This window comes from Sceloporus occidentalis, unplaced genomic scaffold (assembly GCF_023333645.1).
Source record: "Sceloporus occidentalis isolate IW3139 unplaced genomic scaffold, rSceOcc1.0.p SCAF_86, whole genome shotgun sequence".
In the NCBI taxonomy this organism is placed as follows: Eukaryota; Metazoa; Chordata; class Lepidosauria; order Squamata; family Phrynosomatidae; genus Sceloporus; species Sceloporus occidentalis.
Window position 1 is genome coordinate 1,780,746 of NW_028317066.1, and position 120,183 is coordinate 1,900,928.

At 43.2% G+C, this 120,183-nt stretch overlaps 1 protein-coding gene and 1 long non-coding RNA gene across 2 annotated transcripts; both read left to right on the forward strand.

Moving 5' to 3' along the window:
* Positions 1-3,640: 3,640 nt before the first annotated feature.
* LOC149284989 (uncharacterized) lies at positions 3,641-7,123 on the forward strand. The gene is made up of 3 exons (XR_016277806.1): positions 3,641-3,713; positions 6,049-6,218; positions 7,068-7,123. It is a non-coding gene; the product is annotated as an uncharacterized LOC149284989 (long non-coding RNA).
* Positions 7,124-9,921: 2,798 nt separating this feature from the next.
* Positions 9,922-81,669, forward strand: LOC149284990 (uncharacterized). The gene is made up of 4 exons (XM_089495915.1): positions 9,922-10,621; positions 60,394-61,428; positions 76,697-76,778; positions 80,531-81,669. Exons 1-4 carry the CDS (start codon positions 9,935-9,937, stop codon positions 81,667-81,669), a joined length of 2,943 nt encoding a protein of 980 aa, XP_089352041.1. The 5' UTR covers positions 9,922-9,934.
* Positions 81,670-120,183: the final 38,514 nt, after the last annotated feature.

Here is a 120,183-nt window from a genome sequence, read left to right on the forward strand (position 1 = left end):
AAGACAAAATGGTCGCCAGAACACAAACTGGCTGCTGGAAAACAAAATGGCCCAGAACACAAAATGGCTGCTTGAAGACAAAATGGCCACCAGAACACAAAATGGCTGCTTAAAGACAAAATGGTCGCCAGAACACAAACTGGCTGCTGGAAAACAAAATGGCCCAGAACACAAAATGGCTGCTTGAAGACAAAATGGCCACCAGAACACAAAATGGCTGCTTAAAGACAAAATGGTCACCAGAACACAAACTGGATGCCTCTGCCTCAGAATGACTGGGGGTGGGGTTGGCATTAATGATTATTAAGGTCTGGTGGCAGCTCCATCCTCTCCCCCGCAGGCCTGATAATATCATCATCATCATCACCACCTCCAGCACCATTGCTACTGCGTGAGAGCCACCATTAAAAGCATTAAAAGTCCCTTGTGGGGAGCCCCAGTCTCCCACCTTCAGAGAGAGTGGGCCATGCCTAGAAAGACTGCTGGACCTCCTTCCTCCCCACCTTAATGGCAGTGGACAAAGAAAAGCAGCAGCAGTAGGCCCAAGCCAGGCCCAGCCAGACCTCAGTGCAGCAGTGAAGCCTAGTGGTTTCAGGCCTTGTCTCTCTGCTGCCCCTCCACTCACCTTGCTCCTTCCTCCCTCTCTATCTGGCTCTTTCTCTCTCTTACACTCTGCTCCTGTCTGTCTCTTTCTCCCTCTGACACTCTACTCCTCACTCACTCTTCTGCGCGCTGAGCTAAATAGAGAAGCAGAAGCTCCTCCTCTTCTTGAGGCTGGCCAATGGAGGCAGAGCAGCTGGAAGACCCAGTCCACTGCCCCAGACTCACATTTTGTTTTCGGCAGCCATTTTGTGTTCTGGTGGCCATTTTGTTTTCCGGCATCCATTTTGTGTTCTGGCAGGCATTTTGTGTGCTGCTTGTGACTGTGGGGAATGTTCCAGGGCCTTCTCTGAGGCCTCAGTGCTCAGAGGAAGCCTTTTGGTGCTGGAATAGGACTCTGGAGACCAGAGTTCGGATCTCGTTTGCTCAGCTTCAGAGGGTGGCAAAGGCAAAAAAAAACAAGGAGTTTTTAACAATGTGATTTCCAGTACTATATGTCTCAATCCTCCCTCCTTCTAAGGATCTCGTTTCACTGCCCTACCTGCCAGGATCTCCCCCCAACTCTAGGATTCTGTGCATTCTTGCATGGCAGAAGGGGGATGGACTGGATGGCCCTTTGTGGTCTAGGATTTTGGGTATTCCTGCATGGAAGAAGGAGACTGGACTGGATAGCCCTTCGTAGTCTAGGATTTTGGGTATTCCTGCATAGCACAAGGGGGCTGGACTGGATGGCCCTTGGAGGTCTGGGATTCTGTGTATTCCTGCATGCCAGAAGGAGGCTGGACTGGATGGCCCTTGGGGGGTCTAGGAGTCTGTATTCCTCCATGGCAGAAGGAGGCTGGACTGGATGGCACTTGGGGGTCTAGGAGTCTGTGTATTCCTGCATGGCAGAAGGAGGCTGGACTGGATGGCCCTTGGGGGATCATTTCCAATTTTAGGGCTCTCAGATTTTCTTCTCTTCCCATTTTATGGAAGGCAAATGACTTTGCTTCAAACTCAGTTGGCACTAATTAAAGCAGTGTGTCCTAACCCCATTTGGAACTTTCGGCCCCCGCCTTCCCCACTTCAGCCTCTCTAGACCAAAAGAACTCTGCAGAACTTAAAAGCCTCCATCTTATTCTAGGCTCAGAAGTGGTTAATAAAGGAGGTCCTTTGCAGTCCAAGCCTCTGGCCACCCTCTTTGGGGTCCCTTCTGACTTTGCAGTCCTTTGATCTTGCATTAGGGATTCCCTAAAGGCCTCCATCTGACAAGTGCTGAGGCAGAGGCAGCCATTTTGTGTTCCGGCTGCCATTTTGTGCTGCTTCTGACTGTGGGGGGAATAATATTCCAGAACCTTCTCTGAAGCCTCAGTTGAACAGAGGCTCCTCTTTCTCTCCTGAGGCTCCAGAGTCAGAAGGAGGCCAGGCTCCTTGGGCCAAAAGGGAGTCAATGTGTTTCTTGGTGTGTCTTTTGTGTCTCTTTCCAGAGAGGGGTTTCTTATACAGAAATGGGGAGGATGGTTTTAATAGAAGCCTTGTTATTCTTCACAAACATTGGGCTTTGGCTTCTAAGAGGAGGCCAAAAGTAGTTCCTTTGGGAGGTTTAAAAAATCTCCTCCCTTTTTTTATTAAGAGATTTGCAGGCAAGAAGGAAGGAGGCAGACCAGACCATCTCATATTTCCAAGAATGAAACAAACAAACAAATAAACAAGAAGAACAAAAATAAGGATCAGACAGAAAAACAAACTGCTTATCTTTTAAAAAGTAAAACAATTTTTAAGGGTAAAAATCAGCCTTTGGTGTTTCTACACTTTTACAACTGACTCAGGCTGTATCTCCACTTAAGAAATAATTCAGTTTGAAACCGCTTTAACTTTCCTGGCTCCATCCAGTGTAATCCTGGGATTTGTAGTTTGTTGCAACACTAGAGCTCTCTGGCAGAGAAGGCTAAGTGTCACAAAGGAAAAATCCCAGATTCCATAGCAATGAGAGGTTGAAGCCATGTCAAAGTCCCTTATTTCTGCAGGACCTCCTTTCCATTCTTCCCCTCAGTCTCTCTCTCTCCCTGAAGGTCTCAAACTGCCAACTGCCAAGCGCTGAGGCAGAGGCAGCCATTTTGTGTTCTGGCGGCCATTTTGTGCTGCTTTTGTCTGTGGGGAATAATGTTCCAGAACTTTCTCTGAAGCCTCAGTTGAACAGAGGCCTCTCTTTTTCTCCTGAGGCTCCAGAGACAGAAGGAGGCCAGGCTCCTTGGGCCAAAACGGAGGAAGTGTGTCCCTTTGTGTATCTTTTGTGTCTCTTTTCAGAGAGGGTTTTCTTATTACACAGCTCTGCTCCTTCTGGGGAACATGGGTTTTAAAAAGGATCAGAAATAGGGAGGATAGTTTTAATACAAGCCTTATTCTTCTTCTTCACAAACATTGGGCTTTGAGTACTATCCCAGTTTTTAATAACTGTTTCAATAACTGTCCAGTAATTTAATGGTATTTTATTTTGGATGGGAGTGTTAGGGTTAGTGTTTGGGAGATCATGAAACATGTTTTTATTGTATTGAATGGATATTTTTATTGTAAGCTGCTAAAAGGTGGCCATTCTTGTGTAGTAATTGTCTTGTGATAAACTCCCACAACAGCCTTGTAAGGTAGACTTCATAGGCTCCTAGAGCTGGAAGGGAGCCCCAAGGGCCAAACAGTCAGACCCATTCTGCCCTCCAAGTCCTCCGAAGAGATGGCCATCCAGCCAGAGACTCCTCCAATGCTCTTTGAGGTAGCGTCTCCCATAGCTTTGCTCAGAGGTCATGGGGCCCACAGTCCCATGGGAACCAGTCCTTGCCCCCCACTTTGGGAAAGGAGAACCCCTCAGCCCACTGGACTATTTACTACCAGGAGTTACTATGACTGTGACACAGAGGAGTTTCCTAGGCATTGTCACCTTCTGCCCTCCATGGCCATTGGCACTGACCTTTCCCCATTGCCTTCCCTCCCTCAGCCCTTGGACCTCCTCCTCCTTCGCACTCAGAGCAACCCTTCTCTACGGCTGAGGAGACGGCCTCTGACCCGGGGAAGCTCCGGCCATAAAGGACCGAAGGAGAGCCCTTTCTGGGGCTGCAGGAATCAGGGTCTTTGTACTGAAGGTAGGCCTTTATTCCTGGAGCTGAAAGAGGACCTTTGTTTAAATGTTTCAGTCCAGGATTGTGTGGAAGGATTGCAGCTGAGAGACTGAGCCCATGCTTTGCAGGCATAAAGCCCCAAATTCAGTCTTTGGCAGCATTGTCTTCCCAGAAGGTGGAAGTGAGATTTCCAGACCCCAGACACACAGTGCGCCAGTGAGTCCGTTTTATGGGGACTGTGTGTATGTGTTGTTTACTAGAGCTTTGTGAGATATTTGTTTCAATGTGTTTATATAATGAATTTACATAGGTCTTCACTTCCTAAAAATGAGCATAGTCCAAGATGCAATCTTTACTCATAAACCTATACATTTATAGATTTTTGTTGTATAAGTGCAACATATTCAGCAGTGTGCATCTTTTTAAAAAATATACAAGGAAAAGTGAAGAAATTGTGATTTTGACAATAGATCCATTCAGAAACAATGCAAAGAAATGTACATGCCTCAATGTCTGTATGTCTTTAGCAAGCAGAGGGAGGAGGTACATACTTCATGCTCCTGCTATGAGTGACACACACGAACACACAAATTTTGTAATTGTACATTTGTAAACTGCTTTGATCTTTTTGAAAAGGTGGTATATAAATAAATTTATTATTATTATATTATAAACACAGCAGTTAAGCTCAGAGATTTGTCTCATTTGTAAAAATGAAATGATTATTTTCACCAGTGTCTAAATGGGGAAGGGGGCGTAATGAGGGGAGGCCATTGATCAGATCATTGAAGAAATACAGGTCTTATCCAGCCCAGGGACCGGAGTTTCTCCATCTGGGATATAAATCGTAGAATCATAGAATCCTAGAGTTGGAGGAGACCTCAAGGGCCATCCAGTACAACCCCATTCTGCCATGCAGGAAATCTCAATCAAAGCATCTCTGACAGATGGCCATCCAGCCTCTGCTTAAGGCCTGAAAGGAAGGAGACTCAAATGCACTCCAAGGAGGGAGTGTGTTCCACTCTCGAACAGCCCTTACTGTCAGGAAGTTCCTCTTAATGTTGAGGTGGAATCTCTTTTCCTGGAGCTTGCATCCATTGTTCTGGGTCCTGTTCTCTGGAGCAGCAGAAAACAAGCTTGCTCCCTCCTCAATATGTCATCCCTTCAAAATTTTAAACATAGCTATCATATCACCTCTTAACCTTCTCTTCTCCAGGCTAAACAACCCTAGCTTCCTAAGTCATTCCTCATAAGGCATGGTTTCCAAATTCTTCACCATTTTAGTTGCCCTCCTTTGGACGAGCTCCAGTTTCTCAATGTTCTTTTTTAACTGTGCCTAGAACTGGACAAAATATTCCAGGTGGGGCCTGAGAGAGCAGAATAGAGAGGCACTGTTACTTCCCTTGATTTAAGATTTATTTAAGTACTTATATCCCGCCCTTCAGCCCTAATGGCTCTCGGAGAGGCTTACAATTATTATTTTTAATCAGACAGTTCCCTGCCCTCAGGCTTACAATCTAAAAGACACGAAACAAAAGGAGAAGGGAATGGTGGATGGAAAGGGGATGAAGTCCAGTGGTTCTTCTCTCCCTCTGAGGCCTGGACCAAGGCAGATGGATTGGAGGGGGGGGGGCTCTCCCTTCTTCCAGGCTAGCCCTGATGGAGTTCGACCTGCCTGGTGAACTCCCTCTCAGGCCGGCGGATGACAGTTATGGAGGGCGGAGTCGCCTTCCTTCTGGCTAGCCCTGATGGAGTTGGACCTGCCTGGTGAACTCCCTCTCAGGCCGGCGGATGACAGTTATGGAGGGCGGAGTCTCCTTCCTTCTGGCTAGCCCTGATGGAGTTGGACCTGCCTGGTGAACTCCCTCTCAGGCCGGCGGATGACAGTTATGGAGGGCGGAGTCTCCTTCCTTCCAGCTAGCCCTGATGGAGTTGGACCTGCCTGGTGAACTCCCTCTCAGGCCGGCGGATGACAGTTATGGAGGGCGGAGGCTCCTTCCTTCAGGCTAGCCCTGATGGAGCTGGACCTGCCTGATGAACTCCCTCTCAGGCCGGCGGATGGCAGATTTAGACACTATATTTCTATTAATGCAGCCCAAAATTGCTTGTTTGCAAGAATGACAAGGGGATACTTGTCAAAGGCCTTACTGAAATCAAGATATACTATATCCACAGCATTACCTTCATCTACCAGGATCATCTATGGAGATTAGATTTGTCTGGCATGATACCCACCTCTGCATCAGCCCAAAAGAGGCATATGTCACCTGCGTATGTCACCAGCAGGATGCTGTTCTCTGTGTCTGAGTGCTGCAGGGTTTCTTGCCAAACCAAGCCTAACCTTGGTCCCTTTTCTCAGGACCTTCATCTCGGCCTCATTCTACACGGCTTTGGGCCCTCTCTTTCTGGAAGTGACCAAAGGACAGGACCACCAGGAACCCCCCCGCAGACCTGATGGCCAACAGAGAGGCCAACTGGAGGGAGTTGGGCTCCAAGAGAAAGAGGCTGCCTAAGTACAACAGCTCTTTGGTGAGTCACTATCCTATTAGCTTCATCTGGGTCACTGCTGGGCCAATTTATGAAATGAATGAAATACAATACTATCCGAGTTTGGCAGACACAGTCCTGGTTAATCCTCTGTCACCCCATTATTTGGGGGGCTTTTAAAATGTCCTGGTTTCTCTCTCCTCCTCCCACTTTCCCCCTTCTTCAGCTGACTCCAATTTCTGCATAATGAATGCCAAGGAGTTTGCACCCCATCAACTCAAAAGTGGGGAGAGGAGAAGAAAGAAGGGGGCAGGGACATGTCCTTGCTAGGAGTCTGAGGCAAAAGCGAAGTGCTGTGCCCTTCCCCACTTGTGTGATCTTCCTCATAAACAACTTGGACCATCTTCACCACTTTCTGGCGTTGCTTCTCCACATGTGTCTTGATTTTCCATCTGTGAAATGTTGGGAATATGGGAGAATGTTTCTGGATCTAAATTGGGGGTGGCCCCCTGGCCCTCAAGCCCACAATGCTCCCCAGAATTGCTTTTTAGAAATGACATTTGCCTCTGAAATTTGGCAACAAATGGCTAAATGCACAATAATCTTTGGAAGCCAAATGTACTATACGTGTTGGGATAGTCAGTATCCTAATCGACCATCAATATCCCAGCCATGGTCTAAATTATATTGTTGATTATATTGTATATTACATTGAAAGAATTCGAGACAAACTGGATCTCAAAGGCAGTAGCTTTTCTCTTGCTAACAGAATTTAAAGTTTATTTCCTGGACAAAATTCTGAGGTGATCAAATAATTTTTGGGAAGCATCATGTGCTTCTCCCTCCCCTTTTACTAGTCATTCTCTGGATGAGGGCTATTTTCTATTGCAGGTGACCTTTGCGGATGTGGCAGTATATTTCACTGAGGACGAATGGAAACTGTTGACGAAGAAGCAAAGACTTATGTACAAAGATGTGATGATGGAGAATTACAAGAATGTGGCCTCTGTGGGTAAGGAAGCTGAATTCATTGCCCTTACTATGAAGACTGAGGGCCCTTTCATTCTACATTATCATGGCACTATGATTCCATTTTAGAATTATAGAATCATAGAGCTGGAATAGACCAGAAGGACCATCTGGTTCAACCCCTTGCCATGCAGGAAACACATAGAAAGCATCCCCAACAGATGGCCACCCAGCCTTTGTTTAAAGGCCTTTACAGACCTTCAAAGAAGGAGAACTTTAACAATTAATAATAATAATAACAACGAGATGCCACCATGCTCTGAGGGGGTCTATTCCACTGTGGCATAGCTCTTACTTTCAGGAAGTTCATTCTAAAGTTTAGGTAGAACCTCTTTTCCTGTGGCTTCTGACCATTGTTCTATGTCCTTTGCTCTAGAGTAGGGTTGCCATATTCTTCTTGGGCTAAACCGGGGTGGGGTGGACGCCCCCCCTTCCCAGCCTTGCAATCAATCAGAGAGGCTTCCGGTGGCAGAACATCCGGTCACAATGACCGCTGGGGCTTGTAATCAAGGTGGGTTCCTATTGGCGACTACAAGCCCCAGCGGCCATTGCGACCGGAGGTCCCTCCCCCAGACGCCTCTCTGATTGGTTGTGAGGCTGGGAAGGGGCAGGGCATCCTGGAACTACAGGTCCCATTGGCCTTTGCGGCTGGAGGTCTTGCCTCTTTACCCATCCAGAAGCCTCTCTAATTGGCTGTGAGGCCGGGAAGGGGAGGGACATCCGGCCGTGCTTCCAAGGGCCAGGAAGAAGGCCAAAAATGGAGGAGGTTAGTGGGCTGGAGGACAAGGGCGGCAGGCTGGAGGACAGGAGGCCAAAACCCAGGATTGTCCCACCTAAATTCGTGACATAGCGACCCTACTCTAGAGCAGCAGAAACCAAGCTTGCTCTATCCTCAGTAACTCTTCAAATAGTTGAACAGGTCTAACATATCCACTCTTAACCTTCTCTTCTCCAGGCTAAACATTCCCAGCTCCCTAAACCACTCCTCATAGGGCTTGATGGTTTCCAGACCCTTCACCATTTTCATTGCTCTCCTTTGGATAGACTCCAGTTTCTCAACATCCTTTTTGAATTATGGTGACCAGAAGTGGACACAGTATTCCAAGAGAGGGCCTGACCAAAGCAGAATAGAGTTGCACTATTACTTCCCTTCATCTATAACATAGAATCATAGAGCTGAAAGAAATTAGCTTATCTGAAAGGAGATATATAGTTTGGTTGGGGCAAGAGCGACCTCAGGATTCATCCCAACTATACCACGCCTGGAAGCCCACAGAACTGCAAAGGCATTTGAAATAGGTTTTTATGTTTTATTTAGGTGAAAAGCAAAATACACACACACACATAAGCATTCACACACAAGAACTAGATAACAGGTGGAAGTGGTGAAGAGATGTAAGACTTTCATAATGGTAATACTTTACCTAGGTGGATCTTGGATTCCAATTGCTGAGGGTTTGAAATGGGAAGAGAAGTCAGGAGCTCCTGCGACAAATGGGTTTGGCGAGTGCACTGAGGTGCTTAGCCATGTAAACCGATTCTTTGTCTGTCTGTAATTGGACTGACGTCAAAGAACAGCCAGTCAGGGCAGATATATATATATATAGAGAGAGAGAGAGAGAGAGAGAGAGAGAAAGAGAGAGAGAGAGAGAGAGAGTGACTGGAATTGTTGCTTGAGGGCAACAAGGTTTAAATTGCTTTAGAATGTTTCCTGGGGGGAAGAATTGTCTGAAACCAAATTGAATGCAATGGGAGCTTGGTGTAAATATCTCAAACAAAAAGGATTAGCACAGGGCTCTCAGGTCCTTCTTGGCTCTGAATTCTGATCACATTCATGAGCCAATATACAGCACAATCTGAGGGTGACGCTCTCAGATGCAGCTCAACAATAACATAGCAGAGTACGGAAGCAAATATCCAGATATAGATATTGGCAATGCACTGACCACTTTTCACACTTAAAACTAAGTCACAAACACAGTTGATTTCATTGAAATCCTTGGGTGTTCTCTATCTTGAGTTACAAATATTTGCAAGCTCTCCTCTCCAACTTCCATGAACTTCATCATCTCTTATACACACAACTACAATCCAATCGACATCAGTCTGCATGTGAGCTATATACTGTATTGGCTGTGAGTCATATCCTGGTGCCAAACAGCATGAAGTGACCTCTGCAGTTAGCTTGCATCATGCCATGCCCTCTAACTCAGCACTCTATGGCAGTCTCACAGGATATGATGCCACCTATCAATCAAAGTATTTTTGCACATGTTTCATGGAATATTGTTTCAACAGTCCTTTGATTATCTGCTTCCACTGATTCCCTCAAGGCAGTCCCCATCCAGTCTCTTCTTTGCTAGCTATGAGTAAGGATACAATCATTCCATGGATTTAGGAGCATAAGCAGCAGAGTCATGCTTGGGTTCCTCACAGCAACTTTATTAATTTAAACTCAAATAAAGACGGGTTAATGTGGGCTAAATCATGGGGTAACACCCTCTTCTCTTAACTCTGATTTTCAGTCTTATCTATTATTGTCCTTCTTTACAGAAGAACATTTGAGTCATCAGAGAGTCTACACAGCAAAGAAGTCACATAAATGCCAGCATTGTGGGAAATGTTTTTCTTGGAAGTCACACCTAGTGACACATCAGAGAGTCCACACAGGAGAGAAGCCATACAAATGCCAGCATTGTGGGAAAGGTTTTTCTCAGAAGTCAATCCTAATGATACATCAGAGAATCCACACAGGAGAGAAGCCATACAAATGCCAGCGTTGTGGGAAATGTTTTTCTTGTAAGTCACACGTAGTGTCACATCAGAGAGTCCACACAGGAGAGAAGCCATACAAATGCCAGCATTGTGGGAAAGGTTTTTATTTGAAGTCACACCTAGTGACACATCAGAGAGTCCACACAAGAGAGAAGCCATACAAATGCCAGCATTGTGGGAACTGTTTTTCTCAGAAGGCACACCTAGTGAAACATCAAAGAGTCCACACAGGAGAGAAGCCATACAAATGCCAGCACTGTGGCAACTGTTTTTCTCGACAGTCAAACCTACTGACACACCAGAGAATCCACACAGGAGAGAAGCCATACAAATGCCAGCATTGTGGGAACTGTTTTTCTTTGAAGGGACACTTAGTGAGACATAAAAGAGTCCACACAGGAGAGAAGCCATACAAATGCCAGGATTGTGGCAACTGTTTTTCTCGGCAGTCAAACCTACTGACACACCAGGGAATCCACACAGGACAGAAGCCATGCAAATGCCAGCATTGTGGGAAATGTTTTCATTCAAAGTCATACCTAATGACACATCAGAAAAGTCGCACTGGAGAGAAGCCATACAAGTGCCAGAATTGTGGGAAATGTTTTTCTCAGAAGTCAAACCTAGTAAGGCATATGAGAGTCCACACAGGGAAGAAGCCATACAAATCTCAGGAGTAAACTAACATTATTTTTGTGAATAAGTAATATAAAATAATTTAATTCAGTGTTGCTAAGAAAGCCCTTGTGATTTTGTTTGTAAGGTTTGTCTGTCCATATGTCTGTTTGTGTTTTAAAGTTGTATTTTGTTAAGTTTAGATTTTAATTGCTAATAGTATAAATAGTTGCTTTGGGTTGTAAATTTGGCTGAGGATTCTGGGTCATGGTTTAGGTTACCTAGATGGGGGGCTGGGATTTGTTGCAGTGGTCTAGAATAGTTATGAGAATGATAGCTTTTGCAGTGTGTGAGATGTTGGCTGAAGAAAGTTGGAGGCTCGTATTAATTGAAAGGGGGCTAGTTTCTGGGGATGACAAAGGGACCTTGTTACTTGTGGGGCAGAGACCGTGGGAATTGGAGGTGGGGGCTAGGTTTGGAAGAGGATGGAGTTTTAGGTTTTGGGTTTTAATGTATTGTTTGCTTGGAGTGGGCACTTCTGGCTGAAACGCTGAATTTCTGACTATGTGTTCTCAATAAAGTTCTTTGTTGCTTCAACACACTGGACTCTTAGATACACAGAAGTCCCGAATTTGCACAAAACTGTCCCTTTCTTCTCTCCTCAGTCCTCAGCTCCATTCCCAGCCATAAGAACAACAGAGGCAAACACACATACACACAAACATACAGGATACAGGCTTCCGGTTGGTGATGGCGCCGCTTTAGAGCAAACTTTCAGTGCTTGGCTGAGAGTTGCTTGCACCGCGTGGCTTTGAGCTGTCAAGAGGCATCGGAGACAGCTAATTATTGCATCCCTGTAAAGGGGAAACGCGGACGGGTCCTACAGGGGTCCGATGCCCACCCTTAAGGCAAGATAAACAACCAATTTGCCAAAAAGAGTGGAGGGGACCGAGGGACAAACCGCGACCACGCTGATGCTGCCAGAAGAGCTCACAGGCGCAGCCAACTATAAATAAACAGCAATCCACGGTAATCTTGAAAACCTTTGAGCTAAAACATTTACTTTTGACGTGATTCATTATCAGGGAAGAGATTCTCAACAGAGACATTATTATTTCTTGGTGATTCATCTTGGTTTAAAAGTAGCAGGTTACCATAAGTGCACCTTGTGATTTGGATTTACATACTGGAACTCTAATAAAGGAAAACTGAACTAATTGGAGATATCAGACAGAGAGGTGGGAAAGAAAAAAGAGGACTAACAATTGACTATATTAAAGTGTCCGGATTTTGGAAATTGGTAAAGAAAATAAGGAAGAGAAACGCTTTGGGACTTAAAGTGAATAAATGGAATAAGGGAGGACATTGAAGAAAAGACTGAGACCAATTGGACAAAGAGACTAATTCAGATTTAGAGTGGAGGACAACTTGACTGGTGGAGGAAAAATTGGACGGGGAACCCATAAAGGAGTGGACAAAGGAGCAGAACATAGAGAGACTGAGGCCCATTGCAAAGAATACACCGGGAAGGGGAGAGGACATCTGGAGACGTGGAGAAGAGGAAAAGGAGAGTGAAGCCAAGGGTCTGGGGAGAGGAGACACCGAAGCCAACGCCGAGACTGGATTGGAGGAGTGTGGAGGACAGCCGGAGAAGTAAAATAAATAAATACAACGGAGATTGGAGGGGGGAAAGTGGAGAAAAAGAAAAACAAAATCAAACTATAAAATCAGAGTGGTGAAGTGGGGAGAACAATTGGGGAAGGGAAGAGAAAACTGGCTAGACCCAGTGTGGAGGACGCAAAGTAGGTACTGTAGTTAAGATCTGTATGAGAAAGTTTGGAGGACAAGCGGAGATGCAGAAAGGGGCTTGATAGAAAATAGAGTACAAAGAAGGGGTTAAAACTGGGAGGAGAGAGTAGACTGGGCAGGCAAAAGAGAGGTTTGGAGGGCGTCTGGAATAGAGAAATAGAGAGGAAAGAGTGCAAAGTGAGCGGTGGTTGACTCTTTGGGAAGGAAAGGAGAGTGGAGATAGAGGGGGGAAAGATATTGTAAGAAAGGGCTAAAGAAAGACTTATCTAAAGTATTTGTAGAAAGAGTGGGAGGGGACGGAAGGAAGAGGGTGCTGTTGTTATTTTCACTCACCGGCTGAAGTTGTGTTTTAGATCCCATTTCCTTTCTTGCAAAGACCAGAAAAAGGAGAGGTATAAAAGATATAAAAGAACTGAATCTCCCTGTAGGAGTATATTAGAGATACCCTAAAGTAAAGAGCACTTTAAGGCTCTCTAAACATAAAGTCAAAGAAAGGTTTGGCCACTGATTAAAGAAGGTAGAGGGAAGGCAGGAAGAAAGACAAACACTTAACACAGTGACCCCTGGTGGTTTCGGAAAGCTATTAAAGAAATTTGTTTTAATACCATCTTATGCCCAGTCTGTATAGAGACATTGTAAACAGTTAAAAAACAATAATAAATTAAAAATAAATAAAATAAAATAAAATAAAATAAAAAATAAATAGAGAGTACCTTAGAAGTGCCTAGCCAGTCAAACCCCTTAGGGAATACAGGGAGAATTTAAAAAAAAATAAATAATAATTATAATAAAGAAGATGTCATCAGGAACAAGACAACAGCAGAAGATACAACAACAACAACAACTTCAGATACAAAGAAGACCATCTTTAGAACAACCCAAACTCCAAGACATGAACTCACTACTGCTTGAGGAAATAAGACAGATGAGGCAAGATATGAAAAGGGACAAGGAGGATTTGAGAATGGACATGAAAAGAGATAAGGAAGATTTAAAACAGGATATGGAGAGAATGAAAACAGAAATCAATCAAGGGATAAAAACAGAAATTGGTGAGATTAATCAAGCAATCAAAACAATTGTTTCAGATGTAAGACAGGTTAAAACAAAAATGAAAGTTATGGAAAAAAGAAATCAAGAACTGGAAGATAAATTGAAAGAGGAAATAGAAAAAAGGAAAGAATTACAAGAAGAAAGAATTATGTGGGATCAGAAAATGCGTGAAAGATGTCTGAAGATAAGAGGTCTACCTGAATTAGAAGGTGAAAAAATCTTCGAAAATATGACAGAAATATTGGCAGAATTTATCGGCAAGGATAGAGGAACTATGGAACAGGAACTGGACAAGGTTTTTCGTGTGAACTCGTGGGTGGCGAAGCAGAAGAAGCTGCCCAGAGACATTGTCATTTATTTCGTACGGACACAGATGAAAGAAACAATACTACAAAGGCACTTTGAAGCAAAACTGGTGGTAGACGACGTGGAATTACAATTATTAAAAGATGTCCCAGGTACGATCTTAAGGAAACGGAAAGATTATGTATTTTTAACAAAAATCCTAAGAGAAAACGAGATTCGTTATAGATGGGAGGCACCAGAGGGAATCTCATTTAGATACAGACAAAAAAGAGTGAGAGTTACCACAGTAAAAGAAGCAAAAGAATTTCTGGAAGAATTTCTGAAAGATTTGGAACAAGAAGAAGCAGAAGAGAGGAAAAAAGAGAAAAACAATCCAATCCTGTCAAACTTGCCAGTAGAAGAAGATATAAAAGAACCAGAATCAGACATTTTAAGTTCAGGAGAAAACGGAATAGAAGATGAATAGCAATATTAAACTAATTTCCTGGAACGTAAAAGGACTTAATAGTCCTCAGAAGAGAAAGAAAGTATATCATTATTTGAGGAAACTAAGATGTGATATAATATGTTTACAAGAAACAAAAATTAAAAAGAAAGATGAAAAATACTTAATTTGTAGTAAATTAGGAAAAGAATTTGTAGCGAGTGGGGATAAAAGAAAAAAAGGAGTAGTAATCTATGTCAATGAAAAAATAAAAGTTAAAGAGCTCTTTAAAGACCCGAAAGGACAATTTATAGGATTAGAATTAGACTATCAACAAGGAAAAATATTAATTGTAGGTGTATATGCGCCAACAGAAAATAAGGAAAAGTTTTTTCAAAATTTAAAAAAGAAGGTAATGCAATTTGATTATGAAAATGTAATAATGTTAGGGGATTGGAACGGGGTAATAGACCCTCAACAAGATAGAAAATCAGATAAACAAATAAAAAAGAACCAGGGCAAACTACCTAAAGCATTTTTTGAAATGAAAAGTATTCTAGCATTAATGGATATATGGAGGGAAAAATTTGGAACACAAAAGGATTATACATTCTATTCAGACCGTCATAAATCGTGGTCCAGGATTGATATGTTCCTGATTACATCTGCATTAGCACCAAAAATTAGTAAAATAGACACTCTTCCAAGGCTAATCTCGGATCACAGCCCTATAAGTATGGAAATAAAAGGAGGACATAGAGATTTTAATTGGAGGTTAGATGAAAATTTACTAAAGGATGAGAATATAATAAAGCAAGCAAAAGAAAACTTAGAATGGTTTTTTAAAGAGAATTTGAATAACGAAGTAGAGACAAGTGTAGTATGGGATACATCAAAGGCGGTTATGAGAGGCTTCTTCATACAAAAGAATAGTGAAAGAAGGAAAAAGAAAGGACTCAAAATGGAAAACATTATACGGGAAATAAGAAAGAAAGAAAAAGAACTCAAAAAAGAACCAAGTAACAAAAACTTAGTAGAAGATATAAATACCCTTCAAAAACAAATTTCATTAATAATGGCAGAGGAAATGGAAACGAAAATAAGATTTGCGAAACAAAAATATTTTGAATTAGGAAATAAACCCGGAAAATGGTTAGCTTGGAAATTAAAAAAGAAAAAAGAACAAAATACAATCTGGAAAATAAAAGAGGGCGGGAAAACATATGTAGAACAAAGTCAAATAAAAAAAGCATTTCAGCAATATTATGAAGAACTATTCTCAAAGAAATCAACAAAGAAAGAAAATATAGATCATTATTTAAAGAAGGAAAAGATCAAGCAGATTAGTGAAGAAGAAAAACTGGAATTAAATAAAAAGATAACAACAAAGGAAATTAAAAATATGATTGGAAAAATGAAAAAAGGGAAAACTCCAGGCCCTGATGGGTTAACTGCAATATATTATCAGAAATTAGAAGAAAAATTGATAGGACCTTTACAAATGGTAATGAATGAGATACTGCAAAATAAAATACCTAAATCTTGGAAAGAATCATATATAACTTTAATTCCAAAACAGGAAAAAGATTTAGAAAATCTTAAAAATTATAGACCAATATCACTTTTGAATCTGGATTATAAAATTTTCACAGGGATATTAGCAGAAAGATTGAAAAAAATTTTAAGTAACTGGATACATCAAGATCAATCGGGTTTCCTACCTAAAAGACAAATAAAAGATAATATAAGGATTATTATAGATATAATTGAATACTACGAAAAAAGACACGATAGACAAGCGGCACTAATATTTATTGACGCCGAAAAGGCATTTGACAATCTAAACTGGGAGTACATGATGGGTGTGTTAAAAGAGATGAAATTAGGTGAAAATTTTGTAAATTGGGTCCAATCAATTTATAGTCAACAAAATGCTAAATTATTAATTAACGGACAAAAAACCAAATCTATACAAATTGAAAAAGGAACTAGGCAAGGATGTCCACTATCACCATTATTATTCATAACTGCGTTAGAGGTACTAAATAATAAGATTAGAAATGAAAAGAAAATTACAGGCATAAAGATTAAAAATTCGGAATTTAAATTGAAAGCATATGCGGATGACTTGGTATTGGCACTGGCTAATCCTGTGGAGACTATACCTTTAGTATTTGAAATGATTAAAGAATTTGGCGAATTAGCAGGATTGAAAATTAATAAAAGTAAAACGAATATTTTGGCATTAAACATGAATAAAAGCGAAAAAGAAAAAATCCAGAGTATATCCGGTTGTGAAATAAAAGAAAAAATTAGATATTTAGGGATCCAAATAACTAAAAAAAACTCAGATTTGTTTAAGAACAATTATGAACAAGTTTGGAAAGAGATAAAGAAAGACCTACAACAATGGAATAACTTAAATATCTCCTGGCTAGGCAGGATTTCGACGGTGCAAATGAATGTAACTCCTAAACTACTTTTTCTATTTCAAACGATACCAATAATCATTAATGATAAACCATTTAAGATCTGGGAAAGGGATATAGCTAATTTCATCTGGAATAACAAGAAACCAAGGGTCAAAATGAAAGTACTACAAGATAAGAAAGAAAAAGGAGGATTAGGCCTACCAAATTTTAGGATGTATTATAAGGCATGTTGTTTAGACTGGGTAAGGGAGTGGATACAAATAAAAAATCACAAATTACTAGAACTTGAAGGGTTTGACAATATTTATGGGTGGCATGCGTACCTTATCTATGACAAAATTAAAGTGAACAAAAATTTCAACAACCACATGGTAAGAAAATCCCTTTTCAGAATATGGACGAAATACAAGCCACATATTATGCAAAAAATTCCCAGATGGACATCCATTAATGAGGCATTTTTTAGAAGAGAAAAAATGAAGGAAATGGATTGGATAACATATGATGATTTACTTAAGCAGGAAGTAGGAAAACATAGAGTAAAAACAATGGAAGAACTGATTGGAGAAGGGCTAAACTGCAACTGGTTCCTATATATGCAGATGGTGGAAAGATATAAATTAGACTCTAAAACACATCAGATTGAAAAAGAAGGGACACAGTTGGCAAAAATTTTAATTAATGAGGAGGAACACAGAATATCTAAATTATATAAATTTTTATTAAATCTAGAGATGGAAAATGAAACAATTAAACATTTTATGATAACCTGGGCACAAGATATAGGGAGACCAATAATGTTGGATGATTGGGAAAAAAATTGGAATAAAAGAATAAGATACACCCTCTGTGCTGATATAAAAGAAAATTATTATAAAACTCAATATAGATGGTACCTGACACCAGAAAAGCTATGCAAGATTAATAAAAATGGTAAACCAGATTGTTGGAACTGTAAAGGAAAAACTGGAACTTTTAAACACATGTGGTGGGAATGTAAAAAAGCGAAAGAATTTTGGAAAGAGATCCACATTGAAATAGAAAAAATCCTAAATATCAAAATAAAGAAAGATATGATTTTATTCCTATTAGGGATAATAACAGATACAAAGATAGAAAAGGAATATGGTAAAGTGATATTTTACCTGGTGACTGCAGCAAGAATGGTCTTTGCAAGAAAATGGAAGTGTAAAGAAACACCGGTAAAGGAGGAATGGTACAACAAGATATATGACATGATAATATCAGATAAATTAACATATTTACTCAGAAATGAAAATGTTAATGAGGTAGATAAACAATGGAGACCAGTACTGGATTATTTGATGGCACGAAAAGGAAGAGACTAACTCGATATCAGAATGCATAGTATGACCTTTGTATTAGTTATAGTTTTAAGAGATAAGATGTTTGATGAAATACTGATAATTGTCAAAAAAAAAAAAAAAGAAAGAAATCTATTGGAATATATGTACAAATAGATATTAATTAAAAGTAATAGGCTATTATGTGAAGTATAATAGAAAGTGAATAGATAGATAAATATATATTTATATATGCATAAAGGGAGAAGGGAAAGATATTCCATAAACATGATTAAAGAGTCGTAAGAGGAGTTAAAGGAAAGTCAAATAAATAATGTACAGTAGTATAAATATTTAGCTCAAAGGAAGGGAAGGAAAATTTTATGTTATTGTTTAGCTGTTAGGAGATGTTTGTAGTTTAGTCTGTTTTGTTGTTTGTTTTGTTTTTTTGGTTTTGTTAAGTTTGTTTTAATTAATTGTTATTTTTGATTTGTGGACATGTAAAGTTATTAGTGTTGTTTTTTTGTATAGAGTGTATTTTAATAATAAAAATTTAAATTTAAAAAAAAAAAAAAAAAAGTAGAGCCTTCCTTTCCTGCCTTTCGCTCCTGAATCCAGCTCTGCACCTTGGGCTCCATTGTGGTCTCCTTAAAAGAAGAAAGGAGGGAAGAAAGGGGAGGTCATTGAACCTCCAGCGCATACCTTCCTTTCCCGCAAAGGCCATAGCAGAATAAATAGCAGCAGTTAGGCCCTGGCAATCCCTGCGCATGCTGAGGAGGATCCTCGAGGGGGATGTTGCGGTCGGCCAGGACCAAAAGCCTAGGCGAGTCCAGCAGCAGCTCATAGACCAGTTGTGTCAGCTTGGCTAGGGAGTCTGTTAAGGAACGGGGCGGAAGTAAACCAACAGAATCGTCAGACTTTCCCTAGTCTTTAAGCTGAGGTAAATATATTTGATGTGGTCGATTATACGGATAGGTATCCTGCTCAAGGCAAGATTGTCTTTATGGACCAAAGACACTCCCCTTACCTGCTCACTGACTGAGAACCCGGCTGCTAAGGCCTGAGCCCCGGAAGCTGAGCTATCATCACCCAGCCAGGTCTCCATGATGAAACAAGCCAGGTCAGCCTCTTTGTCCATTATGAGATCATGGACAATGTGCGTTTTATTTTTGATTGACCTGGCATTATAAGTTTCTGTGGTTGGTTTGGTATGCTCTCCAGCCCTTTTGGGATAGCAGGGTGAATGGAAGGGGAGAGAGATATCTGTCAGGGTCCTAATTGCAGCCCCTCTTGCAACACAAAAAGCAATACTTTGAAAAAGGAACAGCTTTTATTGAAGAAGAAGTAATAAAAGTGACTTTTTTGTCAAGAATGAAAGAAAGTATAAGCATATCCCTTTTCTGACCATATGAATCCACCCCACTCCATTTACCAATCAAGCTAATTAATTGGATAACCCTTTCCCGCACAGTGTTCTCCTGCCCTTTTCTGTGCAGTGTCCTCCCATCTGGGATTCTGGCAGCTTTTCTTAAAGCAATTATGCTCTCATGTGCCTTTTCTCAACCACTGCACCTGTGGCCTTGGACCACAGAACTCAGCCACACAACACTTTTCATTAACATTATGTGGCTTAACAATATATATAGCTATCTAGAATATAAAACCCTAGCAATCTCCACATAATATGATACCATATGAAAATATAATAAGCACAAACCCAACATAATATATATATAGCAACATAATATAATATAAAAATACCATTAACTCTCTACGTTATTAACCCCCTCCTTTTACAAAGACCAGTCTTTTAAACTCAAGCCTATGTTAGAAGGATGGTTCCCACACTTTCCAATCCTAGCAAAGAACCACATTCTTTAGCCATGATCTCTCTACCTCTTTCTTGTATCTTCTATTAAAGGACGTATTTAAACATATTATTTTAACCCACCATAATTCCCATCTATTTTAACTCTAAACCTAAACCTTATGGCATGAATCCCTAAATGAAAAAATGCATGACATATTGTGACTTCAGTCTGATGCTCCTTTCCTGAATAATTGAGACAGTACTATTGTGACTTCAGGGTGGTGCTCTTTACCTGAAGGATTCAGACTGGCCCATTGTGACTTTATGCTGATGTTCCTTGCCTGAAGGATTGAGATGGGAGAATTGTCACTTCAGATTGGTGCTGTACATCTGAAGGATTGAGACTGGCCCATTGCGTGTCAGAACTAGTGTATAAGAGTTCTGTCATAAAGGGTAAAAATATTGGGGTTTGGTTATTAAAGTAGGAGTTATAGTTGTAGTTCATAGTAGGTAGTGTAGAGTGATGGGTTATAGAAAGCACGTCATGGAAAATGATAGAAGGACAGATGGAGTGGCTTTTAGATGAAGGAGGGTGTTTGGAGAGAGGGATGGGGTTGCAGCTGGAGACTGGTTATCAAGGAGGAGTGAAGCTGGCTTGGGAACACCGCTTTTCAAGGTGAGGCTGTCTGGGAGAAGGGAAGGGGAAGTATACACAACCTTGGCATCTATGCAACCTCCGCTTGTGTTGCTTAACTTGGGAATTGGGGGTTGGCTTAGGGAGGGGTTGAGTGGGTTAAGAAGGGAGCAAGTGCCTTTAGATTTCAGGCTTCGCAAAAAGGTGTTAATGGATGTTTCTGCCTGGATTCATCAATAAAGCTTCTTTTGTTTCAAATGAGTTTTATTTTTTGAGCAGAGGACTGACTCCAGATCTCACCGTTTGCAAAGTCTCACAGTTTTAACTCCAATGGAGACCCAGGAACAAGAAGAGTTCTTGGGGAACCTGGTGGTTCTGGAGAGCCCAGAGGTGGAGGAGCAGGTGCCTTCTTCAGAGGAACTAGGGCCAAGCCCAAGACTGGGAAACCTCGTGACGCTCACACCTCCCAGGCCACCACTGGAGGATTTGGGTTTCCGGCCCCAGACTGGGGAAAGGAAGGCCTTCGGGGGGGCAGAGTGACAGCCTGGGACCTGGCAGTGGGGGAGTCGCTTGATAGCCGCCCCAGCACAGAAGAACCCCAGGTAGACGTTTATCGAATGGAGGAAGACATAAAGGAATTGAAGGACCTTATGAAGTGTATGGTGTCCAATTTAAAGATGAGGAGGAGGAAGATGTCAGAGGCGAACCGAGGGCAGCTGATGCTCCTTGCCTGAAGCATTGGGACTCTCCCTTTGTGATCTCAGGCTGACTTTCATAGATGAGAAAGCTGGGCCAAGTCCATGACATACAATGGCCCAGTGAAACAATGTCCATGTTGTAGGAGCCAATGTTGCCTAGTGGTTTGAGCATAGTGGAACTATGACTTTGGAGATCAGGGTTTGAATCTCAGCTCCAACATGGAAACTCGCAGGATGACTGGGTCACACTCTCTCAGCCTTAGAGGAAGGCAATGGGAAACATTAAATATAGACATTTAAATTTTGTGATTGCTATGGTTGTTCTTATTGGGTTGTTGTTGTTATTGTTGTATATCTATACATTATGATTTTATGTAGATTATTCTTAGAAAAATAAATAAAAAATAGCCCCATTAAAATCAATCAGACACATGAGTCTTACCCAGCCCTCCTCCTATTGACATCTTTAGGAGTAATGAACTTGGGGCCAACCCTAGGACTCCAATCCTAGCCCCATTTTCTGTAAATTAAGGGGATGTACAGGCCGCCCCTTTTAGCGCCAGATTAGGGCCACAGCAAACACACTGCTTTTTGCAGCTCCTTTTTGCACTATGATAAGGCTACACCGTTGCCCTGATCTGGCCTTTCTATGGTGCAAAAAGGAGCTCCTTTCTGTGCCGGGGAAAAAGTGCCATATCCGCCAACAGTGTGGCTTTTCTGCACTCCTTTGGCACTGCGTCATCTGGATGTAGTGCTAGAGGAAAGCCGTGATGTCACCTGCTATGTGGTGCAGTGTGCAGCGTCACACCTGCTTGAAGGAAGAGTCAGGGAGTGCGCTGTGAAGACGCCATCTTCGCCCTCATGCCGGCTAAGGATGCTGGTCTGTACGCCCCGAAAGGCCCAGTGAACTGTCTTAGTCTTTCAGCATTCACAAGATTCTCTCTCTGAGGATTTGGAGGTGAGACTAATAATAGTAATAATAATAATATCAATAATTAATATCCTGCTTTCCAACGGATTTATTTTGAATTTTAGGGAAGGTTTAGGTTTGATTTGCCCTTAGCGCTGTTGAATTGTATTTTCGGTTGTCTGTGAAATGTGCATAAATGTGTACACATAAAATCACTTTGTATTTTCTGCAGGTGTAGAAAGAACCAAGATGCTTCCAAAGGAAGGGAGAGAAGAGAATCGACCCTCAATTCCTCCTTTGTGGAAGAAACTGGAGGAAAGGAGACCTCCAGAAAGGTTAGTGTCCAGACCTCCTTTTTTGTAGTGGAGCCATTGGGAATTTGACTGACTAGGATGCAATGGGGCTGTTATTTACAATCCTCTGTCATTCAGCGAAGGCTATTTTCTATTGCAGATTACCTTTTGAGATGTGGCAGTGTTCTTCACAGAGGAGGAATGGCCACTCTTGAGTCCAAAGAAGAAATTTCTGTACTAAGAGGTGATGATGGAAACCTATGAGAATGTGTCCTCTGTGGGTAAAGACCCATTGCCCTTCCTATAGAATGGGGGCAAGTGCTCTAGAAAGCTACATTGCATGAAACACTGGCTCCAATTTAATTTTTATAGCAACATCCTGTGAAATCATGGAATTTGTAGTTTGTAGTTTCTAGAACTGCCCACATTACACCGGTTCTTAAATCCCTCCACTGGCTGCCCATTAGTGTCTGGGAAAGATACAAGGTGTTGGTTGTAACCTTTAAAGCCCAAATGGCTTGGGTCCAGACTACTTTCAGGAGTGCCTTCTTCCACACAATCCTCCCTTCACTGGAAAAAGTCTCCTAAAGCCTAAGAAGACTAGATTGGCTACAACAACCCAGAGGACCTTTTCTTCTACAGTTTACACATTTTGTATTTTATTACTCTTTCTTGTAACCTGCCTTTATTACTTCAAGAAAAGGTGGGATTTAAAGAAATTATTATTATTATTATTATTACATTCACCCAGAGTTAGAGGGCATAAGAGTGGAGTGGAGCCATCACTGTTGTATATAATGGTGCAGAAATGCATCAGTCAAGAAGGAGATGACATTGTAGATTCTTTTCTGTGTATTAACTGTGCTTTGGATAGAGTAGAAGAATGTAAATTGAGTAACAGGATAGAAGTGTAGTAGTAAAGTAAATATGAAATAGAGAAAGAAAGGAAAGTTATGATACATGGTAAAGTATAGAATAAATTAGAAGTGAGGAAGCTGAAATAAGATCTTCTTCCTATTCTTCTAGAAGTGAGAAAGAAAGGGAGAAAGAAGATAGAGGTGGTAAAGTGAGAGTTAGGTATGTAGCTGAAGGTATGTGTAAGTGTAGAAGGGAGAGGATAGAGTTGGGTAGAGTGGAATGATGAGAAAGAGAGTGGTACAGTTGTGAAGGAGAGAGAGAAAGGAGGAGAGAGGCGGAAAGAATGAGAAAGAAGGTAGTAGGAAGGTAGGATGGCATGCGGTTTAAAGAATAGAGGAGGTAGGAAGGAGAAAAATGTGGATGGAAGAAGTAGATGGTAATAAGAACAAAAATAAGAACAAGTGTATGTTTGAATTGTAATTTTATTGATTGTATGGTTGTTCATTCTGAAAATAAAAAGAATTTGAACATTATTTACAGTTTGACCTCAGTATCTGCTGAGGTTTGGTTTCAGGACCCCACTTAGTAACCAAATCCGTGGATGTTCAAGTCCTATTACAAACAATGGGGTTGTAGTATGATGCGCCTTACATAAAATGGCAAAATCAAGGTTGGCTTTTTGGGGATATATTGAGATGCAGAGTCTGTGGATACTGAGAGCTGACTGTGAAATGTTGAAAAGCAGTTGAAATCATCCTATTAAGAGAAATGTAACCCATGTCATTGGACTCATGGAGAAGTGGTCAGATGGAACCAAGGAGAATGTGTTTCTTTGGTTGGTTTCCCTGGAAACAATTGGGGGTCTTGGCCAAGGAGGGAGTTGAGTCAGTTGAGGCTGAGAGAAGGAGGAGAGACCTCAGGACAAGAGCATTTCTCTGGGTTAGTTTGCCTGTTTCCTATTTTATGTTAGTGTTTTGAGTACTGTCTTTCTTACAGGGGAACCTACTCCTGCTTTGTGAAGGCATCACAAGTTGGACTGGTTGGTCTCACCTGAAAGCATCCTTCTTATTCATTCATTCCTATTGTACGTTCTTTGAACTGTATGGTTGTGTTATTTATTACATTTCATCCCACCTTTCTCCCTTGGATGGGTCTCAAGGTGGCTTAGGATACAAAATAAAGGTTAAACAAAAGCATTTCTTTAAAAAGAACACATGCTAGTAAAATAAGGATACTGCTATTCCTTTGGTTGGAAGTTCGTTCTCCAAGATCTGCAAGAGATAATCTACAAATGTTAACCGGGAGGGAAAGAAGACATTGGAGGACAATGGCTTGGAGTTATGTCACATAGACAGTAGTGAATTGAGACTTCCATGTTAGTGGGTTGGTGAATCTGCTCTGTCTTTCAGTCTGAGCTCTCTTTGGTGCTGACTCTATTTTGGAAATGGGCTCCAGCCCCATGGATGAAAACCTGGAGGAAATTCAATGCCCCAATAATATGGAAGTCAAAGTCTGACAAAGTTTACATGAACTGTGTGAAATGCGGTTTTTGTTTTGCAGTTGTCTGTCCTGAATTTCCCATCTCCACTAAATGACCCCAAGATCAAGCAAGAAGAGAGAAGGAGAAAACTGTATCTCCTTCCACTTTCTCAACTCCATTTAGAAATGTATGAACCTCTTCCATGGCCATGTTTAGTCACAGATTTGCTCCTTAAAAAACACAAGGCTTGTAATCTTTCACAGAAGACATATTATTTGGGAGGCAGTTCAAGAAAAATCCTACCAGGAAGGTGCCCTCAATTTCTTTTCTAGGCATATAGGCTGGTGGGCTTTTTCATCCACAGTTTTATGGTGGAGGTGGCCTATGACAAACCTCCTTTGAACACAGACAAATGAAGAACTGCCTTCAACTTGACCACTAGCGAACCTGTTAAACGTTCACATGATGAAGAGAGTTCTGCCTGATATATCCTATGATGATTCTCCTGAGTTTCACTTAATTTGCTCAGGTAAAATTGTATTTATTTGTTAGACTGTTCTTATACAGTTCCCCAGACAAAAGGAGAAAGGTCCCTCCACAAAATTTTCTGGCCTTAAGATGAATGAGAAAGGCATCATGAGAAATGGAGAAGAGGTGGCGATTGTGAACCAGACAATTCTTTCTGACCCAGAGGAAGGGAGCCAAGTGAGTCTGGGACACTTTTATGCAATAGGTTCTTGGCCTTAGGAGAAAAGCCCCAATATGGAAAAGGGGCACCAGCTCATCTTTCTACTCTTTGCTCAAATGGACAGGTTTTCTCTGACTGACGGAGTCAAAGCAGCCCATTTGGATGTTGAATGCGGATTGGAGGATGACTCACATTTGCCGCTGGGATCTTACTGGCATGGCTACAGGAACATGGATCTCATAGAATCAGAGGATGACCTGGAACTAACTGAAAAGGTACAGAAGAAGCGTCATGCACTTTCCATGTGTTTTAGAGTTGGGCAGCATGTTCGCATCTGGCTGTTTTGCAAGGAGAGTCACAGAGGTCAGGGCAGGGGAACAGTAAATCCACCGCCAACTTTTTACTGAACGCTCTTCCCCCCAATAAATTCAATGCCTTGGACAGTCATGATTAAAACCAAAATGGATTCACTGTCCCACTAGAATGGAAGCCACTAAGGAGGCTGGATACAATGGGACACAGACCTTTGTCTTTAGTGAGAGCCATGCAATGAATTTTACGAGGCAAGTCAGGTCAGATCTAGGATTCCAAGTAGACAACAAATTGAACATGAGTCGACAGTGTGATACGGCAGCTAAAAAGGCCTTGCTTATTTATCAAATAATTCCTGATGCTGCTGTTTATTCCACTGTCGGTTTTTGAGGGAAGGGAATGAGCCAGGGGTTCAGCAGCCCCCTTTCCTTCCTTCCTTCCTTCCTTCCTTCCTTCCTTCCTTCCTTTGAGGAGATTTTGAAGAGGCCGCAATGGAGCCCAGGAAAGGCAGGAAAGAAAGGTTCTGCTTTGGAAATAGTCTCTCTGTGTATACTGTAGGTATATAGATATATATAGATGTATGTGTGTTTGCCTCCTCTGTTCTTATGGTTGGGAATGGAGCTGACGACCGAGGACAGAAGAAAGGGTCAGTTTTGTGCAAATTCACAAGTCCAGTGTGTTGAAATAGCAAAGAACTTTATTGAAAACACATAGTCAGAAATTCACTTTTTAAGCCAGAAGTGCCCTCCCCAAGCCAAAGAATATATTGAAAACCCTAAACCTAAAACTCCACCTTCTACCAAACCTAGCCCCCACCTACAATTCCCACCATCTATCCTCCACTATTTACCAGCCCCACTTTGCCATCCTTCTCACACGCACACTCTCTCCCTGCCCCAGCATTCGAAGAAGCTTTCTCCCTTTGTGTTACTACCAGTCCCCAACTTTTGTCGGCCAACATCCCACAAATTTTGAATGCTATCATTGGTATTCTAGCTAGCTGCAACAAATCCCAGCCCCCCATCTAACTAACCTAAACCACGACCCACAATCCCCTGCCAAACTTATAACCCAAAGCAATTATCTTTACTAGTAGCAATTAAAAACTAAACTTAACAAAACATAACTTTAAAACATAAACAGACATATGGACATAAAATTCGTACATATAAAATCATAAGGGCCTTTTAGCACCGCTGGATTGAAAAAAGATTTTTGTATTTCTTATTTACAAAAATAATGTTCGTTCACTGCTTGGATTTGTGTGGCTTCTCTCCTGTGTGGCCTCTCTGGTGACTGAATAGGCCTGACCTCCAAGAAAAACCTTTCCCACAATGCTGGCATTTGTATGGCTTCTCTCCTGTGTGAACTCTCTGATGTGTCACTAGGTTTGACTTCAAAGAAAAACCTTTCCCACAATGCTGGCATTTGTATGGCTTCTGTCCGGTGTGGATTCTCTGGTGTCTCACTAGGTGTGATTTCAGAGAAAAACATTTCCCACAATGCTGGCATTTGTATGGCTTCTCTCCTGTGTGGACTCTCTGATGTGTCACTAGGTTTGACTTCCCAGAAAAACCTTTCCCACAATGCTGGCATTTGTGTGGCTTCTCTCCTGTGTGGATTCTTTGGTGTGTCAGTAGGATTGACTTAAAAGAAAAACATTTCCCACAATGCTGGCATTTGTATGGCTTCTCTCCTGTATGGACTCTCTGATGTATCACTAGGTGTGCCTGCTGAGAAAAACCTTTCCCACAATGCTGGCATTTGTATGGCTTCTCTCCTGTGTGGATTCTCTGATGTGTCACTATGTTTGACTTTGAAGAAAAACCTTTCCCACAATGCTGGCATTTGTATGGCTTCTCTCCTGTGTGGATTCTCTGGTGTCTCACTAGGTTCAACTTAAAAGAAAAACATTTCCCACAATGCTGGCATTTGTGTGGCTTCTCTCCTGTGTGGATTCTTTGGTGTGTCAGTAGGTTTGACTTAAAAGAAAAACATTTCCCACAATGCTGGCATTTGTATGGCTTCTCTCCTGTATGGACTCTCTGATGTATCACTAGGTGTGCCTGCTGAGAAAAACCTTTCCCACAATGCTGGCATTTGTATGGCTTCTCTCCTGTGTGGATTCTTTGGTGTGTCAGTAGGTTTGACTTAAAAGAAAAACAGTTCCCACAATGCTGGCATTTGTATGGCTTTTCTGGTGTGTGGACTCTCCCATGACTGACAAGTTCTTCTGTAAAGAAGGATAATGACAGATAATACTGAATATCAGAGTTAACAGAGGAAAGTGTTAGCCCAAGATTTAGCCCTATGTTTACTCCTCCCTATTTGATATTAAAGTAAGTTGGAGTCACATTCCAATAACTCATTGGCAAAGGCAGAGTAAGGGGGCTGGGACCTGGACTCCAATTTTGGTGAGGGTCAAGTGCCAGGGAGCAGCCTTAAAACAGCCTTAAAACATCTATAAGACAGGCATGGACTACTCATGGGGTTTGGAGGAGATCTCAGGGGCAACCCCACATTGTATTGCCTAGGGGCAATGAAATAATATTTTGCCCTTCAACATCCCAGAATCCCTTTGGGGAAGTGGAGGCCATTTTGCCACTACTGGGCCCTCTCTGAGCCATTGCAGGCCCAAGGAGGTCTTTCCCCTAGGAAGACTCTACAGAGCATTAAAAGGATGGAAGAGGGGTCAAAAAAGGTAGGAAACTTGCTCAGGGATGTGCTGAATACCATTTGGGTGAGAAAAGCATTAATCTCCATGCTTCTTTCCCACAAAATCCTAGAATTGGCAGTTTAGGATGGAGTTTTTAGAATCCTTAGAAACTGGAGAGCAATTGTGCCTCACTGAAATACAGATTCAGATATTCTACAGAATGTTGCTATCACAATTAAACTAGGCTTGAAAGGGATCTAGGACTCTGAGTAGACTGCAAGTTGAACATGGGCCAACAGTGTGATGCGGCAGCTAAAAAGGCCCATGTGATTCTAGGCTGCATCAATACAGTGGAACCTCGCCATAGGCGGGCGCGCCATACGCGGCCTTGAGCATATGCGCTGAAGCCGCAGCGCGCGCGCGGGGCGGAAGGGGCGGCGCGTCCCATTCAGTTGAATGGGCGCTCGCACCCGTTGCGCCACACGCACCTCTGCGCCACCGTGCACGAGCCCCACTGTTTACAATGGGGCTCGAGCATAGGCAGAAATCGCCATACGCGGCGGGATCCGGAACGGATCCCCTGCGTATGGCAAGGTTCCACTGTACAAGAATAGTTTCTAGATCAAGGGAAGTAATAGTGCCACTCTGTTCTGCTTTGGTCAGGCCTCACTTGGAATAATCCTGTGTCCAGTTCTAGGCCCCAAAGTTCAAAAAGGATGTTGACAAATTGGAGCATGTCCAAAGGAGGGCAACCAAAGTGGTGAAGGGTCTAGAAAACATCAGGCTCTATGAGGAGCAGCTTAGAGAGCTGGTTATGTTTAGCCTGGAGAAAAGAAGATAATGAGTGGATATGATATCTATGTTTAAATAGTTGAAAGGGTGTCATGTTGTGCAAGGAGCAGCCTTGCTTTTTTTCAGCTACAGAGAAAAAAGACACGACAATGGATGCAAGCCACAGGGAAAGAGCTTCCACCTAAACATTAGCAGGAACTTTGTGATAGTAAGAGCTCTTTGACAGTGGAATATACAGTACTCCCTTAGAGTTTGATGGAGTCCTCTTCTTTGGAGGTCTTTAAAGAGAGGATGGATGGCCATCTCTTGGGGGTGATTTGAATGTGTATTCCTGCATGGCAGAAGGGGGCTGAACTGGATGGAGCTTGTGGTCTATTCCAACTCTATGATTCTACAATTCTAGTGGAACCATAGCGACATGATAATATAGTATGAAAGGGCCCTCAGTCGTTATAGAAAGAGCAATGGATTCAGGTTCCTTACCTACAGAAGCCACATTCTCATAATTGTCCATCATTACATAATTGTACAAAAGTTTCTGTTTCTTTGTCAACAAATTCCATTCATCCTCGGAGAAATATACTGCCACATCTGCAAAGGTCACCTGAAATAGAAAATAGCCCTCATCCAGAGAGTGACTAAACAAAAGGGGAGGAAAGAACATGGTGCATCCAAATATTATTTGATCGCTTCAGAATTCAGTCCAGGAAATAAACTTTAAATTCTGTTAGCAAGAAAACAGCTACTGCCTTTTTTTTCCATTTTATGATTATATATATATATATATATATATATTACAAAGCTTGCATTTTTACAACAAGATAAATAAAAACATATATCAACAAGCTATAAATCTGTTATATATTAGGCTTTTACCTGATAACTCTCCACAAGAAACTGTATAATTTTATCTTTTAATACAAAATCTTATTCCCTTATCGCTAGGTATGAATAAAAAGGTTTTGTTTCTTGTAGCTCTCCTTAGTGAGCAGCCACTAAATTATGAAGATTATCGCACTGCGTTCTGAGAACGTTCCTATCATCACGTGATGAGAACGTTCCTGGAACAGATATTACTGCATTAGTAAACTAGAACGTGATCAGAACGTGATCAGAACTGCATTTTACCGCACAGCGAAACCATTCTCAGAACGGTTTGCTGTATTACGTTTTGTGGGCTGTGTTCTGATGACGTCGCCACTCAGAGGTTGGACGGCTCGGGAGAGGCGCTGCTCCCAGGAAAGAGGAAAAAGGGAGGCTTGGCTTACTGAAATCCCTCACCTCCCTTCCCCATAGGAATCAATCCAAAAACGGAGGTTAAAAAAGAGCAGAGAGCCCTTATGGGTCTTCATCTGAGGAGGCAGAGGTTGCTTGGCTATGGGGATGTCCTGCCATCTCTCCCTCTCCCCTCTTTCCCCATAGAAATCAATCCAAAAACGGAGCTTAAAGAGCAGAGAGCCCTATGGGTCTTCATCTGGGGAGGCAGAGCTTGCTTGGCTATGGGGATGTCCTGCCATCTCTCCCTCTCCCCTCTTTCCCCATAGAAATCAATCCAAAAACGGAGCTTAAAGAGCAGTGAGCCCTATGGGTCTTCATCTGGGGAGGCAGAGCTTGCTTGGCTATGGGGATGTCCTGCCATCTCTCCCTCTCCCCTCTTTCCCCATAGAAATCAATCCAAAAACGGAGCTTAAAGAGCAGAGAGCCCTATGGGTCTTCATCTGGGGAGGCAGAGCTTGCTTGGCTATGGGGATGTCCTGCCATCTCTCCCTCTCCCCTCTTTCCCCATAGAAATCAATCCAAAAATGGAGCTTAAAAAGCAGAGAGCCCTATGGGTCTTTATCTGAGGAGGCAGAGGTTGCTTGGCTATGGGGATGTCCTGCCATCTCTCCCTCTCCCCTCTTTCCCCATAGAAATCAATCCAAAAACGGAGCTTAAAAAGCAGAGAGCCCTATGGGTCTTCATCTGAGGAGGCAGAGGTTGCTTGGCTATGGGGATGTCCTGCCATCTCTCCCTCTCCCCTCTTTCCCCATAGAAATCAATCCAAAAACGGAGCTTAAAAAGCAGAGAGCCCTATGGGTCTTCATCTGAGGAGGCAGAGGTTGCTTGGCTATGGGGATGTCCTGCCATCTCTCCCTCTCCCCTCTTTCCCCATAGAAATCAATCCAAAAACGGAGCTTAAAGAGCAGTGAGCCCTATGGGTCTTCATCTGGGGAGGCAGAGCTTGCTTGGCTATGGGGATGTCCTGCCATCTCTCCCTCTCCCCTCTTTCCCCATAGAAATCAATCCAAAAACGGAGCTTAAAGAGCAGTGAGCCCTATGGGTCTTCATCTGAGGAGGCAGAGCTTGCTTGGCTATGGGGATGTCCTGCCATCTCTCTCTCTCCCCTCTTTCCCCATAGGAATCAATCCAAAAATGGAGTTTAAAATCTCTCCCAGATGCAGACCCAAAGGGCTCGCCTCTGCTCCTTTTAAACTCAGTTTTTGGATTGATTTCTATGGGGAAGGGAGGTGGGGGATTTCAGTAAGCCTAGGGACTCTGGCCGGGAGAGTGCTTCTCAGCCTCACTGAGAAGTCTTCCCTCCGAAGATTCTCTTGGGAGGAAAGGAAGGCAAGCATCCCCCCCTCCCATCTTGTCTTCCCTCCGAAGGGAGTCCGAGGATTCTCTTGGCAGGGAAGGAAGGCAAGCCCCTATAAAACGTTGGGGCTTCATATGCTGGCATATGTTTGAAGAAAATAGGATAAAACTTATGTAACTTGATGGGCCAAGGGCAGAGTCCCCTCCTTGGCAGCCTGGGCTTTAAGGGAGCTCCACGGAGGTCCCTTCAAGCGGAGGGAAAGGGAGGGGACTGGACCAAGGGGAGAGCCCCTGCAGCCATTGCAGCTCTTTAAACCGGTTAGAAAAGAAGAGTCCTCTGCTGTCATCCCATTTCCTCCTGTGTGTGTGCATGTAATGTGTGCCTTCAGGTTGTGAGCTTCCCTCCCCGCTTTAACTCTTGTCTGGCTCTTTGCTATGGAATTCTGGGAGTTGTTTGCTTGCTTTTCTGTGGTGCTCCAAACAGAGGAGCTTTTGTGGGTTCCCTCCTGGAGGGAAGGAGGAGCAGGTCCTGGGCATCCCTGCCTCCTGCATTGTGACAGCACAGGAGCCCCACTGGACATGACACTAGAGGCCCCCGCAGAAGCAGCCAGACCCTCTCCCTCTTGCTCGCCAGACCCTCTCCCTCTTGCTCTCTGCTCTGGTTTCTTCTTTCCCTCTCTCTTTCTCTCTCTTTCTCTCTCTTTCCCTGCTTTCCTCTTCTCTTCCTTGTCCCACCTTTCCTCCCTTTTTCCTTCCTTCCCTCCCTCCTTCTTCCCCCTCCCTCTTTCTCTCTCTCTCTCTCTCTCTCACACACACACACACACACCTTCCCTCACTGCAGTCGCTCGCCTGCCTGCCTCCCTGCCTCCCTGCCTGTCATTCTTTCAGCCAATAAGGAGACGGGGGAATGAGAGAACGGATTTGAGAACGGATATGAATACCGCACACACTTCTGTTGGAACGTTCTCATCACGTTTCAGCTCTCTGGGAACACATTCATATCTGTACCCTCCTGGAACACATTTGGAACACATTTAAGCGTTCTGAGAACCCGATTGGAACACATATGTGCGGTATACTCAAATGCATTCCGTTCTCATCACGTGATGAGAACGTTCTCAGAACCCAGTGTGATAATCTCCAAAGTCTTATAGCTTCCCAATCCTTTCCCTTTTAACCATATTTTTCTTGTTTATTAATGCTGTTAATCTGTCTAGATCAGGGGTAGGCAACCTGCGGCCCGCGGGCTGGATGCGGCCCAGCAAGGCCTTGGGACCAGCCCCAGCCCGGTCCTGCCTCCGATTGCCGCTGGAGCCTTTGGCCTCTCGCGTGAGGGTGTGGGGCCTTTGGCCTATCAGGAGGAGGGGTGCAAGGGGGGCAATTGTCTATAGAAGCCTCAGAAACATGCATTTATATTAACATTTTTTTAAAAAATCAGCAATTTTTTTGCATGACCTCAATATTTTTTTTAAAAAAGTGTCCTCCATTTGAAAAATTTGTCCTACATTTGTCCCGGTTTATTTATTTAATTTTTTTAAAATTATTTAATTATTTAATTTTTGGCTTCGGCCCCCCCAGTTGTCTGAGGGACAGCAACCTGTCCCCCAGCTCAAAAAGGTTGCCTACCCCTGGTCTAGATCTTTCAATTCCTGTTTTTCGTTTTGCCAAGTCTCTATTTGTGGGGTTATTATAGGTAATTTCCAGTTCTATGCTATTATCCTTCTTGCAGCTGATATTAAGTATAATAATATTTTTCCATATTTCCTTTCTTCCTCTGGGTCTAGTAATGAAGTCTTGCTTAACAGATATAGTTCTGGTCCAAACTCAAAATCTATTTTTAATATTAACTTTATTTCCAAATGAATCTTCACCCAAAATGACTTTATATATGTGCATTGCCACCACATAATCAAATATGTACCCATTTCTTTTTGGCATCTCCAACATCAGTTATCCTTTAATTTATAATTGAGTTTGATACCATCTATTTACAACTTTCAAATAATTTTCTTTTATTTTTTGTGCTACTGTAATTTTTTTGTTTTTAATCTAGCTTTCCCCCATTTTTCCAAGTCTAAATTGTATCCCAACTCTTGTGCCCATTTTATCATAGAATCTTTAATTTCCACTTCTTCAAGGGATCTTTTCAGTAAGATGTTATATATTTTACATAATATACTTTTCATCTTCTTTCATTAATATTCATTATATTCTTTCTCAAAACCAAATAAACTCTTATCCTTTGTAAATCTGGCTTGGTAGACCTATTGTGACAAGGTCTATCATGCACATGATGATTTGGGCACAAGGCCATGAAGGTTCATGTTGCCAATCTCTTCCTTTTAGTTGGTTTCAAGGTGCTACAAGATTCCTTTGCATACTGTTGGGCATGCTTTGATTGTGAATTCCTGCATGGCAGGGGGTTGGACTTGATGGCCCTTGTGGTCTCTTCCAACCCTACGATTCTATGATTCCTTCTTTAAGTTGAATATAATTCAACCAATTAATATGGCCTATTTTAGTTATGATTTCTTCCTTTAATCTTAATATAACATTTCCTTCATTATCATGAGTTAATATGTCTCTATACCTTATCCATTTCTGATCTTTTCTCCATTGGCCTAAAAAAGCCTCCTGTGGGGAAACCCAAAGTGAAAGTCCAATGTAAAGCATTTTTTCACAGTTAGCCAGTTATTAATGAAAGGTTTCCTCAATAGATGTTCATTAAAGACTTTGTCCCATTTGTGCCCATCATACCCATCATACATATGCAAAAAAGGTACTGCCTTTGAGATCCAGTTTATCTCAGATATTTTCAACATAATATACAATATAATAAACAGTATAATTTAGGCCATGGCTGGGATATTGAGGATGGATTAGGATACTGATTATCCCAATACATATAGTACATTTATCCACAAAAGAATTATGGTGCACTTAGCCATTTCTTACCAAATTTCAGAGGCAAATGTCATTTTAAAAAACAGTTCTGGGGAGCACTCTGGACTTGAGGGCCACTGGCCCACCCCCAATTTAGATCCAGAGATGGTCTCCCATATCCCCAACATTTCACAGACAGGAAAAGCAAGGCACATGTGGACAAGCAACACCAGAAGGTAGTGAGGATGGCCAAAGTTGTTTATGAGGAAGATCACACAAGCTAGGAATGGCACAGCAGTTTGCTTTTGCCTCAGCCTCCTGAACCAAAAAGGAAGACCCTGGCAACTTATCTCCTCTCCTTTCTCCCCTTTTGAGTTGATGGGGTGGAAACTGCTTGGAAGTCACTTTGCAGCAACCCAAGACAGCTGAGGAGAAGGGGGAAAGTGGGAGGAGAGAGAAACCTACACTTTTGAAAGCCTCTGAAAAGTGGGGTGACCGAGGATTAACCAGGACTTTCTCTGCCAAACTAGGACAATATGTTCTCCACTTGCTTTCATGAGCTGCCCCAGCAGTGACACAAATGAAGCTAATAGTCAGGATGGCGACTCACCAAAGAGTTGTACTTCGACAGCCTCTTTCTCTTGGAGCCCAACTCCCTCTGCTTGGCCTCTGTGTTTGCCATTAGGTGGGTGGGCGGGTGGGGGGGGGGTGTTCCTGGTGGCCCTGCACTTGGGTCTCTTCCAGCAAAATATGCCCCTTAGCTGTGTACAAGGAGGCCGAGATGAAGTTCCTGAGAAAAGAGACTAGGGTTAGGCTTGGTTTGTCAAGAAATCCTGCACCACTCAAAGACAAAGAGAATGCTGCTAGTGAGATACGTAGGTGACATATGCCTCCTTTGGGTCAATGCAGAGGTGGGCATCCCCTTCCTCCCTCTTCACCAAAAAAAGTCCCCTGGACCTAGCATAGATTCACTGCAGCTCCCCTACACAACACTTTTGTTAAAACGCTTTTGACATTGCTATGTTGCGCAGCACGTGAGGCAACACGTTAACGTATGGCACCAGATTCTTCACCTTGACTGTAGTCAGTAGCTTATGAGCTGAAGAAACACCTGTCGCTTTCTCAGTGAGCAAAGAGACACTGTAATCTTCTCTCAGATGAGGCTTTTATTCCTATAAGAAGTTCCACTGTGTACAACACTATATACATCGACACCCTCCACCATCCACACCAGTAACAACCCACTCTGAGCCACACACTGTCTGACTCTTCCTCAGTGACAGTTGAGAATGACAGTTGGCAGTTGCATCAACATTCCAATGATGCACTGTTTAAATGCTGAGACATCTAACTGCCACTAGAGCTGTCAATGACTTCCACAACAGCTCCGTCTAGTGGCCACATGCCTGTCATTTCCTCAGACCTGTTCACCATGGTCCTGACACTCCATGCCTTGTGAGAGTGGAGGGGGGTCAGGGGATGGGGAATTGGAGAGGACCCTGGCTATGTCCCTGTAGCTAGATGTGAAATGAGCGCATCATCTGCTGAAACCTCCTGACCTCCCCAGTGGCCCTCAGAGGAGAATGCCTTCCTTTGGCTTCTGGCTAGAGAAACACAGCTGGATGCTTCTCCAATGCCTCGCACCCAACACTCTCATCAGGCATGGAATGACCATGGAGCATGGCTTCCACAATTCCCAATAACTCATTCTCTAATCCAAACTAAACAACAAGCAGCATAATAAAGTTTTAAGTTTGGTAAACCCAGCCCTCCTCTACTTTTCTCATCACAAAGTATTTTTGTTTTTATCCTGGCTCTTTTTTTTTATTCCAAATAAATTTTGAGATTTCCTTTTGCCATAGACTCAATGGTTTTTCATTCTGGATGATGGTTATTGCTTGAAACAGAAACAGTATTTCAGGAAGTAAACTCATTTGGATCAGTGATATTTTTCCTAATAGCGATAGGTGTAATTTCCCCCATTTTTCTAGGTCTTTTCTTTGTTATTAATGTTGTGTTGTCTCTGTTTAATTTTAGTTCTGAAACATATTCTAATCCCACTATTACATCCATCAATTGTCTTGTGCTCTTTTCTTGGTTCTCCAGGGAATACAAATGTCGTCTGAGAAGACTCTCATTTTAAACTCAGTTGTTTTTAATTTTTATTCCATTAATCTTATTTTCTAATGTTATCCTATTATTCAGTGCTTCAAGGATCAGAATGAACAAAAGGGGTGAAAGTGGGAAAGCTTGCCTTGTACCTTTAGAAACCTTAAATTCCTCTGTTTTTTATAGTTAACTATTAGTTTGGCTCTTTGATCTTTATACATTGCCTTTATCCATCTTAAATAAGAAGGTCCTATTTCCATTTTTCAAGTGTCGCAAATAACATATCCTGTCCTATGTTATCGAAGGCCTTTTCTAAATCGACAAAGATAAGGGCAAGGTTTTATTTGTTGTGCCTTTCAAAATATTCAATTATATTTAAGATGTTTCGTATGTTATCCCTGAGTTTTCTGTGAGGGAGAAATCCCGATTGGTCCTTTTGAATCCAGTCCTTAAGAACTTTTTTGAGTCTATTGGCCAAAATCATAGAAAATATTTTATAATCCATATTTAATAAGGAAATTAGCCTGTAGCTCTTTACATCAGTTGCATCTCTATCTTCATTTAACAGCAAAGTTATATTAGCTTGTTTCCATGTTTCAAGGTAATGGTTTTCTTTGATGGCATTTATCATTAATTTGAGTGGTTTTAACTGATCCTCAAATACTTTATAATAACTGGCGGTGAAGCCATCAGTCCTGGTGTTTTCCCTTTTTAAAAACTTTTTCTTATTACTTCCATGATTTCTGCTGTTGTGATCGGTCCATTTAATATATTTCTATGTTGGTCTGAAAGTGGCTTTAAGTCAGCTTTTCCCCAAAACTCCTCTATTTTGGCTCTAGATGTTTGAGATCCTTTATACAATTTAGCATAGAATTCTTGAAAGGTCTTCTTAATTTTATTTTGGCCAGATGTTAATGTTCAATCTTTATTTATTTCTGTAATGTTGTTTTGTTCTTTTACCTTCCTTATTTTATTGGCAAGACATCTTCCTGGCTTGTTAGCTTGTTAAAAATTTCTTTGTTTCAGATATCTAAGTTTATTCTGTATTTCCATTGCTTCTTCTGTATAGGTTTATGAGTGAAGATTGCATCCTGTACCATGCTAATTTTTGGGATATGAAGACCTATGGAAATTCATTATATAAACCCAGTCAAACAAATATGTTACAAAGTTCTAGTAAACAACACGTACACACACAGTCCCCACACAAAGGACTCACTGGCGTGTGTCTGGGGTCTGGAAATCTCACTTCCACCTTCTGGGAAGTCAATGCTGCCAGAGACTGAATTTGGGGCTTTATCCCTGCAAAGCATGGGCTCACTCTCTCAGCTCCAGCCCTTCCACACAATCCTGGACTGAAGCATTTACACAAAGGTCCTCTTTCAGTTCCAGGAATAAAGGCCTACCTTCAGTACAAAGACCCTGATTCCTGCAGCCCCAGAAAGGCTTCTTCTGCAGTCCTTTATGGCCGGAGCTTCCCTGGGTCAGAGTCCGTCTCCTCAGCCGTAGAGAAGGGTTGCTCTGAGTGTGAAGGAGGAGGAGGTCCACAGGGCTGAGGGAGGGAAAGGCAATGGGAAAAGGTCAGTGCCAATGGCTATGGAGGGCAGAAGGTGGCAATACCTAGGAAACTCCTCTGAGTCCCAGCCATTCTAGGAATGAGTGGCAGGAGTGAGTCCAGGGGGCTGAGGGGGTCTCCTTTCCCAAAGGGGGAGGCAAGGACCGGTGGCTCCTCCACAGCTAGGGCCCAAAGGAGGGTCTCGTTCCCACTTCTCCCTCCCAGTCCCCAAAGCCCAGCCTCCCCACTAGCCCTGAGTCCCTGCCTCCCTTCTTCAGACCCCCACAGGCCCCTTCCTTCCTTCCTTCCTTCCTTCCTTCCTTCCTTCCTTCTTTCGTTCATTCCTTTGCCCCAAAATGGAGGGCCAGAAGCACAAAGGGACACACTTCCTTCCTTTTGGCCCAAGGAGCCTGGCCTCCTTCTCACCCTGGAGCCTCAGGAGAGAAAGAGGAGCCTCTGTTCAACAGAGGAGGCCTCAGAGAAAGTTCCAGAACATTATTCCCCACCATCATAAGAAGGAAAAAAAATGGCTGCCAGAACACAAAATGGCCGTCTCTGCCTCAGCGCTTGGCTGTTGGCAGTTTGAGGCCTTCAGGGAACCCAAAATGGAGGATGAAAGGTCCCCAAAGTCGGAAGGGCCCCAAACAGGATTTCTGATCCAAATGAAAAGATTTCCTGATGGGACCCGATGGCTGTGAGAACACAAAAAGTCCCCAAACAGTTTTTCCAAACCGTAACAACACCTAAACATTTTCCTGATGCTATTGAAAGGAGGAACCTGATCCCCTCCTTAATTACAACCAATAGTGAATGATATTACTATTAATATTAAGAGTGCCCATCGTCCACAACCCAGCTCAGGTCTTGACCGCTCAGGGAGGCCAGTCCAGCTGCAGGTGGCCCTCCGTCCGTCCATCTGTCCTCGTTTCCTTCTGCATTCCTCCTCTTTTACCCATCATCAGCCCCTTTCCCAAGAAGGCTGCATCCGCACTATAGAAAGAAGGCACTTTGACACCACTTTAACCGCTCATTCCTATGGAATCCTGGGATTTTACCTTTGGGAAACTTAGCCTTCTCTGCCAGAAAGCTCTCATGCCACAAAAAACTACAAATCCCAGTATTCCATAGGATGGAACCAGGAGACTTAAAGTGGTTTTGAACTGGATTATTTCTGTAGTGCAGATACCACCTAAAGTGGTTGTAAAAGGATAGAAGCACCCAAGTCAAATTTTTATCCTGTTAAAAATGGGTTTGCTTTTTTAAAATATAAGCAGTTTGTTTTTCTGTCTAATCCTTGTTCTTCTTGTTGTTTGTTTGTATGTTTGTTTGTTTCATTCTTGGTAATATGAGTTATTTTGGTCTGTCTCCTTCCTTCTTGCCTCAAAATCTCTTAATAAGGAAACTGGGGAGACTTTTAAAACCTCCCAAAGGAGCCACTTTTGGCCTTTTTGGGGTTCAAGCCTCCTCTTAGAAGCCAAAGCCCAATGTTTGTGAAGAAGAAGAACAGAGCTTATATTAAAACTATCCTCCCATTTCTGATCCCTTTTAAAAACCCATGTTCCCCAGAAAGAGCAGAGCTGTGTAATAAGGAAACCCTCTCAGAAAAGAGACACACTTCCTTCCTTTTGGCCCAAGGAGCCTGGCCTCCTTCTGACTCTGGAGCCTCAGGAGAGAAAGAGGTATCTCTGTTCAACTGAGGCCTCAGAGAAGGTTCTGGAACATTAATCCCCACAGTCACAAGCAGCACAAAATGGCCACTGGAATACAAAATGGCTGCCACTGGCTCAGCACTTGGCAGTTTGAGGCCTTCAGGGAACCCAAAATGGAGGATGAAAGGGCTCAAAAGTTGGAAAGGACCCCAAACAGGATTTCCCAACCTTAATAACACCTACAAGTTTACCTGATGCTATAATATAGAGACTCCCTGAAACACTCCGTATAAATCTGCCTTTATATGTCTTTATAAATAAATAAAATTTAATAATACTTATAACATATAATTGTAATAATAAGGTACAACCAGGAGCTTTTTCTCCCAGTGGCTTCTCCCCCTGACTGGCCTCTGCACATGCTCAGGAGCCCCTTCTTCTTCTTCTTCCTATACAGAATCCTCCAGAGGCCTCTCTGCTCCTCCTCATCCCAGTGAATTAGTAGTTTTGAACTTGGGTCTTGGAGTTGTGCTGATAGGCATGTCAAAATGTCCTCCATTTTGAGCATGACTGAGAAACATGCATTTATATTGTTTTTTATTAACGTTGTTGGCTTTTAGTTGGTCGTGTCCTCCATTTTTCTTGAACGTCCTACATTTTGTTCTACATCGTGCCCTTGGGGTGCCAAAATATTGCTTGCCTAGGAAGGTCAAATATCTAGAGCCGGCCCTGTCTTCAAGTCATTTTCCACTTATGGCGACCCTAAGGCAACCTTATGATGGGGTTTCCTTGGCAGGTTTCTTCAGAGAGGGGTTGCCATTGCCATCCTCTGAGGCTGAGAGAGTGTGACTTGCCAAGGGTCACCTAAGTCCAAAACACACTGCAGCAATAATTCAACCTGAGATTGCTTTAACTGCCCTGGCTCAATGCTAGTGAATTCTGGGAAATGTAGTTTTCTGAGACATTGAGCCTTCTCTGTCAGAGAGCTCTGGGGCCACAATAAACTCCAATTCCCAGGATTCCCTAGCACTGGGCCTGGGCAGTTAACGCGCTCTCAAACTGGACTATTGCTGCCGTGTCTTTTGGATCTTACTTGGCTGCAAATTGTCCATAGCCTGCAATGCATCTCCTAATTCTGTTGGCAGTCCCTCCCTCCCAACACTTTCTCATTTCCCCCAAAACCAGCACAAAGCTGGCAGATGGAAAGAGGTTTTCAAGCAGCATTTAAATCTGCACTATTTGTTTTTAAAAGACTAAATGTCCCAAATGCTATTATCAGTTTTGTAGCTATTATTACAGAAAGACGTAGAGTGCAAACTCCTCAAGTACCTTTATTTTCTGGAGTGAGATGGGCTTTTCCAACTGACTCACTGTGATGATCTCCGGTGGTCCAAGCAGCCAAACTGCGGCCCTGGAATAATAATGATGATGATGATGATGATGATAATAATAGTTTTATACCCCTCTCTTCAGCCAAAAGGCTATCAGAGTGGATTACAAATTGTTAATTTGCCATTTAGACATTATGGGTCTTAGCCCAGCAGACCCTCAAATTCCTTAAATCCCGCTGCCTCCACCCAGTGAATTATAAAAGGGTTTCCTTTAACGTACACTGGGACCAGTTAAGGAACCTTATTTTGCCTTCTTTACTGATCTTCCAAGCATCAACTGAGCCAAGACATGTGTAAAAGGAGCGTTGAGTAGTAGATACTCCAAGGAGGTATTTATTATAAATAACAAAATATAACTGAAATATAAGTCATACAAGATATTAAGAATCTTGCAGGTACAATATTAGTAAGTATATATATCCAAATCATACAAGCTATTAAAACAAATAAATGAACCTAAGCATCCAATTCTGAGCCTAACTTCCAAGATCCGCTCTTTCACTCTCTCTCTCTCAATCTCCAACCGACACAATTCCCCCAACTGTCTCTTGGTCTCTCAGGCCTTATATCTCCTTCTCACGGAAGCTTCCAGAAGAACCTTCATCTTGCTCTCTGATTGGTCAAGAGAGCCTTCCGTAGCAGTGATGTCATTCTGCATTTGCATAAACCTTCCTTTTCTGCCTGAAGAAGACCTCCATTGACTGGAGCCCAGTCATTACACTTTCCCAAGGCAAGGCTTGCCCCTATTTCCCAATGTTGTTCTTGGGGTCTGCCTTCCAGTTGTTTCCAGGTCTTATGGTGACCTTATGGGAGTCTCTGAAGGGCTTTTCTTGGCAGGTTTCTTCAGAGTGGGTTTCCCATGGCCATCCTCTGAGGCTGAGAGAGTGTGACTTGCCCAAAACTTCAGTTCTTTTGGAAGCCTTTTTGCTTTATCTTCTAGAAGGAAGCTGAGGAGTTGCTTCTTGCATTGAAGAATGAGAGGAACCTTCTGGCATCCAAAAGGCTAACATTCTCTGGAGTTATGTCTGATAATATGTATATATAGGATTTCAACACCTGTTCATTTATTAGTTTTATAGTGCACCCCATATCATAGAATCTCATAGCTATGTCCCTTAATAGCAGTTAACCAAATTAAACATTATATAAAACAAAAACATGAAACAAACTAGACAAGGTACCTGTTACATGGATTTGTAATTGGTTGACTGGCCAAACCCAAAGGATATTCAACAATGGCTCTTTTTTATCCTGGAGAGAAGTGACCATTGGGGTGTCCAGTGGGGTTCTATCCAGGGCCCAGTGCTATTCAACATCTTTATCTATTACTTCGATGACAGGATTGGGGGCATATTTATCATATCAGAAGATGACACCAAATTAGGAGGAGTAGCTAATACCCCACAGGACAGGATCAAAATTCAAAACAATCTGAATAGATTAGAAAGCTTGGCCAAATGTAACAAAATGAATTTCAACACAGAGAAATGTAAGGTACTGCACTTAGTGCGGAAGAATGAAATGCACAGATTTAGGATGGAGGACACCTGGATGAATGAAACTACAAGAGAACGGGATCTGGGAGTCCAAGTAGACCACAAGTTGAACATGAGTCAACAGTGTGATGTGGCAGCTAAAAAGGCCAATGCGGTTTCATGCTATATCAATAAAAGTATAGTGTCTAGATCAAGGGAAGTAATAGTGCCACTCTATTCTGCTCTGGTCAGGCCCCATCTGGAATATTGTGTTCAGTTCTGGGACCACAATTTAAAAAGGACGTTGAGAAACTGGAGCATGTCCAAAGGAGTCCGAATGAAATGGTGAAGGATTTGGAAATCATGCCCTATGAGGAATGACTTAGGGAGCTGAGTATCTTTAGCCTGGAGAAGATAAGGTTAAGAGGTGATATGATAGCCCTGTTTAAATATTTGAAGGGATGTCATATTGTGGAGGGAGCAAGCTTGTTTTCTGCTGCTCCAGAGAACAGGACCTGGAACAATGGATGCAAGCTCCAGGAAAAGAGATTCCAGTTCAACATTAGGAAGAACTTCCTGACAGTAAGGGCTGTTTGACAGTGGAACACACTCCTTCCTTGGCAGAATGGGGTTGGACTGGGTGGTCCTAGTGGTCTCTTCCAACACTATGATTCTATGATTCTGAGAACACAATGGGACAGTCTCAATGCTTCAGGTATGGAGCACAAGTCTGAACTCACAATAGTCCCATCTCAATCCAGAAGGATTGAGGAAAGGAGCAACAGCCTAAAGTCCCGTCTCAGTCCTTCAGTCAATCAGAATCAGCCTGAAGTCACAATGGGCCAGTCTCAATCCTTCAGGCAAAGGTTATTTTTATTTCAGACCATCCCTATAATTTCAACAAACAAACCCTTTAAAGTCTGGTCTAAAGATTGGCAATAATTTATTTTGCAAGGCAGAAAGCCCAGGATAAAAATGGGAGCACTCCAAAATTTGAAAGAAAAATGAGGAATAGGTCTTCCAAACTTGCAAACTTATTATAATGCAAGCGCATTTTCAGGGATTAAGGACTGGGTAAATTTAAGAGAAAAAAGACTACTAGTTTTAGAAAGAGATGGTCTGGAAAGAGGATGGCATGCATATTTCAGTTACTAAGGTGTCACAAACTATAAAAAATTCAATAAACATCTAATAAGAAAAGCATTATTAAAAAAATTGGCACAAAAATTATGTCTGTGTGTGTGTGTGTGTGTGTGTGTGTGTGCGCGTGCGCACACACACACACAAAATAACAAGATGGAGTTCTGTACTAGAAGCCTTCCATAAAGAAGAGAAATGGAAGAAAGGGAAATGGATCACCTATAAAGATATTTTAATTAATGATGGGGAAGATGAAAGGGTGAAAAGAATAAAAGAATGAAAGAAAGAAGGAATAGAATTATGCTGCTTAACACACCACCAAATCAATGAAAGATTTAGAAAGGATATTAAGGTTGTAGGAACTGAAAAGGAAACAAATGAGTTAGATAAAATTCTATCCCAAGGCAACAAAAAAGAAACGATAAGCAAAATAAATAACATACTCTTAGATATAGAATTGACGGAAGAATCAGTTAATTATGGTAAAATGGATGCAGGATACAGGCTACCAAATGACACTAGAGAGTTGGGAGAAAATAGGGATGAAAAACCTAAAATTTACCAAAAGTGCCCTTTTAATAGACATTTATTATAGATTATTCTATAGATGGCACATATCTTCATCCAAAACAGCCAAGATTGGGGGAAGTAAGGACAGCGATGGCTGGAAATGCAAACAACCTAACACCAGATATGATCATATGCGGGGGGAGTGTACTGACGCGACCCAATTTGGAAGGCGATACATGCTAAAATTCAGGACATTATGCAAAAGGATATTGAATTTAATCCAAAATTATTTCTACTAAATATTACGGAAGACATAAAAAGCAAATTGAACCAAGAAGAGGAAGGCATCGTTTTGTACCTAGTCACCGCAGCTCCCTTGATAGACGCGAGACACTTGAAGGAAAGAATTTCATGATTTTATCTATAATTGACAAAGAAACTAAAGTTATAAATGGGAAAATGGAACAACAATTCAGGAAGAAATGGGGAAAAGTAAATAAATTATGGAAATGAGAATTTTAAGATTCAAGGCAAAGTATTACAGTACATAAGATAAGCATCAAGCAATTAATTAAAAGAATTAATAATGTAGTGTACCTGTTGCTGTATTGGATTAAATGCAGAACCATAGGATATTAGAGGCAAAATATCAATGTATATAACTTGTTGTTGAGGAGCATCAGATTGAAGTCACAAGAGGACAGCCTGCATCCTTCAGGTAAGGAGCATCAGGTTGAAGTCACAAGAGGACAGCCTGCATCCTTCAGGTAAGGAGCATCAGGTTGAAGTCACAAGAGGACAGACTCCATCCTTCAGATAAGACGCATCATATTGAAGTCACAAGAGGACAGCCTCCATCCTTCAGGTAAGGAGCATCAGGATGAAGTCACAAGAGGACAGCCTCCATCCTTCAGGTAAGGAGCATCAGGTTGAAGTCACAAGAGGACAGCCTGCATCCTTTCAGGTAAGGAGCATCAGGTTGAAGTCACAAGAGGACAGCCTCCATCCTTCAGGTAAGGAGCATCAGGATGAAGTCACAAGAGGACAGCCTCCATCCTTCAGGTAAGGAGTCTCAGGTTGAAATCACAATAGGACAGTCTCCATCCTTCAGGTAAGGAGCATCAGGTTGAAGTCACAAGAGGACAGCCTCCATCCTTCAGGTAAGGAGTCTCAGGTTGAAATCACAATAGGACAGTCTCCATCCTTCAGGTAAGGAGCATCAGGTTGAAGTCACAAGAGGACAGCCTGCATCCTTCAGGTAAGGAGCATCAGATTGAAGTCACAAGAGGACAGCCTCCATCCTTCAGGTAAGGAGCATCAGGTTGAAGTCACAAGAGGACAGCCTCCATCCTTCAGGTAAGGAGCATCAGATTGAAGTCACAAGAGGACAGCCTCCATCCTTCAGGTAAGGAGCATCAGGTTGAAGTCACAAGAGGACAGCCTGCATCCTTCAGGTAAGGAGCATCAGATTGAAGTCACAAGAGGACAGCCTCCATCCTTCAGGTAAGGAGCATCAGGTTGAAGTCACAAGAGGACAGCCTCCATCCTTCAGGTAAGGAGCATCAGATTGAAGTCACAAGAGGACAGCCTGCATCCTTCAGGTAAGGAGCATCAGGTTGAAGTCACAAGAGGACAGCCTCCATCCTTCAGGTAAGGAGTCTCAGGTTGGAGGTCACAATAGGACAGCCTCCATCCTTCAGGTAAGGAGCATCAGGTTGAAGTCACAAGAGGACAGTCTCCATCCTTCAGGTAAGGAGCATCAGATTGAAGTCACAAGAGGACAGACTCCATCCTTCAGGTAAGGAGCATCAGATTGAAGTCACAAGAGGACAGCCTGCATCCTTCAGGTAAGGAGCATCAGATTGAAGTCACAAGAGGACAGCCTGCATCTTTCAGGTAAGGAGCATCAGGTTGAAGTCACAATAGGTGTCAGAGTTAGCACCCAGAATCCCAGACAATCAACCAGTCAGTTTGATTGATATAATCAACAGCACTTTATTGATAGATCCAGAATCAGACATGTGCCTCACTCAGCTTCTTAGCTGAGACTAACCACACCCCTCCCACAGACAAAGTAACAGAATTCCCAAAAGCCAAAATCCCCTCCCATGCAGAAACCCGCCAAGCGAAGCCCCTCCTGGTTCCCAGGCCCTCAAGGCCACCCGATAAGACACCTGGCCCTGCTATGCACTAAACATCACTATCTACATTTCTAACTGCAACTAAAGCCCCATCATCCCCAACTACTATACTACAACACCAACCACTATCTGGTAGAATACTAACAGGATTCTAACAGTCAGCCCCCCTGAAAAAAACACCCCCTCCCCCCAATGGCAGAAGCATAGGAAAGCAAGAAATCAAGTCACAGAGGAAAGAGAAGGCTTGTCAGGGTACTGTGCATGAAAACGAGCCACCAAATCAGGCGCATTAACATGAGCAACAGAAACCCATTCATCATGATCAACAGGAAAATGCTTCCAGCAGATAAGATACTGAAGTTTGCCCTTATGCACTCTAGAGTCCAGAACTTTAGCGACTTCGAAATGTTGTTGCCCATCAATCATCATAGGCAAAGGCTGAGAGTCAGTAGTCTTCCAAGGACCCGTGCTCCGATCTGGTTTCAACAACCTAAAATGAAAAACGGGGTGAAGATGACGGTAGGACTTGGGAAGAATGAGCTCAGCAGTGACATCATTTACCAGTCTCTTAACAGGAAAAGGCCCAATGAATTTGGGACCCAACTTCTTAGAGGGAAACCTGGACTTTAAATTCTTAGTGGACAGGTACACCATGTCCCCAGGCTTAATGTCCCAACCGTCTGACCTTTTCCTGTCCGCATATTTTTTGTATTGACGCTTGGCGTCATGCAATGCCTTAGTAATCATAGGCCAGGCCCCCTTGACTTTCTCAGACCATTGAATCACTGAAACAGGGTCAGACTTTTCCGCAGGCAATGCAGGCAGCAGCTTTGGCTCAAACCCATAGTTAATCAAAAAAGGAGATTGTCCAGTACTTCTATGCACAGCACTGTTAAAAGCCACCTCAGCATGAGGGAGTAAGTCACACCAATCGTCCTGCAAGTAATTAGTGTAAGACTGAAGGTACCTCTCAAGCGCCATGTTCGTTTTCTCACATTGTCCATCAGTCTCGGGGTGATAGGCTGTGCTAAGCGCTAACTGTACCCCCAGTTTCTTCTGTAACACCCTCCAAAACTTAGAGGTGAAGGTACTGCCTCTATCTGAGATTATTCTATCCGGCAAACCGTGATATTTGTATATATGAGAAATAAACAGGTCAGCCAGTTTAGAAGCCGAGGGCATCCCTTTACAAGCCACATAATGCGTCTGTTTAGAAAATAAGTCCACCACCACCCAAATGGTGTCTCTGCCTTTACTTGGTGGCAAATCAGTTATAAAGTCCATAGCAATGTGTTTCCATGGTGTATCAGGTGTGGGCAAAGGGTGAAGCAAACCTCTAGGCTTGCCCACCACAGGCCTGGCCCTAGCACAAACAGGGCAACTCTTTACATAAGCTTCAACATCAGCACGCACACCCTCCCACCAATAGGTGTTGCGCAGCTTGTGCCAAGTTTTTAGATAACCCCAATGTCCAGCAGCTTTAGAATTATGGCACAGCTTCAAAATGTCTTCTCTCATGGAAGCTGGGACATAGACCTTAGAACCTTTCACCCACAGGCCCTGAGCATTACGAGACAACAAGTCCTTGTGGTGCAGTAGCCAGTCATCGGCATCTGCCACCTGCTGGATTCGTAGCAGCATGTCATCCAACTGAACATCAGACTTAGCCTGTGTAGGAGGAGAAATCGAAGCTTTGGCTTTGCTGCGAGTAATCACAGCCAAGCCCAACTGTTCAGGGGAAAAGATAGTTTCCAGCGGGATTGCATCCTTCCCCTCATGTTGTGGCAATCTAGACAGTGAATCAGCCAAAATGTTTTGGCGCCCAGGGAAGAATTTCAGCTTGAACTTGTATTTATAAAAGTCCTTGGCCCACCTCCTCTGTTTGGGGGTCAGCTTTCAAGGAGTTTGCAATGCCTCCAGGTTCCTGTGGTCAGTCCCCACTTCGAAAGGTTGTGGCGCCCCCTCTAAGAATTGTCGCCAACTTTCTAAGGCGTGTTTAATGGCATAGGCCTCCTTCTCCCAACAAGGCCAAGTTATTTCAGCCTTCTGGAACCTCCTAGACAGGTAAGCACATGGCCTAAGTTTGTCCTCATTGTCCCTTTGCAACAATACAGCGCCCATAGCAAAGTCACTGGCATCTACTTGTACAACAAAAGGTTTATCTGGGTCTGGGTGAAGCAAAATGGGTTCAGTACTGAACAACAGCTTTAACTGGTCAAAGGCCCGCTGGCACTCCTCAGACCACAGAATTGGAGTAGAAGGTTTGGGCACTTTGCCTCCTTTTGGCGCCACCTCCCCCCCTTTCTTCTCCAAAGACTTAGTTTTAAGCAGGTCAGTTATGGGCAAGGCAATTTTGGCAAAATCAGGAATGAATTGCCTGTAAAAGTTGGCAAAGCCCAAAAACTTTTGAACATCTTTGCGGTTCCTTGGTGGCGCCCAATCCAATACAGTTTGCACTTTAGCAGGGACCATTTCTATGCCCTGGTTAGAAACTCTATACCCCAAAAAGTCCAGTCTTTCTGTGTGGAAATGACATTTAGACAGTTTTACATACAGTTGATTATCCAAAAGTCTCTTAAGTACCTCTCGGACCAACTTAATGTGGCTATCCAAGTCTTTGGAGTAAATAAGCACATCATCCAGATATACTAGGACCCCCTCGAACAATAGGTCATGTAGTACCTCGTTAATATGCCTCATGAAAATCCCAGGGGCCCCCGATAAACCAAAAGGAAGAACCAGGTACTCAAATGCCCCCAGGGGGCAATTAAATGCAGTCTTGTATTCATCCCCCTCTTTGATGCGAACACGGTAGTAAGCATCCCTCAAATCCAGCTTGGTAAAAATCTTGCCTGTGACCAACCGTCCCAGCATGTCTTTCATCAAAGGCAAGGGGTATTTGTTGGTACTACAAATCCCATTCAAGTTACGATAGTCTGTGACCAACCGTAAAGAGCCATCCTTCTTTTCCCTGAAAAAGACAGGGGCAGCAAACGTCGAAGTGGATGGCCTAATGAACCCCCGGGCCAAGTTCTTCTCAATAAACTCCTTTAAGGTGGTAAGTTCCCTTGGGGTCATCGAGTACAACTTAGGCTTAGGCAGCGGCGCCCCCGGCTCTATTTCAATGGCGCAATCCGTCTCTCTATGTGGAGGCAGCACATCACACTCCTTAGCTTCAAAACCCCCCTGCAAATCTTGATAGCACTGAGGGAAGGAAACTGCTCCCTCCCCAACACAGTCTATTATTCCATCTCCTTGTACAGTCTCTAAATGGGCAGCCACCTCCTTTGGAGTCAATCCCGGGCATGGCACCGGCGGGAGGAGAGGAGGAAGCACAATAGCCTGGTCAAGGCAATGCTCTCTGCAGACTGGATCATCAAAAATTAATTGTCTGTCCCTCCATCTTAAAGAGGGGTTGTGGTGATGCAACCAGTCAATTCCCAGCATCAAATGGTAGTTGTAGGTGGGCCCCACCACCAGTTGGAGTTGTTCCCAATGGTCTGCCACCCCAAGCCACACAGGGGCGGTTTTCCTCTCAGCTGCTTGCCCACCCATCAAAGACCCATCCATCTGCGTGAAGGGTATGGGCTCCTGCAAGGGGTGAGTTGCAATGTCCAAACTGCTGACCACAGCAGGGTTTATTAAGCACCTGGTGCACCCACAGTCAATGGCCGCAATTAGTTGCATGGCCTTTTTCTTTGGCCCCACCATCAAAGTCACAGTCAATGAAAATAGGGGAACACCCCCACTCACCATTCGCACGCGGCTCTCAGTTCCATCAGCCCGCCTTTCGCCGCTTTCTAAGGCAGGCTCTGGTCTCAGGCTCCGAACTTCCACTGTCTGTCCAGACTTCTAATTCCCCTTCCTCTGCTGCTTGCAGGCTGCGATCAGCTGGGGTCTTCTTCTCTGGCTTGCCTTTTCCCCCTTTCGCCGCTTTGCCAGGGGGGGGTCTGCGGGGGGTTGGGTTTCCTCTCTTGGCCTTTGTCAGGACAGGCTGCAATTAAGTGGCCTTTATTGCCACACTTCAGACACAGGCCCAGCCTGCGCCTTCTCTCCCACTCGCTCTCCGCAGAGCTTCCTTGCCCGTTAGCTTTCGGTGCTGGGGCCCTGTTTCCCTTCCCTTTGGAATCTTTTACTCTCCTCTGAGACAGCATCTTGACCTCCTGCTGAATGGCCTCGGCCTCTCCAGCCAATCTAATCCACTCCATTGCGGTGGGGGGGTTGCCTCTGGTGAGAGCCCATCTCACAATCTCAGGACACAGTCCCTCTTTAAAATACTGAATCTTCATGCCCTCTGTGCAGTCAGGCACTTGGGCCACTAATCTCCTGAACTCCATTGCATATTCAGACACCGGACTGGATCCCTGATCCAAAGCCTTAAGTTCAGCCAGGGCAATGCTAGCCCGAAAGGGATCTTCAAATCTGGCCCTTAGAGCTCTCATAAACTCTGCTAGCCTTCTCAGCTCAGCGGCCTGGCAGTCGTATAGCTGCACCAGCCAGTTCGCAGCCTCCCCCTTGAGGTGTCTAGCCACACACTTTACTTTGGCTATCTCGTTGGGAAAGGTGGGTCCCCACTCCTCCATGTGGTCTGCCACTTGCGATAGGAAGTAAGGCAGTGTATGGGGATCTCCATCAAACTTGACTCCCAGCCTCCTGGCTTGGGCCTCCTGCGCTCTGTCTTGGGGGGGTGCCGCCGGTGGGAGACCCTGGGGCAAAGCCTCTTCCTCCCCAGCTCCCGCGCCAGCTCCAGCCCCTGGGGGCAGCACTGCTGGGGCAGGGGCCGGTCCTGCACCTGCTCCTGCTCCTGCTCCCCCTCCTCCTTCACCCGTGAGCCGTTGGAGGACCTCTAGGATCGTGGCCAGGGTGCCCTGGACCCCCTCCATGTCCACCGTCAGCTGTTGTACCTGCGTTTCCAAGTCGGCTTCTTCCCCAGGAGGCAGTTGCAGCGGCTGCGTGAAGCCTGTGTTCCAGTCCGACCAGCGTGCAGCACGCCTTCGCTCCTTCGTTCGGGGTGGCGCCACTGGCAGGCCAAACCACTGCCCAGGTGCCAGTGGGGTCTGTGGCAACTGCTGCCTCACCGCCCTTGGCACGGCCCCGGTTCCTCGGGCCTCCGTCTGAGTGTCCTCCACGGCCTCGGTCGTTTGGCTTTCCTTGGAGGATGCAGTTTCCTCCTTGGCCTCCTGGTCCGTCATGGTTATTGCAGAAGTTGGTGTAAGGAGTCTCAGCTAACTGTCAGAGTTAGCACCCAGAATCCCAGACAATCAACCAGTCAGTTTGATTGATATAATCAACAGCACTTTATTGATAGATCCAGAATCAGACATGTGCCTCACTCAGCTTCTTAGCTGAGACTAACCACACCCCTCCCACAGACAAAGTAACAGAATTCCCAAAAGCCAAAATCCCCTCCCATGCAGAAACCCGCCAAGCGAAGCCCCTCCTGGTTCCCACAGAACTGAAAGCACATTCCCCGCACAGAGAGCCAGGCCCTCAAGGCCACCCGATAAGACACCTGGCCCTGCTATGCACTAAACATCACTATCTACATTTCTAACTGCAACTAAAGCCCCATCATCCCCAACTACTATACTACAACACCAACCATTATCTGGTAGAATACTAACAGGATTCTAACAGTGTGACAGAAGTGCACCGCAAAAAGGAGCCGCTTCCGTGCGCTCCTTTTTTGCTCTGCAACAGCGCTGCTCAATTTGGTTGTTGCGGCGCTTCTGCAGAGGAAAGAGTGTCGCCGGGGATGCACCTCTTTCAGGCGGCCTGTACCCCGCCTTAGTATGTTTCACAAGTTTTGTTGCTTGTAAATATTTGTATTTGTCAAGTCTCTTCATTGTATCTGTGTTATTGTTGTTGGTCCTATGTGGGTTTTTTTCTTTTAGCACCAAAGTTAAAAAAAATGTAGTATCCTGGAATCTAGAAAGCATATCCAGGAGAAGGTGTTTTGGCCACACTGTAAACAATAACATCCAAAATGCACAAAACAGTGGTGCCTTTCTCCTGTTTGATTTTTAACACTTTTGATCATAGAATTATAGAGTTGGAAGAGACCGCAGGGGGCATCCAGTCCAACGCCATTCTGCCATGCAGGAACTTTCAATCAAAGCATCCCTGACAGATGGCCATCCAACCTCTGTTTAAAGACTTCCAAGGAGGAAGACTCCACAAAAATCTCTGAGGGGATTTGTTCCACTGTCGAACAGCCCTTACTGTCAGGACGTTTCTCCTAATGTTGAGCTGGAATCTCTTTTCCTGCAGCTTGTATCCATTGCTCCGGGTCCTAGTCTCTGGAGCAGCAGAAAACAAGCTTGCTCTTTCCTCAATATGACATCCCTTCAAGTATTTAAACAGGGCTATCATATCACCTCTTAACTTTCTCTTCCCCAGGCTAAACATCCCAAGCTCCCTAAGGCCTTCCTCATAGGGTTTCATGGTTTCCAGACCCTTCACCATTTTAGTCGCCCTCCTGATAAAAATCTGATAAAGAAGACCCTCTATTTTTTCATGATGATGATGATGGACCTCTCTATCTACAGATTTCTTTACCCATGGATTGAACCATCCAAAGCTTGAAAACATAGAAAAACAATGTAAATTCCAAGAGCAACTCTTGTTTTTGCCATTTTATATAACAGACGTTGCTTTTGTTGTTGTTGTTGTTATTGCGTGTCTACAAGTCATTTTGAATTTATGGTGACCCTAAGGCAGACCTATCACAGGGTTTCCTTGGCAAATGTCTTCAGAATAGCTTTCCCATTGCCTTTCCCTGAGGCTGAGAGAGTGTCCTCCAATGGGCTTCCATGGGATTCCCAATCTGATCTGCAGAGTCATAGTTCAGCTATGCTCAAACCACACACTGGATCCTATATTATGGACACCATTTCACTGGGCCATTTCATTTCATGGACTAGGCCCAGCTTTCTCATCCATGGAAATCATTTTGCAAGCCCCCTTCTCCTCCTCCATTTCCAGGCCCAGCTCCTTCTGAATGCCCCCCAACTCTCCCAGTTTGGCAGGGACCCTCCCCTGGTTCATCCTCTGCCCTCCCACCTTTTCAGATGCTCTTCAAATGCCACAGTTTCCTCCTCCTGCTGCCATTTCTCCCCTTCTCTTGAGCTCACTGCCATTGCTGCAAACTGAGTCCAAAGGGCAAAAGGAGTCTGCCCTCCATGAAGACAGCGAAGGAGAAAGGAGAAGAGGGGCCCTTCCCAGAGGCTCAGGCAAAAGCAAACAGCTGCAGCCTCTCCTAGTTTGCCTCTCCTTCCTCAGAAATAACCTTGTAATCTTGATCATACTCTGAGGTTCCATGGTCCCAGCGTCCCTTTGATTCTCTGGGATCCCCCCCCCCCCAAAAAAAATCTCATGGCCCCACAGAGTCTCCCAAGAAAGGAGAGGACTAGACACACAAAGAGACACACTTCCTTCCTTTTGTCCCAAGGAGCCTGGCCTCCTTCTCTCTCTGGAGCCTCAGGGAGAGAAAGCGATACCTCTGTTCAACTGGGGCCTAAGAGAAGGTTCTGGAACATTCTCCATAGTCACAAACAGCACAAAATGGCCCCCAGAACACAAAATGGCCCCCACAACACAAAATGGCTGCCTCTGTCTGAGCGCTTGGCAGTTGGCAGTTTGAGGCCTTCAGAGGAGAGAGAGAGACTGAGGGAAGAGTGGAAGGGGGTCCTGGAGGGAGGGGGCCTTGGGAGATATTGTCAGAACCTGTTATTGAGATCAGTTATAATGCTGTATATATTCAGTTCATGTATAATCACTTCATGTATGTTTTGAGATATCTGATCTATATTGTTCTGTTAGCTAAGATGTTGGGGGGGGGGGGTGGAGAGTATATGAGTAGAATATTAAAGTTGGTGTTAGTTTCTAAGTGGGGCCCTGTTAACTGCTTTGGAGTGTTGTTTTAGACAACTATTCTTAGCTGGCAATGTTTCAAATGTCTTGAGTGATTCTAGGTTGTGATGGGGACCTGGCTAAGTGTGTGTGGGGTGGGGAACTAGCAGAGGGGAGAAAAGAGGGGGCATTTTTGTATGTACAAGGCTGTGTAAATTTACAGCGCTTTATAAATAAAGGTTAATAATAATAATAATAATTTTAAAAGTGTACATTTTTCTGTGAAGCCTCAGACTCTGCAAAGAAGTGTTACAGATCACTACTGCAATGCTCTTACAATAGACTTTCTACTTTTGGTATAAGTTTGGTTGTGGGCCATTGATCAGAGGATTCCAAACCTCACAGATATAGAGCCTTCCTGAGATATTCGGTGTTTGCTTCCTAACAAAGGGGTTTTGGGCCTCATAAAGGATTTGGGTCAAAAGAGGAGGGGTCTCTAATAGGAGGGCCACTGAGACGACGATTGTCCCCCAAACTACGCCAAAAGTAGATCCTTTGGGAGGTTTTAAAATCAAGTGAATGGACATGAACTGAAAAGATATAACCTTATTACTGATCTTAATAACAGGTTCTGACACCTAGTGAGACATCAGAGAGTAGTAGTAGCCTTTTCGCTTGCCAATGGGATTTAGAGTGTATTCCTGGACTGGATCTCCCAGCATCCACAGGGCCAGAAAGAGGAGGGTCCTGCCCTGCATAGGGTGCCATTTCCTGGGTCTTAGGCTCTGGGAATGTGTGCCTTTGGCCAGTGTCCGTGTGGCTGGGGCTCCAGGGTCCCTCAGTCCCTCCTGCCTTGTTCCATATTAACTGCAGGAGGAGCCTGTGAGGGTGGGGCAGGGGATGGGGGTCTTCCAGCTCCTCTGCCCCCATTGGCCAGACTGAAGAAGGGGCGGAGCTTCTGCCTCTCTATTTAGCTCTGTGCGCGGAAGAGAGAGTGAGGAGCAGAGAGTGAGAAGGGGACAGAGAGAGGAAAGGAAGGAGAGAGATAAAGACAAGGAGGGAAGGAAGGAGGGGAGAGGAGAGAAAAGAAAAGGAGAGGGGAGGGACAAGACCTGGAAGAGGTAGGCTTCACTGCTGTGCTGAGGCCTCCAACTGCCAAGCGCTGAGGTGGTGGCCATTTTGTGTTCTGGCGGCCATTTTGTGCTGCTTGTGATTGTGGGGAATAATGTTCCGGAACCTTCTCTGAGTCTCAGTTGAACAGAGGCTTCTCTTTCTCTCCTGAGGCTCCAGAGTCAGAAGGAGGCCAGGCTCCTTGGGCCAAAAGGAAGGAAGTATGTCTCTTTGTGTGTCTTTTCTGAGAGGGTTTTCTAATTACACAGCTCTGCTCCTTCTGGGGAACATGGGTTTTAAAGGGATCAGAAATGGGGAGAATAGTTTTAATACAAGCCTTATTCTTCTTATTCTTCACAAACATTGGACTTTGGCTTCTAAGAGGAGGCTAGTCCCCCAAAACTAGCCCAAAAGTAGCTCCTTTGGGTGGTTTTAAAAGTCTCCCCAGTTTCCTTATTAACAGATGTTCAGGGAAGAAGGAAGGAGGCAGACCAGACCATCTCATATTATTACCAAATAAACATAGAAACAAGCAAGAACAATAAAAATAAGGATTAGACAGATAAGCAGACTGCTTATTTTTTTTCAAGGAAAACCGTAATTAGGAAGGTAAAAACAAAACTTTGGTGCTTCTGCCCTTTTACAACCGACTCTGGCTGTATCTGCAATGCAGAAATAATCCAGTTCTAAAGTTTGTTAACTCTCCTGGCTCCATCCTGTGGAATCCTGGGATTTGTAGTCTGTTGTGGCACCAGAGCTCTCTGGCAGAGAAGGCTAAGTGTCCCAAAGGTAAAAGCCCAGGATTCGATAGCACTGAGCAGTTAAAGTCGTGTCAAAGTATCTTATTTCTGCAGTGTGGACGCAGCCTTCTTGGGAAAGGGGCTGATGATGGGGGAAAGCACTGGGGAACTCTGGAGGTTTCAGCAGATGATTTATTTATGTATTTATGATGCCCTCATTTCACATCTAGCTACAGGGACATAACCAGGGCCCTCTCCAATTCCCCATCCCCTAATCACCCACCACTCTAATAAGGCATGGAGTATCTGTTGTGTAGGGGATCTGCAGTGAATCTATGCTAGGTCCAGGGGGCTTTGTTTGAAGCAGAGGGAGGAAGGGGATACCCACCTCTGTATTGGCCCAAAGGAGGCATATGTCACTTGCGTCTGTCACCAGGAGGATGCTGTTATCTTTATTCCACATTATTTCCTGTTCTAGATCAGAGTCTGATTTGCAAATACCGTATTGTTTTTATCCATTAGAAAGAGCTTTCTTAATTGTCTGTCAAAGAACCATGAAAGATCATAACCCTGATCATTAGGATCTTCTCATGTCTTTATTCTATAACCAGTTCTATTTGGATTGATTCTTTATAGGAGATCCAATTTGCATCCTTTTTTGAATCTCTGGTCTCTTCTCTCAGGAACTTCATCTCGGCCCCCTTGGACACAGTTTTGGGGCACCTTTTGCTGGAAGTGACCCAAGTGCAAGACCACCAGGACCCCTGCCCAACTGATGGCCGACACAGAGGCCAAACGAAGGGAGTTGGGCTCCAAGACAAAGAGGATGCAAACCTACAAGAACTCCTTGGTGAGTCGAGGTTCTTGACTATTAGTTCCATCTGTGTCACTGCTGGGCCAGTTCATGAAAGCAAGCGGAGAACATACTCTCCCTATTTAGCAGAGACAGTCCTGGTTAATCCTCTATCAGGACTGTCACTTTTTCAGGGGCTTTTAAAAATGTCCCGGTTGCTCTCTCCTCTTCCCACTTTCCCCCTTCTCAGCTCACTTCAATTCCTGAGTGTCATTCAGTTTGCACCCCATCAACTCAAAAGTGGGGAGAGGAGATGAAAGAAGGAGACAGGATATGGCCCTTCCCAGGAGACTGAGGCAAAAGTAAACTGCTGTGCCCTTCCTAGCTTGTGTGATCTTTCTCATAATCAACTTTGGCCATCTTCACCGCCTTCTGGGTTGCTTGTCCACATGTGCCCTGCTTTTCCAATCTGTCAAATATTGGGCGCTATGGGAGAACATCTCTGGATCTAAATATGGGGTGGGTCCAGTGGCCCTCAAGCCCACAGTGCTCCCCAGAAATGTTTTTTAATAATGACATTTCGTTCTAAAATGTGGCAAGAAATGTCTAAATGCACTATAATTCTTTGGTGGCTAAATGTACTGTATGTGTTGGGATAGTGAGTATCATAATCCATCGTCTATATCCCACCCATGGCCTAAATTATGTTGTTTATTATATTGTATATTATATTGAAAGGATTCGAGACAAACTGGATCTCGAAGGCAGGAGTTTGTTTTTCTTGCTGACAGAATTTAAAGTTTATTTCCTGTACTGAATTGTGAAGTGATGAAATAATATTTGGATGCACCATGTGCTTTCCTCCCCTTTTGCTTAATCACTCTGTGGATGAGGGCTATTTTCTGTTGCAGGTGACCTTTGCAGATGTGGCTGTATATTTCACCAAGGACGAATGGAAACTCTTGACGAAGAAGCAGCGGCTTATGTACAATTATATAATGATGGAGACTTATGAGAATGTGGCCTCTGTGGGTAAGGAACCGGAATCCACTAGCATTATAGAATCATAGAGTTGGAATAGACCACAAGGGCCATCCAGTTCAACCCACTTCTGCCATGCAGGAATACACATTCCAAGCACCATCCAGCCTCTGTTTAAAGGCCTCCAAAGAAGAGGACTCCACCAAACTCTAAGGGAGTATATTCCACTGTGGAAGAGCTCTTACTGTCCCAAAGTTCCTCCTAATGTTTAGGTGGAACATCTTTCCCTGTGGCTTGCATCCATTGTGGTGTCTCCTTTTCTCTGTAGCAGCAGAAAGCAAGCTTGCTCCGTCTTCAATACAACCCTTTCCAATATTTAAACATGGATATCATATCCACTCTTAAATTTCTTCTCTCCAGGGTAAACATACCCAGCTCTCTAAGCTGCTCCTCATAGGGCTTGATGGTTTCCAGATCCTTCACCATTTTGGTTGCCCTCATCTGGGCATGTTCTAACTGAATTGTGGAGCCCAGAATTATTCCAAGTGAGGATTATTCCACGTGAGGCCTGATCAAAGCAGAATAGAGTGGCACTATTACTTCCCTTGATCTAGAAACTATACTCGTATTGATGCAGCCTAGAATCACATTGGCCTTTAGGAGTCCTAGATCCCTTTCAAGCGCAGTTTAATTGTGATAGCAACATCCTGTAGAATATCTGAATTTGTAGTTTAGTGAGGCACTATTGGAGAGAGACCAAAGGAGAGGGGCCTTGGGGATTGGGAGACAGCCATGAACTTGACATATTTTAAGAACTGGTTTGAGAGAACTTCTGAGAATTGGCTCAAATCCTTGTTTGTAGATATTTTTAGGGGTTCCATTTACCAATTATGAGTAAAATCTATGAAGGGAGGAAAGGAGGACACAAACCTGCTTGTCTTCTAATGTTTCTTTTCCTACCTGAGCTTGCTTAGTTCCTTGGTTGATTCCAGAGGCCCTTTGTTACCAAACATGCTGGAGTCTGGGAAGGATACTCCCAAGTGCTATGCTTTTAGGGGAATGTGGTACTTAGCTGAAAGCAGACATATAGTTTGGTTGGGGCAAAAGCAACCTTGGGATTCAGAGCACAGAGAACTCCAAAGGCTTTTGAAATAGGTTTTTATGTTTTATTTAGGGGGAAAGCAATATACACACCTATACACGCATATACAGATATAGGTGTTCACACACACACACGCAAAGACTAGTAACAAAGGTGGGAGTGGTGAATGGTGTGAGGCTTTACCTAGGTGGATCTAGATTGCAATTGTTGAGGGTCCAGAATGGTGAGAGAAGTCAGTAACTTCCATGGCAAGTGGCGCTGGCGAGTGTAGTGAGGTGTTTAGCCATGTAAACTGACAGATTGTCTGTCTGTAATTGGACTGACGTTGAAGAACAATCAGTCGGGGCAGATATTTATACTGTAATTGTTTCTTGGGTCAGAAACTGAGTGTTCAAAAAGGTTTATATCATTTTAGAAAGATTCCTGGGGGAGAGAATGGTTTGAAACCAAATTGAATGCAATGGGTGCTTGGTGGAAATATCTCAGACAAAAAGGATTAGCACACTGGCTCTTGGTCCTTCTTGGCTCTGAATTCCTATTGTGCTCACAAGCCAATATACAGCGCAATCTGAGGGTGACAATTCCAGATGCAGCTCAAGAATAACATAGCAGAGTATGGAAACTAATATCCAGATATAGATATTGGCAATACACTGGCCACTTTTCACTTAAAAATAAATCAGAAACACAATTGGTTTCGTACAAATAATAATACAAATATTTGCAAGCTCTCTTCTCTGACTTCCATCAACTTCACCTTTTCTTGTACACACAACTCCAATCTAATCCACACCAATCCGCATATCAGCTGTATACTGTATTGTTTGTGAGTCATCTCCTAGTGCCAAACACCATGGAGGGACCCCTGCAGTTAGCTTCTTACTCAGGACTCTATGGCACTCTCACAGGATATTATGCCACCTGTCAATCAAAGTATTTTTGCACGTTTTTAATGGAATATTTTTTCCAACAGTCCTTTGACTATCTGCTTCCACTGATTCTCTCAAGGCAGTCCCCATACGGTCTCTTCTTTGGTAGCTCCGATGAGTAAGGATACAATCATTATATGGATTTGGGGGCATCCAGAACAGGGTCATGCCCAGGTCACTCACACCAACTTTATTAATCTAATTTGAAATAGGCAGGGGTGAACGTGGGGCTAAATCTTGGGGTAACATCGTCCTCTCTTAATGCTGAGATTAGTCTTGTCTGTCATTTTCCTTGTTTACAGAATCACTTGTCAGTCATGAGAGAATCCACACAAGAAAGAAGTCACATAAATGTCAGCATTGTGGGGAAAAATTTGCTTACAAGTCAATCTTAGTCATGCATCAGAGACTCCACACTGGAGAGAAGCCATACAAATGCCAGCATTGTGGGAAATGTTTTTCTTTGAAGTCAAACATAGTGACACATCAGAGAGTCCACACAGGAGCGAAGCCATACAAATGCCAGCATTGTGGGAAATGTTTTTCTTTGAAGTCAAACATAGTGACACATCAGAGAATCCACACAGGAAAGAAGCCATACAAATGCCAGCATTGTGGGAAATGTTTTTCTACAAAGTCACACCTAGTGAGACATCAGAGAGTCCACACAGGAGAGAAGCCATTCAAATGCCAGCGTTGTGGGAAATGTTTTTCTTCAAAGTCACACCTAGTGACACATCAGAGAGTCCACACAGGAGAGAAGCCAAACAAATGTCAGCCTTGTGGGAAAGGTTTTTCTTCGAAGTCAGACCTAGTGATCCATCAGAGAGTCCACACAGGAGAGAAGCCATACAAATGCCAGCATTGTGGGAAATGTTTTTCTACAAAGTCACACCTAGTGATGCATCAGAGAGTCCACACAGGAGAGAAGCCATACAAATGCCAGCATTGTGGGAAATGTTTCTCTCACAAGTCAAACCTAGTGAGGCATCAGAGAGTCCACACAAGAGAGAAGCCATACAAATGCCAGCATTGTGGGAAAGGTTTTTCTACAAAGTCACACCTAGTGAGACATCAGAGAGTCCACACAGGAGAGAAGCCATTCAAATGCCAGCGTTGTGGGAAATGTTTTTCTTCAAAGTCATACCTATTGGCACATCAGAGAGTCCACACAGGAGAGAAGCCAAACAAATGTCAGCATTGTGGGAAAGGTTTTTCTTCGAAGTCAGACCTATTGATCCATCAGAGAATCCACACAGGAGAGAAGCCATACAAATGCCAGCATTGTGGGAAATGTTTCTCTCAGAAGTCAAACCTAGTGAGGCATCAGAGAGTCCACACAAGAGAGAAGCCATACAAATGCCAGCATTGTGGGAAAGGTTTTTATTTGAAGTCAATCCTAGTGTCACATCAGAGAGGCCATACAGGAGAGAAGCCACACAAATCCCAATAGTGAACTAATATTATTATTGTCAATAATGAATACAAAAAAATATATTTTCAATCCAGTGGTGCTAAGAAAAGGCCCTTGTGATTTTGTTTGTAAGCTTTGTCTGTCGATATGTCTGTGTTTTAAAGTTTTATTTTGTTATTTTTAGGTTTTAATTGCTAATAGTATAGTTAATTTCTTTAGTTTGTAAATTTGGGTGGGGATTGTGGGTCGAAGTATAGGTTAGGTAGATGGGGGCTGGGATTTGTTAGAGCTGTCTAGAATAGTTATGGAATTATAGCTTTGCAATGTTTTGGATGTTGGCTGAAGAAAGTTGGGGGCAGGTATTGACAGAAAGGGCTAGTTTGTGGGAATGGCAAAGGGGGCCTTGTTTCCTGTGGGGCATAGACTGTGGGAACTGGAGGTGGGGGCTCGGTTTGGAAGAGGGGGGAGTTTTAGGTGTTGGGGTTTCAATATATTCTTTGGATTCAGGAGGGTTGTTCTAGTTTAAACACTGAATTCCTTCTATGTATTTTCAATAAAGTTATTTGCTATTTCAACACACTGGACTCTTTGATGCACAGAAGTTCTGAATTTGCCCAAAATTGACCCTTTCTTCTCTCCTTAGTCCTCAGCTCCATTCCCAGCCATAAGAACAGCAGAGGAAAATACATACACACAGAGACTAACTAGAGCCTTCCTTTCCTGCCTTTCCCTCCTGAGTCCAGCTCTGCATCTTGGGCTCCAAGATGTAGTCCATCTTACGGATAGGTATCCTGGCCAAAGCAAGATTGTCTTCATGGACTAAAGCGACGTCGTCTTACCTGCTCACTGACAGAGAACCCGGCTGGTAAGGCCTGATCCCAGGTGGCTGAGCTATCATCACCCAGCCAGGTCTCCGTGAAACAAGCCAGGTCAGCCTCTTCGTCCAGTAGGAGATCATAGACTATGTGCGTTGTATTTTGGACTGACCTGGAGTTACACAAGAGCAGGGAAAGGTTCTGTGGTTGGTTTGGTATGCTCTCCAGCCCTTTTGGGATAGGAGGGTGAATGGAAGGGGAGAGAGATATCTGTCAGGCTCCTAATTGCAGCCCCTCTTGCAACACAAAAGGCAGTACTTTGAAAAAGGAACAGCTTGTATTGAAGAAGATACATGTAATAGAAGTGACTTTTTTATGTCAGGAATGAAAGAAAGTATAAACATATCATTTTTATAACCATATCAATTTACCCCACCCAATTAGGCTATAAAGATAATTAATTGGATAGCCCTTTCCTGCGCAGTGTCCTCCCATCTGGGATTGTGGCAGCGTTTCTAAAAACAATTAAGCTCTCATGTGCCTTCTCACAATCACTGCACCTGTGGCCTTGGACCACAGAACTCAGCCACACAACAATTTTCATTAACATTATGGCTTAACTATATATATGTATATGTATGTATGTTTATATATATATATATACAGTGGTACCCCGGGATACGAATGCGCCGCCTTACGAAATTCCCGGGTTACGAAAAAAAATAATTTAAAAAAACTGTTCCGCGTTACGAAAGTTTTTTCGGGTTACGAAAAAACTTTTGGTGCTTTTCGGCGCGATTTCACACCAAATCGTGGCTTTTCCCCATTAGCGCCTATGGCAATTCGGCTTGCGAAAGTCTTCCGGGTTACGAAAAGGGCAGCGGAACGAATTAATTTCGTAACCCGGGGGACCACTGTATATATATATTGAAACCCCATCAATCCCAATCTAATATGATACCATATGAAAATATAATAGACCCATAACAACATAATACAATATAAAAATACCAATAACTCTCTATGTTCCTCCTCCTTTTACAGAGCAGTCTTTTAAACTCAATCCTCTGTTAGAAGGATAATTCCCACACATTCCAATGCTAGCAAACAATCACATTCTTTAGCCATGATCTCCCTACCTCTTTCTAGTATCTTCTATTAAAGCACATATTAAAACATATTATTTTAACCCACCATAAATCCTATCTATCTTAACTCTATTCTATTCTAAACCTAAACCTATAACTCTTATGGCATGAATCCCTAAATGAATAAATGCATGAATAAAGGTATTCATGACATATTGTGACTTCAGGCTGGTGCTCCTTACCTGAATGAGACTGGCCCATTGCAACCTCAGGCTGATGCTTCTTGCCTGAAAATTGAGTCTGGCCCATTGCAACCTCAGGCTGATTCTCGTTGCCTGAGAGATTGAGACTGGCCCATTGTGACTTCAGTCTGATGCTCCTTGGATGAAGGATTGTGACTTCAGGGTGGTGCTCTTTACCTGAAGGATTGAGACTGGCCCATTGCAACCTCAGGCTGATGCTCCTTTCCTGAAGGATTGAAACTGGACCATTGTGATCTCAGCCTGAGGTTCCTTGCCTGAAGAATTGAGATGGTACTATTGTGACTTCAGGATGGAGCTCTTTACCTGAAAGATTCAGACTGGTCCAATTTGAACTCAGGCTCATTATGACTTCCTTGCCTGAAAAACTGAGACTGGCCCATTGCAACCTCAGGCTGATGATACTCCTTGCCTGAAAGATTGAGTTGGGAGAATTGTGACTTCAGACTGGTGCTGTATACCTGAAGTATTGGGACTGGCCCATTGCATGTCAGAAACAGTGTATAAGGGTTCTGTCATAAAGAGTAAAAATATTAGGGTTTGGTTATTAAAGTAGGAGTTATAGTTGTAGTTCATAGTAGGTAGTGTAGAATCTTTGCCAGTTGAAGCAACCAATGAATTAAGCCTTCCCTATTCCAATAAGCTACTGCTCTTCCATATGAGCTGGATATTAGTGCAGAGTCCTTTCCTCTTGAGTTGCCCCTCCCCCCCCCCAAAATGGAAAAGAGGCACAATCGTCACCTTCCTGAAAATGATCCCAGAAAACTGGAAGTTCAATGCCAAGCCCTGATGTACAGCCCCCCTGTTACCCATGCTGCTTTATATACATTTTGGAATCAATGATAACCCTTGGATGACCCCTGGCCAGACTCCAAGCCTGTCCGCCATTACTGGCAAAGCGAGAGGACATGTACACCTCCCCTGAGGAGAGCAGCCACATTAACATCTTAGAAGGTCTGGGAAGTCGCATGAAGGGATTATCTTAAGCAAGGAAGAGTAAAAAGGTTTGCCTTCCCTGAAGCTATCACCCCCTCCTCAAGTCTGTTGTCCGAACAACTTAAGTCATTGATACTATCAGATTCAGACATCCAGGTGAAAAGAAAACAATTAAACACCTTTGTTTCGGCCAAGCCAGCCTCTTTGCCTCAGGCGAGATTTCGCCTATAAAAAGTCCCAACTTTTGCTGCTCAGCGCGCCATCCCAAAGGTCTACTTACTCCACGTCAGTTAGACCTCTGTTCTGGTAGCCGGCATTTCTGCTCAAACCCAGGTTGCGGAGCAGACTTGTCCCACTGTCCCACATCCCATTCGCTTCTCGGAGGAAGACTACATCTTGGTGAGTATACCATTAGCAAAGCCTAAAACATCTTTTCCATATTTCCAACCTACCTTCCTGAGCCTTGAATGTGTGTGTGTGAGTGTGTGCATTGAGTGTGTTCCCCCTTGTTTTCAATAGAGTAAACATTTAGTTATTGCAATCTGTCTCAGCTTCAGTTATTGGGATACCCTGGTCTCTTGGTATAAATATCGGGAGGGCGATCCTGGGAGGGACCGTCGTAGCAGGCCCCCTCTTGCAATATTTGAGCTAATAACAACAATAATAAAATTCCCCTAACGGACCCTTGGCTACACCCCTACTGCTCCATGTAAAAAGGACAAGGAAAAACACATGCTACAGTAGAAGATCCCAAATAAAACCTGATCCTTTCTAGCCCAGGTTTAGATCCTGGGGACAGAGAGGGAAATCTGAGTTTGACTCGGGAGTCAGTGCATGTTGTGTGTGTCGATATAGGGCTAGATAGGAGACAGAAATTCATCTTCAGCATCCTTTCTCATAGTCACAACCAGTTGAATTGTAGCAACACCTCATTTATGCTAAAAGTGATGCTTCCGTAATTGACACTGTCCTTCAGATTCTCAGTGAAGAATACAGGATGCTCAAAATAGGGCAGAGGTTTATTTGAATGTTTCTGTAAGGACAAGATACTTTCAGACCAAGAACTTTGTAGCAGAAGTAGCATAAATGATGATTATAATAGAGCTTTACAAAATACAGTAGCCCCTCCCAATTCATGGGGGATCCATTCCGGACCCCTCACGAAAATGATGACTCTCACATACTCGAGTCCCATAGAAAATAATGGGCTGCACACCCATGGCACCGGGAGGGGAGGCGTATGCAGGAGCACGCCGTTTTATTAATGGTCACCTGTCCTCCCACGAGGAGTGAGGTTGCGGATACCAAGTCCTCAAAAAGGGAGTGACAACTGTACAACAAAATGTGTGAAGGCTGCTTCTCCAAAAAAAAATTCCTATTTAGTTTTTGTTAATTAAGTCTTATCAAATAATAAACTTATAAACCATCAATAACGTACTTTCAACTGCTCATATTTCTACACTTTCTCTCTAGTGGATACCTCTAAAGGTATAAATTCTGAGAAAAAAATGCTTTCCAAAGCCTTACATTACTATGCTTCTCTCCTGTGTGAATGCTATGGTGGCGAGTAAGGTTGGTACCTAAAGTAAAAGGCTTGCCATACTCCTGGCATTTGTATGGCTTCTCCCCTGTGTGGACTCTCTGATGCCTCAAAAGGGTTGACTTCTGAACAAAGCATTTCCCACACTGCTGACATTTGTGTGTTTTTCTCCACTGTGGACTTTCTGATGCCTGAAAAGCTTTGACTTAAAAGCAAAGTATTTCGCACACTGCTGGCATTTGTTTGATTTCTCCTGTTTCGATTCTCTGACGAGTTTCAAGTTCTTCTATAAAGAAGGGCAAAGACAGAGAAGAGTCATATCAGCATTAAGAGAGGAGAGACGCCTGGGATCTACTATGGAGCTAAGCAAAGGTCATCTAGGCAAAAAAACTGGAGAGATAAAGTAGTTTCTGTGTCCCCTTTCCTTCATATTAGTCACAGTTGCTAAATGGAACTCCTTAAAATGTTAGAAAACAAGGACTTGAGCTGGTTCACACCAATTACTTGAACCAGTTGAACCAGTAAAATTTGGATTCTTCCATAAATGTTGATGTATAATTGGATTCTTCCATATTTGTTGTTGGAGAGATATGGAAGAATCCAAACTGAATGTAATTATATAGTTTATAGAAAGTGGTAGTGGTCTTATATATTTGGAAAAAAGGGTTGAGTGAAGTTAGTGCAACTGGATGGTGGGAAGGTTAATTCATTGAGTTTGTGGAGCTGGCTAACGGAAGGGTTAATTCCTGGAGTGAACATAATGTGGAGGGAAAGGAATGGGAACCATAGCAAGCACCCAAGCCTCACTCGCCCACATGCCCCCTCCTCGCCCCCCACCCCCAATGGGAAAGCTGAGAAGGGGAAAGGGTTGGTTGGAGATAAGTTTAATGTATGTTAACTTGGTGAGATTGCTTGACTGGGTTTATTGGGACCTTGTTTGGTTTAATTTAAAGTTTCAAAATGGTGGGAGCAGATGGGAATTATCTCACTGTTGTGGGGAGGTTTGGTGGGAACTTGCTGGCCATTCAGTGGTTCTCAAAACAACATATTTGGGGGGAGATTTTGGATGATGAGGTAATTAACTTGTCAATTATATTTTTAGCAGGAATAAAATACCCAATAGGTCTTGTTGTGGGGTGGGATGTTAATTGGGGATATAAAATGGTCAAATTTTTATCGTTAGCTAGATCTGACTATAACGCCATGAACTGTGCCTTTTATGCAATCTCTTACTTTCAATAAAATTTTTAGTTTAGATTCCTGTTCTGAAATTTGACTTTGCTGATGAAGACTTTGTTAGACTTGTGTCTGACAATCATCAACCAAGCCAAAGCATGTGTAAAAGGAGCGTCAAGTAGGAGATACTCTAAGGAGATATTAGAAATAACAAAATATAAGTGAAATATAAGTCATGCAAGATATTACGGATCTTACAGGTATAATATTTGTAAGTATATAATATTCAATTCATACAAGCTATTAAAGAAATAAATAGACCTAAACGTCCAATTCTTAGACTAACTTCCAAGATCCGCTCTTTAACTCTCTCTCTCGATCTCCAACCAACACAATTCCCCCAACTGTCTCTTGGTCTCTCAGGCCTTATATCTCCTTCTCACGGAAGCTTCCAGAAGAACCTTTATCTTGCTCTCTGATTGGTCAAGAGAGCCTTCCATAGCAGTGATGTCATTCTGCGTTTGCATAAACCTCCCTTTACTGCCTGAAGAAGACCTCCATTGACTGGAGCCCTGTTATTACAACAACAACCCTTCTTTTCCTTGGAAGAGATTCACAACTATACCTTGTTTCCCGGCTGGGAAGAATAGGAGAGTTCCAGAGGTTCGCATTTCCACTAAGATTAGGAGCTCCCAAATTCCCATGGAAAAGGTTTCCTAAGGCATGTGCCAGGACAGAGCGGGGAACGGGGGGCACCTCATGGGCGAATGGCCCTTTGTCAGCTGAAGTTGGGGCTGAGGGTCCCTAAGAAGAGGAAGTGCCCAGGCTCCCAGAATCTCCTCTGAACCTCCAGGAAAGCAAGGCTCAGGGAAGGGACTGAGAACCTCTTGGACCAAACCTTGAGGGCACTTACCCAAAATCTGGCCAGGATTGGTTTCAGGGACTGGCATTTTCCTCTCAGAGGACCATCAGGATCTCAAAGACCATTCCACATTTTGGATTTTGAATTTTGACTGTGCTGCCCTCAGTGGAGACTTGCTTACTCCTAAGGTGCCATAGAGGTGAGCATGGAACGTACAGGGAAGATGGCTTTTGCAATCTTTTCCACCATTGAGCTTACCTTATGTTGTCTTCAAGCCTGTCAAAAGAGAGCAGGAAGGTAACCGGGGGGAGAAAGCAAAGTCCCACATTTGCTCCCATAAGCTCCCCCTGAAGGCGATTTCATTCAGCCTAATGCATAAATTACTAACCACAGTCGCTCACAGTTTGTCATTCAAATCTACTCAATATACTTTCCTGTATAGAAATGAAGAGAGAAATTTTTAAAGGTCTGTTCCCAGATCAAGGGGAAATGAGAGAATTATTCTTTCTCACTTGCTTGGAGAGACAGGATAAAAAGCGTGAAGTTGAAGGCTTTCTAGCCAGATGGCGAATGCAGAGTATAGTAGTGAGCCCTTGTACTACAACAACTGAGAGAAAGCAAGAAACCAAACCAATCCATAGACCCCTGCAATTTTTCTAGTTGAAGAAACCAATGAATTAATCCTTGCAAATTATATCAAGCTACTGCTCTCACATCTGATCTGGATGTTTGCACAGAGCCCTTTCCTCTTTCCTGGAATCAGGCTCCCTCCAAAATGGAGAAGAGGCAGCCTCATCTCCTGTCTGAAGATCATGCATGAAAACTGGAAGCTCAATGCCAGGCCCTGCTGTATCGTATCTTTACTGCCACGTGTAAAAAGGGCAAGGAAAAACACCTGTTGCAGGAGAAGAAAGCAAATAAAACCTGATCCTTTCTGGTCCAGTTTTCAGTCCTGGGCAAAAGAAGGGAAACCAGGATTTGACTTGGGAGTTAGCAAATGTGGTGTGGCCTGCCGTGCCTGACCGGGGGCCTCCCTGGGGACCAAATCCATCACCCTTCTCTTCCCCCTCAGTCAGCATTCTCACAAAGGAACCAAATTTAGGGGTCTCCCATCGGCATCTCGAGGCACCCACCTTTCCTTTCCTTTCCTGCCAAGTAAACCCAGAAGAAACCCTTCTTCCTAAGCAGCCAATGACCAAACCAACCAACCTTCTAGAACCCTATTCAGGCTCCAAGCCAACCGCTAACAATGGTCCAAGTTCAGGGCTGCTTTAACTGTCTGGCTGAATGCTAAGGAATTCTGGGAAGTGTAGTTTTGTGAGATCTTTAGTCTTCTCTGTCAGACAACTCAGATGCCACAATGTACTAAAATTCCCAGGTTCCCGAGTACTGAACTAGGGCAGTTGAAGTGGTTTATTTCTGCAAACTGGATTATTTCTGCAATGTGTTTTTGACCACTGTTACTATTTGAGTGTCCACAAGGCTCTGTGGGTTTGAAGGGAAGATTCATCATCATCATCATTATCATCATCATAATTTCTGCAGTGTTTTTGAACCAGATCTGAGAGAGCCCTGCAGCCTGGATCTGCCCAAATCCCAAATACTGCCCTCTCAGCAAAGCCTGGAGATACAGTCCATCCTTGCCTTATGCGGGGGATCCGTTCCGGATCCCGCCGCGTAAGGCAAATTCCGCCTATGCTCGAGCCCCTTTGAAAACAATGGGGCTCGTGCGCAGCGGCGCGGAGGAGCGGGAGCGTGCGGGGCGCAACGGGCACGCGCGCCCATTCAATTGAATGGGATGCGCCGCCCCTTCCGCCCCGTGCGTGCCCCGCGGCTTGAGCGCGTATGCTCAAGGCCGCGTATGGCATGCCCGCGTATGGCGCGCCCGCGTATGGCGCGAGCGTGCTGCATTAACCTTTAAGGACCAGAACTCCTCAAAGGCTGACTTTCCCAATCTCTCCTGAGAGACCCTCCTGGACCAGGAGCAGCCTCAAAGAAAGGGGTCCCATTGAATGGAGGCCCCATGTCTTTCTGAGTCTGATGGAAAAACAGTGGGCCCTTGGTATCCTTTGAGATTTGGTTTTGATAGCAAAATCCATGGTTGTTAAAGTCCCATTATATAAAATGGGTGACCTTGGGTAAGTCACACTCTCTCAGCCTCAGAGGAAGACCAATGGCCAGCTGAAAGGCATGCAACACACAGACACACACACACACACACATATCTACATGATGGAAATGGCATTCATTCTGGGCCATGAAACCCACTGCGGGGGAACCTTGGGCAGCAGACACTCTCTCAGCCTCAGAGGAAGACAAAGGGCAAAATGGAAGGCAAACCTGAAGGCAAGGAAACCCTGGGAATAGGGTCACTAGACACAAGTTCAAGGCACGCAGCACATCCCCAAGCCCCCAAGGCACAGTCTCTCAGCCTCAAATGATGGCAATGGTAAACTCCCTTCAACAAAACCTACAAAGAAACTCCTGTGACAGTGTTGCCTTAGGATCCCCAGGAAGGAATTGAAGGCACACAATTCTCCCCCCAAAGTCTGGGAGGAAAAGGAGGAGGAAGGCTTAGAGGAAGGGCCAGAGGAGGAGGAAGAGGAAGAGGAAGGACTTACAGGAAGAGCCTGAGGAAGAAGAGGAGGAAGAGGAGGAAGGCTTAGAAGAAGGACCTGAGGAGGAGAAAGGCTTACAGTAAGGGCCTGAGGAGGAGGAGGAGGAAGAGGAGGAGGAAGGGCTTACAGGAAGGGCCTGAGGAAGAGGAGGAAGGCTTAGAAGAAGGACCTGAGGAGGAGGAGGAGGAAGGCTTAGAGGAAGATCCTAAGGAGGAGGAGGAGGAGGAGGAGGAGGAAGGCTTAGAGGAAGATCCTAAGGAGGAGGAGGAGGAGCAGAGAGACCTCTGGAGGATTCTGCAGAGGAAGAAGAAGGGGCTCCTGAGCATACGCAGAGGCCTCTGGGGGAGAAGCCACAGGGAGAAATCTCCTGGTTGTAACTTATTATTACTATTATTAGTAGTAGCATTAGTATTAGTACATTTTATTTATTTATAAAGACATGTAAATACATATTTATAAAGAGCATCTCAGTGAGTCTCTATATTATTGCATCAGGAAAGATTTTAGGTGTTGTTAAGGTTTGGAAATGTTGTTCAGGGTCCCTTATGACTTTGGGGCCCTTTCATCCTCCATTTTGGGTTCAATGAAGGCCTCAAAGTGCCAACTGCCAAGAGCTGAGCCACAGGCAGCCATTTTGTGTTCAGGCGGCCATTTTGTGCTGCTTGTCACTGTTGGGAATAATGTTCCGGAACCTTCTCTGAGCCTCAGTTGAACAGAGTCCTCTCTTTCTCTCCTGAGGCTCCAGAGTCAGAAGGAGGCCAGGCTCCTTGGGCCAAAAGGAAGGAAGTGTGTCCCTTTGTGTGTCTTTTGTGTCTCTTTTCTGAGAGGGTTTTCTTATTACAAAGTTCTGCTCCTTCTGGGGAACATGGGTTTTAAAAGGGATCAGAAATGGGGAGGATACTTTTAATATAAGTGTTATTATTATTATTCACAAACATTGGGCTTTGGCTTCTAAGAGGAGGCTAGTCCCCTAAAAAGTCCAAAAGTGGCTCCTTTGGGAGGTTTTAAAAGTCTCCCCAGTTTCCTTATTAATAGATTTTGAGGCAAGAAGGAAGGAGACAGACCAGAATAACTCATATTACCAAGAATGAAACAAACAAAAAGAGAAACAAACAAGAACAACAAAAATAATGATTAGACAGAAAAACAAACTGCTTATATTTTAAAAAAGCAAAACCATTTTTTACAGGATAAAAATTTGACTTGGGTGCCTCTATTCTTTTACAACCAACTTAGGCTGTATCTGCACTGCAGAAATAATCTGTTTCGAAACTGCTTTAACTCTCCTGGTTCCATCCTATGGAATCCTGGGATTTGTAGTTTGTTGTGGCATGAGAGCTCTCTGGCAGAGAAGGCTAATGTCCCAAAGGTAAAATCCCAGGATTCCATAGCACTGAGCAGTTAAAGCAGTGTCAAAGTGTCTTATTTCTAAGTGCGGATCCAGCCTTCTTGGGAAAGGGGCTGATGCTGGGGAAAAGAGGTGGAATGCAGAAGGAAAGGAGGACAGACGGACGGACGGACACCTGCAGCTGGACTGGCCTCCCTGAGCGGTCAAGACCTGAGCTGGGTTGTGGACAATGGGCACTCTTAATATCAATATTAATATCTTTCACTATTGATTGTAATTAAGGAGGGGATCAGATTCCTCCTTTCAATAGCATCAGGAAAATGTTTAGGTGTTGTTAAGTTTGCAAATCCTGTTTGGGGTCCCTTCCGACTTTAGGGCCCTTTCATCCTCCATTTTGGGTTCCCTGAAGGCTGCCAACTGCCAAGCACTGAGGCAGAGGGAGCCATTTTGTGTCCTGGCGGCCATTTTGTGTCCCGGTGGACTTTTTCGTTTCTGTCAGCCATTTTGTGTTCTGGTGGACATTTTGTGCTGCTTGTGAATGTGGGGAATAATGTTCCGGAACATTCACTGAAGCCTCAGTTGAACATGTCAGGGAATGAAATGGATGTGGCCACTAGGTGGAGCTGTTGTGCACGTTATATACAGCTCTAGTGGCAGTTATATGTGTCAGCATTCGAACAGTGCATCATCGGAATGTTGATGCAACTGTCAACTCTCCTTCCTAACTGTCACTGAGAGACAGAGTGAGACAGTTGGTGTGTGAGAGCAACTGCCTCTCTGTGGATGGTGTTACTGTGGCTGCGTCACAGGTTGTGTTATTATTGTTGGTTGGTGTAAATAGTGTGTATTAGAGACGGTTGTCCAATACACTGTGTGTGTGTGTGTGTATATATATATATATATATATATATTGTAAATATTGCAAACGAAGATTAAAGTCCTCATGAAGAGTGAAGGCTTGTTCTGTGGTTATTTCTCAAGCCTGGAGCTCATGACCGTTTGCAGTGGTGAAGGAATATTTCCTTCTTGACCAGAATACCTTTGCAGACATCTCCACAGATTCCTTCTCCCTGGCGTCCTGTCGATGTCGTTCAACTCTGCATGTGGTCGTGGTGGACACAGCATGTCTTTCCACACGCCCCAACAGAACAGAGGTTCCTCTTTCTCTCTCTGAGGCTCCAGAGTGAGAAGGAGGCCAGGCTCCTTTGGGCCAAAAAGAGGGCTGTGTGTCCCTTTGTGCCTCTGACCCTCCATTTTGGGGGGAAGGAAGGAAGGAAGGAAGGAAGGGGCCTGTGGGGGTCTGAGGAAGGGAGGCAGGACCAGTGGAGAGGCTGGGCTTTGGGGGCTGAGAGAGAGAGAGGTGGGGAAAGAGACCCTCCCTTTGGGCCCTAGCTGGGGAGGGTCCACCGGTCCTTGCCTCCCCCATTGGGAAAGGAGACCCCCTCAGCCCCTGGACTAACTCCTGACACTCATTCCTAGGGCTGGGACTCAGAGGAGTTTCCTAGGCATTGTCACCTTCTGCCCTCCATGGCCATTGGCACTGACCTTTTCCCATTGCCTTCCCTCCCTCAGCCCTGTGGACCTCCTCCTCCTTCGCACTCACAGCAACCCTTCTCTACGGCTGAGGAGACGGCCTCTGACCCAGGGAAGCTCTGGCCATAAAGGACTGCAGAAGAGGCCTTTCTGGGGCTGAAGAAGTCAGTGTCTTTGTACTGAAGGTAGGCTTTTATTCCTGGAGCTGAAAGATGACCTTTGTTTAAATGTTTCAGTCCAGAATTGTATGGAAATGTTGCAGCTGAGAGAGTGAGCCCATGCTTTCCAGGCATAAAGCCCCAAATTCGCTCTCTAACAGCATTGTCTTCCCAGAAGGTGGAAGGGAGATTTCCAGACCTCAGACACACAGTGAGTCCTTTTTATGGGAACTGTGTGTGTATGTGTTGTTTACTAGAACTTTGTGAAATATTAGTTTCACTGGGTTTATAAAATGAATTTATATATGTCTTCACTTACCCCAAATGAGCATAATCCAGGGTGCAATATTCAAGTCATAAACCTATACATTTATAGATATTTGTTATATCAAGTGCAACGTATTCAGCAGTTTGCATCTTTTTAAAAAATATTCAAGGAAAAATGAAGAAATTGTGATTTTAACAATAGATCCATTCAGAAACAATGCACACAAATGTACATGCCTCAATTTCTATGTGGCTTTAGCAAGCAGAGGGAGGAGGTTCATACTTCATGCTCCTGCTATGACTGACATAGGAAACATAGCAGTTAAACTTAGAAAAATAGTCTCATCTGCAAAAATAAAGTAATTATTTTGACCAGTGTTTAAATGGGGAGGGGGCCATGATGAGGGGAGGACATGGATTAGATCTGTAAGGTAATTCATGTCTCATCCAGCCCTAGAGCTAGAGCTTCTCCACCTGGGACATAAAGCAGGTCCTCCCCCTCCTCCTCTGTGTGAAAGAGAAGTCAAATTCTCATCAGTCATGATGACACAGCATGAAAAATTTGCATTCCTGCATTTAAAAATCTGAGGAGTCCTGAATCCTGTTGGTTAACTCTAGAGAGTAGACCCACTGAATCCATAAGTGACTGGTGAGTCAATATATAGATAAATCCAACTGATTCAGTGATTCTACTCTGATCAGGACTAGGCATAGGATACAGGCTAGGATTTAGGCCTGCATGTGGCTGGAACAGGATATTCCCAAGACAAGGTGGACAGGCAACAGTGTGGAAAATGGGCACTCTCCACACTGGCAGAGACACTCTCAGAATTGTGACTTCTCTGCATGCAGAAGGCTGCCATGGGAATTAGGTGCTCCCTTTCCATCAGCTCAATCCTCTGGTGCCCCCTGATCCTGGGAGAAGGGCTGGATCCCATGGAAGGGGAGCAGCCTGAGAAGAGAGAGCTCTTTTCCTGCCCTTCTTGACTGGGGGCCTCCCTGGAGAAGGGCCATTTGTAGACTCATTCCACCCAGAGAAACACTGGAGCATAGAGAGTTCTACTGGTTTGGCCACTGGGAGAATGAGGAACCACCAGGCCAGACAGCATGACCCAGCAAAACCCTCTATGCTCCAGTGTTGCTCCGAGTGGAATCAGACTACAACTGGCCATTCAGTGACCCCGGTCCTACCATACAGTTGTGGAAGCCATCCCGCATGGCCATTCCATGCCTGGTGAGAGTGTTGGTGTGAGGTATTAGAGAAGCATCCAGCTGTGTTTCTGTAGTCAGAAGTAAAATGAAGAAATCTTCTTCTGAGGGCAACTGGGGACCTCTGCAGGTTTCAGCAGATAATGCACTCATTTCACATCCAGCTATGAGGACATAGTCAGGACCCTTTCCAATTTCCCATCCCCTGATCTCTCACAAGACATGGAGTAACTGTTGTGTAGGGGAGCTGCAGTGAGTCTGTGCTAGGTCCAGGGGGTTTTGTTTTGTGCAGAGGGAGGAAGGGGATGCTCACCTCTACATCGGCCCAAAGGAGGCATATGTTACCTTCGTATGTCATCAGCAGGATGCTGTTCTCTGTGTCTTTGACTGCTGCAGGGTTTCTTGCTAAACCAAGCCTTACCCTGGTCTCTTTTCTCAGGAACCTCATTGCGATCCCCTTGTACACAGCGTTGGGACGTTGTTTGCTGGAAGTGACCAAAGTGCAGGGCCACCAGGATCCCCCTGCCCACCTGATGGCCAACACAAAGGCCAAGCAGACGGGGCTGGGCTCCAACAGAAAGAGGCTGCCGAGGGTTAACAGCTCTTTGGTAAGTTGCCATCCTGACTGTTATTTTCATCTGTGTCTGGGCTGGATCATGAAAGCAAGCGGAGAAGATACTGTCCCAGTTTGGCAGAGAGAGTCCTGGTTAATCCTCTGTCTCCTCATTTTTTCAGGGGCTTAGGAAATGTCCTATTTCACTCTCCTCCTCCCATTTCCTCCTTTCTCCTCAGGTCAGTTCAGTTGCTGCAAAGTGCATTCCAGGTTCAAAAGAGTCTACAGCCCATCAATGCAAAAGAGGGGAGAGGGGAGGAGAGAAGGGGGCAGGGCCTTGCCCTTGCCAGGAGTCTGAGCCAAAAGCAAAATGCTGTACCCTTTCTCACTTGTGTGATCTTTATCATTAACAACTTTGGCCATCTTGACCCACTTCTGGTGTTGCTTGTCCACATGTGTGTTGCTTTCCCCATCTGTGAAATGCTGGATGATATGGAAGAATATCTCTGGGCTTAAATTGAGGGTGGGCCCAGTGGCCCTGAAGCTCAGAGTACTCCCCAGAACTGTATATTAAAAATGAAATTTGCCTCTGAAATTAGGTGAAATATGGCTAAATGAAAACTAATATAGATGTTGGAATAGCCAGTATGTTAATCAATCAATAATATTCCAGAAATGGCCAAAATTCTATTGTTTATCATATTGTATATTATATTGAAAGGATTCGAGACAAACTGGATCTCAAAGGCTGTAGCTTTTTGCTTTCTTGCAGAATTTAAAGTTTATTTCCTGGACTGAATTCTAAAGTGTTGAAATAATATTTGCAATGCACAATGTGCTTTCCTCCCCTTTTGTTTAGTCACTCTCTGGATCAGGGCTATTTTCTTTTGCAGGTGACCTTTGCGGATGTGGCTGTATATTTCACTGAGGACGAATGGAAACTGTTAACGAAGAAACAGAGACTGATGTACAGTTATGTGATGATGGAGAATTATGGAAATGTAGCCTCTGTGGGTAAGGAACCTGAATCCATTTCACTTCCTTTGAAGACGGAGGGCCCTTTCATAATTCACTGTCAGAGTGCTATGATTCCACTTTAGAATTATAAAATCAAAGAGTTGAAATAGACCACAAGGACCATCCGGTTCAATCTTCTGCCATGCAGGAATAGACATTCAAAGCACCCCCGAGAGATGGCCATCCAGCCTCTGTTTAAAGACCTCCAAAGAAAGAGACTCCACCAAACTCTGAGGGAGTATATTCCACTTTTGAACATCTCTTACTATCAGGAAGTTCCTCCTAAGGTTTAAGTGGAATCTCTTGTCCCTGTGGCTTGCATCCATTGTTCCATGTCCATTAATTTGAAATTAATAATAATAATAACCATAATGCGATGCCACCATGCTCTGATGGAGTATATTCCACTGTTGAATAGCTCTTATTGTCAGGAAATTCCTCCTAATATTTTGGTGGAACCTTTTTTCCTGTGGCTTGTGTGATCGAGTTTGGATTCATATAAATTTTGGGTACCAAGCGATCAAAAATCATGACCCCTGACTGACCCCATCACAGCCGCCATTATCCCAAAAGCGAGCTGACCACGTAGCCAGACAAGCCTAGCAGGCCATGGCTAAAGCAGAAAGGTAGATTTAAACCTTTAAAACCAGTTCTGGGAGTTGCCATTGTCGCAGGCAACCTGAATGAGGACAAAGGAAGTTTGCCTCACCTATTGATGGTATTAAGTACCCAGCCATCTACATAGTAGTCTTCTCCCAAAGAAGTGGCAGACCCTTTTGTGTATCCATTGTTTAACTTTAGTCTTAGTCAATAGATAGCCATGAAGACCTTTGTTCTGCAGGTAGCTATAGCCTGAGGATACGTTTCGCAGTATAAATAAAACCCAGATTCCAGCCCTCCTTTGGGCTTTGTGAGCTACAGTTCCAAACATCAACTCTGTCGAGCAATCGCTCCGGAGCTCTCTTGGGCACTGTGCCCTGCTGAAATCACTTGGGCAAGTCAAAGCCCACTGTCTCTTTCGGGCCTCTTGTTAGCTTAGCCCGCTGGAACTTAGCTCCTAGCCATCGCGGTTGCCGCTTGCTTTCTGTTCCCCGCTGCCGTGTTCACTTACCAACATCCCTCACATCTGTCGCTTGGAGAAGACTCCTAAGGTAAATATTTCAACGGTGCCTCTATCCTTTCTCCTTTACCCCCAACTCTTCCCCTCCCTTGCTTTAGCATTGAATGTGCGTGTGCGTGTGTGATCCCTTTTTGGTTGTGTGGCTTTAATAAATGTTTATATTTTATTTGCAGCTCATTGACATTGCAGTCTCTGTTTCTTGGGGTTGGACTATATGACCTCTGGTATACACATAGGGATCCAATCTGCTGCGTGCGTTGTTAGGACACGCCTCTTGTAAATTTGAGCTGATTAAATTCCTCTGATTCGATCCTTCCCAACACTTGCGTCCATTGTTCTGTGTCCTTTGCTTTAGAGCAGCAGAAAGCAAGCTTGCTGCATACTCAGTATCTCTTCAAATACTTGAACAGGGCTGTCATATCCACTCTTAACCTTCTCTTCTCCAAGCTAAACGTACCCAGCTCCCTAAGTCATTCCTCAGAGAGCATGGTTTCCAGACCATTCACCATTTTGGTTTCCTTCCTCTGGACATGCTCCAGTTTCTCAACTTCTGTTTGAATTGTGGTGCCCAGAACTGGACACAGGATCATTGCAAATGAGCTCTGACCAAAACAGAATAGAGTGGAACTATTACTTCCCTTGATCTTGACACTATACTCTTATTGATACAGCCTAGGATCACATTGGCCTTTTTAGCTGCTGCATCACAATGTTGACACATGTTCAACTTGTGCTCTACTACCATTCCTAGTTCCCTTTCACACGTAATTTAATTGTCATAACAACTTCCTGTGGAATCTTGGAATTTCTAGTTTTAGTGAGGCACTATTGTTCTCCACTTTGTAAGGATTCTCAATATCCAATCCTAAACTGCCAATTCTGGAATTTTGTGGTAAGGAGCCATGGAGATTAATGCTTTTTGCCCCTAAATGGTCCTCAGCCCTTTCCTGAGCAAGTTTCTTGGCTTTTGTGGCCCCTCTTCCAGCCTTTTGAGGCTCTGGAGAGGCTTCATGGGAAAAAGGCCTCCCTTGGCCCTGCAATGGATCAGAGAGGGCCCAACAGTGGCAAAACGGCCTCCACTTCCACAAAGGGATGCTGTGGTATATTGAAGGGCAAAACATTATACCATATTTTTAGGCAACACAATTTGGGGTTTCCCCTGAGATCCCCTGGGGTCCAATGTGACCACCCCACTTCCGAACAGTAGGCCATCTCTGTCTTAGAGATGCCTTAAGGTTGTTTTAAGGCTCATCCCTCACACTTGACCCTCACTAATATCAGAAACCAGGTCCCAGACTCCTTGTTCTGCCTTTCCTAATGCATTAGTTGTATAATGATTGTCTTGCCTTTCTCAAGAAATGAGCCTCAAAGTGTCCCTTTTGTGCATCACACTCTGTGGGTGTGTGTCTGTGATAGAGAGATGGAGGCAATGTGAAAAACAGAAAGGCAGGGAAGAGATGCTGAAGGTCAAATGGTAAAGCAGTGCAGATGGGCAAGAGGCAGGGTTGGAGAGCGGAGGGAGAAAAGGAAGGGGATCAGGCCTCTGGGATCCAGGAGGGGAAGGCAGGAGCAAAGCCAGGATCGCCTAGCTTGAAAAACACACAAAGCATCACAAGAAGTAATTTGTATTGTAGCAATAAGGGTAAACATCAATCCATAAAATGAAATCCTAAACCTGGCAGGTAAAAATTGTCCCAAATAACTTTGAGAAATATAGACTTAAAATAGTAGCTTTGGCACGGTTGCTTAGAAAGTTGTATCCTAACTGAGTATCTCCCCAGCTGAGTTATATAACATTTCAAGCAAAATACAAGCTGCACATGGTGTGTTTATAGTGTTTATAGTGGCAACCCACTCATTAACTTCAAACTTCTAAAATGATTCATATAAAACAGAACAGTCAAATGGATATAGTGCAGAAAACACCGTATACAATCCTATTAATTCCAAAATGGAAGTTGTATAAAAATGTAATAGCCTGACTCTGGGTCATAATTATTTCAAGATATTACATGGGTGTTTCTACATCTGTTCCAAAAAAGATCTGCTACAAATAATCGCAGATGCACAATATCTGGCAACTTTAACAGTTACCTGCTCCTATTAATACAATTATTTGCAAGCTCTCCTCTCTGACTTCCATCTACTTCACCATCCCTTGTACACACAACTCTAATCCACACCAATCCACATGTGAGCTGTATACTGTATTGGTTGTGAGTCATCTCCTGGTGCCACACAGCATGAAGGGACCTCAGCTTCCATCATGCCTTGGTCTCTGACTCAGGACTTTATGGCAGTCTCACAGGATATAATGCCACTTGCCAATCAAACTATTTCTCCACATGTTTAATAGAATATTTTTGCAGCATTCCTTTTTCTGACTATCTGCTTCCAGTGATTCCCTTAAGTCCCCCTCCAATCTCTTCTTTGTTAACTCCTATAAATAAGGATACAATTGTTCCATGGATTTAGGGGCATAAGTAGTACGGTCATGCTTGGGTTACTAACAGTAACTCTCTTAATTTAATCTCTAATAAGGAGGGGTTAATGAGGGCTAAATCATGGGTTACACCCTCCTCTCTTAACGCTGATTTTTAGTCTTATCTGTCACTGTGCCTCTTTACAGAAAAATATTTGAGTCATGAGAGAATCCACACAGGAAAGAAGTCACATAAATGCCAGCATTGTGGGAGACATTTTGCTTACAAGTCAATCCTTGTCATGCATCGAAGGGTCCATACAGGAGAGAAGCCATACAAATGCCAGCATTGTGGGAAATGTTTTTATATGAAGTCAGTCCTAGTGACACATCAGAGAGTCCACACTGGAGAGAAGCCATACAAATGCCAGCGTTGTGGTAAATGTTTTCCTCGGAGGTCACACCTAGTGATACATCAGAGAGTCCACACAGGAGAGAAGCCATACAAATGCCAGCGTTGTGGGAAATGTTTTTCCTCGAAGTCACACCTAGTGACACATCAGAGAGTCCACACAGGAGAGAAGCCATACAAATGCCAGCATTGTGGTAAATGTTTTCCTCGGAGGTCACACCTAGTGATACATCAGAGAGGCCACACAGGAGAGAAGCCATACAAATGCCAGCGTTGTGGGAAATGTTTTTCCTCGAAGTCACACCTAGTGACACATCAGAGAGTCCACACAGGAGAGAAGCCATACAAATGCCAGCATTGTGGTAAATGTTTTCCTCGGAGGTCACACCTAGTGATACATCAGAGAGGCCACACAGGAGAGAAGCCATACAAATGCCAGCATTGTGGGAAATGTCTTTCTCAGAAGTCAGACCTAGTGACACATCAGAGAGGCCACACAGGAGAGAAGCCATACAAATGCCAGCATTGTGGCAAATGTTTTTCTCAGAAGTCAGTCCTAGTGACACATCAGAGAGTCCACACAGGAGAGAAGCCATACAAATGCCAGCATTGTGAGAAATGTTTTACTTCGAAGTCAAACCTAGTGACACATCAGAGAGTCCACACAGGAGAGAAGCCATACAAATGCCAGCATTGTGAGAAATGTTTTACTTCGAAGTCAAACCTAGTGAAACATCAGAGAGTCCACACAGGAGAGAAGCCATACAAATGCCAGCATTGTGAGAAATGTTTTTCGTCAAAATCATACCTAGTGATACATCAGAGAGTACACACAGGAGAGAAGCCATTCAAATGCCAGCAGTGTGGTAAAGGTTTTTCTTGGAAACACTTGTTAGCCCAAGATTTAGCCCTATGTTTACTCCCCCCTATTTGATATTAAATTAAGTTGGAGTCAGATCCCAATAACTCATTGCCAAAGGCAGAATAATGGGGCTGGGACCTGGACTCCAATTTTGATGAGGGTCAAGTGCCAGGGAGCAACCTTAAAACATCTATAAGACAGGCATGGAGTACTGATGGGGTTTGGAGGAGATCTCAGGGGCAACCGCACATTGTATTGCCTGGAAGGGGGGGGGGAGAAATGAAATAATATTTTGCCCCCAACATCCAACAGCATCCCTTTGGGGAAGTGGAGACCATTTTGCCACTGTTTTGCCCTCTCTGTGCCATTGCAGGGCCAAGGGAGGTCTTTCCCCCTTAAAAGGATTGAAGAGGGGCCAAAAAAGGTAGGAAACCTGCTCAGGAATGAGTACCATTTGGGTGTGAAATGCATTAATCTCCATGGCTACTTCCCATAAAATCCTAGAATTGGCAGTTTAAGATGGGGTATTTACAATCCTTAGAAACTGGAGAGCAATAGTGCTTCACTGAAATACAGATTCAAATATTCTACAGAATGTTGCTATCACAATTAAACTAGGCTTGAAAGGGATCTAGGACTCCTAGAATAATAATAATAATAATATACCACCCTTCTTCAAATCAGGGCGGTGCACAGCAAAATTATATAATACAATAATCACCAAACAGATACAATATACAAAAACCATATTACAGTAAAACGCTAAACATTTTAAAACATTACAGCCTCATGCCAGTCTACAGTGCTGGCGGAGAGAAGGGGGGAGAGTAAATAGTCAGGGGGGAGATATTCAGGGGTAAGCCTGCTCGAATAAATGGGTTTTTAACCCCTTCTTAAATTGGGGTAGAGAGGTAGCTGCGCGAAGCTCTGTGGGCAGCGGGTTCCAGAGGCTGGGGGCCAAGATCGTAAAGGCCCTCCTGGAGGCAGAAACTAACCTAGCCTCCGGAACTCTTAGGAGTTGCTGTCCAGATGATCTGAGAGTGCGGGGCGGATTGTATGGGGAGAGGCGGTCCATCAGGTACCCTGGGCCCAAGCCATTTAGGGCTTTATAGGTAACGACCAACACCTTGTAGACTGCAAGTTGAACATGGGCCAACAGTGTGATGCAGCAGCTACAAAGGCCCATGTGATTCTAGGCTGCATCTATACAAGAATAGTTTCTAGATCAAGGGAAGTAATAGTGCCACTCTATACTGCTTTGGTCAGGCCTCACTTGGAATAATCCTGGGTCCAGTTCTGGGCCCCACAATTCAAAAAGGATGTTGACAAATTGGAGCATGTCCAAAGGAGGGCAACCAAAGTGGTAAAGGGTATGGAAACCATCAAGCTCTATGAGGAGCAGTTTAGAGAGGTGGTTATGTTTAGCCTGGAGAAAAGAAGATAAAGAGTGGATATGATAGCCATGTTTAAATATTTGAAAGGTTGTCATGTTGTACAAGGAGTAGCCTTGCTTTTTGTTGCTACAGAGAAAAGGAGACACCACAATGGATGCAAGCCACAGGGAGAGAGGTTCCACCTAAACATTAGGAGGAACTTCATGACAGTGAGAGCTCTTTGACAGTGGAATATACTCCCTTAGAGTTTGGTGGAGGTCTTTAAAGAGAGGCTGGGTGGCCATCTCTTGTGGGTGATTTGAATGTGTATTCCTGCATGGCAGTAGGGGTTGAATTAGATGGCCCTTGTGGTCTATTCCAACTCTATGATTCTATAATTCTAGTGGAACCATAGTGACATGATAATATAGTATGAAAGGGACCTCAGTCTTTGTAGAAAGAGCAATGGATTCAGGTTCCTTACCTACAGAAGCCACATTCTCATAATTGTCCATCATTACATAATTGTACAAAAGTTTCTGTTTCTTCGTCAACAGATTCCATTCGTCTTTGGAGAAATATACTGCCACATCTGCAAAGGTCACCTGAAATAGAAAATAGTCCTCATCCAGAGAGTGACTAAACAAAAGGGGAGGAAAACACATGTTGCAACCAAATATCATTTCATCACTTCAGAATTCAGTCCAGGAAATAAACTTTAAATTCTGTTAGCAAACAAAAAGCTACTACCTTTGAGATCAGATTGTCTTGAATACTTTCAATATAATATACAATATAATAAAAAATATAATTTAGGCCATGGCTGGGATACAGTTCTGGGGAGCACTCTGGACTTGAGGGACACTGGGCCCACCCCCAATTTAGATCCAGAGGTGGTCTCCCATATCCTCTACATTTCACAGATGGAAAAGCAAGGCACATGTGGACAAGCAACACCAGAAGGTGGTGAGTATGGCCAAGGTTGTTTAGGAGGAAGATCACACTAATAATAATAATAATAATAATAATAATAATAATAGGTTTTATTTATATACTGCCCAATCACTGGGAATCCGAGCGGTTTACAATAGAGGGGAAGGGCACAGCAGTTTGGATTTGCCTCAGCCTCCTGGCAAGGGAAGACCCTGGCAACTTCTCTCCTCTCCCCCTTTTGGAGTTGATGAGGTGCAAACCCCTTGGAAGTCACTTTGCAGCAACCCAAAAGAGATGAGGAGAAGGGGTAAAGTGGGAGGAGGAGAGAGAAACCAGGACATTTTTGAAAGCCACTGAAAAAGTGGGGTGACAGAGGATTAACCAGGACTTTCTCTGCCAAAGTGGGACAAGATGTTCTCCACTTGCTTTCATGAGCTGCCCCAGCAGTGACACAAATGAAACTAATAGTCAGGATGGTGACTCACCAAAGAGTTGTACTTCGACAGCCTCTTTCTCTTGGAGCCCAACTTTCTCTGCTTGGCCTCTGTGTTGGCCATTAGGTGGAAAGGGGTCCTGGTGGTCTTGCACTTGGGTCACTTCCAGCAAAATATGGCCCAAAACTGTGTAGAAGGAGGCCAAGATGAAGTCCCTGAGAAAAGAGACTAGGGTTAGGCTTGATTTGTCAAGAAATCCTGCATCACTCATAGACACAGAGAACAGCATGGTGCTAGTGAGATACGCAGGTGACATATGCCTCCTTTGGGCCAATGCAGAGGTGGGTATCCCCTTCCTCCCTCTTCACCAAACAAAGCCCCCTGGACCTAGCATAGATTCACTGCAGCTCCCTTACACAACAGATACTCCATGTTAAAATGCTTTTGATGTTGCTATATTGTGCAGCACGTGAGGCAACATGTTCACATATGGCACCAGATTCTCCACCTTGACTGCAGTCAGTAGCTTGTGAGCTGAAGAAACACCTGTCGCTTTCTCAGTGAGCAAAGAGACACTGTAATGTTCTCTCAGATGCGGCTTTTATTCATATAAGAAGTTCCACTGTGTACAACACTATATACATCGACACCCTCCACCATCCACACCAGTAACAACCCACTCTGAGGCACACACTGCCTGACTCTTCCTCAGTGACAGTTGAGAATGACAGTTGACAGTTGCATCAACATTCCAGTGATGCACTGTTTAAATGCTGACACATCTAACTGCCACTGGAGCTGTCAATGACTTCTAGTGGCCACATGCCTGTCATTTCCTGAGACCTGTTCACCATGGTCCTGACACTCCATGCCTTGTGAGAGTGGAGGGGGGTCAGGGGATGGGGAATTGGAGAGGACCCTGGCTATGTCCCTGTAGCTAGATGTGAAATGAGCGCATCATCTGCTGAAACCTCCTGACCTCCCCAGTGGCCCTCAGAGGAGAAGGCCTTCCTTTGGCTTCTGGCTAGAGAAACACAGCTGGATGCTTCTCCAATGCCTCGCACCCAAGACTCTCATCAGGCATGGAATGAACATGGAGCATGGCTTCCACAATTCCCATTTTGCATTTTGTATTCCTTCTAATTTCACATCTATTTTAAACCTCTCCCTCATTTGAGGATAAAGATACCAGTGACAATCTAGGCCAGATTCTTTAGGTTCTTCTTGTGTTTTGATCTCTAGTTTTCCTTGTGATTCTTTCAGGACATCCTTGTATCTTAATCAGTTAGTTTTCTGGATACCTTTCCTCCCGAAAAGAGCCTCATGAGGCAAACACCATAAAGGTATTTTTGGACATATTCTACACTTGTTTTTCCTCAGATCTTCAATAGAGCTTTTCTTACAAAATGATTTGAGCTTTCTTTATGAACTTTCTCTTTACCGTAAATTAGGTATCCATGCCACCCAAATCTTAAATGTTCACCCTCCAGACATAACAACTGTTCATTCTCTAACAAAACCCATTCTCTAATCCAAAATAAACAACAAGCAGCATAATAAAGTTTTCAGTTTGGTAAACCCAGCCCTCCTCTACTTTTGTCATCACAAAGTATTTTCGTTTTTATCCTGGCTCTTTTTTATTCCAAATAAATTTTGAGATTTCCTTTTGCCATAGATTCAATGGTCTTTCATTCTGGATGATGGGTATCGCTTGAAACAGAAACAGTATTTCAGGAAGGAAACTCATTTGGATCAGTGATATTTTTCCTAATAGCAATAAGTGTAATTTCCCCCATTTTTCTAGGTCTTTTCTGATTTGCTTCCATGTGTCTCATAGTTATTGTGAAATAGATCTGTGTTTGTATTTCTTAAATTGATTCCTAGATATTTAACTTTATTTCCCACTTTAAATCCACTAATTTCTTCCAGGATTTATTCTTCCTTTTCCCCATATTTTTTGTTATTAATATTGCTTTGTCTCTCTTTACTTTTAGTCCTGAAACATATTCCAATTCCACTATTACATCCAGCAATTGTCTTGTGCTCTTTTCTGGGTTCTCCAGGGAATACAAATGTTGTCTGAGAAGACTCTCATTTTAAACTCAGTTGTTTTTAATTTTTATCCCATTGATCTTATTGTCTAATCCTATCCTATTATTCAGTGCTTCTAGGATCAGAATGAAGAAAAAGGGTGATAGTGGGAAAGATTGCCATTTACCTTTAAAAATCTTAAATTCCTCTGTTTCTTTATAGTTAACAATTAGTTTGGCTCTTTGATCTTTATACATTGCCTTTATCCATCTTACATAAGAAGCTCCTATTTCCATTTTTCAAATGTCACAAATAACATATCCCATCCTATGTCATCAAAGGCTTTTTCTAAATCACCAAAGTACAAGGTTTTTTCCGTTGTGTCTTTCAAAATATTCAATTATATTTAAGATGTTTCGTATCTAATCACTGAGTTGTCTGTGAGGGAGAAATCCCGACTGGTCCTTTTGAATCCAGTCTTTAAGAACTTTTTTGAGGCCAAAATCATAGAAAATCATAGAAAATCATAGAAAAATAATTTATAATCCATATTTAATAAGGAAACAAGCCTATAGCTCTTTACCTCAGTTGCATCTCTATCTTCTTTTAACAGCAAAGTTAAATTTGCTTGTTTCCATGTTTCACGATAATGGTTTTCTTTGATGGCATTTATCATTAAGTTGTCTTTTTGAGGCCTTCAAGGGAGAGAAAGAGACTGAGGGAAGAGTGGAAGGGTTCCTGGAGGGAGGAGGCCTTGGGAGATAAAGGGCCTTCCTGAGATATTTGGGGTTCGCTTCCTAACAAAGGGGTTTCTGGCCTCATAAATGATTTGGGGCAAACTGGATCTGAAAGGCAGTAGTAGCCTTTTCTCTTGCCATTGGGATTTACAGTGTATTCCCTGGACTAAAAACTAAAACTAAAACTAAAGACGACTGGTCATGCTTTGATTTATTTTGTAATACTAATTATTAATTTACGATCCCAGATATCATATGGAAAGTCTACATGAACATTAGAGGTTTAACACGTATCGATACCTTGTAGGAATTTAAGTAAATTAAATAAAAGGGTCATCTTAGCTTAACTTGGAAGTAACTGAATAGTACATTTCCGACAGTTTTGTATATCAGGATGTTATTTATTGCATGTTGTATGTCTATGTTATAGGTATTTGTACTTTTTGTTGTTGTAGCTGTATTTGTTATGCAAATGTCTTGGTATGTTTTTTTTTCATTTTTGTTTATAAAGGATTGTTTATAAATAAATTACAAAAGAAAAAAAAGTGGTTTCCAACCGGATTATTTCTGCAGTTCAGATACAGCCTCAGTTGGTTATAAAGGATAGAAGAACCAAAGTCGATTTTTTATCCTGGTAAAAATGGTTTTGCTTTTTTAAATAAAAGCAGTTTGCTTTTCTGTCTAATCCTTATTTTTGTTGTTCTTGTTTGTTTGTATGTTTGTTTGTTTCACTCTTGGTAAAATGAGTTATTCTGGTCTGTCTCTTTCCTTCTTCCCTGAAAATCTATTAATAAGGAAACTGGGGAGACTTTTAAAACCTCCCAAAGGAGCCACTTTTGGCCTTTTTGGGGGACAAGCCTCCTCTTAGAAGCCAAAGCCCAATGTTTATGAAGAAGAAGAATAAGGCTTGAATTAAAACTATCCTCCCATTTCTGATCCCTTTTAAGACACATGTTCCCCAGAAGGAGCAGAGCTTTGTAATAAGAAAATCCTCTCAGAAAAGAGACACAAAGAGACACACTTCCTTCCTTTTGGCCTAAGGAGCCTGGCCTCCTTCTGACTCTGGAGCCTCAGGAGAGAAAGAGAGGACTCTGTTCAACAGAGGCTTCTGAGAAGGTTCTGGAACAATATTCCCCAAAGTCACAAGCAGCACAAAATGGCCACCAGAACACAAAATGGCCGCTGGAACACAAAATGGCTTCTTCTGCCTCAGCGCTTGGCAGTTGGCAATTTGAGGCCTTCAGGGAACCCAAAATGGAGGATGAAAGGGCCCCAAAGTCAGAAGGGACCCCAAACAGGATTTCCAAACCATAACAACACCTAAAATCTTTCCTGATGCTATAATATAGAGACTCACTGAGATACGCTTTATAAATGCTTCTTTACATGTCTTTATAAATAAATAAAATGTAATAATACTAATGCTAGTACTAATGATAGTAATAATAAGTTATAACCAGGAGCTTTCTCCCTGTGGCTTCTCCCCCAGAGGCCTCTGCGTATGCTCAGGAGCCCCTTCTTCTTCTCCTTCTTCTTCCTCTGCAGAATCCTCCAGAGGCCTCTCTGCTCTTCCTCCTCCTTAGGCTCTTCCTCTAAGCCTTCCTCCTCCTCCTCCTCCTCAGGACCTTCCTCTAAGTCTTCCTCTTCCTTTTCCTCCCAGATTTTGGGGGAGAATTGTGTGCCTTCATTTCATTCCTGGGGATCCTAAGGCAACACTGTCACAGGAGTCTCTTTGTAGGTTTTGTTGAAAGGTGTTTACCATTGCCTTCGTTTGAGGCTGAGAGAGTGTGCCTTGGCGGCTGGGGGTGTGCTGCGTGCCTTGAATCCATGTCTAGTGACCCTATTCCCAGGGTTTCCTTGCCTTCAGGTTTGCCTTCCACTTTGCCCTTTGTCTTCCTCTGAGACTGAGCGAGTGTCTACTGCCCAAGGTTCCCCAGCAGTGGGTTTCATGGCCCAGAGTGAATGCCATTTCCATCATGTAGATGTGTGTGTGTGTGTGTGTGTATGTTATATGCCTTCCAGCTGGCCATTGGTCTTCCTATGAGGCTGAGAGAGTGTGACTTACCCAAGGTCACCCATTTTATATAATGGGATTTTAGCATCCATGGATTTTGCTATCCAAACCAAATCCCAAAGGATACCAAGGGCCCATTGTTTTTCCATCTTTTTTTGCAAACAGCAAAGCAGATCTTGCTTGCCTGATCTTTGCATGTTCAAGAACAGTGTTGGGCAGATGCTAAGAGCTGCCTTGTGAGGTTAGGAAGAGGGTCCTGGAAAACAGTCCTCTTCTTCTGGACCCACAGACTCAGAAAGACATGGGCCCCCCATTCAATGGGACCCCTTTCTTTGATGCTGCTCTAGGTCCAGGAGGGTCTCTCAGGAGAGATTGGGAAAGTCAGCCTTTGAGGAGTTCTGGTCCTTAAAGTTTAATCTCTCCAGGCTTTGCTGAGAGGGCAATATTTGGGATTTGGGCAGATCCAGGCTGCAGGGCTCTCTCAGATCTGGTTCAAAAACACCGCAGAAATTATGATGATGATAATGATGATGATGTTGAATCTTCCCTTCAAACCCACAGAGCCTTGTGGATGCTCAAATAGTAACAGAGGTCATAAACACATTGCAGAAATAACCCAGTTTGCAGAAATAAACAACTTTAACCGCCCTAGTTCAGTGCTCGGGAATCCTGGGAATTTTAGTTTATTATGGCATCTGAGTTGTCTGACAGAGAAGACTAAATATCTCACAAAACTACACTTCCCAGAATTCCCTAGCATTCAGCCAGACAGTTAAAGCAGCCCTGAACCTGGACCATTCTTAGTGGTTGGCTTGGAGCCTGAATAGGGTTCTAGAAGGCTGGTGGCTTTGGTCATTGGCTGCTTAGGAAGAAGGGCTCCTGGGTTTCCTTGCCAGGAAAGGAAAGGTGGGTGCCTCAAGATACCTTTGGGAGACCCCTAAATTTGGTTCCTTTGTAAGAATGCTGACTGAGGGAGAAGAGAAGGGAGATGGATTTGGTCCCCAGGGAGGCCCCAGGGCAGGCAGGGCAGGCCACACAACATTCACTAACTCCCAAGTCAAATCCTGGTTTCCCTTCTTTTGCCCAGGACCTAAACCTGGACCAGAAAGGATCAGGTTTTATTTGCTTTCTTCTCCTGTAACAGGTGTTTTTCCTTGTCCTTTTTACACGTGGAAGTAAAGATACGATACAGCAGGGCCTGGCATTGAGCTTCCAGTTTTCATGCATGATCTTCAGACAGGAGATGAGGCTGCCTCTTCTCCATTTTGGAAGGAGCCCAATTCCAGGAAAGAGGAAAGGGCTCTGTGCAAACATCCAGATCAGATGTGAGAGCAGTAGCTTATTATAATTTGCGAGGCTTAGTTCATTGGTTTCTTCAACTAGAAAAATTGCAGGGGTCTATGGATTGGTTTAGTTTCTTGCTTTCTCTCAGTTGTGGTGGTACAAGGGCTCACTGCTATACTCTGCATTCGCCATCTGGCTAGAAAGAAGGAGGCTAAATTAAATGCTTTTTATCCTTAGGTTTTTGTGAATTTTTTGGGCTATGAGGCCATGTTCTAGAAGAGTTTCTTCCTAACATTTCGTCAGCATCTGTGGCTGCCATCTCTGAAGAAGCCAGACACAGATGCTGGCCAAACATCAGAAGAAACTCTTCTAGAACGTGGCCACATAGCCCAAAAAACCCACAAAAAGCTATGGAAGCCGGCCATGAAAGCCTTCGACTTTACGCATTTTATCCTGTCTCTCCAAGCAAGTGAGAAAGAATAGTTCTCTCATTTCCCCTTGATCTGGGAACAGACCTTTAAAAATTTCTCTCTTCATTTCTACACAGGAAAGTATATTAGTAGATTTGAATGACAAACTGTGAGCGACTGTGGTTTGTAATTTATGCATTAGGCTGAATGAAATTGCTAGAGGCCCTGCCCCAGGTCCTAGGTTTTAGCTCACAAACCTCAGGACCTGAATTCACAACCCTATAAGAGAGATGGAGGGACACCAGAAAGTAGGCAACCAAAGTCCTATGCATATTATCCAATTGTACCGGTTTGGTGCCATGTTAAGGGCTGTGGATCCACCCCAGAGAAACCTGGGAATGGGGTGCTTAGAACTGGATGCTTGGTAGAGAGCCCCAGTGCAGTCCTTCATGAGAGTTGCTATATAATTCTAAGTACCTGAAAGATGAAATCCCAGGATTCTGTGGGACAGAGTCCTGGAAGTTTCATGCTGTCAAAGTGCTAGGTTTGGGCAATGGAGATACAACCCAGGTGCCAAAAATGACCCCTAGCAATTCTGGACAGACTTCTTCAGTCTCTGTCTCTATTGATGGAGGGCTATTTACACCAAGAAACCCATGGATCTTCAAGGGATCTCCAGTTTATTTATTTATATACATCCATCCTTTCTCCCAATATAGGGACTCAGGGTGGCTAACAGCAAATTTAATACAGTACAAATTCAAAACAATGCAAAGGCATTAAAATTATAACAATTTTTTTAAAAAAAAATTAAATCATTTATACAATTGGACCTTGAAAATAGTAAATTGCATCAGAAACCACATACAAACCTTGACCTCTGAATTGCAGTTCAAACCGCATCTCTATTTTGCTTAGGATCCAGCCCTTGAGGCATCAACATTTCCAAAAAGGAGAGAAAGTGGAAGTGTGAAATACTTTTTGTTTGAAGGAAGTGTCTATCCAGATTCTGTCCTGTAAAACTATTAGAGCCACTTTGATGCTGTTTTTGATTCAGAACATATGATTTTAAGGCATCTTGCACTTCTATCTCCATCCAATAAACCTTTGAATTCTTTGAAGCATTCTGTTTTCCTGGCTGCCCATCCCAAGAGTATGAAACATAGCACCAGTCATGGAGATTCAGTCTTTTTCTTAATGGACATACAAAGCAAGTGCCCCAGGATCCCCACTCCTAGCGTAAGACCTGGCCCAGTTCATTGCAGATATTTGACATACGTAATGTTAGAGCCAGGCTGGGAGGCTTTGGGAGTCCTTGTCCCTCCAAAAGTGTCCTAAACTGTCATCTTGGCCTCAGAGGGAGAGATCAGGCAGACCCAGCAACATCAGGGACTGCCTGAAGGAAGAGGCCCCTCCCTCCTAAACTGTCATCTTGGCCTCAGAGGGAGCGATCAGGCAGACCCAGCAACATCAGGGACTGCCTGAAGGACGAGACTTCTCCCTCCTTTGTCACCTTGTATTTTGTATTGGATTATGATTTTTACTGTACACCGCTATGATCATTGCGGAATAGCGGTCTATAAATAAAACATATTATTATTATTATTATTATTATTATTATTATTAAAAGTAACTTTCCCAAGAGCAGTCTAGGTCTCCCTTCCAAAGACCAGCAGTGGATGGAGAAGGAGGCCTTGGGAAGCAGAGCAGAGCTTGGCTTGACCCCCAAGGACTCTCCCTTGAAGGTTTCCATCTCTCTAGGAAACACTGGAGCCTGGGAGGGAGACTGAGGACTAGGGCATGCTGGGAAAAGCTTCAGGGGGAGCTTATGGGAGCAAAGGTGGGACTTTGCTTTCTCCTCCTGGTTACTTTCCTGCTCTCTTTTGACAGGCTTGAAGACAACACAAGGTAAGCTCAATGGTGGAAAAGATTACCAAAGCCATCTTCCCTGTACATCCCATGCTCACCTCCATGGCACCTTAGGAGTAAGCAAGTCTCCACTGAGGGCAGCACAGTCAAAAAACAAAATCCAAAATGGGGAGTGGTCTTTGAGATCCTGAATGTCCTCTGAGAGGAAAATGCCAGCCCCTGAAACCAATCACTGGTCAGCTTTTGGGAAAGGGCCATCAAGGTTTGCCCCAATGGACTCTGAGCCCCTGGCAGACTGTCCCTTCCCTGAGTCTTGCTCTCCTGGAGGCTCAGGGGCTGGGGGGGGCTGGGCACCTCCTCTTCTTAGGGACCCTGAGCCCCAGGTTCAGCTACAAACGGTAATTCACCCATGATGAACCCCTTGTTTCTCACTCTGTCCTGGCACATGCCTTAGGAAACCTCTTCCATGGGAATTTGGGAGCTCCTAATCTTAGTGGAAATGGGAACCTCTGGAATCCTCCTATTCTTCCCATCCAGGAAAGAAGGGATAGTTGTGAATCTCTTCCAAGGAAAAGAGGTGTTGTTGTTGTTGTTGTTGTTGTTGTTGTAATAACAGGGCTCCAGTCAATGGAGGTCTCCTTCAGGCAGTAAAGGGAGGTTTATGCAAATGCAGAGTGACATCACTGCTATGGAAGGCTCTCTTGACCAATCAGAGAGCAAGAGGAAGGTTCTTCTGGAAGCTTCCATGAGAAGGAGATATAAGGCCTGAGAGACCAAGAGACAGTTGGGGGAATTGTGTCGGTTGGAGATCGAGAGAGAGAGTTAAAGAGCGGATCTTGGAAGTTAGTCTCAGAATTGGACACTTAGGTCTATTTATTTCTTTAATAGCTTGTATGAATTGAATATTATATATTTACAAATATTGTACCTGCAAGATTCTTAATATCTTGTATGACTTATATTTTAGTTATATTTTGTTATTTATAATAAAAACCTCCTTGGAGTATCTACTACTCGACTCTCCTTTTACACGTGTCTTGGCTCAGTTGATGCTTGGGAAAATCAGTAAAGAAGTAGAAATAAGGTTCTTTAACTGGTCCCAGTGTAGGTTAAGGGAAGTACTTTTATAATTCAATGGATGATGGCAGCGTGATTTAAGGAATTTAAGAGTCTGCTGAGCTAAGAGCCATAAGAGGGCCGAAGTCTGGCTTCTTGGACCACAGGAGAACATCACAAGGGCAGAGGCAGTTGGAGAAGTTGTTGAACAATTAATTAAATTAATAGGAGATTGCTGGAATGTTAATCTGGAAAGAGATACATCTTGGTTGCCTTTTTAAAGCCTTAAAGACTGGTGATATATCAGATCTCTTCCAGAGGCTATTTCTGAACTTGGAGGTGACAGAAGAGGAGGTCCTCTGAGTAAATGCAGCCAGCCTACTTTTTAATAGTAAGACTTTACCAGATGCCCTCAATGTGTGGGGCGGATTGTATGGGAGAAGGGGATCCCATAAGTAAGCTGGACCCAAGCCATGAAGGGCTTTAAAGGTTATAACCAAGATTTTGTATTGTTCCCGGAAATTAACAGGCAACTAGTGAAGAGACTTTATTATAGGTTTAATATGGTCACCTCTAGATCTTCCAGTGACCACTTTGGCTGCCATATTTTGAATTAGATGAAGTTTCTGGACTTGGTTGAAGGGTAGCCTTTGTAGACCGCATTGCAGAAGTCAAGACGTGAGGTTACCAGCACATGCATCATAGTTTCTAGGTCTTCAGGTTCCAGGAAGGGACGCAGTTGGTGTATCAACTGAAAGTGATATCAGGCACTCTTGGCCATAGCATCTATCTGAGTTGACATCTGGAGCGACGGTTCCAGGAGCACCCCCAAACTGCAAATACCGTCCTTTAGGGAAAGTGTGACCCTGTCCAGGACCAGTTGACAAACCTCCATACCTGGATTAGGATATCCAACAACAAGTAATTCTGTTTTATCTGGATTCAGTTTTAATCTGTTTTTCCTCATACAGCCCATTACTTTCTCAAGACATTCATTCAGAGGGGAGATGCCTTCCTTTGTTGATGCTGAGGTCTGCAGCATGGAGAGATATATCCGGGTGTCACCAGCAACTGATAGCACCCCAGATGATCTCTCCCAGAGGTTTCATGTAGATGTTAAAGAGCATTGGGGACAGGATGGCACTCTGCGGGATGCCAAATTTAAGCTCCCTTTAGGAGAAGCAACTTTCCCCAAACATCACCATCTGGAATCTGCCCAATGCAGTGCCCCCGAACCCCAATTCCTTCAGGCTTTCCAGAAGGATGCCATGATCGATGATATTGAAAGCCACTGAGAGATCCAAATGGATCAACAGGGTCACACTTCATCTGTCAATACTCAAGTGGAGATCATCTAAGGCGACCATAGCAGTCCAGACTCCGTATCCCATCCTGAAGCCAGTTTGATATGGGTCCAGATAATCTGTTTCATCCAAGACCGCTTAGACTTGAAGAGCAACTGCCCTCTCATCACCTTGCTTAGAAATGGAAGATGGGAGACCAGTCTGTATTTGTTCATGTCCAAGAGATATAGAGAGGGCTTCTTCAGAAGCTGCCGTTCCACGGCTTCTTTTAAGCAAGATGGAAAATATCCCTCCCTAAGAGATGCATCTATAATATATCTCAGGTGAGTCCAAAGTGCATCTCCTCCTTGGAGGACCAGCCATGAAGAGCAAGGGTCGAGGGGGCAAGTTGCCTTCTTCACATTTCCAAGGAGCTTGTCAACATCCTTGGTACTCAGATTCAATTTGATCCAGTATGATCTTATTCACAGAGTCACTGGACACCTCACCTATAGTTTCTGCAATAACATCGGAGTCCAAGTTGGCTCTTATCTGAGAGATTTTATCTACGAAACGGCCATTTAAAGTGTCACAGTGAGCTGTGGAAGGTTCTCAGAATGGACTCCGGGGGGCAGGCGACTGGGTCGGTTCCCAGATGCTTCTCCTCCACCTCAGCACTCCCTTTATTTTTCTCTTCCCTTGGCAGTTTCCCTCTTTCCTTTCTTACTTCTCCTCCTTTAATCTAAATCCCATCAAGGGGTCCAAGGCCCTTTCAGCATGTTCCCAGAAGTGGGGGGAGACCATTTTTCCGGTACTGAGGGTCTCACTGTTGACCCTCCTCTGCAGGCATATTGTGAAGGGAAATGTATATATTTGGAATGTGTGTGTCTGTCTAATACGGATCCTGTGGGCTTCTATGCCTAGTTTGCAGGTTGCCAGGGGGATGTCCCTCTCCCCAGAAGGGGCTTTGAGCTCCTTCTGTCTGCTTCCTCTTGGCTTTGGCCTAGATTTGGGCTCTTCTCTCTCCCCCCAGACAGAGCCCCCTTCCCCTAGGACCCCAGGAAAACTCCCCCCCCCCAAAAAAAAATGCTGTTTCCAATGCTATTGAACCCTCTCCTGTGTGATGCTTTTTATTTGTCACAAAAATCTTTTGACTGGGGGCCTCCCTTCTTCTGAACCCCATCTCAGCCCCTCCCAGAGATGAACAGGTTGCCCCCTTCCTGGAAAGCAAAAAGGAGGGCCTAGCCAAGCCAAATTTCTCCCCGGATGAGTAATCAGAAAGGAGGGTCTGTCTCTGCCCCACTTTCCAGGAGGGAGGGCAGTCCTCAAAGCTCTTTCTATTTTTGGATCACCCTGCCCCCTCCCCCCATGGCCATGCCTCTCCCCAAGGGTCCCCCTAACTCCTTTACTCATAATAAGCCCCCCTATGTACCTGAGCACAAAGGAATCCCCAAGGAAGGGGAAGGGAAGGAAGGAGGGAGGGAGAGGAGGTCTGGCAGGGCCCCTGCCTTTTGGGGGGGGGGGGAGGAGAGGGGTTTTCTTTCTTCTTATAACCCCCCCCAAGAATACTCCAGAAGACCCTCCAGACATACCTCCGAACAAATGAAGGCTCCCCCCACTTCCCTCCCTCCCTCAGAATAGAGGACTATTACAGAAGCAATGGCTTCAGGGGCTGAGGCTGCACATGCGCACATGCCCCCAAAGCCCCCTCCATAAGATATGGAGGAATCACCAAGGCTTTGCTGCTGGTGCTGCTTCTGCCGCTGGTGGCCTTTGCAGGAAGGGAAAGAGTGCGCCAGGGGTTTAGCAGCCTCCCCTCCCTCCCTCCCTCCGTCTGAGGAGAGTTGGAGGAGGTCGGAATGGAGCCCAAGATAAGAAGCTTGACTCAGGAGGGAAAGGCAGGAAAGGAAGGCTTTGCTTTGTACATACAGCTCTGTCTGTCTCTGATGTTGGGTGTGTGGGTATGTGGGTGTGTTTGCTTCTTGTGGCTGGGAATGGAGCTGAGGACTGAAGAGAGAACAAAGTGTCAGATTTGTGCAAATTCTGAACTTTATTGAGAACACATAGTCAGAAATTCAGATTTTAAGTCAGAACTGCCCTCCCCAAGCCAAAGAATACATTAAAACCCCAAAACCTACACCTACACCCTCTTCCACACATAGCCCCCACCTCCAATTCCCACAGTCTATGCCCCACAGGTAACAAGCCCCCCCTTTGCCTTTCCCAGAAACTAGCCCCCTTTCTGTTAATACCAACCCACAACATTCTTCAGCCAACATCCCACAAATCCCAAATGCTATCATTCCCATTACTATTCTAGCTGGCTGCAACAAATCCCACCCCTCTATCTAGCTAACCTATACCACAACCCATAATCCCCAGCCAAGTTTATAATTAAAAGCAATGATCTATACTAATAACAATAAAAACCTAAACTTAACACAATATAAATTTAAAACAGACATATGGACAAACAAACCTAACACACAAAATCACAAGGGTCTTTTCTTATCACAACTGGATAGTACATATATTTTTTGTATTCCTTCTTGACTTCTTAGTTCACTGCTGGGATTTGTGTGGCTTTTCTTCTGTGTGGATTCTTTGATGTCTCACTTGGTGTAACTTTGAAGTAAAACATTTCTCACAATGCTGGCATTTGTATGGCTTCTCTCCTGTGTGGACTCTCTGATGTCTCACTAGGTCTGACTTCGAAGTAAAACATTTCTCACAATGCTGGCATTTGTATGGCTTCTCTCCTGTGTGGACTCTCTGATGTATCACTAAGTCTCCCTTCAAAGAAAAACTTTTCCCACAATGCTGGCATTTGTATGGCTTCTCTCCGGTGTGAACTCTTTGATGTCTCACTAGGTCTGACTTCGAAGTAAAACATTTCTCACAATGCTGGCATTTGTAGGGCTTCTGTCTTGTGTGGACTCTCTGATGTGTCATTAGGTGTGACCTCCGAGAAAAACATTTCCCACAATGCTGGCATTTGTATGGCTTCTCTCCTGTGTGGACCCTCCTATGCATGACAAGGATTGACTTGTAAGCAAAATGTTTCCCACAATGCTGGCATTTGTATGGCTTCTCTCCAGTGTGGACTCTCTGGTGCCTGACAAGGACTGACTTGTCAGCAAATCGTTTCCTAAAATGCTGGCATTTATGTGACTTCTTCCCTGTGTGGACTCTCTCAGGAATCAAATGTTCATCTGTAAAGAAGGACAATGACAGATGAGACTGAAAATCAGAGTTAAGAAAGGAGGGTGTTACCCCATGATTTAGCCCTCATTAACCCCTCCTTATTAGAGATTAAATTAAGAAAATTTCTGTGAGTAACCCAAGCATGACCCTGCTTCTTATGCCCCTAAATCCATGGACCAATCGTATCCTTACTTATAGGAGCTAACAAAGAATGGGGACAGCAGATAATCAAAGCAGATAGTCAAAGGACTGTTGAAAAAAATATCCCATTGAACATGTGCAAAAATACTTTGATTGACAGCTGGCATCATATCCTGTGAGACTGCCATAGAGTCCTGAGTCAGAGCCCAAGGTATGATGGAAGCTAACTGCAGAGATCTCTTCATGCTGTTTGGCACCAGGAGATGACTCACAATCAATACAGTATGCAGCTCACATGCAGATTGGCATGAGTTGGATTGGAGTTGTGTGTACAAGAAAAGGTGAAGTTGATGGAATTCCGAGAGGAGAGCTTGCAAATATTTGTATTATTTTGCAACTCAAGAGAGAGAATCTCCAAGGATTTTGATGAAATCAACTGTGTCTGTGACTTATATTTAAGTGTGGAAAGTGGTCAGTGCATTGCCAATGTCTATTTCTGGATATTTGCTTCCATACTCTGCTATGTTATTGCTGAGCTGCATCTTGGAGCGTCACCCTCAGATTGTGCTGTATGTTGACTTTTCAACGCGATTGGAATTCAGAGCCAAGAAGGACCCAGAGCCAGTGTGCTAATCCTTTTTGTCAGAGATATTTGCACCAAGCCCCCATTGCATTCAATTTGTTTTTAGACCATTCTTCCCCCCAGGAAACATTCTAAAGTGATTTAAACCTTTTTGAACACTCAGTTTCTGCCCCCAAGCATCAATTACAGTATACATATCTGCGCTGACTGGCTGTTCTTTGACATCAGTCCAATTACAGACAGACAGTCTATGGGTTTACATGGCTAAGCACCTCAATGCACTCGCCAACCCCACTTGTCGCAGGAGCTCCTGACTACTCTTCCCATTTTGATTCCTCAGCAAATGGAATCCAGATCCGCCTAGGTAACGTATTACCATTATGAAAGTCTTACATCTCTTCACCACTCTCACCTGTAATCTAGCTCTTGTGCATGTGTGTGAAGGCTTACGTGTGTGTGTGTGTGTGTGTGTGTGTGTGTGTATTTTGCTATTCTCCCTAAATAAAACAGAAAACCTATTTCAAATCCCTTTGGAGTACTGTGTGCTTCTGGGATTGGCATAGTTGGGCTGAATCCCGAGGTCATTCTTGCCCCAACCAAACTATATCTCTCTTTTTAGCTAAGTACCAAATTCCCTTAAAAGCATGGCACTTGTGGGTGTCCTTGGATAACAAAGGGCCTTTGGAATCAACCATGGAGCTAAGCAAGCTCAGGTAGGAAAAGAAACATTAAAGAAGAAGCAAGTTGTGTGTCTCCCTTTCCTACCTTCATAGATATTACTCATAATTGCTAAATGGAACCCCTAAATATGTCTTAAAACAAGGTTTTGAGCTGGTTCTCACCAGTTCACTCAATCCAGTTCTTAAAATCTGTCAGGTTGGTGGCTGCCTCCCAATCCCCAAGGCCCCTCTCCTGGCCTTCCCAGAGGTCCCTTCCTGTCCACACAGAGCTAGGCGATCCTGGCTTTGCTCCTGCCTTCCCCTCCTGGATCCCAGAGGCCTGATCCCCTTCATTTTCTCCCTCCACTCTCCAACCTTCCCTCTTGCCCATCTGCACTGCTTTACCATTTCACCTTCAGCATCTCTCCCCTCCCTTTATATTTTTCACATTCCCTCCATCTCTCTATCACAGACAGAAACACAACCACAGAGAGTTTGTGATGCATAAAAAGGACACTTTGAGGCCATTTGTTGAGAAAGGCAGGATAATCAATATACAAATAACTCATTGGGAAAGGCAGAGCAAGGGGGATTGGGACATGGACTCCAATTTTGGTGAGGGTCAAGTGCCAGAGAGCAGCCTTTAAACGGCCTTAAGACATCTCTAAGATAGGGATGGACTACTGTCGGGGATGCTTTGATTTAGATTTCCTGCATGGCAGGGGGGTTGGACTGGATGGCCCTTGTGTGTTTCTTCCAGCTCCAAGATTATATGATTTCCAGCTCTATGATTCTATAATTTTAAAGTGGAATCATAGTCCCATGATAATGTAGAATGAAAGGGCCCTCAGTCTTCATTGTAAGGGCAATGAATTCAGCTTCCTTACCCACAGAGGCCACATTCTGATAATTCTCCATCATTATATGATTGTACATAAGTCTCTGCTTCTTTGTCAACAGTTTCCATTCATCCTCAGTGAAATATACCGCCACATCTGCAAAGGTCACCTGCAACAGAAAACAGCCCTAATTCAGAGAATGACTAATAAAAAAAAAAAAAAAAAAAGGGGGGGGGACACATGATGCAACCCAAAAATTATTTGATCACCTAAGAATTTAGTCCAGGAAATAAACTTAAAATTCTGTCAGCAAGAAAAAAGCTACTGCCTTTGAAATCCAGTTTGTCTCGAATTCTTTCAATATAATATACAATATATTAATCAATATAATTTAGGCCATGGCTGGGATATTGATGATGGATTAGGATACTGACTGTCCCAACACATACAGTACATTTAGCCACCAAAGATTATAGTGGATTTAGCATTTTGTTGCCAAATTTCAGAGGCAAATGTCATTTTTAAAAAGCAGTTCTGGGGAGCACTGTGGACTTGAGGGCCACGGGGCCACCCCCACTTTATATCCAGAGACGTTCTCCCATATTCTCAACATTTCACAGATGGAAAAACAAGACACATGTGGACAAGCAACACCAGAAAATGGTGAAGATGGTTAAAGTTGTTTATGAGGAAGATCCCACAAGCGGGAAAGGGCACAGCAGTTTGCTTTTGCCTCAGACTCCTTGCAAAGGAAAGTCCCTGCCCCTGAAAAAGTGGGATGACAGAGGATTAACCAGGACTGTCTCTGCCAAACCCGAACAGTATTTTATTTGCTTCCTTTCATAAATTGGCCCAGCAGTGATCCAGATGAAGCTGATAGGATAGTGACTCACCAAAGAGCTGTTGTTCCTGGGCATCCTCTTTCTGTTGGAGCGCAACTCCCTTCACTTGGCCTCTGTGTCGGCCATCAGGTGGGCAGGGGGTCCTGGTGGTCCTGCACTTGGGTCACTTCCAGCAAGAGAGGCCCAAAGCCGTGTACAAGCAGGCCAAGATGGAGTTCCTGAGAAAAGGGATCAGGGTTAGGATTGTCTTTGCAAGAAACCCTGCAGCACCCAAAGACGCAAAGAACAGCATCCCGCTGGTGACATACGCAGGTGACATATGCCTCATTTGGGCCGATGCAGAGGTGGGCATCCCCTTCCTCCCTCTGCACCAAACAAAGCCCCCTGGACCTAGCATAGATTCACTGCAGCTCCCCTACACAACAGATACTCCATGTCCTCTTAGAGTGGTGGTGGATTAGGGGATGGGGAATTGGAGAGGGTCCTGGTTATGTCCCCGTAGCTAGATATGAAATGAGTGCATCATTTGTTGAAATCTCCTGACCTCCCCAGTGGCCCTCAGAGAAAGATGTCTTCATTTTGCTTCTGGCTACATAAACACAGCTGGATGCTTCTCTAATACCTCGCACCCAGCACTCTCAACAGGCATGGAATGGCCATGCGGGATGGTTCCCACAACTCTATGGCAGGACCTGTGTCAGTGAATGGCCAGTTGTAGCCTCATTCCACTTGCAACACAAGCAACACTGGCGCATAGACAATTCTGTTGGGTCAGGCTTTCTGGCCTGGTGGCCTCTCATTTTCCCAGTGGCCAAACCAGTTGCCCTCCATCCTGCAGGGAGGCCCCCAGTCAAGTAGAGCAGGAAAGGAGTGTTTTCTTCTCTGGTTGCCCCCTTCCATGGGATCCAGCCCTTCCCGCAAGATCGGGGAGCACCAGAGGATTGAGTTGATGCGAAGGGAAGACCCAATTCCCATGGCAGCCTTCTGCATGCAGAGAAACTACAATTCTTAGACTGTCTCTGCCCATGTGGAGAGTGCTTATTTTCCCCACTGTTGCCTGGCCATCTTGGTTTGGGAATGTCCAGTTCTAGCCACATGCAGGATTAAATCATAGCCTGTATCCTATACTCAAAGCCTCCTTTGAGGCCCTTTGTCCTTCCTCCCATGGCCCCCTTTCCCTTCTCCTCTCTCTCCTTCCTGACCCCCCCACTAGGCCTGCCCCCCACAACTGCCATTCCTCTCCTGGAAATGGGAACTGGGGGCTCTTCTTCTCTCCCTCCAAACTCCAGGCCCAAGCCTTTCCCTGCCCCCCTCTTGACCTTCGGAGGACGTAGCGGAGGACTGGAGTCCTTCCGGGGGGGGATCTAAGTCATGCAGACGCCCTGCTCCTCCCCTCAGGCCCCTTCACTAAGAGCATCCATTAAAGAGCATTAAAGAACCATAGAGTCACAGAAGTGCTGGAATAGACCACATGGCAAATGGCAATGGAGGGCAGAAGGAGACAATGCCTAGGAAACTAGTCCTCTGAGTCCCAGCCATAGTAACTCCTGGTAGTAAATAGTCCAGGGGGCTGAGGGGTCTCCTTCCCCAAAGTGGGGGGGTAAGGACCGGTTCCCATGGGACTGTGGGCCCTCATGACCTCTTGGCATATCTATGGGAGACACTGCCTCCAAGAGCATTGGAGGAGTCTCTGGCTGGATGGCCATCTCTTCGGAGGAGGGCAGAATGGGGCTGCATGGATGGCCCTTGGGGCTCCCTTCCAGCCCTAGGAGCCTATGAAGCCTACCTTACAAGGGAGTTAATCCCAAGACAGTTACTACACAAGAATGGCCACCTTTAAGCAGCTTCCAATAAAAATATCCATACAATATAATAACAGCATCTTTCATTTTCTCCCAAACCTTCCTAACACTCCCATCCAAAAAATATCCATACAATACAATAAAACCCATGTTCCCCAGAAGGAGCAGAGCTGTGTAATAAAACCCTCTCAGAAAAGAGACACAAAAGACACACAAAGAGACACACTTCCTTCCTTTTGGCCCAAGGAGCCTGGCCTCCTTCTGACTCTGGAGCCTCAGGAGAGAAAGAGAGGCCTCTGTTCAACTGAGGCTCAGAGAAGGTTCTGGATCAACATTCCCCACAGTCACAAGAAGCACAAAATGGCCTCCTGAACACAAAATGGGCAGGGATGGTGGGAGGGACGGGGATTCCACCCAATCAGGGCCAAGGGTGGTGGGAGGGACTGGGATTCCAGCCAATCAGGGCCAGGGAGGGAGGGAGGGAGGGGATTCCAGCCAATGGCAGCCCTCAGAGTTTCCTCAGGAGCCAATCATGTGTAAAATACATATCATAAAAACATCACAAAGTATAAACATTCCAATTACAGTAATTGCAGGGCAGTTATGCTGTTATGCCTGGTTATGTTTAAATTGTACACAAGTAGAAGAGTATATATATATATAAATGTGTTTTATATATATGTGTGTGTGTGTGTGTACATGTGCTTTCATCTCTCTCTCTCTCTCTCTCTCTATATATATATATATATATATATACACATATATATCAGACAGATATCAATGGGTATGTATAGATGTATCTATAGGTGTTGTATGCAAGATCTATAGTCTTGAAACATTCCGTGTGTGTGTGTGTGTGTGAGAGAGAGAGAGAGAGAGAGAGAGAGAGAGAGAGATAGACCTCTTATCACCTCTTTTGTTTATAGTTGCCTTTGAGTTTTGTTAAATAATATTAGAAGCAATGTGGACATTAAGGGAGTGAAGATTAAGAATTATGTTTATAAAGCTAGAGCATTTGCCGACGATCTCATTTGCTTCTTAGATAACTCACTTAATAGCATTTTGGCTCTCAATTTTACTCTGGAGGCATTTGCTGAAATATTAAGGTTAAAGGTGAATCAAAACAAAACTGTGTTTATTACGAAGAATTTAAACCAAGAAGAACAACTGGAGTTAAGTAATGTATCAGGGTATAGAGTCGCTAATAAAGCTAAATATCTGGGAATATGCTTAACGACCAAAAACATTGACTTGTTCCACAACAACTATGGAAGACTATGGAATGAAGTAACAAAGGATATGTCTGCATGGTCCAAATTGCATCTCTCATTCTATGGGAGAATAGCAACATTAAAAACGAATATCCTTCCCCGTTTTCTGTACTTATTTCAGAACATACCAATTATAGCCGAAGATGAACACTTTGCAATCTGGCAAAAAGAGTTCTCTGAATTTCTTTGGGAAGGTCAATGAGCCAAATTTAGATTGTAAGCCGGAGGGCAGGGAACCGTCTATTATCCCCTCTGTTGTAAACCCCTCGGATTCCCACTGATTGGGCGGTATATAAATAAATGCTATTATTATTATTATTATTATTATTAGGGTGAGATGGAAAATTTTGACAGACGAATATGACGAGGGGTTGTGCTTTACCAAACTTTAAGCTATATTATTATGCATCTTGTCTGTGTTGGCTAGAGAAGTGGATTAATCTAAGCAATGATAGACTGTTATCTTTAGGATGCTGTGACTTGAGGTTTGGGATTCATGCCTATTTGTGGTATGAAAAGGTCAAAGAACATAAAGACTTTAAACATCGTTTTCTTAGAAATGCTCTACTTTATGTCTGGAAGAAGGTTAAAGACCTTTTCTATAGTAATCTTCCACAATGGGTATCGCCCCAAGAAGCCTTTTATAAAAGAACTAAAGACTTCAAGAATAGATGGATAATATATAAAGATTTGATTCAGTGGAAACCCAGTAATATTGTGTCATTGGAACCGAGAGAAATACTTGTTTCTGAAGGTAAGGATATTGATTGGTATTTGTATTTTCAGCTAGCTGAAAGGTTTAGGTCTGACCAAAAATTGATGGGTATTTCTTACGAAGAGAACATCTTGGACAAAATTTTTGTGGATAAAGAGAGTAAACATCTTTCAAAATATTATAAGATCTTGAAAGAGAGAGATTTGGAGGATGAAATTGTTAAACTTTCCATGGTAAAATGGTCACAGGATTTGCAGAAAGCCATCGACAAGATCACTGGGAAACACCTTGGAAAGAGACAAGGAAATTTACCTTGTGTCAAAATTACAAGGAGAACTATGCCAAAATGTTACATAGATGGTCTATGACCCCTCTCAAAATGAACAAGATGTATAATACTGCTAACATTAAATGTTGGAAATGTGGGAAACAGGATGGCACTTTCTTCCTCCTTTGGTGGAAATGTGACAAAGCCAAGGGATTTTGGAGCAACATTTATAATTTAATGACAAATATACTCCGCACAGATATTCCTTTAGATCCTCGTATTTTTCTGTTAAACATGACATGTATATTGGAGGATGTCTAGGCTAAGAAACTGTCACCTCTAATTCTCTACATGCAAACGCTGGCTAGGATTCTCTACGCTCAATATTGGAAAAACAGTGTGGTACCAACTGAAGAGGAATGGTTAATTAAGTTGTGGGAAGCTAAGAGATTGGATATTTTGACAGAAAGACTGAGGAATAAAGACATAAATGTTGTAATTAAGGATTGGAAATACTTAGATAGATACTGTGGACTTAAGGTATTATTATAGCCTCTGCTGCTTAACTTTGTCTAATTTGCCTAACTCTCCTTGTTTTAACTTTTTTGCATAACGTAAATATATTTGTGATATTCATATATTTTCATAGAAGCTGATGATTTAATACCAATTTGGAGGAATATAAATGGTGTTATAAAAGCGGGGTACCATGTGTTATGTTGGAAGTGTATGAAACTAATGTGCATTATCATATAATCATTTGTGTATTGTGTTTTGTTGTTGTTGTTGTTTTGTATGTTTTGTATAATAATAATAATAATAATAATGTTTATTTATATACCGCTTTTCCTATGTCTTCTTTATATGTTTTCTTAATAAAATAAATTTAAAAAAACCAACCCTGGGACAGAGTGGGAGAGAGTATCCACAGTCCAAAATTTTGAATTGTGGCATTTAATTTAAAAACAAACAAACATGCAAATCTCTCCCCATCTCCTTCCTGAGATCCCAAAATGAGATTTTTAATAGGTTTACTATCCAGACTAGTTTAGAACACTTCAGTCAAGTCTAAAGATGGAGAAGCTGATGATGGCCCAAAGATCTCTGCTCCAAAGCTTTTCTCCATCACTTGTTTTTAGCTAAAGGAAATGGTGACCACTGGACATGACTTCGGGGCACATTTTGTATAGTTAGTTCATAGCTGCCCTTGTAGTTCCTAGGAGTTTATCACACGGGAGGGAACCGGCCAAATCCTGTGCAGAAATGGGATTTAAAACCACAAAAGTGGCATCGTTTTCAGACACGTTGAGCATTAATCTAAAATCAACATACACAAAAAGTGGACAAACCCTGCAATTGCATGCAGCTGAGTATGTTGTGTGTGTGTGTGTGTGTGAGTGTGTGCCAAAAAAGCAACTAAACCTAGGATAATTGATCTTGTTTTTCCCCTTGAGTTTTCCTAAAAGATTTGCTTTCTGGGAATACTTAGACCTGGGATAAACCATGAATGAAACTACGTGTGAAAGGGATCTAGGAGTCCAAGTAGACCACAAGTTGAACAAGAGTCAACAGTGTGATGCAGCAGCTAAAAAGGCCAATGCAATGTTAGGCTGCATCAATAGTAGTATAGTATATAGATCAAAGGAAGTAATAGTGCCACTCTATTCTGCTCTGGTCAGGCCTTACCTGGAATATTGTGTCCAGTTCTGGGCACCACAATTAAAAAAGGACGTTGAGAAACTGGAGTGTGTCCAAAGGAGGACAACTAAAATGGTGAAGGATCTGGAAACCATGTCCTATTAGGAATGACTTAGGGAGCTGGGGATGTTTAGCCTGGAGAAGAAAAGGTTAAGGGGTGATATGATAGCCCTGTTTAAATATTTGAAGGGATGTCATACTGAGAAGGCAGCTAGCTTTTCTGATGCTCCAGAGAACAGGACTCGGAGCAATGGATGCAAGCTCCAGGAAAAGAGATTCCAGCTCAACATTAGGAGGAACTTCCTGACAAAAAGGGCTGTTTGACAGTGGAACGCACTCCCTCAATGGAGAATGATGGAGTCTCCTTGTTTGGAGGCCTTTAAACAGAGTCTGGATGGTCATCTGTCAGGTATGCTTTGATTGAGAGTTCCTGCATGGCAGAAGGGGGTTGGACTGGATGGCTTTGAGATCACAATGTGACAATCTCAATGCTTCAGGTAAGGATCACAGTGGACCAGTCTCAATCCTTCAGGCAAGAAGCATCAGTCTGAACTCATAATAGTCCCGTCACAATCTTTCAGGAAAGGCGCCTCAGGCTGAGATCACAATGAGACAGTCTCAGTGCTTCAGGTAAGGAACATCTGCCTTGAGGGAGACTCAATCCTTCAGGCAAGGATCATAACCTTGAGGTTACTATGGGCCAGGCTCAATCCTTCAGGTAAGGAACACCTGTCTGAAGTCAATAAGCCCATCTTAATCCTTCAGGGAAGGAACATCAGCCCGAAGTCACAATGGGTTAGTCTCTATCCTTCGGATAAGGAGCATCAGTCTGAGATCACAATGGGCCAGTCTCATTCATTCAGGTAAGGAGGACCAGTCTTAAGTCACAATGGGCCCATCTCAATCTCTCAGGCAACAAGAATCAGCCTGAAGTCACAATGAGCCATTCCCAATCTTTCAGGAAAAAGCATCAGCCTGAAGTCACAGTGGGCCAGTCTCAATCCTTCAGGTAAAGAGCATGAGCCTGAAGTCATAAAAGTGCCATCTCAGTCTTTCAGGCAAAGAACCTCAGGGTGAGATCACAATAGTCCAGTCTCAATCCTTCAAGTAAGGAGCAGCAGACTGAGGTCACAATGGGACAGTCTCAGGTAAGGGGCATCAGCCTGAAGTTGCAATGTGAGATCTAGAGTCAGTCCTGTGCTCAAAAAATCAAACTCATTTGAAACAAAAGAAGCTTTATTGATGAATCCAGGCAGAAACATCCATTAACACCTTTTTGCAAAGTCTGAAGTCCAAAGGAACTTGCTCAACCCCCCCCTAAGCCAGCCCCCAATTCCCAAGCTAAAGCAACACAAGCGGAGGTTGCATAGATACCAAGGTTGTGTATACTTCCCTTCCCTTCTCCCAGACAGCCTCACCCTGAAGAGCGGTCTTCCCAAGCCAGCTTCACTCCTCCTTGATAACCAGTCTCCAGCTGCAACCCCATCCGTCTTTCCAAACGCCCTCCTTAATCATCTGTCGTTCTAACATTTCCCACTACATGCTTTCTATAACCCATCACTCTACACTACCTACTATGAACTACAACTATAACTCTAATAACCAAACAATAATATTTTTACTCTTTATGACAGAACCCTTATACACTGTTTCTGACACACAATGGGCCAGTCCCATCCTTCAGGTATACAGCACCTGTCTGAAGTGACAATTCTCCCGTCTCAATCTTTGAGGCAAGGAGCATCAGCCTGAGGTTGCAATGGGCCAGTCTCAATCCTTCAGGTAAAGAGCACCACCCCGAAGTCACAATAGTACCGTCTCAATCCTTCATCCAAGGAGCATCAGACTGAAGTCACAATGGGCCAGTCTCAATGTTTCAGGCAACGAGAATCAGCCTCAGGTTGCAATGGTCACATCTCAAACCTTCAGGTAAGCAGCATTAGCCTAAAGTCACAATGGTCCCATCTCATTGCTGCAGGCAAGGAGCATCAGCCTGAGGTCGCAATATGTCATGAATCCCTTTATTCATGCATTTATTTATTTGAAATGAAATACCATTACAATTATGCAACCTGTCTGTCTCCGACTGATTCAGTGACTAAGGATGGTGTCTCTCTGAATGCCTGTCTTAATGCAGTAATGGAATGGATGAGGGAAAACAAACCCAAATTGAATCCAGGTAAAACGGAGGAACTTGTAATGGGGACCTCAAATTCCGGAATGGAGTTATGTCAGCCAGTTCTGGATGGGTTCACACTTCCCCTGAAAGACTCTGTGCTCAGTTTGGGAGTGCTCCTGGATTCATCACTTCATCTGACGGCTCAGGTGGATGCAAAAGTCAGGAGCACTTGTTGTCAGCTTCGGCTGATACGCCAACTGCGCGGCTCCCTTGAGCAACAAGACCTTGAAACAGTAGTACATGCCCTGGTCACCTCTCGGCTTGATTTCTGTAACACTCTACATTGTTTAGCTTGTAACCTGGCTACTCATTATATAAAAGATCTGTACCCTTGCCTGTTTTGTGCATGTAGTGGAGTCTGTAGCTGGCATTAAATAAACTTGGCATTAAGCTGGTCACCTCTTGGCTCGAGTTCTGTAACACGCTTTACATGGGGCTCCCCTTCTGCCACGTTCAGAGACTTCATTTGGTACAGAATATGACAGCCAGGTTGGTTACGGGCACTTCTTAGAACTGCCCACATTCCACCAGTTCTTAAATCCCTCCACTGGCTGCCCATTAGTTTCTGGGCAAGATACAAGGTGCTGATTCGATCTGGACTGACCTGCCAGATGAGATCCATCCTATTAACACCTTGGAAGCCTTTAAGAAGGCTATTAAGATGGATCTCTTTCCAGACTAGATGAGATCTATTGACTTGCTTACCCTTGCCATCAGTGTAATGGAAATTGTTATTGATGTATCGTTCCTGCCCTCCCCTCACCTTCAGAAAACCACCCATTTCTTGCCCCCAAAAACCTTTTTACTGTATTGAGTTTGGAATGTTTTAAAATGTCTTGCTGTTTAATAGCTTTTTAAGGGTTGATTTTTTTTTATAATTGGGAGAAGGGTTGTTCTTTTATTGCTGTAATCTGCTTTGATTTCTTTGAGAAAAGGTACAATAATAATAATAATAATAATAACATCTGTTCATGGGGGTCCAAAGCCCTTTCAGCATGGTCCCAGAACTGGGGGGGGGGATCTTTATGGGGCTGTGGGTCTCTCTGTTGGTCCTCCTCTGCAGGGTTGTTGTGAAGGAAAAGGTAAGTATTAGAGGGGGGTGCCCAATCCGGATCCTGTAGGTCTCAAAGCCTAGTTCCCAGGTTGCCAGGGGATTGCCAGAGCTTTAAGGTCCCTCTGTTTCCCTCCTCTTGGTTTTGGTCTTGATTTTGGCTCTTCTCTCCTACCAGAGCCCCCTCCCCCCAGGACTCCAGAGAACCCCCCCCCCCAAAAAAAAAAATGTTGTTTCCAATCCTATTAAACTCTATCCTGTGTGGTACTTTCTATTTGGCACAATACTCTTCCCCAAATGAAGCATCAGAAGGGAGGGTCTCTCCTCTGCCCAGGAGTGAAGGGGCTCCTCAAAGCCCTTTTTACCTTTGGATCCCCTTCCCCTCCATGGCCATGCTTCTCTCCAAGGGCCCCCCCCCTGCCCTCTCTTCTCATAATAACCCCCCAAGAACATGGGGCCCAAAGAATACCCGAGGAGGGAGCAGGGAAGGAAAGAGGGAGAGGAGGCCTTGCAGGACCCCTGCCTTTCTTTGGGGGAAGAAGAGGGGCTTCCTTTCTTCCTATAACCCCCCAAGGGACCCCCAGAAGACCCTCCAACCATTCCTCTGAATGAATGAGGGCACTCCTCACTTCCCTCCCTCCCTCAGAACAGACTGTGAGGGCAGCAGTGGCTTCGTGTGCATGCGCATAAGGCCCCAAAGGCCCCTCCTCAGCATGCACAGGAATTGCCATGGCCTAGCTGGTGCTGCTTATTCCGCTAGTGGCCTTTGCGGGAAAGGAAGGTATGTGCCAGGGGTTCAGCAGCCTCCATTCCCTCCTTTGAGGAAACCGCAATGGAGCCCAAGGTGCAGAGCTGGACTCAGGAGGGAAATGCAGGAAAGAAAGGCTCTAGTTTGGAAATATAGCTGTCCCTGTGTATCCTGTATGTTTGTGTGTGTGTGTGTGTGTGTGTGTCTGTGTGTTTCCCTCTGCTGTTCTTATGGCTGGGAATGGAGCTAAGGGCTGAGGAGAGAAGAAAGGGTCAGTTTTGGGCAAATTCAGAACTTCTGTGCATCAAAGAGTCCAGTGTGCTGAAATAGCAAAGAACTTTATTAAGAAAACGTAGAAGTTCAGTGTTTAAGCCTAGAACTGCCCACTCCAAGCCAAACAATACATTACAACCCAAAAACCTAAAACATCACCCTCTTCCAAATCTAGCCCCACCTCCAATTCCCACAGTCTATGCCCCACAGGTAACAAGACCCCTTTGTCATTCCCAAAAACTAGCCCTTTCTGTTAATACCTGCCCCCAACTTTCTTAAACCAACATCCCAAACATTGCAAAAGCTATCATTCCCATAACTATTCTAGACACCTGCAACAAATCCCAGCCCCCATCTACCTAACTTATACCACAACCCACAATCCCCAGCCATATTTACAACCCAAAGCCATTATCTATATTATTAGAAATTAAAACCTAATCTTAACAAAAGATAACTTGAAAAATTAAACAGACATATGGACAGACAAACAATACAAGCAAAACCACAACAGCCTTTTCTTAGCACTGCTGGACTGAAAATATATTTTTTCCATTCCTTACTGACAAAAAGAGTGTTAGTTCATATCTGGGATATGTGTGGCTTTTCTCCTGTGCGGCCTCTCTGATGTTTCACTAGGACTGACTTCATAGAAAAACATTTCCCACAATGCTGGCATTTGTATGGCTTCTCTCCTGTGTGGACTCTCTGATGTCTCACTAGGTGTGACTTCCAAGAAAAACATTTCCCACAACGCTGGCATTTGTATGGCCTCTCACATGTATGGACTCTCTCAAGACTGACATGTTCTTCTGGGGAAAAAAAGAACAATGACAGACAAGACTGACTCTCTGAATCAAGAGAGGAATGTGTTACCCCAAGATTTAGCCACCTGTTAACCCTTCCCTATTTGATATAAAATTAATAAAGTTGGAGTGGGTGCCCTGAATTTAGCATTTTTGCAGGTATGGATCCCTACTCATAGGAGGTAGCAAAGAAGAGATTGTAGGAGAACCTGCCTTGAGAAAATGAATGGATTTAGCTGCATGATCCATTTATGTCTGTAGAGGTTGAAGGGATTATGGCTAAGGAATGGGACTGGAAGGAAATAGTCAGAAAAAGGCTCTGAGAATCAGTGTGCTAATCCCTTTTGTCTGAGGTACTTGCACCAATAATAATAATGATGCTGATGATTTATTTATAGCCTGCCCAATCACAAGGAATCCGGGTGGGTTACAACAATAAAAATAAAGAGAATAAAATAAAATACAAAAATAAATAAAATACAGTATAATAAAACAGAGTGACGTGAGTTACAGTAAAATTCACAGTTAGGCCTGATGGAAATTGGGCCTGTCTTTTTCACTCCCTCCTAGGTCTGGTGATGACAGTTGGGGCAGAGGGAGGGCTCTTCTTTCCCACAATGCTGGCATTTATGTGACTTCTTTCTTATGTGGACTCTCTCATGACTGACAAGTTCTTCTGTAAAGGGGGGCAATGACAGACAAGATTGAATCTCAGTGTTAAGAGAGGAAAGTGTTACCCCAACATTTAGCCCCACATTCACCCCTCCCTATTTGAGATTAAATTAATAACATTGGTGTGAGAGACCTGAGCATGACCCTCTTCTGGATGCCCCCAAATCCATATAATCATTGTATCCTTACTCGTAGGAACTACCAAAGAAGAGATTGAAAGGGAACTGCCATGAGGAAATCAGTAGAAGCAGATAGTCAGGCCGTTGAAAAATATTCCATTAAATATATGTAAAACTATTTTAATTGAAAAGTGGCATCATTTCCTGTGAGACTGCCATAGAGTCTTGAGTCAGAGCACATGGCATGATGCAAGCTAACTGCAGAGGATGCTTCATGCGGTGTTTGGCACCAGAGGATAACTCACAACCAATACAGTATGCAACTCACATGTGGATTGATGTGGGTTGGTGTTGTGTTTAGAAGAGGTTGTGAAGTTAATGGAAGTCAGAGAGGAGAGCTGGTAAACATTTGTTTTATATTGTAACTCAAGATAAAGAACCTCCAAGGACTTGGAGGAAATCAACTGTGTGTGAGTTACTTCTAAGTGCTGAAAGTGGTTAATACATATCTGGAGATTTGCTTCTGTACTCTGCTATGTTATTGTTGAGCTCTGGGAGTGTTGCCTTCAGACTGTGCTATACTTTGGCTTGTGAATGGGACCAGAATTCAGAGCCAAGAAGGACCTGAGAGCCAGTGGGACAATCCCTTTTGGGTGAAGTATTTCCACCAAGCACCCATTGCATTTATTTCAGTTTCAGACAATTCTTTCCCCACCCAGGAAACATCCTAAAGCAATTTAAACCTTTTCGGAGACTTCCGGTTGAGACGTCAAAGCAAACGGAGGCAAGTAGCTTTGCTCTGTCTCCGAAGGTCCTCCGCGGACTTGTTTAAGGCTCCAATCTATATCTACATCTATTGGAGCCAGAAAAGTCCCCGAATTGAGGGAGATTTGGGGCGAGGGCCTGTCGGGGTCCTCAGAGTCCTCTTTGCCCCCCTGTGTCGGGAAGCCGTCGCGGGAGAGGAAGAGGTCTCGACGAGAGTCGCAAGGCAGCCGACGCGGTGTGAGCCTAACCTTCAGGTACCAGCCTTGGCTACAACTTTTAATCATCAGAAGAAACCTTGTTTCGACCCACACAGGGTTTCATCAGTCTTGGACGGAGGTGGATTCGGATTGGAAATAACAAAAAAAGGACTTTGGAAACTTGTCTATCTCTGGCTAATAGAAAAAGAAAGAGAAGAAGAGAATGAAGAGACAGCTGCGTTTTGTCTCTTTCTCACTTTGAATTTGACTTGGTTGGATCTTTCTTTTTTGGCGCTCTTGGCAGAGCCTTAAAAATAATGTTTAAAACGAAATAGCTTGGAGTGAGAAGTTTGAGTCTCCATGTATCAGCTAAAAAGAAAAATTGGATTTAATAGATATACATTAATTGCGAGCTGTATATGTGTATTTCTTTAAGCGAAGGAAACTCGCTGGGAGCAGCTGTTGGAAAATAGCTAGCATTTATCTCAGCTGATAACGATCTGTTGAAAGACCTAAAGAGACTTTCTATTTCGCTGTGGGTATTTGGCTAATTACAGGCAGGTGTCGTTTTTTCTTTTGTTATTACAATTGATCACTGCCCTGAAATAACATCCCGAGGGAAGTCGCGGTTGGATCTGCTATTGATAGAATATAAATACAGACAAGTAGTTAAGAAAGAAAGCAGGGCGCCCTTGAATTTGACTTGATCTTGGACTATATTTCTGGCTCTGGCTTAAAAGTCTTTGTTATATCGAAAGTAAGATATAAATAACAACAAATGGAGACAAGGCAAACAAAAATCAGAAAGGATAATATGAGTTGGACACATTCAGGAAATAGAAGAGATTCTACGGACCTGCCCAATAAACAACAGGATTTAAATGTAATAATACTAGAGGAACTACGGGAGTTCAAAAAATCTTTTAAGGCGGAAATAAGAGATGAACAGAAAAGTTTAAGGGAAGAAATAAGATTGGACTTACAGACAGAAATACATGGCATAGGGAAGAAAATTGACAGCCTGAACAAGGAATTTAAGGAAATCAAGGAGGAAGTTTACTTGAATATAAGAAAGATGGAGGAATTGGAAAACAAGATCGAAGAGATAGTGAAAATACAAAATAAAGAAGAAAGAGCTCTATGGGCGCAGGAAAAGAAACAACGAGATAGAGCAATACAAATAAGAGGCCTCCCTGAAACGGAAGGAGAAAATTTGGAGGAAAAAATAATTCCAGCCCTAGCCAATTTTCTGGACTCCCCGGAAGATCTGATCAATGTTCAAATTGATAAATTGTTTAGAATATTTTCCAAAGTAGCCCAAGAAAAAGGACTGCCGCGTGACATAGCAGTAAGTTTTAATAACTCGAGGATCAGAGAGAGAATTATTCAAAAAAACTTTAAGGAAGGCCTGACTATTGACAATGTGGAGGTGGAAATTTACAGAGACTTGCCCTTATCTATACTGAAACAAAGACAACAATATAGGTTCCTTACCGCGCTACTACAAAGAAAGAATATTAGTTATAGATGGGGAAATATAGAAGGCGTGGTCTTTATGTTTAAAGAAAGAAGATTCAAAATCAACTCACTGGAGAAAGCAAAGGAATTTTATAAGAGATTGCTGCAGAGTGAAGAAAAGGAAAAAGGGAAAACTCGAAACTCGCCTTCGAGCGAGACAAGAGAAACTTCTACATTTGGAAAAGGGAGAGTTTCATTAGAAGGAAGAAGCGAAGTGGTTACAGAGACTCGGAGCGAAGATAATTTGCCAACGGATAAAGATCTATTGTTGGGGACGTTGGAAATTGAATAAGAAGATTTGGTCAAAGCTGAATCAACCTGTTATAGGTTTGATTTCCCTTTTCTCCTCTCTTATTTACTATAACAATAATAATGTTAACTGTAGCGTCTTGGAATGTGGGGGGGATAAATAAGGATAGGAAGAGGAAGCAGATCTTTCATCTTCTGGAAAAAAGGAAGTATGATGTGATATGCATACAGGAAACTAAGATTAGGAAGGGTGATATAAAGTACCTTAGGAACCCGAAGTTGGGAAAGTGTTTTGTAACTGCATCAGAAAAGAGAAAAAGGGGATGTGTAACGTTTGTTAACAAAAAATGGGGGGGCGAAAGAGGTGAAGTCAGACCCTGAAGGTAGATTTGTGATAGTGGAAATTAACACAGGAAATGAGTTATTTGTAATAGTCAATGTGTACGGTCCTTTGGAACGGAAAGAAAGTTTCTTTATGCAACTCAATGAGGACTTAATGGAATATGATAAAGGGAAATTAATAATTGTGAGTGACTTTAACGGAGTACTGAAAGTGAAAAGGGATAGGAAATCCGAAAAAAAGCTAAAAGACTCCCAGGGGAAACTACCCAAAAGTTGTTTTGATTTAATGAGAGAACATGACCTAGATGATGTTTGGACATATAAATATGATAACAAACCGGGCTTTACTTTCTATTCTGAGGTTCACAAATCTTGGTCTAGAATAGACCTTTGCTTAGCCTCCAAACCACTATTAGTTAATATAAGAAACATGGAGATTGATGCGAAAGCTCTCTCAGATCACTGTTTGATTGAAGTAAAGATAAATCTAGACAGTAAAAAGGGAAATAGTTGGAGACTACAGGAAGAGATGTTGGAGGATGAGAACTTAGTTAAATTTATGAAAAAAGAAATTATGACCTACTTTAAAATAAATGAGGGCAAGGAAGTTAAGACTAGTATTGTGTGGGATGCTAGCAAGGTGGTCATTAGAGGCTTATTGATTAAAAAACAGTGGGAAATGAAAAAAGCTCAAAAAGATAAGGAAGGAAAACTTGTTGAAGAATTGACTAAAAAGGAAAAATTGTTGAAACAATACCCAACAAATGAGAAACTGTTACATGAAGTTAAAATATTACAAAGACAATTTCAAAGCAGGATTAATGAAGAATTAGAAAAAGACCTTAAAAGGAATAGACTAATTTTTTTTGAAAATAGTAATAAGGTGGGGAGATGGCTAGCTAGGAGAATTGAAGGGTTTCAAGAAAAGAAAAGAATAGTGAAAATAGTAGCACATGGAAAAACTGTCACCACCCAATCTGAAATTTTGAAAAAATTCCGAAATTACTTTGAATCAGTATATAATCAGGGAGAAGTAGTGGCTAATTTAGAAGAGAGGATCAATAAATATTTGGATTGTGGAGCACTAAATAAAATAACGCAAGAACATCAATCAATTTTGGAATCTAAAATTTCCAAACAAGAGATTCTTAATGCCATCAAACGATTAAAGGAAGGAAAAACCCCGGGAAGTGACGGCTTTTCAACAAGATACTATAAGATTTTTAAAGGAGAATTGATAGATCCTCTATTTAAACTATTTAATTCGATTGAAAATGAGGGCATTCCTCAAACGTGGGAACAAGCCATGATTACACTTATCCTAAAAACGGATAGGGACAGCACCTGTATGTCTAATTATAGACCTATTAGTCTCCTGAATGTAGATTACAAAATCTTTACTTTGATTTGGGCCTCAAGACTAAAAGATATTTTGAATGAAATAATTGGAAAGGAACAGCATGGGTTTCTACCCGGGAGACAAATAAGGAATAATATTAGAATGATTTTAAACAGCTTAGAGTACTATCATGTGAATAATGACAAACAATGTGCTTTGATTGGACTGGATATGGAAAAAGCGTTCGATAATTTAAGTTGGGAATTTTTATTTCAAGTATTAAAGAAAAGGGATATGGGAAATAAATTTATCAAATCAATGAGTCAAATTTATAAAAAACAAAAAGCTGCTGTAATAGTAAATAATGAAAAATCACAGGAGTTTGAGGTTAAAAAAGGAGTGAGACAAGGATGCCCGATTTCACCTTTACTTTTCATATTGGCAATTGATGTATTATTGGGAAAGATTAATGAAAATAGGAAGGTGAATGGTATTAGGATTAAAGACCAAGTAATTAAAGCAAAAGCGTTTGCAGATGATGTGGCGATAATCCTTGAAAACCCATTGCAGAGCTTAGAGCCACTAATAGGAGAATTGAAGCTGTTTGGGCAATTAGCAGGACTAAAGATAAATAAAGATAAAACAGTCATGATTACGAAAAATCTCTCTCCAGAAGAGGAAGAAAAGCTTGGCCAGAAATCGGGATTTAAGATAGTGAAACAAATGAAATATCTGGGCATTACTATTACTAAAGACAGTCTAAGACTGTTCGAAAATAACTACGGTGTAAAGTGGAAAGAGATTAAAGAAAACATAGTTAGATGGAATAACTTAAACCTTTCACTGCTAGGCAGAATTGCAGTAATTAAGATGGTTATTTTACCGAAATTAATGTTTTAATTTTTAAATCTCCCGATATCTATAAAACAAAGCCAATTTAAAGAGTGGGACAAAGAATTGAGCAAATTTATTTGGAAAGGAGCTAAACCCAGGATTAAAAGCTCTACTCTGAAAGATGCCAAAGAGAATGGGGGATACGCACTCCCTGATTTACAGACATACTATTGGGCGTGCAGCCTGATGTGGATCCAAAGCTGGGTGAAATTGGAGGAGAAAGAGATTTTAAACCTAGAGAATATCCAGCTAAGGTATGGTTGGCATGCGTTCTTATGCTACGAGCAATTGGGGAAGAATAAGGATTTTAACAACCACCCGATTAGGAAGTCACTATTATTGACCTGGGGTAAAATAAAAAAGATGTTTTATTTTAGAATTCCGTTATGGACATCCACACAGGAAGCCTTTTTTGGAAGGTGGTTTTGGATAGATAAGGACAACTGGGTAACATATAGAGATTGTATAGGAAAAAATCCACAAGGAAATTGGGCTGTTAAAACAAGAGAGGAGCTAAAAGATGGAGGGAAAAATTTGAGTTGGTTTAATTATTATCAGATTCAAAATAAGTTCAAAGTAGATATTAAAATGGGAGGAATTGAAGATAAGATGAACGAATTGGATGTATTATTTTGGCAATCAGATAAAGGGAAAGTATCAAAGTTTTATAAACTGCTACGAAGTCGTATTCCAGAACAAGAAACGGTTAAGGAATATATGCAGAAATGGGCCCGAGATCTGGATAATACGATTAATATGAATGAATGTCAAAATGCATGGCAGAAGACGAATAGCTTTACTATAGCACAGGAACCTAAGGAGAACCTATTAAAAATTATGAATAGGTGGTACTATACACCATGGAGGATAAAAAAAATGTTTAATTTAAAATATGGGAATTGCTGGAGGTGTAATAGCGAAGTGGGCAATCTGGTTCATATTTGGTGGAAATGTAAAGCTATTCAAGGTTTCTGGAGAGAAATCCACAAATTGATTCAGGAAATACTAAAAATAAAATTTCCATTTGACCCAAAAATCTTTCTTTTAAATATGACATCAGTACTAGAATCTGAGGATGAAAGAGCTTGTTGGAGGATAGTACTTTATATGGTCACTGCAGCAAGGGTTGAAATTGCCAAGCTATGGAAATCAAATAAAATTCCAACCGAAGAGGCTTGGCTGATAAAGGTTAATGATTATAGAATTTTAGACATGCTCTCCTGCAATGTAAAGAATTTCAGTAGGAAAAGATCAAAAGAAGACTGGAAGAATGTAACAACTTTCTTGAAGAAAAAGTGGAACTTGGGGAAATGTAAAGGATAGAATAAAAGGCAGATAAATAATGTGCTGCATAATAACATGAATGTGATATAAGCTTAAAAGCTGTTATGATGATTTTTTTATTTGTTCCTTCAATTAAAATTTCCTTCTTTATATACCCACCTTGATATAGCTAACCATATCTCCAGGAAGAAACAAGCTTTGAAATGATGCAAAGTGAGACGAATACAAGGCTAAAGGGAAAAACGAGAAAGCTAAGAGTAGCAACCAGAGGGACTAATTTGTATTATAAAGGGTTGTATACAATTTTGAGTTTGTACGATTTTAAAGTTAAAGTTGTTCCAGGAATATATGAATTTTTTTATTCTTAAAAGCTGTTAAGATTATTATAAGGTATGAGACGGGAACAAACGTACAAAAGATGAGCGACTAGGACTATTGTGTTATATACCAAACGATTTGACAAAGTGGAAGCGGGATTGTTTTCTCTTTTAATATAGTTATTTTCCAATACCTGAAATAGAAGGAAGTAGATATCTAAAGAAGGGTCGCATGAAGATTTGAAGATACAGAAGAAATACAAGAAGAATTGGCTATTTTAATTTGTTATTTGTAATAGAGACTTTGTGACTGTGATTTGAATTTATGGCTATTTTAATTGAAAATTAATAAAGATTAAAATTAAATAGAAATAAATCTTTTCTTAT

Coding starts and splice junctions, on each gene's coding strand:
- LOC149284990 (XM_089495915.1), top strand. CDS start 9,935: ATGATACATCAGAGAATCCACACAGGAGAGAAGCCATACAAATGCCAG. Junction 10,622..60,393: donor ACCTAGTAAGGCATATGAGA/GTCCACACAGGG, acceptor GTCATGCATCAG/AGACTCCACACTGGAGAGAA. Junction 76,779..80,530: donor TGGAAATGTAGCCTCTGTGG/GTAAGGAACCTG, acceptor GCCTCTTTACAG/AAAAATATTTGAGTCATGAG.